The following is a 134,241-nucleotide window of genomic DNA, read 5'->3' as shown; positions in this document are numbered from 1 at the left end:
ATCTATCATCTATCTATCTATCTATCTATCATCTATCTATCTATCTATCTATCTATCTATCTATCTATCTATCTATCTATCTATCTATCTATCTATCTACCTATCATCTATCTATCTATCTATCTATCTATCTATCTATCTATCTATCTATCTATCTATCATCTATCTATCTATCTATCTATCTATCTATCTATCTATCTATCTATCTATCTATCTATCTATCTATCTACCTATCATCTATCTATCTATCTATCTATCTATCTATCTATCTATCTATCTATCTATCTATCTATCTATCTATCTATCTATCTATCTATCTATCTATCTATCTATCTATCTATCTATCTATCTATCTATCTATCTACCTACCTACCTACCTACCTACCTACCTACCTACCTACCTACCTACCTACCTACCTACCTACCTACTTACCTACCTATGGCCCAATCTACTCACACAGCGCCCTGCCGACTATGGAGAACGTGCGCAGTGGGGTTCGAGTGTGTAGTCCACAAGTGTGCAAATAATTGCAGAATTGAGACAGTGAGTATTGATAACTTTTAAACAAATAGCCAAACAGTCATTTGAAATAAATTTACATTTTTTGCTGCTTTGTCTAAAAGCCTAAAATAGGCGGCCAGCGAGCCCTCTCTTTGTGGCCCCCGAACCCCGCGCGCACCTCCTCACCCCCACACTCGACGGCCAACCAGGAGGCGTGGGATAGATGGATCTGAGGAAAATAGTCAAATTATCAATGCATTAAGATGCGGGCATAAACGGTTCTGCATCATGGAAGAGTAGCCATAATCAATTATAGTGGAATGTAGTTTTGTTATTTTAACGGCGGCACCAGCGCAGCATCCAATTCTGTCAGAGTTGGTGTTCTCCACATTTACCCTGTAGGAAACTTTGGTCCGCCTTAACATGCTACTGCAGGGCTGAGCGTTGGAGTTGTAACCTGAGACCGAACCTGAACCGAATCAGCCAGAGAGAGAGAGAGAGAGAGAGAGAGAGAGAGAGAGAGAGAGAGAGAGAGAGAGAGAGAGAGAGAGAGAGAGAGAGAGAGAGAGAGAGAGAGAGAGACATTGTCTGCTCACACAAGAGAGAGGATGGGAGGACACACCTCCAAGCACGCATTATTATTTTCATAATTTAATTTCTCCTCGAAGCGCTCAGTCAGACCGAGTGTTGTGTTGCCGGGAGATCCGGTCTTGGGGAGGGAGCGGGGCAGCTGTGACTTAACTGGTAATTGTAATAGCAACTCTTCAGGCTAATTTAACCAATACCTTCATATTTTGCAAGTCTGACAATAGTCTCCAGCTTGGTTTCCTTTATTTTAACCGAAGCCTGAGAAAAACAGGCCCTACACCATTCTAAAATAAAACTGTAAAGGGCCTGTATCATGCTATATTATACATTTCAGAGCAATGATAGTCACAATACATGATAGAATATTCCTGTTGAGACTATTTAGATGTCATTTTTTCTAAAACATAAGTTATCTTGGATATCCTTATCTTTAGATGCTTGGATAAGATGAATCCCCGTTTCCTCCTATGTGAATTCCACAATAGTAGATGTGGAGACTGCAGATTCACGCTGACCCACCCCACACACGCATGCATACACCACTTGGATAGAGAAACGCTAGTTGGGATGAATTATTTTGCTAGTTTGTCCCTAACACTCACCCACCAAACGTTATAACCATTCACCTGTCAGGTAGAGATTAGCATTTTGGTTTTTTCACTGTTCTGGCTCTCCATCAGGTAGTTTTAATGTGGGAATGGCATTGGTTTAAACAAGTAATTCATCTGAAAACCCACTCCGGTATTGGCAGCATTTAACAACTCGTCTGTGCAATCACCTTCACATTTTGGCTCACCTTTTGAGAGCTCTTGAAGACAACATCTAACCATTTCTGCAGGATCCCAGTCCAGTCTTCTTCTGGAAAACTGGACAGGGATCCTGCACCTCCAACAGAGAAAATGCTGCCATGTCAGGAGCTAGATGAATAAGAAGTCCCTGTTTCACACCTGTAAATATTAAATTCTCCGCTAGCTACATGGAGAGACTGTGTGTTAGTGTTTACAGTCCAGGTGAGAAAGGACTTCAGACTGCCTAGATGGGGAGGAACGGGGCAAAAAGACCCAACAATGACTCATCCAGTCATTCGCTTAGCAACGTTTAGTAGGGTTAAAAAGAATAAATAGTTGAGACAAAAAAAAACGTACGCATTAAGCTAAACTCTGCATTGTGGTGTTTCTCATGAGGAAATACACAATAAAACCTGGTCAAAAACCTTAAAGAGTGGATCTTGCATGATGAATGACCTTTAAAGTGATATAAAGTTACTGGGTCTTTTTTTTTCTGTTACACTCAAGATTGTGGCTGTGCATCTAATCATTTTCTTTTCAAAATGGTTGTCATTTTATGTTGTATTGTTGTTTAACAGTGATCACCAAAATTATTAAGCCCAAGATCCACAACATCAGTGACCTCAGTGTCTTTGAGGTAATAAAACACTTTCTATATGCTACTTCACTGGTATTAAACAGATCATGGAAATGCATCACATCATAGACTTTAACAAGCATTACATTTACAACGTCACAAAAACTAAAGGCATGAGGCCATTTTTTTATTGGGATTACAAAATTAGACAGGATGGATTACTTTATTGAGATTGAGGGAAAGAAATGAACACATGTAATCAGTGGACTACGTCACGCCATTGATAACTGATATAAGTTACTATTACTTCTTAAACATTTAAAATAAAACAACTCATTTAATTTAGTGTACCTCAAATCATTTTTATTACAAAAATGTTAATATGATGTCATTGCAGAGAAATTCTTATTGACATGATCCAAGCCTCCAGATTTCTCTTCTTTCTTTTGCAAGTCAAACCCCAACAGATTACAACTGACTCCATCATCAGGAACAATGTACTTTCAGAAACTTACCAGTTACTTTCTTCACTTCATTGTACAAGTTTCTGCAGAAAATACTAACATAGAACTTGCGAACCAAAAATTCCATTTTACAGTGAGTTGTTGAGGAGTCTTTCATAAAGCTGTATCTCTAATTATTCACAATAACACTTATGCAATGTCATCTCTTGAAACAAAGACAGAAAGAGGTCGAAAGGCAGCTTCAGAAGCCAAACAGGCAAGCACAGGCTCGTCATCAGCGGCTCCATAATCAGACCTGTGAAAATAGGACAAATAAATAGTGTTGGTGAAGCAAAACAGAAGAAAGCGCTACACCTATGTTTATTTTGCACTTGACTGACAATTTCATCAAAAATGCACGTATATGTGGACAACTTGCTAACTCCAAGCAGAAAGGCTGTAGCTAGGATTTGAACCTGCAACCTTTGTTGCTGCGAGGGAACAGTCCTACCACCTGCTGGCAGAATTTAAAAATGCTAATGCTAAATTATTTACCACAACTTAAAGGTTTCCCCATCTGGTCCATGTTGATTACATAAAAATATTGTTCTAATTGTGCATCCTAAGTCATACTGGAGTCTGAATCCTCACATGAACTTTCCTTCTATAGATACAAAGATTGATAAGTGATAATTAATTAATGATGGGCATCTCCCCAGGTGGCTCTGTTACCTGACCTTAATTGATTTAATTAGTAAACGTATGAATCTGCTCCATATTTTTGATGCAGCCTTGGATTTTCTGCTGGATGTGAAAGTTGAGCATCATTGCTGAATCTGAATGGGCTAATGGCTACCTCTGCTGGTGTATGTGGTGTTACACTAGTCTGAGCTGCTGATCTTTGCAGACTTTGTGATTGTGCAGACTGTAAAGAGTTATGCCTTCTCTCTCTCTCTCTCTCTTTGACCAGATTAGATTTAATCTGCGTTGTCTGAACAGGAGTGGCCTGCTGAGGCTCAAGCTGAAACACGACCCAAAAGGCAGTAAACAGAAATTTTCAGAATTCAAAGTGGACAGCTGTCCAATTACCTACAGCTAAATTTGACTGATCTAATTATGTCAATTTCACCTTTTAAATAATGTTCTTATGTGTTTCTTTCAAATCAAACTTCAACAATGGAGGGAGAATCACTGAAGAGAATAAACCCTCTGAAACGTTGGGTGACTGGACCCTTTTATACGCAACAAAATGTCTAACCAAGTCATTAGAAACACGTTTATGAGAAATGTTGCATCTTCACCAGCATGTATATTTTACTGGTCCAACACCTTTGGAAATATTGACTGGAAGTGGACATGGTTGCTACCAAGAAAATATTTACAGTTTAACAAAATAAAAGGAATAGATTATTATTCACAGGTGCTATCCGGTTAAAGCTTTTCTACAAAAAAAGATATAAATGGGAAATGGATTGCTCGTGTACGTTCTGTAAAAATGATGATGAATGTCTGTTACACTTGTTCTGGGACTGCACTTATACGAACATCTTTTGGACTGACCTGATGAATCTTCTAAACAGAAAGAACACAACGTTCTCACCAGAAAAAAAGCATATGTTGTTTGGTGTTGAGAAACAATCTCAAAGACTCAGGAAAACTATACATCACTAATTTGCTTGTGATATATGGGAAATATCATATCCACACCTCTACATTTCAGCATCATAAACCCAATTTTAAAGCATTCTTAGCTACTTTAGATATTTATATAAAATGCCTTAAATCTAGTTCCAATTCTAAAGCCATTAGAACGATATCTGCCCTTGAAAAGACTATTATTAATCCTCCCGCATCACTTTTATCTGTTTCGTAACGCTTTCATTCACTTTCTGTACTCTTTTGCAATATATTGTAATTTTGTAAATGTTCTATTTTCCGAAAAAAAAAATTAATTAATAAAAACGTTGGGTGACTGGGACCCAGTCCTAGTCCTTTGTGATCTGAACAAGAACATTCCTACCTGGATACCTTGTGAACATTTATGAGACTGATCCCACAGAATGATAATCCGTGACAATTTATTTAGCTCCAAAAAAATGTTTAGTAAATCACCAAAATGACGTAAGCTATCAGAAACAAAAGGTAGTTTTGCTAACTCTGTTTTGATGTGAATGTGGTCTAGAAATAAATTTAACATGTTAAGTTACACCAGAGTGATGGGTTCGCTTCCCAGCCTGGGATCTTTCTGCATGGAGTTAGCATGTTCTCCCTGTGCTTGCGTGGGTTCTCTCCGGGTTCTCCGGCTTCCTCCCACAGTCCAGAACATGACTGTTAGGTTAATTGGTCTGTCTAACTTGTCCTTAGGTGTGTGTGTGTGTGTGTGTGTGTGTGTGTGTGTGTGTGTGTGTGTGTGTGTGTGTGTGTGTGTGTGTGTGTGTGTGTGTGTGTGCGTGTGTGCGTGTGTGGTTGTTTGTCCTGTGTGTCTCTGTGTTGCCCTGCGATGGATTGGCTCTCTGACCAGGGTGTACCCCGCCTGATTGCCCGTTGACCGCTGGAGAAACAAGAAACATGAAATGATAAATTATCAATTTTTCTGTTATTGTTACTCATTCGAGTTAATATGTTCTTTATTAATTTATTTAAGTTACGCTTACTAAAAAACAGAATTGTTCACTTGAATTAAAAAGTTTGTGTTCTATGTACTTAAAACAAGGAAAAGGCCGAACTAACTCAACACATTAGAGTTTTAAAAACTATTTTAAAATGATGAGTTTCACCAACTCAAAGCATTAGATTATTTTCAACAAAACTAAGAAGGCTGACCTTTTAATTCAGTTCAAGTTTATTTCCATAGCGCCAAATCACGACAAGAGTTGTATCAATGCACTTCACAAAGTAAACATTCCAATACAGGTCAGGTCATTAAGCCAATAAGTAAAAAGTTTCCTATATAAGGAACCCAGCAGACTGCATCGAGTCACTGACTAGTGTCAGACTCTACAGCAATCCTCACCTCTTTTGAGCCTGAGCCATGTTCTCAACACGCAGTGAAAGATTGCATCTGAAAGTCTACTGACTGCCATTCGAGGAGCCAATCAGCCTCCAACCAGCATAACATTCAGGCACTACACCCTCATGTCCATCGTCAGAACAGGCTCCACCCTCATGTCCATCTTCAGAACAGGCTCCGCCCTCATGTCCATCTTCAGAACAGGCTCCACCCTCATGTCCATCTTCAGAACAGGCTCCACCCTCATGTCCATCTTCAGAACAGGCTCCACCCTCATGTCCGTCTTCAGAACAGGCTCCACCCTCATTTCCATCTTCAGAACAGTCTCCACCCTCATGTCCGTCTTCAGAACAGGCTCCACCCTCATGTCCGTCTTCAGAACAGGCTCCACCCTCATGTCCGTCTTCAGAATAGGCTCCAACCTCATGTCCGTCTTCAGAACAGGCTCCACCCTCATGTCCGTCTTCAGAACAGTCTCCACCCTCATGTCCGTCTTCAGAACAGGCTCCACCCTCATTTCCGTCTTCAGAACAGGCTCCACCCTCATGTCCGTCTTCAGAACAGGCTCCACCCTCATGTCGGTCTTCAGAACAGGCTCCACCCTCATGTCGGTCTTCAGAACAGGCTCCACCCTCATGTCCGTCTTCAGAACAGGCTCCACCCTCATTTCCATCTTCAGAACAGGCTCCACCCTCATGTCCGTCTTCAGAACAGGCTCCACCCTCATGTCCATCTTCAGAACAGGCTCCAACCTCATGTCCATCTTCAGAACAGGCTCCACCCTCATGTCCGTCTTCAGAACAGGCTCCACCCTCATTTCCGTCTTCAGAACAGGCTCCACCCTCATGTCCGTCTTCAGAACAGGCTCCACCCTCATGTCCGTCTTCAGAACAGGCTCCACCCTCATGTCCGTCTTCAGAACAGGCTCCACCCTCATGTCCGTCTTCAGAACAGGCTCCACCCTCATGTCCGTCTTCAGAACAGGCTCCACCCTCATTTCCGTCTTCAGAACAGGCTCCACCCTCATGTCCGTCTTCAGAACAGGCTCCACCCTCATGTCCGTCTTCAGAACAGGCTCCACCCTCATGTCCATCTTCAGAACAGGCTCCAACCTCATGTCCGTCTTCAGAACAGGCTCCACCCTCATGTCCGTCTTCAGAACAGGCTCCACCCTCATGTCCATCTTCAGAACAGGCTCCACCCTCATGTCCGTCTTCAGAAGTGGCTCCACCCTCATGTCCATCTTCAGAACAGGCTCCACCCTCATGTCCATCTTCAGCACAGGCTCCACCCTCATGTCCGTCTTCAGAACAGGCTCCACCCTCATGTCCGTCTTCAGAACAGGCTCCACCCTCATGTCCGTCTTCAGAACAGGCTCCAACCTCATGTCCGTCTTCAGAACAGGCTCCACCCTCATGTCCATCTTCAGAACAGGCTCCACCCTCATGTCCGTCTTCAGAACAGGCTCCACCCTCATGTCTATCTTCAGAACAGGCTCCGCCCTCATGTCCATCTTCAGAACAGGCTCCACCCTCATGTCCATCTTCAGAACAGGCTCCACCCTCATGTCCGTCTTCAGAACAGGCTCCACCCTCATTTCCGTCTTCAGAACAGGCTACACCCTCATGTCCGTCTTCAGAACAGGCTCCACCCTCATGTCCGTCTTCAGAACAGGCTCCACCCTCATGTCCGTCTTCAGAACAGGCTCCACCCTCATGTCCGTCTTCAGAACAGGCTCCACCCTCATGTCCTTCTTCAGAACAGGCTCCACCCTCATGTCCGTCTTCAGAACAGGCTCCACCCTCATGTCCGTCTTCAGAACAGGCTCCACCCTCATGTCCATCTTCAGAACAGGCTCCACCCTCATGTCCGTCTTCAGAACAGGCTCCACCCTCATGTCCGTCTTCAGAACAAGCTCCACCCTCATGTCCGTCTTCAGAACAGGCTCCACCCTCATGTCCGTCTTCAGAACAGGCTCCACCCTCATGTCCATCTTCAGAACAGGCTCCACCCTCATGTCCGTCTTCAGAACAGGCTCCACCCTCATTTCCATCTTCAGAACAGGCTCCACCCTCATGTCCGTCTTCAGAACAGGCTCCACCCTCATGTCCGTCTTCAGAACAGGCTCCACCCTCATGTCCGTCTTCAGAACAGGCTCCACCCTCATGTCCGTCTTCAGAACAGGCTCCACCCTCATGTCCATCTTCAGAACAGGCTCCACCCTCATGTCCATCTTCAGAACAGGCTCCACCCTCATGTCCGTCTTCAGAACAGGCTCCACCCTCATTTCCGTCTTCAGAACAGGCTCCACCCTCATTTCCGTCTTCAGAACAGGCTCCACCCTCATGTCCATCTTCAGAACAGGCTCCACCCTCATGTCCATCTTCAGAACAGGCTCCACCCTCATGTCCATCTTCAGAACAGGCTCCACCCTCATGTCCGTCTTCAGAACAGGCTCCACCCTCATGTCCATCTTCAGAACAGGCTCCAACCTCATGTCCGTCTTCAGAACAGGCTCCACCCTCATGTCCATCTTCAGAACAGGCTCCACCCTCATGTCCGTCTTCAGAACAGGCTCCACCCTCATGTCCGTCTTCAGAACAGGCTCCACCCTCATGTCCATCTTCAGAACAGGCTCCACCCTCATGTCCATCTTCAGAACAGGCTCCAACCTCATGTCCGTCTTCAGAACAGGCTCCACCCTCATGTCCGTCTTCAGAACAGGCTCCAACCTCATGTCCGTCTTCAGAACAGGCTCCACTCTCATGTCCGTCTTCAGAACAGGCTCCAACCTCATGTCCGTCTTCAGAACAGGCTCCACCCTCATGTCCATCTTCAGAACAGGCTCCACCCTCATGTCCATCTTCAGAACAGGCTCCAACCTCATGTCCGTCTTCAGAACAGGCTCCACCCTCATGTCCGTCTTCAGAACAGGCTCCACCCTCATGTCCATCTTCAGAACAGGCTCCACCCTCATGTCCGTCTTCAGAACAGGCTCCACCCTCATGTCCGTCTTCAGAACAGGCTCCACCCCAACCAACGCGGCCGCCATATTGGTGGTCTATGAGTCCTTACTTGTTACTATTGTAAAAAGCCCGCCCAGTCTCGTTCTTGTGGCTTAATTTAACCTGTTATTCATTAGATTGGTTCTATTACGAAACCATAGTAAATCATTGCTGCGATGTAGGGTGCAACACATGATGGCAAGAAATACGGTAGAAAACAGGGTCACTTTTCACCGTTTAGACTGCTTGGAGGCATAACCACGGAAACCACGTATCTAACGTAACAAAGTCTTGTCGACATGCTTGGATTGCAGCTAAAAGGCTACTGAACATGACCCTCAGGAGTATTTTCATTCTGGTAAGTTACAGATTGTTTACGTTTTTTATACATTGTTTCTTTCCTTCATGCACATGCACACACAACACATGCACAGGCTACACACACACACACACACCGTAGGCTAGTGCGAGTGCGCTGACACACAACACAACTTCTCCTGCTACACTTTTTCTATACCTATGGGATGACAATGCAAATGAAATGTTTACCTCTCATCCGTGTAGCGGAGTTCTATTGATGATTTTATCTGTTATGACCATGAAGATGGAATATTCTATATAAAAATAAAATATGAATCTGCGAGGTCTTTATTGTAATTAAGCAGAAGATTCTAGGATTTAATTCAGAAGATCTAGGTTGTTTGCTTTTTCAGTGATCAACCACACTTCGTGTTACTTCAAGAAAGAGTCAAGTTTATAAAAGTAAGAATCTGTTTTACAAACAATTTAAAACATGACAAATTGGTTAACTATTATTTACTGTGAAAGGAGATGTAGGAACCTATGTATAAATGCAGTGTTGGTCAGAACTTCCCAATCTCAGAAAGCGGCGTCTCCGGATGACAAAGAATTTGGTTTGCTCAAACTAGAAGGTCGTCTTCAGAAGCACATTCAGACGCAATCTCTCTGTGTTCTACCTCATCCTTTTGATGACCCTCGTCACGGATCCGGAGGTCAGAGAGGTCGGATGACCTCTGGGCGCCCAGGTCCGGTAGATTGACCGCAAGCACCGACTTCTCCAGTCCAAAAGATGTCACCAGGCAGCACAGGTTGGAATCAGCTTGCGTCTCAGGAATAACTCTTAAGGAATTGAACAACATCAGCTTTGTTCGGCAGGAACTGTTTGCTGTCTCAGCTTTGTAGGTGCAAAAAGGTTTTGAAGACGTGTCACAATCTTTGATTGTTAAAGAGATATGCTAAAGATGGCCGGTCTGAAGCTTTCTCTAGAACTGCCAATTTACTCAAAGTGATTTAGTTTTAAATAATTTATGTTATGATTTCCACAGCCAATCAGAAGCGGTTACCAAGACAACTCAGAAACACACCCTCTTTGATATGGAGGCTCTGATCTGGGTAAAAGGTTAGCTATGTGTAATGGGTTTAACTCAGCCGTACTTGTTATTGTGTGGAGCAGGTGTGAGACCTTGTAGTCAAAACATGGTGAACACACTGCAGGTTCTATTAGACACATAATGTAAATCCATTCAGTGTGCACAGATTACTGAAGCATTTCATTATACTATAATTATCATAAGTAGTAATAAACAGATGTTTATTTAATGATTATCTAGATTATAAGTCATAGAAGGAGATTATAATCATTTTTGAATTTAGCAACTGATTCGAGCTGGATCTTCTTTCTTCTGGAGGCAGACAGTTGAGACCTTGGGAAAGAAGGTTATTGTTTATGATTCAGACTTGCAGAGTCTAAATCCCAGATGGCGTGAAGGCTCATTTAAAGAGAACACATGCAGTGTTGTGTCTCCTTTCTGACCAGGTGTTGAATAGATGGTGAAAAGTCAGACTCTACCCAAACTGACCATTGCTGGACGCTACATCCGGACGTTTACACCCGCTCACACCACGAACAAGGAAGCTGAAAATGTCCATTTTGCATAACTGCGGTGGCAACAAGCTGTCGTCTGTGCTCCAGTCGTGGGTCTTTTATAAGGATCAAAACTGTTTATAGTGCTGATTCTGTCCACATAGGGCCCTGATGTCTTAATTTAACATATGCCTGTGTATTCTGCATCCTTTTTGGGATTTTTGCATGTAGTTTAACACATTCTTCCTTCCAAATCTTCTCTGCGACATACTGTTTGTTTACACAGTTTGTTTACACTCATAAGGCCACCTCCATGTCTGTGTACATCCCAGAATGTGACACAAAATCACGTATGATCCCAGCCCAAGTGTTTGTCCTGGTACCTTTACACAGTCTTGCTATGTAAAGGTTAACACATTTGAAGTTAATAGAATTAAAGAACAGAACGCAAATATAAACCAAATCATTAATGAGTGAAAAGCTTTTTAAAATTGCATTTGCTAAGACTACAATGATATTTTTGAATGAACATTGTTGCATTTGTCTACTTCTGCTTTCAAATGAGGAGAAATTTGCTGCTTCCTCATCCTAAACCGTAGCCGCGCTCTGAAACATCACAGCCTCAGCACCACTGGGCCAAACGGTCGCTCTGGCTAATCACAGCACACTGTAGAGAGATGTTGGGCAGACTTAGCACCAGAGCTGTGATAGAGAAAAACTACAAAGATGGGCCCAGGAACAGCTGTCATTCTAAATGGCTTTAGCATCAAGTTTGGACAGTTTAGACTTGAGCTTTTCTTTGAGACGTGAGCCGATAGATGTGCTCGAGTAATTTATTTAAAAAAGGATTTGCCTCTTCTTCTGCAGCAATGGCGGACTGCCCCACTGATGAACAGGCTATGTAGTTTTTGCTCCAGCTGGTCCTAGCGCTGTACAATAGCATGCAGAGACAGTTTGAAAGACAAGCATCGATTCTGCACCACGACCAAGCTCCGTCTGGGTACACATCTTCATGTTTGGGATGGCTCACTTTTGACTTGTGAAAAGGAGTGAAAGAGCTTTTTTGCCCACAGAGATTGAGTCACAAGGCGTTCTTTTAAACTTGAGACCACTGCAAAGGTGTTGAACAGACAAGTGAACTTTGTCTTTAAGGATGTACCTAACTAACACAATGGCTTCCACCAGATATACCTGCCATGTGCGCAGTGGCGGTTCTTCATCGAATTACTCCCCGGGCGAGGCCCCCTTTGAGCGCCCCCCCCCCCCAACCGCCCCCCCCCACCACCACCACCACCACCACCACCACCACCACACCACCCCACCTGCATGAACACACGCATGTTTTCTACAAACAGGCATGTTTTATTAGAACGACTATTGAACATTCATTTTTCTAAGTTGCACATATTTACATTAATTACTATGAAGTTGTCAGAATGTAAAGCACTATACATTATATACTGTATCAAAATATATAGAATCAAATATACAAAAACAATCAATAACTAAATATTAAGAATATATGAACATAATAGATAGTAAATATTCTAAATAGCAAAAATATTTCACACGTAACAAACTAAAGATAATCACTACAGCATTGCACTTAGAACAGAAAACACAAACTAAAATTAAAACCTAACCTTGATGCAACGTCATCAATAATGTCATCACATGAAATCTGCTCCCCTACTGAGTGACTGATACTAATCAGAGCCAGGTTAGTGAGCCGCCCCTGAAACATAGGTGACCTCAGGTATGACTTGATCAAGTTTTGAAAAGCTCCTCTCAGCTTGAGCCACAGTGACTGGCAGAGCAGTCCAAAAGTTGGGGTAGATCTCCAATAGATCTCATGATCCATAATATTTTAGAATTGCCTCTGAAATTGTAATTTAAACTGACATAAAAAAACTGTAGACTACCAAAAATGCCAACTTTTACAGAACAAATCATGTAAAAAATAATCAGTGCAGCCATCTGCAATAAATAAACAGGATAGTTAGTGGTGCCTGGGGAGTTTTCTTCAGCTTGTAGAGTTGTTTTATTTATTATTATGTGAGCATGATCAACATGTGTTTGTTGTTGTTCAGGCAGGCCACGGGCTGCAGTGAGCATTTAACAAATCCTAGTTTGAATCAGTAAAAAACGATTCAAGGACTTTTTTCAAACCATTTGAATATTCGTTTAAATATTTCAGCCCTATTAGCTCTGTTAGCAATTAGTTGACCACATTTAACCGTTAAAATCCCAGTTAACTGGTTCAAAAAATTGAAAACATGCATCATGAGAGCTACATACCTTTATCTTTCTGCTCTGTTTTCTTTTTTTCCCCCTGAATGGGGCACCTGGTGGTTTTAGCCTTTTTATGTTCATCTCTTCTGTTTGGCTCCTGACTCAGTAAGTTTCCTTTAGTCAGGACTAAACTATTTGACCTTGATGGGGGGGGGGGGGGACCACAAAATCGTTTTGTTTTTCCTTTTTTTATTCGGCCATTTCACACAATTCAGAGAAACCTGAAAGAATGATAGGCCTGTGTTTATGATATTATGAATGAAATATGGAAGAACGTTAAGATGTGATTGACTTTAGCCATGTTAATACAGTTGATTCAGCCCTACCCGCTCATTTCATTTGGGAAAGACGCAGAGGTGAATTCCCCCGCCGCACCCCTCCCCTTCCTGTTCTTCATAGACACACGGTGCACGTGAACGTTCTCAGTCAGCAGGAGCGCCTGCAACTGCAGGGGGCGCCAATTTGCTGTTTCCAATCCAGACACTGTCATATGACAGATAATAGAAAACCTCGGTGCGGCGCAGATTTCCTTTTTTTTTTTTACTCCGCGCTTGTGCGCCCCTTTTGTGTCATGAAAAAATGCCGCCCCGGGCAACTGCCCTGTCTGCCCGTGCCTAAAACCGCTACTGCATGTGCGGTGTGTTAAAGTCGTTCTGGATGCACGTTGGGACTGCCGTTTGTAAATCAGGGATAAAGAACATTTTTGTTCCACACATTTTTGGTCATTATGAAGTCACGTGTGACCTGGTGAGGTTTTGGTTCTGCCTGGTTCATCCACAAATTAACTACTCTGTAGACAAAATAAGAAAAAGTTCTGTTATTTAATCTTCAACCACCTCTGATGTTAAGTTTTTAGATGTTTTTCTAATTCTGATGCATAAAATTGAACCTGTTGTTTACATGCAACACTCTCTCCAAACAGCAGTTCAGAAACTAAACATGACTCCAGCCTCAGAGGCTTGTAGCTGTTGGAAACTTTGACACGACGGTGTGTGGTGTCACTAATGGCTCTTAATTGTTTCCATTAGCTGCTACCTTTAGGCTCATTTCGTCCTCTTGTCTCTGTCTCACACACAGTTGTTTTGTCAGGGTTGCTTAAATGTTTAAAAATGGTTTTGCAGCATTTATTTAACTTAAAAAGCTCTAGTAAACTGCAGGATTATTTTCTTATATAAAAATACACGAATCCAGTAGAAAAACTGGCCCTCGCCTTCATTTAAACAGTCTTCAGAGACTTGTTTTATTCATAGCAAAGAAAAAAAAATCATCCACTCTGTTTATCTTGTTTGGAATAATTATTAATAAAAATCATTTCATCATCATGACTATTTATATTTTTGAGTGCCTGAACTTCCCGTGATCCTCTCTGCAGTGACAGGGACAGTGGAGGTGGAGTCTGGCTGAATAAGGAAGCAGGGTGGTGATTGGTCGACGCCGGCAGAGGGGGGAGAAAAAAGGAAACCATGGAGCCCAGAGAGTGATTGAATGGAACAGGGATGGGGTTGGGGGGGGGGGGGGGGGGAGACAGAGGGACAGCCTAAAACATCTCTACAGAGGGTAGCCTGACAGGTTGTGAGTGTGCGTGCAGACGTGCTGTAGCAGACCCGTGTGGGATAATGATTATGAAGCTGTGATCACAGTTCATGTTCTCTGGACTGGATGCTAGGAGCTTTAATCCTCTCAAGAGTGAAAAGAAAAGTGGTGCACAGACTAGTGAACACGAGGGAGAGGAGCAAACTTTCTATATTTGCAGTTTTTGCACTTTGAAGGCAAATGCAACACTTGTTCTCAGTCAGTTATGTGAGGACAAGTCAGTCTGGATGAATGTCAGAGACAGTAACGGGACATTTTGTTCATTCAGCTGTGCCCTCTTTCTCTGAGCCTTTTTTCATCTGAAGAGGAGCACAGGGATTTTTGTCCAAGGCAGAGTAGTCTGGAGCGACGACTTTATGGTGAAGATGAGTCTGGACTCGGTTCAGGTCAAGGAGCTCAAAGAATCCTCCTCATCTAACGGCGACACCAGAGGATCGTGGGGAGGGAAAGAGGTGTTTGACCAAGACCAGTTGGACCTCACAGCCAAACCGAAGCAGGTGAGTGTCACTGATCACTCTGAACTGACTCGACGTTCACATCTCCGTACAGTTAAACACCCCTCAATGCTTCCTTGCCTGCCTTCCTCAGGTGGTTGTACAGTTTTGAGACAGATGTTCATGACAACCATGTGCAGCTTTAATCACGGGGCACAACACGTCTAATTTTAAAATCTAACCTTTATTTGTCCCCCAGCAGGAAGTTCACGTTGCTGCTACGGTTGGCATGGCAACAGGTCACGATAACTAAGGTTAAATACATGATCAAATTACTTTTATCTGTATTGCAGTGTGCCTTTAATGTACATTTCTGTTTTTTTATAGTGTGGAGTTGATATGTGAGGCACAAATGATAGAAATGCAAGTGAATGGTGAATTACAAATTCACAAATTACCTGCGACAACTTTCTGTTTGCATTGCAGCCATATTTACACCACGGTACACCATTAGTGTCATCATGAAAAACGCAAAGCTGTGAGCATGAATTTAGCTAGATCATCCAAACATTCAAGTAGAAGAAAGGATGCTTCTTTTGATTTCAGTAGTGATTTTAAATAGAAACTACTTCAAAAGAGAGATTGTAGCTATAGTTAGTGAAACACTAAATAAGACAAGCAACACATTTTCTAAATGCTGATTAGATAATGTCTAAGATGCAGGTGACAGTGTTCCTGCTCTGTGTCCTCCGCTGCTTACTTTTATTCTGTTTAACCAAATCCTCTTTGGATGAATCTGAAACGATCCACAGGTGTTCTGACCATGAGTAACAGTTCATAGCTTGCTTTTTATGGTTTTATTTCTTCCGTTTTTATCCTTCATCCTAGTGACATTTCTTTGTGAGCATCTATTTTTTCTTATTTCCTGCTGTCATTTTGCAGTGGACCTTGTTTATTATTGGTCGCAAGTCAAATAACTCAACATTTGACCATTGACTGATGAATTGATGAGAAATGTATCACAGTGTAGACACACAAAGAGCCTAAAAGTCTGGATCTGATACTAACTGTCTTTATGGTACAAATTTTTGTTTAGTTTTTTGGTAAAACTTTACAATAAGGGTCCCTTTATTAATGTTACTTAGTGCACTATTAAGGATTAATAAACTATTTAGTAAAGTAATAACAACTACTTAGCCACATTAGGTGATGCATTATGTTTATGTTTATGTATTTAGCAGACGCTTTTGTCCAAAGCGACTTAGAAGATAATCGGCATGTTGCCCTTGAGGCTAACAACAACAACAACAACAACAACAACAACAAAAACAACAACAACAACAACATGACATCAGTCATAGAGATGAGGGAACAAGGAGTGGACAGTAGAGAGGGGGGATGGGTGCAGGGAGGGTGCTAGTTTAGAAGATGCTCTCTGAAGAGCAGGGTCTTCAGGAGTTTCTTGAAAATTGAAAAGGAAGCCCCTGTTCTGGTAGTGTTAGGAAGGTCATTCCACATTTGTGGAACGATGCATGAGAAGAGTCTGGATTGTCCTGAGCGTGGTGTAGGCACTGCTAGCCGACCATCCTGTGATGACCGGAGCGGCCGAGCCGAGACGTAAGCCTTTGCAAGAGGATTCAGGTAGATGGGAGCCGTACCATCTCGGACTTTGTATGCTAGTGTTAGCAATTTGAATTTGATGCGTGCTGCTAGCGGTAGCCAGTGGAGCTCAATGAACAGAGGGGTGACGTGCGCTCTTTTTGGCTGGTTGAAGACCAGACGCGCCGCTGCGTTCTGGACCATTTGAAGAGGTCTCACAGTCCAGCCTGGAAGACCAGTTAGAAGGGCGTTGCAGTAATCGAGGCGGGAGATGACAGTAGATTGCACCAGGAACTGGGTGGCATGTTGTGTTAGGTATGGTCTGATCTCTCGTATGTTACACAGCGCAAAGCGGCATGAACGGGCAACAGAGGCAACATGATCTTTAAAGTTCAGGTGTTCATCAATCACAACACCCAGATTTCGAACTGCCTTTGAAGGAGCCAGAGATAGGAAGTCATTTTGGATTGAGATATTGTGCTGTATGGATGGTTTTGCTGGGATGACAAGTAGTTCAGTTTTAGAGAGGTTGAGTTGGAGATGGTGGGATTTCATCCATTTTGATATGTCAGAGAGACAGTTTGATATTCGTGCAGAGACAGTGTGGTCGTCCGGTGGAAATGACAGATAGAGTTGGGTGTCGTCTGCATAGCAGTGGTAGGAGAAGCCAAGTGATCGAGTGATCTCGCCCAGTGAGGTGATGTATATGGCAAAGAGAAGAGGTCCTAGTACAGAGCCCTGGGGGACTCCTGTGGCAAGATGGTGCACGGTAGAGGATTGTCCAAGCCAAGGTACACTACTAAGCAAGAGCCCCCTGGCCCTTTGTTCTAACCTTATTGACACCATAGTAATGCTAATAAAGGGACTTTTTGTTTATTGATGCTCAATAGTACACTAAGTAATGTTAATAAAGGAACCCTTATTGTAAATTGTTACCACAATAACAATTGTAACAATGTAACAAATAAAACACCATAAAACGGAAACTTTCTGTGTTAAAAGTTATTATCGTGAAAACATTTTTAATGAAAACTTGCCTAAACTTGCCTTTAAAATGTGTCCTTTTGTTGCTAAAAATTTGAAATAATGAATAGAAAAAGAGGTGAAGAAATATAATAAGAAAGAAGAAAAAAATGTTTCCTACTTTATTTTTGCTTCTTTACACAAAAAAATAAGTTAGCTTGTTTTAGCAAAAAGCTAAAATGACAAAATAGCCAACAGAAATTTCTCACACTGAAAAAGTAAAAACCTTGTCTGCCAGTTTGGCAGGCTTGGCATGAAAGTGTTCACAAACACTGACATTACCACGAGATACTGCTCCTTTTGTTTCCTCGCATTGATGGCCAGTTATTTCCGTAGTTTAGAGATACGTGATGGTGTTTTAAATTACAGCTGAACATATTTAGATACTGAATAATAAAAATTACAGGAATAAAGTAAGAAATAAATGAATCAACACCTGAGGAAAAAAAGATTTTGGTTTTCAACATGAGCAATGTCATGTTTACATGTCAGGAAAAGGGTCGTAACTCTTCATCTCACAGGTCAAACATTCAGTGTTAATTAGAGAGTATACATTTGCTCAAATACTTCAACACTTCACAAAAAATCTACGAAAAGCATGAGGATGTTTGAATAAAACGTTTTACTTTGACATTAATAAAAGTATTTTTCTAATTTTATTACCTTGCATTAAATATTTTCACCCTTATTGTCTCACATGAATCAAAATGCCAAAATGTTATTGTTTCTTCTAGCAATTGGTCCAGTCTAATGCAGGGTCCACAATGGGGACATCAGCGGCGTAGAACGGCAGTGGCACAGTTTTTCACATCATGTCAGTCCACACTGGGAGCGGCTCGCCATCTCTGCCTTCCTCCTTGCAGGACTCACAAGATCACCAAATCCCTCGAGACTTAACCAGAAGTAAAAGCAAAAAGAAGATCACGTCAATGAAGAAAGACACTGTTCCACTTCTTAATAGATACTAGTAAATAAGCCGTCAGGTCACATGTACATTCAATATCCGCATATAGAAGACATTGCAATGCTGCAATAGACTTTTATTTAGAAAAATTTTTATTGAAAAAATTACTGGACGTTTTACACGGATACCGTGTGTGATTTCATGTCTTGTCCTATGTTAATTGCAGAAATTGTCAAATCCCAGAAGCGGCTTGTAGCAAAAAATCTAACCCAATTTTATTTTTAGCGGCGCAACATGACATGGTGGGACGTGGCGCGGTGTGGTGTGGCGTGGCGCGGTGTGGTCTGATGAGCCACTGCCTGAAAATTTCTGTGCTGCGGCCGGTTAGAATTCCCCCCATAGACAATAATGGATTCTTCTTGAAGCAATGACGTTCCGCTGCTGTTCCGCTCCACTGGTGCCCCCAGTGTGGACTCGTCTTTAGGGCAACACCTACAATCTAAACTCAAAAATGTTTGACGAGCTTAAGAAAATTCTCAAGTTAAGTGTCGGATTATAGATTTAGTGAGCAAATGGCTGACAAGTCATTAAATGCTTAAGAAATTTTAAGACATGCAAAAAAATCTAATTGAGATAAATATGATTAAATGTTTTTATGACATATAGAGAATTCAAAGGGACCGATAAATTCACTTAAATTAAATATTTTTATGATATTTATGTTATTTGTAGACACTTGCAGCAGAATTGGACACTTTTACAGTTTTATTTGTGACATAGCAAAAAAATGCAAACGCCACATTTTTGCAATAATTCAAGTTACAGGAGCTCTGGGTTAGAATTGTTTACTGAGTATTTTAAATGTCAATTTAGTACAGTTAATTAGAAAAACACAGACTTTATTAGAGTAGAAAAAAATTTTAAGCTTTTTGTATAATCAATTTTTTTTTTATTAAACATAGAATAATTACATTTAAATACACTCAATTTAATCAGTGTGTTGTGTTTGGTGAGCAGAAGGCCTCTTTACTTAACCTTTGCTGGACCAACTGATGCAAAATGATCACAATTCTCATTCAAACATCGAAGTCATAATGTGGAATACTCATCCAATCACAAGCAACACGTCTTTAAACATGTCCTTTATTCATTCACCCATATGTTCAGGTCCATGGAACCTTCTCTGTATCAGGAAACCACTGGATTACCTGAATGACCCAATCCCAATCCAGCATTATTTACAGATATTCTTTCATTCCCAGGATGAGAACGTTTTACTGAAGGACAGCATTGGCAGGATTTCACAATAACATTGTCTACAGTCACACTCCCAGGTCGCCCTGTCTGCCAAGTCTCAGACCGGATCACCATTGGCCTTTACTCAATCTAAAAATAAACCCCACCCTGTGCCACCACTGCTCACACTCTCACCTCTTTATATTGCTCACTCTTTAATCTAAGTGCTCTTTGGGAATCCCTTCCATCTATGATTTTCTTTCACGTCTCTGGGCTTCTGACGTGCCAGTACAGGCTGACTCATGGATGAGGATTATACTCTGACGCCAGCGCTGCTGGCCTGGCCCGGCTCAGGCAGGATTAACATAAAGAGCAAAAGGTTGACCCCAACTTTGAAACTCACATGAAATGTTTAGTTTCCATCATGCATAGTTCAGCCATCACACAGTGATGGTAAACTGTGATCTTATTTGTGTAAAGGAGTCTCGCGAGTGCGGGTTAGGGTTAGGGAGGCCTGCTAAAGAAGAGGGGCACGCAGTTAACACTTCCAGTATCGGATCACAGTAAAGAACTGGACTCTGGTTCTGGGATCACCTCCAAAGTGTGTGACATGTTATTCATAGAGTAAACTGACTCTAACATATAAGCTGCATTAAAGGTTTCATACGTCTGCAAAACTGCTTCACAGTTCCGGGCTGTCCTCTGACCTTTAAACAGTCTGTTTGATATAATTATCTGCATTTGTTTATTTCACAGAACCAAAGCGAGTTATCACACGTTACCTAGGAATGTAAAAATAAATAGATGTATTGCTGAATAAAAAGAAACTGTCATTCTGCTAAGGTGACAGGGAGACGAGCCCGGAAGGTGGAAGGAGGCGTGTTTTTTGTAAGTATGTCCCATCGTCACGTAAAGGTTAACTGTTGTGCTCACGGCATCAGCCCTTTCATCCTTTGTTAACTTCTGTGGCCTCTGATGTTCCTGCATGATCACAGACACACCTACGTTACTAACCAACAGCCTGACCTGGTACATCTCCATGTGTGTTGTCGTGTGTATGTTGTTCTGAACGTCTCTGGCTGGACTGACTGTACCAACCAACGGCTGTGACACCTTTAATGAATGCTTGCTCTGTGGTGATTTTTAAATGTTAATGGGCCTCACATGAAACATATCTGGGCAAGCAGTATGGGTCTCAACAGGGTTTGTCCGTGGTTTCCATGGTGGCCTCACGGCAGTTTGTCCATGGAGATTTTAACGGGCCTCTGAAAACCCACGTAGGGCTGATAAAATCTATGTGGGCAAAAATCTTTCTGGGCAAACTCCTCTGGGGCCACCATGGAAACCACAGACAAACCCTGTTGAGACCCATACAGCTTGTCCATATACCGTAAATCCTCTAATACAGGCCTGTATTCAATTAACGGCCGGGTCTCATATTTTGGTCGGTGTCGGAGTCGGCGGAGGTGAATGATGCCTGGTCTCTTATTGTGGCCGGGTGGAATGTGGTAACAAGCAAGTACGGGGGGCGGTTGTGTCATCGTCTCACGAAGAGGAGGCGAAAATTTGATATCAAGTTCAAAGAGAACGTGCTGATTATGCTGCAGAACACTCTGGGGAGCAGTAGGGGTTGTTTGAACTAGTCACTAGTCGACTTCACCGCTCTATAGTGACTTTTTATGCCTGAAGATGCCAAGCTGGCATAAAGAAAGGAAAAATTAAAATCATCACAAAAACAAACATATGAAGCTAAGTCAACTTTATGGGGAAATGGGTGTTATCTAGGGCTGAATCTGTTGAGCTTTATTAACCCTTTGATGCATGAATTATGAAATCTTCACCCATGATTTTTTTTAACAATTTCTTTCATTCATCTTTAGGTGTGAATGAAACAAATTTCAACTAACATTTTTTGTAAAATTTTATAATTTACAAATAATTTATTACATGTCCACCTCAGTGGACAGCGTGCATTCTGAGCATGAAGTATGTTGGCTTGGCTTACTGAAGTCCAAATGGAGGGGCTCACATGCAATAAAGTGTTCAACAGCTGTGCTTAATAGCAAAAACAAATAAATAACAATTTTGAGTACCTGTCCACTTTAGTGACCATTATGCATCAAAGGGTTAAATATTTTGACCAGACTGACTTAGAAAATAAAACCTGAGTAGGTCATGTGAGTACATCAGTAAGCTGTGCTGTAATGGCTAATTGTACCCGCTCAGTGATCTTACTAGTCTGTGACCTGTTTACAGAATATATTTGCAGAATGTTAATAATAAATAAATAGCAAGCATGCATTCTCAATAATACTTCTGTTGCATGCTGAACTGGATGAACTAGAGGTTTTGTGGTGGCATTTCTGTCCTTTTTTATACTAAACACAACATAATGTGCCAAAGTGGGGCCACATTTTCATTTTTGGCTAGCTTAAAGGACAGCTACAGTAAAAAAAAATGCATTGAGATCTGTGAAAAATATTTTTAAATCATATTGCACCCATCTGGGTCATAATTAACTTGAATCATGAGGTGTCAAAAGATTCCTACTGCTGAAGGGAGCCATTGCTGTGGTTTAGGTGGTTTCCCAGTGTTGGTTGGTGATCTGCAGCACCTTTGGTAAGTTAAGACAGTGATGTTGCTCTCTATACCTTTCATTGTATATGTTCTTTAGCTAGCATGGCCACTCACCATTCACCTACCCAACACAAGACACAGGAGACTGTAAGACCAGACACAGAAACCTGTGCATAGCCTGGACTGACTACAAAGAGGCAGGTGACCTGATGCCTTCCTCCTCGATCATAGGATTCTTGGAAATTTACATGAACTGGACATTATGTGTTTCAAATTCTCAACGGAAACATTGAAGGAATCTTTGGTTGCCAATTTAAATCCAAAGTTAGTGTCAATGTTGGCATAAGTGATGTGAGACATGGAGTCAGTGATCGACCTCACCAGTATACAGCAAAGACGTTTGGATGCCATTGGATAAATGTGCTTGAGTTGTGATGGTGGTTGGCAAGAGAGTGTCACACCCTATCCTGTCTCCCCATTTGGTTCAGTCTGTGTCTCCGTTGATTCCTCCCGCCTCGCCGCCGTCACTGGACTTCAGCCTCGGCGATCCTCTCCACCCTCCCGGAGCCAGATGAGAGGTTGGACCAGGAGACGCTGCCAGACCGCTCCTGCTAAGTCGGCACCAGACTGGCTGTGTTCTCCCCCTGAGTTGAACCACGGCGTGGCAAAGGACGCCGGGTTCCACCGCAACCCTGTGTCCCAGGACGGAGCCGCGAGCTCGCCGCTGCCCCGGTTCGGCGCACCAGCTTGGACCCGCCCCCTGTCAGACCAGCAGTCCCATCTCCAGTCCAATCAACGCCTCCGTCATCTGCAGGCGGAGGAACCACGCCTACAGCCCAGCTGACAGAGCTCGCCGGTCTCCGGGCGGAGCTTGGCTGGATCTGTCAGCTCGTCAGCCGCCGGGAGTTCCAGCTGGACACACTGTCCTCCCCGTATCTCCAGGGGAGGGTTTCTGTCCAGCCAGCGGCCCCGCCTCCAGTTCAGCCAGCGGCTCCCTCGTCTCAGAGCCAGAGGAGCAAGCCTGCAGTCCACCCAGCAGAGCACGCCGGTCTCCGAGCTGAGCTGGACCGACTCCGTCAGATCCTCAGTCTCCAGGAGTTCCAGTTGGACAATCTATCCTCCCTGCTTTTCCGGTTACTGGCTCCACCAGGTCCCGCGCCACCAGTCCAGTCAGCGTCAGTTCCAGCGGTGGTCCCGGAGGTCGCACCACATCCAGTTCCGGCGGTGGGCCCGGAGGTCGCACCGCGTCCGGTCCAGCCTATCCAAGCGGTCCCGTCTGCAGCAACTCCTCCTCCACTCCAGAAGCCAGCGGTCCAGAAGCCAGCGGTCCAGGAGCCTACGGACCAGAAGTCGATGGATGTCGATGCCCCCAGGCCAGAAGTCGACGCCCCCAGGCCAGAAGTCGACACCTCCAGGCCAGAAGTCGACGCCTCCAGGCCAGAAGTCAACGCCTCCAGGCCAGAAGTCGACGCCCCCAGGCCAGAAGTCAACGCCTCCAGGTCAGAGGTCAACTCCCCCAGGCCAGAAGTCGACGCCCCCAGGCCAGAAGTCAACGCCTCCAGGCCAGAAGTCGACGCCCCCAGGCCAGAAGTCAACGCCTCCAGGTCAGAGGTCAACTCCCCCAGGCCAGAAGTCGACGCCCCCAGGCCAGAAGTCGACGCCCCCAGGCCAGAAGTCGACGCCCCCAGGCCAGAAGTCGACGCCCCCAGGCCAGAATTCGACACCCCCAGGCCAGAAGTCGACGCCCTCTCCAGTCCAGAGGTCGACGCTCTCTCCAGTCCAGAGGTCGACGCTCTCTCCAGTCCAGAGGTCGACGCTCCTTCGTGTCCAGAGGTCGACGCTCTTTCGAGTCCAGAGGTCGACGCTCTTTCCAGTCCAGAGGTCGGCGCTCTTTCCAGTCCAGAGGTCGGCGCTCTTTCCAGTCCAGAGGTCGGCGCTCTTTTCAGTCCAGAGGTCGACGCTCTTTCCAGTCCAGAGGTCTGCACTCTTTCCAGTCCAGAGGTCGACGCTTTTTCCAGTCCAGAGGTCAAATCAAATCAAATCAAATCAAAGCTTTATTTATAAAGCGCCTTCCGCAACCCTGCCAGGAAGCCCAAGGCGCTGAACATGGTACAGTACAAAGTTAAAGAAAGTGAATAAATAAGAAAATAAAAGCAATTCAAATTACAGATTACAAATTACAAAAAAGGTGAAACATTCTAGTAGAAGACAAATGTGTAAAACAAGGAAAACGTGAACCAATGAAAACTGTGAGATAAAATCAACATAAAGGAGGGCCAAATTCAAACATGTTCAGGAAACGCCATGCGGAGGAGGTGGGTTTTTAGGCGACTCTTGAAGACTGGCAGAGATGGGGACAGCCTAACTGAGGGTGGCAACTGGTTCCATAGTGACGGTGCTAGGACTGAGAAAGCCCGGTCCCCGCGAGTACGAAACCTAGAACGAGGGACAACGAGCAGGCCTTGGTCAGAGGAGCGCAGAGCGCGTGATGGGGAATGTCTGTTCAGGAGCGTGGCTAGATGGGGGGAGCACCACCCTGGAAGAAATTAAAAACACAGACGAGGAGTCTGAAGTGTGAACGATAGCAAACCGGAAGCCAGTGCAGGGAGGCCAGAACCGGACTGATGTGGTCCCGTTTCCTGGTCCCAGTCAGGAAGCTGGCTGCGCTGTTCTGCACAACCTGTAGGCGACGCAGTGATGACTGACACAGCCCTGCATATAGAGAGCTGCAATAATCAAGCCTAGAAATTACAAAAGCATGGAGTACCCGCTCCAGGTGGGCTCTTGACAGCATGGGCCTGATTTTTGCAAGGCGTCTCAGGTGAAAGAAACTGGACCGGATCACAGAGTTGATGTGAGCATCAAATTTAAGTCCAGCATCAATTTTCACCCCCAAACTGGTCACAACTGGTTTTGAGTAGGGAGAAAGAGGCCCAAGATCAATATGATGATCCACATTCCTGCTATTGGGGTGAAAAACAATGAGCTCTGTCTTTCCCTCATTCAGATGCAGAACGTTGGCCATTAGCCAAGACTTCACCTCGTTAACACAAGACACAAAGGACTGGATAGAGTGACCTTTCTCCTGACACAATGGAGAGTAAATCTGCCAATCGTCAGCATACAGATGGAATGATAGGCCATGTTTACGAAAGATTGACCCCAGAGGTAGCAGATAAATGGCAAACAAAAGAGGACCAAGGATCGATCCCTGCGGGACCCCCCAGCGGAGCCCCTCCCAAGAAGAAAAAACATCACCCAGTTTAACACAGAATGTCCTGTTGTGGAGATACGATCTAAACCAATCCAGAGCAGACCCTTTGATCCCAACCCATCGTGCCAAGCGATCGAGTAGAATCGCGTGGTCAACTTTGTCGAAGGCTGCTGTCAGGTCTAACAACAGAAGCAGCACAGATGTACCCTGATCTAGTGATAGATAGATGTCATTTAGGACCCTCAGTAGAGCCGACTCTGTGCTATGGCCAGACCTGAACCCTGATTGGAAAACCTCAAACAGATCAGAGTCAGCTAAATGTGAGACCAGCTGCTGATAAACGACTTTCTCAAGCAGTTTAGATGTAAAGGGCAGGGTAGAGATAGGCCTGTAATTTTCAATCACAGAGACATCAGCACCAGGTTTCTTCAGGGTCGGCCGAACAACTGCGGCTTTCAAAGCAGCTGGGACCACACCTGTGCTGAGGCTCCCATTGATAATCCGACCAAGTGAAGGGCCAAGGCACGGAAAGGCAGCCTTCCAGAGACGAGGTGGCAGAACATCAAGTGGAGAGCCAGATGGCTTCTGCCTTGCAACTAGCTTACTCAGCTCAGAGTATGAAACAGGATTGAGGGAGCTCAGGGTGGGTGGTGATGGAGGAACTGGAACAGGGTCAACAGAGTTACCAGAAATAGCAGCTCTAATGCCTGACACTTTATCAACAAAGAATCTGTGAAAAGCTTCAGAGTTTCCAGCAGCTGTAGGAGACATGGAGCTAGGCTCCTGATGCACCAGAACCGAGTTTAGTGTTTTGTAGAGGATCTTAGGATTATTGGAGTTTTTTTCGATGATGTCTGCAAAATAGGCCGTTCTGGCAGCCCTCACAGCATCCTGATAAGCAACCAGAGATGCTCTGAACAACTCACGCGAGACCTGTAGGCCATCCTTTTTCCACTTTCTCTCCGAGGATCTACACGCCCGCCTGCAAGCCCGTGTGACATCAGAGAGCCAAGGCTCCCTCCTAGGCCGAGACTTGCAAAGTTTGAGAGGGGCAACCACGTCCAGCACCTGATTACAAAGTACATCAAAGTGTTGTGAATAGTGATCAATGTTAGATGGATCTGGGTTAAAGGTCTCTAACCTTACAGACATACAGTCCACAAACTTTGAAATAGTTTCTGCATCCAGGGCTCTGAACCTAGTAGCGGGAGCTTCACACACAGGGACAGGACATGGCAACGTAACATCACAGAGTATAGGAGAGTGGTCAGAGAACACAGGAGGCAAAGTCACAAGGTTCGTGACGGGTAGACCATAAGAGACAACCAGGTCCAGGGTGTGACCCCTGGCATGAGTTGGGGATGATACCCATTGAGTTAGATTGAATGAATCTAGCAAATTAAAAACCTTTAGCGAGCACATTGTCAGGACAGCAGATATGGATGTTAAAATCACCAAAAAATAGGACATAATCATATTTTAGGATGCAGTCTGCCACAAGATCACAGAAATCATTAAGGAAGTTCGAGTCAGTCTTTGGAGGCCGATAAATCAGCACAACGAGCAGGCGGGGGGAGATGCACAGTTCAAATAAGCACAGTTCAAAGGAAGAAAATGACATGGTGGGTGTAAGCTGTTTACAAGGAAAGCTGGATTTAAAAACAACAACCAGCCCTCCACCTCTGCCCCGTGATCTGGGGATATTAAAACAGGAGCAGCCAGGTGGTACCAGCTCCAGCAGGGCGCTCGAGTCACCAAACGGGACCCAGGACTCACAGATGCACAGAAAACCCAAGTTATGCTGAATAAAAAAGTCACGAAGAATAAAAGTTTTGTTCGGCACAGACCTGGCATTGACCAGACCAAACCGGGTCTGCGGCGGGGCTGCAGCACCGAGATCGCGCACGGGCCCAGTCTCCTTTAATTCTGTGCCCGTAACCGAGTGCAGATTCTCCCATTAAACCCCAGTCTGGCGAGATCTTCGAGCCGATCAGCCGTGGCGCGGTGCCGGTTCACCCTCAGAGCCGGCCAAGTTCCCTGGGAAGGGCACCGAGTAATCCAGGAGACATCTTGGAACCACCGGGTCCGAAGCTGGGCCGAATCGGGCCAGCCGCTTCTTCAGGGATCCAGGCCGACATCTCACGCTCCGGCTACCTCTCTTTCCCCATCTTCTCCGATGCTTCCTTCTCGAACTGGGGCGGACAGAGGGCTGACACATCATGGCTCGGGTGGAGAGAGCACGCGGGCAATTCAACCAGCAGCACCATCCGTGAGGTTCCCAGCTCACGCAGCCCGGATCCCAGTGTGCGCTGCCCGCTACATCAAAGGAAGGACACCATTCAAAAAAAGCATCAGAGACAACAAAAATGCATAAAAGCCAATAAAACGCCAATAAAAACCAGTAAAAAGCGAGGTACCAGTGCATAAAGAGGACGAGCAGCTCGCAGTGTGCACCAGCGCGAGCGCCATCTTACTCGGTCGACGCTCTTTCCAGTCCAGAGGTCGATGTCCCCTCTAGTCCAACGTTTCTGCCGTCTCCAGTCCCGGAGGTCGCACCGTGTCCAGTTCCAGCGGTGGTCCCGGAGGTCGCTCCGTGTCCAGTTACAGTGGTGTTTCCGGAGGTTGCACCGTATCCGGTCCAGCCCTTCCACGAGGCTCCGGTCCAGCCCTTCCACGAGGCTCCAGTCCAGCCCGTTCAAGAGGCTTTGTCTCCGGTCCAGCCCATCCAAGAGACTTTGTCCCCTGTCCAAGAGGCTTTGTCCCCGGTCCAGCCTGCAGACACTTTGTCCCCGGTCCAGCCTGCAGAGACTTTGCCCCCGATCCAGCCTGCAGGGACTTTGTCCCCGGTCCAGCCTACAGAGACAACGCCCAGAGATCCATCCAAAGGGTCAACGTCTCCAGTCCAGGAGGATGACGTCTTCCCCTCCTCCCAAGAGTTCCAGTCTCAGGAGTCTACGTCCTCTCAAGAGTCTCCTGTGCCCCTTGTGTTTCAGTCTCCTGTGTCCTGTCCTCGCATGCTCCTCTGTCACAGACGCAGGCCCCCAAGAGCCCGTCGTCGCTGCCTCCTCTGCCACAGACGCAGGCCCCCAAGAGCCCGTCGTCGCCGCCTCCACTGCCCCAGACTCAGACCCCCAAGAGCCCGTCGTCGCCGTCTCCTCTGCCACAGACGCAGGCCCCCAAGAGCCCGTCGTCGCTGCCTCCTCTGCCCCAGACGCAGGCCCCCAAGAGCCCGTCGTCGCCGCCTCCTCTGCCCCAGACTGAGACCCCCAAGAGCCCGTCGTCGCCGTCTCCTCTGCCACAGACGCAGGCCCCCAAGAGCCCATCGTCGCCGCCTCCTCTGCCCCAGACTCAGACCCCCAAGAGCCCGTCGTCGCCATCTCCTCTGCCACAGACGCAGGCCCCCAAGAGCCCGTCGTCGCTGCCTCCTCTGCCACATACGCAGGCCCCCAAGAGCCCATCGTCGTCGCCTCCTCTGCCCTAGACGCAGGCCCCCAAGAGCCCATCGTCGTCCCCTCCTCTGCCCCAGACGCAGGCCCCCAAGAGCCCGTCGTCGCCGCCTCCTCTGCCCCAGACGCAGGCCCCCAAGAGCCCGTCGTCGCCGCCTCCTCTGCCCTAGACGCAGGCCCACGGACTCTGCTGGTCCCTGCCTCCTCTCCATCGGCCCCTCGGTCCCTCTTAGCCCTCCCTCCAGGTCCCCCTCCTCCCGCCCCGCTCTGTGTTCCTGTGTGCGTCTGGAAGCCGCCCTTTTGGGGGGGGGGGGGTGTACTGTCACACTCTGTCCTGTCTCCCCATTTGGTTCAGCCTGTGTCTCCCCCTCCTCCCGCCCTGCTCTGTGTTCCTGTGTGCGTCTGGAAGCCGCCCTTTGAGGGGGGGTACTGTCACACCCTGTCCTGTCTCCCCATTTGGTTCAGCTTGTGTCTCCGTTGATTGCTCCCACCTGCCTCTCGTTTCCCAATCACCCAAGCTCCCAGCCCTCCTGTATTTAAACCCCTCCAGTTCTTTATCTCTTGTTGCCGCATTGTTTGCATGTCCCGTGTGTCCGTGATTAAAATCCCTCTAAAAACGTTTCTGCCTGCCTGCCTGCCTTCTCCCCTGCATTTGGATCCTCACCTCCGCTCCACTCACCGGCACGTCCTGACATAGAGCCAATGTGATCACATCTAAAAGGGCTTTGGAGAACCTATTATCAACATTGCCGATGTTGAGGACAGTTACAGGTGCCATGGGATTCCACAGGGTACTGGGAATCCCAATGACGCTGCAAGGAAATCAAGAAGAGTTTGGTCAAAGGGTCAAGATTAAAAGTCAAGGTTACGAATATGTAAAAGGTAGAATCATGGATTAGTCTGAAACTCAGTCTCTTGCATCAGGTGATAAAATTTCCCTGGGTCATTGCTTCCTTTGTTTGTTTTTCTTCAACACTGTTTTCTACCTCACTTTTTTTGTTGTTGTTGTTGTCTTTCAGCCAAAGCCAGAGAATGCTGTGACGATTGCCGTTTCTTCCCGGGTCTTGTTTCGAACCGAGCGAGAGCAAAAGGTGTTTGAGCAGAAAGGCGTGGAGGAATATCTGAGGTACCAAATCGAGCATGAGAACGAACCCTTTGCACCTGGACCTGCTTTCTCCTTTGTCAAGGTTAAACTCACACATTCACATACAGCAAGATGTTTTTGCTTAAAGCAGAAATCAGGAGTTTTTTCTGAGATAGCACCATCTAGAGGTGGATAAATGTATTACACCTAAGCCCCTCTCCCTATTTCTGTGATTACAGCTGGAAGCATTGCCTCTTATTTGTGAACTTGCACCTCTAGCTAGGCTAAAGAGCTAGAATACATAATTTGAATGTCATTATTGTACGGATATGCTGTTCATTTTTATGTAAACAATTTACGTGCTTCCTTAAATGCGCGTGCACACTCTGTGAATGATATCTGTACGTAAACAGATGTCTTACACTCAATTTAAATTACACGAGGTTCTACCAAAGTTGGGTTGGGCCTTGCAAAACAAAACTGATGTATTGCCCCCAATATATCTCAGTGCAGGATAAGACTATCATTTTTATTGATTTATAAAAAATCATGTACGATTCCTGAATAGGGGGTAAAACTCTGAATTGCTGCTTTAATGGTGCATGTTTCTGAGCTTCCCATCAGCTGATTTTTGCAGCCTCCTCTCAGGCTCTGGAGACGGTCAACGCACGTCTGCGGGAGCTGTACCCACAAAGTGAAGAGCTGTTCGACATTGTTTTGGTTACGTACAACCATGCACACGTTGGAATCCGTCTTATTAACACCATAAACCATCACAGTAAGTCTCACCAAAAATCACTTGATCACTTTGTGTAGCGGTATTTTAAATGCCGTACAGAAGCTTGGTATCAAAGAGTCAATTTTATTGACTTGACTCACATCAGTTTTCCAAGCCTAGCTTTAGCTGCAGGTTGCCTGACTGTCATGCCTCTTATTGTAAAAAAAAAAAGAGCAGAAAATCATGTTTTTATCTTTTACAACTAAAGACAATAACTGTCTTTGACTTCAAACAGCCCTTTATTCCCCTTCTTGCAGCTGGGCTGTCCTCAAAATGAAAATGTTTTTCTTTTGGCCACAAACTGCGTCCAGCATCGTCAAGGGAGGTCATTTGTGCCAAGCTGGAGTAAATTTGCATAACTTGAAAGTGAAAATTTGAGGGACCATTTTCACACATCACTTTTTACATTTACTGACTTTTTAAAATACAAACAAATCTGACTAACAACAGAGAAACCAACGCCTGCCATATCCTGACCCTGTCAAGATTTTAGAAAAGCAACAACTTTGATGCACAAAACCTGTTTGGCTCAAAAGGTTTAAATTCATATTTAACTGATTTAACCGTCAACCCGCACATTTTTGGACCTGGAATTTCTTTCTGCATTTCAATATGTGTGAACAGCTGACTGGCTGACTGACTGCTTCCCAGGGAAAATCTCAGACCCTGTGGTGACATCCTCTTCACAGACCACTTCCTGTGCAGCTCCTCAGATGTTTTCAGATCATCAGACCTTCAGGCTTTGAGATGAAATCCCAACGGGATAGAAGAATAATCCAAGAGGCCTGAAAGACAAACAGGTCTAAATAAAGCCACTAAAGCAACACACAGCCTCACAGATGCTTTCATGTTAGATGTCTTTGGTGGAAGATCCAGAGAACTTCTTTGGTGGTTTTATGTGAGGGACCGAGTGAATTCAGAGACTCCCCTGACCTCTGGATCTTCACGAAGAAACAAACAAGTGAAATATGCCTCTTAATGTAAAGTTATAAGTGACCAACCATGCGGTAATGGTTTATCTTATCAGCAGCAGTGGCATGTCCAGGACTTTTAAGTTGGGGTGGCCCAGGTGGGGCCCTTGTTTATGCATGGGTGGGACCCATGGTTGTACCCACTTTGTAGGATGAAGCACAGTTCAGGACACCTGGCCTCCCTACGTCAGACTGAGAATCAGAAAAACAGGCAGGCATTAGATGGAATCACTGCAGTTCATTATCCGTCTGGAAGAATGATCTCGTGAGACCGGCACATACGTGCATCAACACATAAATGTTAACGTGAAATCTGAAGTACTGCCATTTTATCTGGGCTGAATGCTAGTGCCAAACGTTGCACCTTGAAAGATACAGCTGACCAAGGGAAACAAACCACTCCACAGACGAAGACTGCTGTCACTCTTCTGATTCCAGACCTGCTAAACTATAGTTGAAAGGATGCAGTCATGCAGCATAATAAGATTATATTATTATTATTGTGCCAAGTGAATGAATGAACTTGGACGATTCAAAGGATCCGCTAACTTGGGTGAGTTAAGTCTTTTAATAAAACGTGGGACAGGTTTGTTACTTTGGTGATTAAGTCTTTACAAGTCTGAAAAAGGCCACTAGGAGCACCTCATCACACTGCTAGTATTAAACATGTAGACATGTGATGTTAAAGCACTCCGGCCCAGTCCTGGTTCGTGTTACAGAAACATAGCTCAGTCAGACTGATATCTATCAGGCTATATTTGTGAACATGCTGTGTTGCATCATATTTCAATTGATTTACAGCCTGGGTTTGCATAAATCCTCCACTATGCCTCTTGACTACAGCGTGTATGCCTGAACGAAGCCATGTCTTAAAGACACCTACCAGTTCCAAGTATACACCGGACTTTTCAGGACATAAAAACATTTGATCATTGTCAAACCCAGCAGAAGAGTGGCTTCTGCATGTGCTGCCTACTCTGAACCCATTTGCATTTTTCCCATTGGTGACCTACCTAGGGTCTACATTGGGCGTCAACCAGGCATTGCCTATTCTAGCTGGATGTACTTGGTCAACCCGAGCAAGTACTGTGTAACTGTTTTATGTCATGCTCAGATGATACTCATACTGCCCAAACGTAAAGGACTCACACACTAAGTCTTGAAATAACGCACTTTATTTTATGGATCAGAAATAACTATGGGGGGGTGCAAAAGTATCTGATATTTATGTTGGCAAAAGGAGATCTGAGGCACTCAGGAGATACAAAAATAAAAGCCTTTATTAGTACATGGATGAAAGAGTTAAAAACATAGATGCCGACGCGTTTCAGCCCACAGGGCCTTCGTCAGGGCTCAAAAAAATTTTTAAAAACAAATCAGTGGGCTGAAACGTGTCGGCATCTATGTTTTTAACTCTTTGATCCATGTACTAATAAAGGCTTTTTATTTTTGTGTCTCCTGAGTGCCTCAGATCTTCCTTTTGCCAACATTTATGTTGATCCCTTGGCTGAAGAGCACCAGTGAGAGCGCCAGATAAAGTTTCTTACACCCCTGCAGCACTTCCAGCATTTATTCTATTTTCATATCTGATATTTAGTTTAAATGGCATTAAAATCGCTTTGTAATGTTTTGAAACAGCTGTGCAAGGGCTTGCTAATGTGTGTGCTTGTGTGTGTGTGTGTGTGGGGGGGGGGGGGGGGGTTAGGGTTTACTCTTATGCTCTGTTGCCACACTGTATAGAATTTATTTTAATTCCCTCCTGAAAACAAGATTCACCTGAACCATTCCTGTTGGCATTTTCATTTCAACACCTACTTGCGTTGCACGAATTGCAAATTAATATGTAAAATATTCTAAAATTCATTCTGCCCAAGCACGGACCTCTAACACTTGAGAGTGTGCTGAAATTAAAGGCCTTGTTGCTATGTGTTGGTCTTATTCCCAGATCTGTTCATTGAGAGGTTTTGTATGACGGGCGGAAGCAGTCCCATCGGGTACCTGAAGGCCTGGCACACTAACCTTTACCTGTCTGCTGATGCTGAAAAGGTCAGGGAAGCTCTGACTGAAGGTGAGAACTCTGTACACGAAGTACCACAAAGGCTAAGGGTAAAAAACTCAATGTTAGCGTTCAACATGATAATACATTTTTTAAATTTCATAGAACACTCATTTTATTTTGAGTACTGCCAGTCTTGATTAGCAAACATAATTGTTGTAAGGCAAACATACATGGTCAAATATACCTTTAGGCATTGTACAACAGGTTGGAGTCAACTCTAATGTATTTATAAAACACTCATCAGACAGCATGGCAGCTGACTTAAGTGCTGGACAAAGCAATCAATGCACATGAGAGGCTAATCCATAAAATACAAATAAAAACAGGTATGAAAACCACAACGTTGACTCGACTCCACAGTTCCATCCAAGATATCTCTAAAACACAGTACTAAGATACTTGTGTTGACAGAATATCACACTCCAGTTGATCTGAGTGCACAACATGGTTTTGTTGAAAAAAGTTATGTATTTGTTTCATCTGTTCAACCATTTCTCTGGGTCTGGGCCACGGGCCCTATCAATTAAGCCCTAGCCACCTTTAGCAGCTCCTCTGCTGAGACCCCAAGGTTTTCCAAGGCCAGCCTTGAGTTGGGTTAGGGTTAGGGTTAGGGTTAACCCTAACCCTAACCCTAACCCTAGCCTGGGTCGACCAGGGGGGCCTCCTGACAGCAGAGGTGCCCAGACAACACTAACCAAATGTCTGAGCCACCTAAACTTGGCTTCTCTTGCTGTGAAGGAGGCCCTCTCACATAACTGAAATCCCCACTCTATCTCTAAAACGTGTTACCTAAAGCCCATGTCCAAAGTGTGTTGCAATGATAAACTTGAAGCAATGCTCCTTTCCTGTTCCACACATTATTTAAAGTGGTAGTCAACCAAATAATTGTTTACAAATGTCCGTGTTTGTGCTCAGGCATCGCAGCAGCCACCATGTTCATGCCAGAGAAGATGACAGAGGTGTCAGAATCTCAGCTGAGAGTGGCGTTTGATGGTGATGCTGTCCTCTTCTCTGATGAGTCGGAGCGCATATTCAAGGCCCACGGGCTGGACAAGTTCTTCGAACATGAGAAAGAAAACGAGGATACGCTACTTGATCATGTCTGTATACCTTATTGCAGAGCACTGTTTGAGCAGAATGATGTTTTTATTGACATGGACACAAAGAGCTGGCTTGCTAATACATTGAGGCATAACACTTTTCTGAGAAAGATATCAATGAAAACTGAAAATCATTGGCTTCTCTGTTCTTGCCGTTTGTACAGGGTCCTCTGAAAGGCTTCCTGGAGGCATTGGGCAAGCTCCAGAAAAAGTTTTATGCTAAAGGCCAACGCCTGAACTGTCCCATTCGCACCTACTTGGTCACGGCTCGAAGTGCAGCGAGCTCTGGGATTCGGGCGCTGAAGACACTCCGGGCATGGGGATTGGAGATTGATGAAGCATTGTTCCTCGCTGGTGCACCCAAGGGCCCCATGCTGGAGAAGATCAGACCACACATCTACTTTGACGATCAGATGTTTCACGTGGAGGGTGCAGCAGAGATGGGTACCATTGCTGCCCATGTTCCTTACGGCATTGCACAGAATTATACCACCAAACTGAAAACAAGTATGGAGAAGTAAACTGCATGGCATTGACTGTCAGTGACAATGGAAGATAGATTGGAAATTATATCTGTGGACAAGAGAATGATTCGGTAATTGTAGAAAGCATCACCTTGTTGAACCACTGAAAATGCGTAAGAGGTCTGGAGCCTAAGAAGGCATGAACACCAATGTATCAGCTATACCACATGTCATTATAGTTGGATGTTTGGCAAGGTGTTTCAAGTCTTTCGAACCCTAAATAATCATGTTGGAAGGATGTCTGTTTGAGATTTCAATCTCAGCCGGCTGCAGGGTTGTCAGTTTGTCTCCTTTCAAAAAATTAAAAGAAGGAATTTGTCACTAGCCTTTTTAGAACACACACCATGTTGGCAGATCAGCGTGATACTGCCGCAGTGTGTCTAACGAATGCACCATGGCTGCATGACGATGCAGGGATTTTGCGGCATACGTGCTCCCACTCTTGGTAGTTTTATTGCTGCAACGCTGGACTCGCATATTACACCTTGGTGTCGTGATCACACGGGGAGTTTCTGCCGAGCTCCAGATGGCTATAATATTCAACATGAAAGTAAACATGGGCCATACATTTCCCTTTTGTAAACAGAACCAGCTGAGATGATAAACTGGAGTTAGGCAGCGCTCCAGGAACTTCTCTCCGTTGAAGCTGGAGCTCAAATCACCAGAAACTGCACAGGGGCGGTGGAGGACTGACTCCTTCAGGAGCGGCTTGTTAAAAAAACTTAAGGGTCGTGACTTTGATTGCAATAAAAAGCAAGTTATGAGATAAAGGGAAGTCTTCGGCACCTCCCCCATTCCCCCTTTATATCACCATTGCGTGGTCTTCTGTAAACAAAAGGACACGGTTGCGCCACATTACCGCCATGGTCTGACCAATTATAAATGACCTACGGCCAGTGCTGGACTGACCATAGGGCATAGCGGGCAACTGCCCGCTGGGCCGACCCTTTCATCTTTTATGGGCCGGTGTCTGTTTTTTTTTTTTTTTCCTCTGGCCTCTAGTTGTTGCGGACAACTTGTCCGCGCCACCCCACGCGACGCCTCGTAAAAGTTGGTGGATTGGCCAATTGATAATAATACACTCTGGGCTGGACCAATAGCCAGAGGTCTGATGCACCCACCAGTTGTTTGTGAATCTCAGTAAACAGACAGACGAGCTTTACAAAATGGAGAACAAAAAACGGAAAGGAGGAGCGGAGAAAATTCGACTAAAAAGAAACTGGCCCTTCAGGCTGATGCTGGCACATGTGTTAAAATCTCACAGTTGTTTGGTAGTGAAGGTTCAAGTAAAATCAATTTAGGAAGTGATGGAGCCTCAGCCCAGCGACAGGTTGGAGAAGAAAAGAGGGAGGAGGAGGAGAAACCCGAGCCGGTGTTGTGCCATAAATTGACTCGCTGCCAAAAAATGATTAGCCACCGCGGGATCGCGCACGGTTAGGCAATTGCATTTCTAGACAAAATTCCCCAGGATTTCGCCCTAAAACTCAGCATATCTAGCGATATGGACATTCAGAAAGCAAAGATAACCTCTTCCGGTACTTAAACAGATGTTTATCGCGGATATTAGTGTGGCAGTGTTTGTGGCACCCTGCGCGGGAGCACGAGGACGTGCTTGTGGAAAGAGGGAGGAAGATGTGGCAGTGTGAGCATCCACAATGTCCCGATAGATACTGCGCCCTGGCTATTTGGCCAAGGAGATGTCCCTTTGGCTGACTGGTTAGAGCGTATGACTTTCACCCGGAAGTCTGGGGATCGAATCCCGCCCGGGCACTCCTTTCTGCACCTTGCCACATTAGTTTTTCCAGTTCGGAAGTTGTTTTAAGTGTTGCTATTTGTCTTAAACGTTCACAATGAGGATATATTAATCCTTTTTGCAATATTTGCGATTGAAAGATGGTTTGTGCCACAAATCTCCAGCGATTTAATTTTTTCCTCTTCCTTTCTTTAGTCCACTTGACATGGAGCCACAGTTAACTAGTTTGGGGCACATTTTTACTTGAAAAAAAGTATTTAAAATGATCAAGCTTTGGCTTTACAATGACACTGTGTAGGTTGCTATTCATTACGTTGCTCTATTTAAAAGTAACAAGATAAAAGCACTTCAGCACATAAAATTAAGATTGTCACTTGCCAAATAGACTACACCCTCCCGTTTACCTATAAGAAATGCCTCAAAATATCTTTAAATTCTTTATTGATGATTTAATTGTAGACAACTAAAATGGCATTTTACTTGCCAAAAAGTGATTGAATCGCTAAGATTTTCATGGAGGCTAAAATTGACCAAATAAGGGTTTTATGTATTATCTGTTGACGTTACTGTACTCATACTGCCTACTGTATCATCAAAAACACCCCAAAAATGGCAAAAAAAAAAAAAAAAAAAAAAAAAAAGAAGATAATTTCCCTTGCCAAAAATTGATTACAGTGTCCTGGTCACCTGTAAAGGGTTACATTTACCTAAATATTACTTTATTTATTATCTCTTGATGTTATTAGTGCCATCACAGGATGCCGGTGTCTTTCACATTCATAAACACCTCAAAAATGGCAACAAATGATCATTTCCCTTGCCAAAAATTGATTACAGTGTCCTGGTCACGTGTAAAGGGTTAAATTGACCTAAATATTACCTTATTTATTATCTCTTGATGTTATTAGTGCCATCACAGGATGCTGGGTGTCTTCCACATTCATAAACACAGAGTCCTGGTCACCCATAAAGGCTTAAATTGGCATAAATATTACTTCATTTATTATGATGCTGGGTGTGTTCCACAATCATATTCGAATAAACGTGAAAATATTCTGTCCGAATATCTGTTTCTTGTTATAAATATAACAGCTAGAAGGATTTACAGTTAAAATAGGAGAAACACGTGACTCCCCAGGAAGGGTCGTAACACCACTTGCCTCATGCACATAAGTGAACAAAACAAAGCAGCATGGAGACACTCCGTCTCCAACCACCTCTCAGGCAGCAGCCTGCACTCCCAAGTTCTACACGTCACCAGAACATAAACAACCGCAACACAATAAAAGCAGTGTTATACAAAATGGAAGGCCTGTAGTGTTTATTCTCTTACAGTAACAACTTATCAATTTTTTGGAGGAATTTATTTGAGAATTTTTTGGTTTTTATTAATTGTGCAATAGAAAAGTAATCGCTAGATTAATCATCTAAATAGTCATTAGAATAGTCGACTATTCGATAAAATAATCGTCAGAATAATCATTTTAAAAATAATCAGTTACCCCCAACCCTACTTTTTAGAATACCAGGATAGGAAGGATGGTGTAGGTTTACGTTTATTAGATTGATACATAAATACTACCAATAAGAAAGTGTACGTTGGTGTGTGTCAGAAACAGCATAAGGCTTAATGTCTTTTCCAAAAAAAACAGGTGATGGGCCGGTCTCCAGTCAAAATGCCCGGGCTGAATTTTTGTCCCAGTCCAGCCCTGAGTCCAACCCGTCGGTTCTGATTGTGGATGTTTTTTTAACGGGTTGCTGATGCTTTTAATCAAGTCAAGGATGTGCGATCCTTTCTGCACATCGCCTTTATATTTAAATTCCCCCGTCGGAGTCCAGTTTAATCGTGTCATTTTCAGCAGGTACTCGGCGTTTTTTCTTCCGCGCACAGGAAGATTCTGTAGCGTTTCATTAATGAGTGTGTCAGCTGCTGTTTCTACAGCTGACGTAGGCTCAGCCGTCACCGTGGGCGGTTCAGTGGGAGGTGCGCTTTCGTGTAATCCGCTTCTCAACAACTTTAAATAACGCTGAAGCAGCGCATTGTATTTTTTAATTTTCTCATACGGCGTTAATCCCGTCTCCTGCATAATTAATTTCATTTCAGAGTCAAGATTCTCTTCAGCCACGTCCCGAATCGTAGGTTTAACAAGCTGACGTAATTGTTGGGGGGTCACCATAAACATTTTTTGAGAAGCCATCGTTTATTTCCTTATTAAGCCACCTATCAGTTCGCCGATCAGAGGCGCAGCGGCTGCTAAGAGTATGGGTAGAAATCCGCCTTTCTGGCCGACTAAAAGCTTCTTTTTTTTTAAAAGGCTAGTTTTGTTATGAGTCAACTGTCTGAGCAATTCTTTGCTTTTAGACAACTTTTGAAATTGACGCGGCGACAGACGTATATTTCCTTTGATCACGTTTAAATCTATCTCGCACAAAGCCTTCAGAACGTCCTCGGAGCACCCTTTTAAAAACTCCCGACGTTGGCGAGGCTTCATACGTGACAAAGCACGTAGAATCTTGGCGTTGCGTTTTATCCGGGCTGACATGGCTCTGTTTTAGACAAATACACCGCAGTGAGCTGATCCGGAAGTAAACCCGTACGGAGACGGAAAGATTCTGGCGTTTCCGCTTTTAAATCCACAATTAAATAACCGTACGGTTCTGACGTAGCGTCTTGAAAACTCTCCATGAAATATCTTTTTTGGGTAGGATATATTTGATTTGCTAAAACATTGATTTGCAATTTGTCTCGAGGGTTTTTAAACAAAATCAAATAATTGGTGTTTAAGCTGATGGAACGACTATGTCTACGCCACGCACCCCTACAGAGCGATCATCGAAACCCTGCTGAACTTTTCTGAAGCGAGTTTGAATTCTCAATTCAGCGCGGGATTGTTCTTCAAAGACACCGCAGGCGCGCACGATTCCACCGTTGTAATTAACGGACGCAATTTAGGCCTTAATCAACGAGCGACTTTTACAGAAAACTCCAGAGAAGTGGATCTGATAGGACCCCTGCATTCTGATATATTTTTCTGTGAAAGACTTCTTTTAAATTCTGTCGATCTCAGAATTAAACTGACACGCGCGTGTGATGCTTTTTGCCTGATGGGGGCGCGTGATTCCACCTACAAGCTGAAACTGCTGGGTGCATCACTTTTTGTGAAGAAAGTTAATATTTCACCCGCCGTACGTTTGGGTCACGAGTCTGCTTTACTAAAAGCAAACGCCATGTACCCGCTCTCACGCGTGACCGTCAAAACTTATTCCATTCCACAAAATTCGAGGATATGTAATCTGGAGAACCTCTTTCTCGGCGCCATTCCTAAATATATCGTCTTAGGATTAGTGGATCACGAAGCTTACACAGGACGTCGAGATCTTTCGCCTTTTAATTTTCGCCACATGAATGTGGAATATCTGGCGTTGTCCAGAGATGGAAAACAGATTCCATCGAAAGCCTTCCAACCTACTTTTTACCAGGGAACATCGGTCAGAGAATTTTATAATCTGCTTACAGCCACTTCAAGACAATTGAAAGATTTGCCTCTATCGATTAATAGGTTGGAATATCAACAGGGGTATACACTCTTTGCCTTTAATCTGAACACAGCGGATGACTCGGAGGCGCTTTCAACCGTTTCCACCGGCAACCTGAGGATGGAGATGCGCTTTGGAGAACCTCTGAGAGCCACGGCTACACTCATTGTGTATGCGTGTTACGACTCCATTCTGGAGATAAACTCAAAGAGAGAGGTATTGGTGGATTATTATTAATGGATAATCACGAATTGGACGGCATATTATCGAGCCTGCTGGGAGATTATTTTGGTGGCGTGTACGCGTCTGATCAGCTGTCTACCGTCCCAAAAAACATTCGACTACCGGCCTACTTTGTGGTAAACACTCATCCTGTCCATTTACCCGGTGAACACTGGTTGGCGCTAGCTGTGGAACAAAATGGCCTCGGGACATTTTTTGACTCTTACGGTCTATCGCCTGAATTTAAATATTACCCTGAAAACATCCTGAATTTTCTAACAGAACGTTGTTCACGAATACAATATCAGGATTGTCAGCTACAGAGTTTTGCATCCGACCGTTGTGGCCAGCATTGTGTTTTTTTCCTGTGTCATAAGGCTTGTGGACTTTCTCTGAAACAAATTCTGTCTAAATATCATAAAAATGTAGATAAAAATGATGCTATGGTTTATCATTTTGTTAAAAAATTTTCAAATTGCATCAAACGTCATGATGTATACTTCACACAGGTGAATTGTACTCTTGAAATGTTTAAAGAATGTCACGGACTGTGAAATTTGTTTTGAATAAAGTTTTATTGAACAAACAAGAGAGTTAAGGTGTAAAGCTGATCCATTTCTTCAAAGTGGGGACATCGCTCCAGCTTGGTGATAAAATGATATTTCTCCTCGGTTTTTTCTTTTTTTTCTTCAAAACACCGTCTTCAGAATCCGGAAGCACAACCCCTCCGTTCCTGAGTTGCGTAATCTGACGTTTCGCTAGCGGATTGGACACGATAGATAAGGGCACATTTTTTTCTACTAGAGTTTTTAGGAAAGGAGTCCAACCCGTCGGTTCTGATTGTGGATGTTTTTTTAACGGGTTGCTGATGCTTTTAATCAAGTCAAGGATGTGCGATCCTTTCTGCACATCGCCTTTATATTTAAATTCCCCCGTCGGAGTCCAGTTTAATCGTGTCATTTTCAGCAGGTACTCGGCGTTTTTTCTTCCGCGCACAGGAAGATTCTGTAGCGTTTCATTAATGAGTGTGTCAGCTGCTGTTTCTACAGCTGACGTAGGCTCAGCCGTCACCGTGGGCGGTTCAGTGGGAGGTGCGCTTTCGTGTAATCCGCTTCTCAACAACTTTAAATAACGCTGAAGCAGCGCATTGTATTTTTTAATTTTCTCATACGGCGTTAATCCCGTCTCCTGCATAATTAATTTCATTTCAGAGTCAAGATTCTCTTCAGCCACGTCCCGTATCGTAGGTTTAACAAGCTGACGTAATTGTTGGGGGGTCACCATAAACATTTTTTGAGAAGCCATCGTTTATTTCCTTATTAAGCCACCTATCAGTTCGCCGATCAGAGGCGCAGCGGCTGCTAAGAGTATGGGTAGAAATCCGCCTTTCTGGCCGACTAAAAGCTTCTTTTTTTTTAAAAGGCTAGTTTTGTTATGAGTCAACTGTCTGAGCAATTCTTTGCTTTTAGACAACTTTTGAAATTGACGCGGCGACAGATGTATATTTCCTTTGATCACGTTTAAAGCTATCTCGCACAAAGCCTTCAGAACGTCCTCGGAGCACCCTTTTAAAAACTCCCGACGTTGGCGAGGCTTCATACGTGACAAAGCACGTAGAATCTTGGCGTTGCGTTTTATCCGGGCTGACATGGCTCTGTTTTAGACAAATACACCGCAGTGAGCTGATCCGGAAGTAAACCCGTACGGAGACGGAAAGATTCTGGCGTTTCCGCTTTTAAATCCACAATTAAATAACCGTACGGTTCTGACGTAGCGTCTTGAAAACTCTCCATGAAATATCTTTTTTGGGTAGGATATATTTGATTTGCTAAAACATTGATTTGCAATTTGTCTCGAGGGTTTTTAAACAAAATCAAATAATTGGTGTTTAAGCTGATGGAACGACTATGTTTTCCTTGATGAAAAACATTTTGAGTGATTAAAATGACGCTCATATTTCTGTGATGTCTCAGCTGCGTAAATAATTTTAACACTCCAGGATGGCTGGACGTTTGAGACATCATGTCATCCAAGATCACCAAGTGGTTATGACCCGATGGAAATAAATCATCATCCTCGAATGAAAGCGGGAGACCTTGAACGAATCGAATACTTTTATTACAAAGATCATCATACATAGGTTGATAAGATGTAAAAAACCACACGATGTTTTCTGGCATTTCAGTTAAACATTGCATACAATTTTCCAAAATACTTTTTACAAAAAAGGTTTTTCCACAGCCTGACGGACCAGCAATTTGTACACTGAATGGAAATTTTAGTCTAGCGTCAAAATCAGTTTCCATTTTTAATACCCAAATGGTTCTGTACTGCCGTCAGCAAATAACCTCCGCTTATCAAAAATCACACGAAACCTTTTCACAAATGAAACATTCGAGAGAGTGAGGCCTTTTTTATCTCTCTTGACGATCTCCTGCCGAGTTTGCAAAAATCTTCCCCTTTCTCTAAACACGTACCCCTCAACCAGCAGCCCTAAGCTGTCAAAATTGATGTGATCAGATGAAATGAATGACTGTGTGATACCCTTAGCCTTTAGCACCACCTGCTGGCGGTCCCGGGTTTTGTAAGCATACGTTTTTGGACCGGATGAAGCAAATTCTGTGATGGAATCGCCGTGCAGTTCATCGGTTAAATCCCCCAGCAGCGGTCCTGTTGGTAAAACACACTCATTCTCTTTGACAGAATAAATTATAGAATCTGTATCGTAATAAATGACGCGATTTCCCAGTTTGTTCAACGCATTTAATAATTTCAATCTGGCATAAGTTGTGGTGAAAGCGGCTATAAATATGTTGTTGCTTCTGCCAGGAGTCGTTAGGCATTTTTCTGTCAAACTGTGCTGCACCAGAACGGCTCCTGAAGTGACAAAGCTGAAGAATTTAACTTTGTATTTACCTGAAAACAGAATGTCAAAAAATTCATCAGGTTTTTGACCAAATGTGGTTTGTACAAGATCATCTCTTTGGCCAAACTTTCCCCAGAGTGAATTGAGACATAATTTTGAAATGGCACGCTTAGCAGGATTGTGCTGAATCTTAGACACATCTAATTGTATTCCCTGATGAAGTTTGTAGTCCTGAATGTATTTTCTTTTCGACTCATCGTCAATCAATCCTTCAGGAAAACCAGACGCTTGTTGTTTCTGCTTCAAAAACGTGTTAATGTAACCTGCGAATACATCTTTACTGCTTTTCTCAAAATCCCAGACTTCAATCATTTTCACCAGACGGTAACCTGACTCCAAAGCGTAATTGAACTCTACACTCACCCAAACGCCCGTCAAAGCACGTTGAGACGCGCTGTGTGAACAAGAATCAGATTGATTATTCATTTCAGCGCATGTGCGACATAGTGTAAAAACAAGTTTACCTTTGGATGTTTTAAAAGGCAGAACAGGGAAAAACAGTTTTCTGGGTGGCAAAACGACAGCTTTAATCAAGCCAAAATAGTGACTTGGATCTCTGAAATTTTTAACATGAATTTTGGGATGGCCTATGGGGTAAGTCTGTGTGGCGTTTACATAAGGGTACAGGCTCGTAAAATCCACATAGTGGATTTTTTCACCGCTCTGAGCCGAATGCCTCAGCCGAACCGGACAAGTTCTGCCTCCATACAGGGCTTCACGAGGTGAGAGAGGAGCTGGCGGGGGGTCAAATCTTGAGACAAACTGTTTCACGTCCGGATCAGTTTTTACCATCTCCTGCCAATCATGTTCCCAAATGACATTCATTTTTAATCGATGCACAGTTTCCAACGACTGAAGCTTTTCGACGGTTTTGTCATAAATTTCACCAAAAGTGATTTTTCTCAGAGGACATATGGATGACTGTAAGAAACATTTTGGACAGCCGTGGAAAAAACAACCCATATACTCAAACCCTTGCTCGACGCCTGAAATCACAGCATATCCGTCGAGATAAAAATCTCCCACTTTATACTCCCCCAAAGGCGTTAAAGCGTGTTGAATGTCTACATTTTGACTGCGTGAAACCCATTCCAGCCACACGATGCTTGAACTTGAAAATGGTTTTTGTTGCGGTCGATAGCCGAGCGGACAAGGAATGGCCAATGTGTCTGGTTTTAGGAATTTTGATCTAAACACACGCATGCAAGCTGAAGCGATCGTGACAGATTTCAGCGGGTCGATACCTGTTTCATTAAAAAACTCCTCTCTGAAAATACCGCATGGTTTACGCAGAATTTCCACATCGTTTCTACAATAAAACACGGCCTCCTTTCTGAAATCAAACAGCTGCTGTTTAGACACATCGGTGTACCATTCTAAAAATATTTTTTTATGCTCCGGAGACATTTGTTCAAACCCATAATGGCTGACATCTGGATAAGGCCCTTTATAATTCAGATGTTCAAGCAATGAAAATCTGTGAGGAAAATAACCTTTAGTTTTATCTGTAAAGCCCAAAGCAGCTGGAAGGTTGGCTAATTTCATCATGAGAAAACTTAAGGAATCAATGAATCTCAACCCGAAATCTGGATCGTGAAAACTCAGGATTTTACAGCCTTGCATGAGTATATTTTTGGGAACAATTTTTAATCGACACATAGCTCTCAAAATTATATAAGCATCAAATCCGCGCGCATTGTGTGCAACAAATGTATAATTGCTGAATTTAGGACGACGCATCTGCATAATAAAATCTTTAATGCAATCTAAACCAAATTTCTCCCAAACGTCGCCTGAATCGGATTTTGCACAGATTAAAAAAGGTGTATGCACACCGTTCTGATCCGTAAACGTTTCAGTGTCGTAATAAATAACCTTTTCCGTTAAACCGTCATCTTTTTTTTCAAGCTGAATAAAACAGCGATGATCATCCGTGACCACTGACTGTTTGCAAACGATGCATTTGGTCGCTGAGCAAACGTGCTGTGAGCCATTTCCACCCATGGCGATGTAATAAGTTTGTTTACAAATGGTGCATTTTTTAAACATTTCGCAAGGAGAAACTAACCTGTTTGCTTGAGGCCTTAAAACAGGTGTTTTGTGAGTTTGAAAACATATTACATTTTGGCATATTCGATTACAATCAGAACATGTGATGAGAGACGTTTCTGTCCGTTTGCATAAATCGGTATTACACACGCGACAGAACCATTTACAATGATGTCCGTTCATGTTATTATAAGCGGAAAAGCACCATGAACAAAAATATTTGGCTCCTAAGAAACCTTTAATATTTTTTATGCCGTAATAATGGTGATTCAGTAGCAAAATGAACAACGGATTTGATCGATCACTAAAATCTGTTTCAAATTTAGAAATTATTCTGTCGGATCTGTAAAAAATGATTATTTTTCTTTGAACAATATTTTCAAATCGAATCACGTCGCTAAATGAAACGGCTGATTGCTCCTGAAGCCCTGCCTGTTGATGAATATTTTTAGCCACATTCAATAATTCTGTATCTCTCGCTGAGGGATTTAACAGTCCGGCTATGCTTAGCGCAAAACACAACGGCTGATTGGCCTCTGGAGGGCAAATGAGATGGTTTCGTTTTTTATTGACTAATTCGTGATCCAGAATGGTTTCGATTTTTCGTTTTCCGCCGCCGGACGGATTATTTATCACTTGCAGTCTGAAATTAAATTCGTTGTCGGCCTCTAATGCTTCATTTGATTGGACTAACAGATCCAGTAAATACTGAAGCTGATTTAACATATTTGATCCGTCATAATTAAAATTAACGTGGTGCGTCGTGTGCAAAGTATTAATTTCAAACTGGACTCTATCGTTGGGACGCGCGATCTGGCTTCCTCTTTCAGCAAACCTGTTTAATATTTCCATCAGATTAATATAAAACTCGGCTGGGTCGTTGATTGCTTGAAAAGACACTCTCTCTCTAATTTCACGCTGGTTAAAAGCTGCGTTTACGCTCCCTCCGATCTGCCGGTGTTCTATTTGTCTCAAAATTTCATCTACAGCTTCTGATGAAGGCTCATCTGAATTTGCTAGTATTTGATCGATCTCGTTTGAAACGGCTTGGGATGCTAAAATATCGTCTAAGATCTCACTATCTGAAGCTAATTCATCTACTTCACTCAGTCCGCTTACATCAAACCAGTCAGTTAACAGATTTTCGCTGGATGGATGAAGAAGGGGGGTTTCATTATCTAAAATTCGATCTAACAATTCATCATCTACGTTTAATTCACCATCTACTTCAAACAAATCTGAAAGGTCATCAAACCAATTTTCACTCATGATACAAAAGACAATAAAAACCTACTAAAAATGAAGAAAAAAAATCTGCGTCGTCCTTTTACAGAGCCAGCACTTGTTGGATCACTTCCACCAGGCCGGAATTCACTTGCAGAAGCATGTAGCCAAGCTTCATCCTGTTTGATCTCTGAATTGGTGTAAATTTCCCCCGCTTCTTCTTCTTTAACCGTTTTTCTGATGAAAAAATAAATAAAAAATAAATAAAATGAACGAGCTTTTAATAAATTATATATATAAATTTAACTTACTCTGTACAGGTGCAGGAGGTGGTGCGTTCTCTTCGTCGGTCGTGGGTTGTTCTGAAAGGATAAAAAACATCATATTTTTTTACTTCAAAATTTAATATACTCTGCGGAGCGGTTTTGTGAAACAGCTTAGCGGCTGGCTGCTCAGGAGCACGTTCAGCGGTTTCAGAGTCGCTGTCGGATTGTTCTGAAAGAATAAAAACAAGGAAAAATATGAACGAATCATCTTTGAAGTAAATAACCACCTTTTTATATATCTCTTACCCTGTGCAGGAGAAGGGGGAGGAGGAGGAGGAGGTGTGGGCGGAGATATTGAAGCGGCTGTCTGATGTTGTTCTGAAAGGATAAAAAACAACGGTAAATGTGAACGAGACATCTTTGACTTATTAATCAGTTGTTTTTTTATCGTTACCATTCATCCGCGCATGAGAAGGGGTTGGAGGTGGTGGGGGCTGAGATATTGGGGGTGCGTAGGCCGTCTGCCGTTGCTCTGGAGAATAAAAACGATAAATATGAACGACACATCTCTGACTAGCGCGTTTTATTACAATGATCCAACGTTTGCAGCGCTCCGGATCTTGGGGAATCCTGTAGATGGCTCATCCCTTATGTCGTCCGCGTCTGTTCTGCATCCTGGGGCACAACAGGAATCTACCATATTTCCTGTCTGATTAAGTTTTCTGACAATAACAAATAGCCCAGCTGCCGGCTTCTGCCTGCCAAGATGGCGCCGTTTCGATTTGAACTGTTGCATGCCGGGAGAACTGTACCCAACCCAACCACACACACACACACACACACACACACACACACACACGCCTACAAGGACCATCCATAATCCAGCTGAGTTTTAAACAAATGATGTCCAAAGAGGTCCAACAAGTTCTTTGCTCATTTACATTTTGCTTGTAAGGATAAATGATGATGAACTTTAATGATCCTGATGGAAAATGGCAGCTGCTCCAGCACGTGCAGGAGATTTAGGCCCAATCTCAATATTCTCACTTGCCCCCTTCACTTGCGCGTTCCCGGCCAAGGGTGCGAGTGCGTAGGGTGTCCTGAATCTCAAGTGCAGAAGTTGGCCACGCCCCCATTGCACCCTTAATCTGCACTTAACCCAAGTCCGCAGTGATTCGGACCTCGAGCAAGGGGATTAACCACAAGTCACTGCTGCAGGAGAAAAGGCTCAAGTTTATTTTCTGAAAATGTGTATTTTCTAATGAAGTCAGTTAATTTTAGGACAATCAGTTAATGCTCTAAAACTTTTAGACAAAGCAGCAATAAATGCAAATTTATTTCCAACAACTGCTTGGCTGTTTGTTTAAAAGTTGTTAATAAAGGTTTTTGAAAAGAGTATCACAGTGACCAGCATCCCGGCATGCGTTGCGATCGATGATGCAATGGTCCTGTCTCAATTCTGCAATCATGTGCACACCTGTGTACTACGCACTCAAACCCTACTACGCACTTTCTCCAAGTGCACTTTGCTGAAGTCCGCAGGGCGCAGGGCGAGTATTGAGATTGGGCTTTAAAAGCCTGATGGCTGCAGACATGGAGGATTTGCTGATCTCCCCGTCCTGCACTGAGCAGCCACGTACACCCGTGTGTCTTTGGTCCTTGAAGGTGTTCGAGGCGGTGGATGTAAGGATGTGCTTAGCAAAACGAAAAAGGTAACATTACGTGTGTAATGGAACACCAGCAGCTCTGTTTTAGTTAGACGGAACAATATAACCGTTTGGTGTATTTTATATTTATGTTGCTGTAATAAAATTGTGATTTTTAAATTTCAAACTTCTAATAAAATTTACACATCTGGCATGTTGTAGTTTTTCACGACTGTTTCACACATTTCCTTGTACGTCTGACACAATACAACATGTAACTGATGCACCGACTCCTCTAACCAGGCCTGCCGAACTGCAAGCACAGCCTGCTTTACACGTGACTCATCGAAAGGGAAAACACTTGTTACACACAGGGGCGCCTCCAGAAATGTTTGATAGGGGTGGCCAGATGGGGCCAAAGACATTTTTGGGGTGGCATACCAAATTGGTCCTTTGGTAACTCTGGGAGAGTTTAGCCTGTGGTGATATATTGCATTGCTCCTTTATTCGTTTTTATTTTAAAATCAGTACGTATCCAAAACATTTAACTTCAATTTTACAAACACAAATATTTCAGAAAAATACATTTGTTATTTGCGCCCTTGGTAACACATAATCAAGAGCAACAGTTTCCAACCACTGGTGACCCTTCCAGGGTTTCTGCAGGGCATTAAAAAGCATTAAAAGTCATTAAATGAAATTTTCTAAAATTAAGGCCTTAAATGGCATTAAAAAGCATTAAATTAGATTGTCAGTGGCATTAAATTTTTTCAAGAAATATTCTTAAATAATTTTAATTTTTTTGTCTTTATTGTGATTTGTTGTGAAATTGTATGAAACGTATGTTTGAGTCAACACGCTGGCAGAACCTTTTTTTTTTTTTTTTTTTTATCTTTTATTTCATTCACAATGTATAAAATAAACACAAACAAATACAGGATACATTAACATATTGATAAAAAAACATTTGAATGAAAAGGAGCAGACAGAAGAAAAAATCTTATGATTTCTGCCCCTTTTTACGAAATAAAATTATCCGCCAAACAAACACAATATAACCTTGGTCACTTTATAATATTTTCACGTCTAATCTTTGACATTATAATTCTTCTTTTCATAATTACTAAATACATTAGATTTTATACATTTTTTAAATATAGCAAGTGTAGTTGATTCTTTAAATTCCTTGTTAATGGCATTCCACAATCTTACACCATTTACAGAAATGTTACATTCCCTCACTTTGGTTCTGAATCTAGGTTTCTCAAAGACATCAGTTCCTTTTAACATGTACCCACTTACTCTCTTATGAAACATTTTCTGAATATTAGTTGGTAGATTACTTGTATTCGCTCTGTACATTATTTGCAATATTTTCCACTCTACCAAGTCAGGAAATTTCAGTATTTTGTATCTAATGAATAATTGATTAGTGTGATCTCTATAGTTACTGTTATTAATGATTCTCAATGCTCTTTTTTGCAAAATGATCAATGGTTGTGTAAAAGTTTTGCAAGTGGCTCCCCAAATTTCTAAACAATAAAATAAATATGGTTCAATCAGTGAGTGATACAATGTTAACAACCCCGACAAATTTAGTAGAAACTTGACTCTATATAATACCCCTATGGCTTTGGCAATTTTCCCCTTTATATAACCTACATGTGATTTCCACGTGAGACTCTCATCGAACATGACTCCAAGAAATTTGGTTTCTTTTACCCTTTGAATTTCCATTCCATCTATCATTAAAGATACATCACAGCTTCTTTTGTTATTAAACAGTATATAGTTTGTTTTGTTCAGGTTCAGTGACAGTCTATTTATATCAAACCATTTTTTAACTTTAATCAATTCACTGTTTATCACTTGAGTTACTTCATGTATATTTAATCCTGAATAAAACAATGTAGTATCATCCGCAAATAAAACTGTGCCAAGTAAATTCGACACATTTACCAGGTCATTAATAAACAATATGAACAGTTTAGGTCCGAGGACTGACCCTTGTGGTACACCATAATAAATATCTTTTAATTCAGATTTAGCATTATTTATTTGAACAAACTGTTTTCTATTGCGTAAATAACTATTAACCCATTGATGCGCCACCCCTCTTATTCCATACCGGTGTAATTTAAGAAGTAACCTTGAATGATCAATGACATCAAATGCCTTTTTTAAGTCAATAAAAACACTAATGAAATGGTTTTATTGTCAATTGCTGATGAAATTTTATCTACTAAATCCATAACTGCCATTGCTGTTGAATGTTTGGTCCTAAAGCCATACTGTTCATGATTTAAAATTGAATTTTCGTCAATGAATTTGTCCAACCTTAATGCAAACACTTTTTCTAATATTTTGGAAAACTGTGGAAGCAGTGACACTGGCCTGTAATTAGTGAAACTCTGTTTATCACCGCTCTTAAATAATGGAACCACCTTGGCAATTTTCATTAAATCAGGGAAGACTCCTGTAGATAGTGACTGATTACAGATGTAAGTGAATGGTTCAATAACAGATTCAATGATAAGCTTTTACAGTCACCATGTCCAGATCATCACAATCAGTTGATCTTTTGCTTCCCCAGTTTTTTACAATGTTTCTTATTTCTTGTTGATCTACTTTGTCAAGGAGAATACTATTGACATTTCTAGGTATTGTATTCATTGTATCGTGAATTATTGGTTTGCTTTCCACCAGACTCCTTCCTACATTTATAAAAAAATCATTGAACTCATTAGAAATTTCTTTAACTTCATAAATGTCTTTATTGTCCTTTACAAAGTAGTTTGGGAGTCTCGCATTTGTATTATCTCTGTTAATCACATTATTTATTATTCCCCATGTAGTCTTGATGTTGTCTTTGTTCTTATTCAATAGCTCACCATAGTATTCTTTCTTCTGTTTTCTAATTATTGTTACTAATTTATTTTTATATTTTTTATATCTGTCTTCGGCTTCCTTTGTTTGTAACTTTAAGAATCTCATATACAGACTATTTTTTTTGGCACATGCATTTTTAATTCCATTAGTCATCCATGGTTGGTTGTCCCTTTTACCTGTTATTTTAATTAATTTACAACTACTGTTAAACGATTTCAGCAGTATTTTCATGAAGGATGTATATGCATTGTTCACATCACTGACATAGACTTCCGTCCAGTTCTGCATTTTAAGATCTTTATTTAGGTCCTCCAGGGCTTTAACTGATTTATTTCTTTTATAATTAATACAATTATGTTTTATGATATTTTTATTGTTATTGTGATATTTAGACACTACGAAAATAGGTAAATGATCACTAATATCTGTCATCAATATCCCAGTTTTAACAACGTCCTCCTTTCTATTAGTGAATATATGATCAATTATTGTTGCACTTTGGGTTGTGATCCTGGTAGGTTTGTTTATCAAAGGAACCAAACCTAAACTATATATCATATCAAAAAAATCACTTGATGTTCTAAGAGCCACAGGATGTTCTAAGTTAATGTTAAAGTCCCCACACATAAACAATGTTTTGTTTTTAATATGATCCACAAACTCATTTATTTTATCTGTAAATGACCTGATGCAAGAACCGGGTGCTCTATATACACAACTGATTATTATATTTTTTGATGTGTCATTGATAATTTCTACTGTTACCATTTCCATAACATTATCTTCCATCATAGTCATTTTCTTATCTAATTTACATTTTAAATCATTGTTAATGTACAGGGCAACACCACCACCCCTTTTATTTATTCTATTTACAAAATGAAGTTCATACCCTTCTATTTGTACTTCAGTCATCCTTTCATCATAAAGCCAAGTCTCAGTAATGGCAATGACTTTGAATTTACTTTTAAATTTACCTAAATAGTCCTTTATTGTTGACATCTTGGAAACTAAACTTCTACTGTTTATGTGTATGATTGATAATGAATCATTGTTAGTTAACCCACTATTTAGCTGATCTTCTGCATAATAATTACTATTTATATTTAACTCAAATAAACTTTCGTCTATTTTACTGTCAAGTTCATATATTTTCTCATGGGAATCCATTTATTCTTTATGAATTCATTTGTAGTTCCATATCCATTGTTAAACTGTTTCCACTATCCATTATTTAGTCAGTGCTACACAATAAATCATCTTTTACCCTGCAACACTTCCAGATCTTTCAACTCTTTGATCATTTTTGCATTTAGACCTTCTTGCTCTCTAATCCATACAACACCATTTCTTGTCCACGTGGCTGTGATTTTTTTTTTTTTCTCAGCACCCTTGCTTCTTTGGCTATTGTTTCATTCTTTTTCGTCAGGTGTTCATTTATGTACACATTTGTACCTTTCAGTTTTTTTGCTTGCCTCAACAACTCATTTCTGTACTTCCTACTGGTAAATCGCACTATGATGACTGGTTTTAATTTGTCTGCCTTTCTCGGAAGGGTATGACAGATTGATATTGCATCACTTTGGATATGAATGTTCTTACTGTGCAAGAAGCTCAACACTTGTTGTTCTAGTGACTGGAGTTCTTCCTGTGGAGCATCCTCAGTTGTGTTTCTATCTCCAGTAACTCTGGCATAAGTCCTATGTCTTGTTTCCAAACCAGTTATCACCAAGTCTTCCCTTCTGGTATACTGCTCCAGTTCATCCACCCTCTGTTCCAATACCATGATCTTCTTGTCCTTTTCTGCAAGCTTGAATTTCAGTGTCTTAACCTCATCCATTAATGACAGTAGTTGATCCTGTTGTACTGTTAGCTTAGACAGCTCGGCTGACATAAAATTCAATGATTTTTTAATTTCCTCCATATCTTCCTCGAGTTTCTCTGTTTTTCTAGGAGGGGCCATTGTATTAGGCTTACCTCTCTCTCAGTCCTGGTTGCCGGTGAATCTGGAGCCTGGAGCCCCAGGCTGAGCCTGATTGTTGGATCAGGTGGCTGGTATTGAGGTGATGGTGGAACCTGGCTACTGTGCCTGAAGGCTGCTGGTGGAGCCTGGCTGCTGGTGGAGCCTGGCTGCTGGGCGTGGAGGCTACTGGTGAGCCTGGCTGCTGGGCCTGGAGGCTGTTGGTGGAGCCTGGCTGCTGGGCCTGGAGGCTGTTGGTGGAGCCTGGCTGCTGGGCCTGGAGGCTGCTGGAGAGCCTGGCTGCTGGGCGTGGAGGCTACTGGTGGAGCCTGGCTGCTGGGCGTGGAGGCTACTGGTGGAGCCTGGCTGCTGGGCCTTGAGGCTGCTGGTGAGCCTGGCTGCTGGGCGTGGAGGCTGCTGGTGGAGCCTGGTTGATGAGCCTGGAGGCTGATGGTGGAGCCTGGCTGCTGGGCCTGAAGGCTGCTGGTGGAGCCTGGCTGCTGGGCGTGGAGGCTACTGGTGAGCCTGGCTGCTGGGCCTGGAGGCTGTTGGTGGAGCCTGGCTGCTGGGCCTGGAGGCTGCTGGAGAGCCTGGCTGCTGGGCGTGGAGGCTACTGGTGGTGCCTGGCTGCTGGGCCTGGAGGCTGTTGGTGGAGCCTGGCTGCTGGGCCTAGAGGCTGCTGGAGAGCCTGGCTGCTCTCTCTCAGTCCTGGTTGCCGGTGAATCTGGAGCCTGGAGCCCCAGGCTGAGCCTGATTGTTGGATCAGGTGGCTGGTATTGAGGTGATGGTGGAACCTGGCTACTGTGCCTGAAGGCTGCTGGTGGAGCCTGGCTGCTGGTGGAGCCTGGCTGCTGGGCGTGGAGGCTACTGGTGAGCCTGGCTGCTGGGCCTGGAGGCAGTTGGTGGAGCCTGGCTGCTGGGCCTGGAGGCTGTTGGTGGAGCCTGGCTGCTGGGCCTGGAGGCTGCTGGAGAGCCTGGCTGCTGGGCGTGGAGGCTACTCGATTATTATTATTATTTCGATTATTACTTCTGTTCCAACCGGTTTCTTGTTGAATTGTCGTAAAACCGGATGTTCGACAAGAAGCTGGATCGTGAGGAGTAAACGTTTGGAAAATGGGGAAATGCAAATTCCAGCAAAAGTGGTTGGAAAACGATAAATTCAAGGTATGGCTGCAGCCTGTTAATGGTCAAGATGGAGAAGGATTTTGTACTGTTTGTAAAAAAAAAAAAAAAATTAAAGTTAAAGTTCCATTAGTTGTCACACACACTGATGTGTGTGCGAAATTTGTTCTCCGCATTTGACCCATCCCCTGGGGGAGCGGTGAGCTGCAGACACGGCCGCGCTCGGGAACCATTTGGTGGTTTAACCCCCCAATCCAACCCCTTAATGCTGAGTGTCAAGCAGGGAGGCATTGGGTCCCATTTTTTCAAAGTCTGGTATGACCCGACCAGGAATCGAACCCTAATCTCCCAGTCTCAGGGCGGACACTCTACCACTAGGCCACTGAGCTGGTTGTATTAAACTTGGTACAATGGGTGTGAACGCTGTGAAATCGCACATGCAGTCGGACAACCACAAAGCAGCCGTAAAAGGCAGACAGCAGCTAACCGTGACTAGTTACTTTTCTGTAACTAGCAACGCGACATCTTCTGCAACTACCACGACCACAAAAAGTAGCACAACTGCAGCTGCGAACCCTGCCGTCGGAACATCAAGCACGCTTCAAAAATTGTTTGGATCGCCTGCGGTGCTTCAGGCAGAGGTGCTCTGGTGTCTGTACACTGCCGTGCAGCACCACTCCTATGCATCCAATGAAGGTGTTTCGGAGTTGTTCCAGGCAATGTTTTCGGATTCTGAAATAGCTAAATCTTTCACCTGTGGAAAGGACAAAACAAGCTACGTTTTAAAGTTTGGACTCGCCCCACATATAAAAAAAGAACTGATTTCTGCAGCTACCAATGCTGGACCTTTGTGCTGATGTTTGATGAAAGCTTCAACCAGTCCACAAAAAATAAAAAACTAGACGTCCATATTCGATTTTGGGAGGCTGGTGCTGTTCAGTCACGTTATCTTGGATCTCAGTTTATGGGACATTCAAAGGCTAAAGATTTGCTGCACCATTTCAAAGTGAGTATATTTGTACTTTTTGTTTATGAAGTGGTATTCCAATGAATTAAAGAGACAAGATGTGTTCATTTTGTTGAGGTTTTTTGCTTTTAGATAGTTTTAATAAGCTTATTTTGAAATTACTATAAGCACATTTCAAATCTAACATGTTGGTGTTGGTGTTTTCAGGTTTTCTTTTTCATATCAAATAATAAAATTTATTTTATTGTATTCATAGGATTGTGTGTGTCTGCTAGACATGAAGAACCTCCTTTCCATCAGTATGGATGGGCCAAATGTGAACTTGAAGTTTTTAAATGATTTCCAGCAAGAGCATGCTGAACTACATGGAGGCCGCCAATTAATTAATGTTGGAAGCTGTGGACCGCACACTCTGCACAATTCATTCAAGACTGGCTTCTCTACAGTGGGGCAAAAAAGTATTTAGTCAGCCACCGATTGTGCAAGTTCTCCCACTTGAAATGATGACAGAGGTCAGTAATTTACATCATAGGTACACTTCAACTGTGAGAGACAGAATGTGAAAAAAAAAATCCATGAATTCACATGGCAGGATTTTTAAAGAATTTATTTGTAAATCAGGGTGGAAAACAAGGATTTGGTCAATAACAAAAATTCAACTCAGTACTTTGTAACACAACCTTTGTTGGCAATAACAGAGGTCAAACGATTACTATAGGTCTTTACCAGGTTTGCACACACAGTAGCTGGTATTTTGGCCCATTCCTCCATGCAGATCTTCTCGAGAGCAGTGATGTTTTGGGGCTGTCGCCGAGCAACACGGACTTTCAACTCCCTCCACAGATTTTCTATGGGGTTGAGGTCTGGAGACTGGCTAGGCCACTCCAGGACTTTCAAATGCTTCTTACGGAGCCACTCCTTTGCTGCCCGGGCGGTGTGTTTGGGATCATTGTCGTGTTGGAAGACCCAGCCACGTTTCATCTTCAAAGCTCTCACTGATGGAAGGAGGTTTTGGCTCAGAATCTCACGATACATGGCCCCATTCATTCTGTCCTTAACACGGATCAGTCGTCCTGTCCCCTTAGCAGAAAAACAGCCCCAAAGCATGATGTTCCCACCCCCATGCTTCACAGTAGGTATGGTGTTCTTGGGATGCAACTCAGTATTCTTCTTCCTCCAAACAAGACGAGTTGAGTTTATACCAAAAAGTTCTACTTTGGTTTCATCTGACCACATGACATTCTCCCAATCCTCTGCTGTATCATCCATGTGCTCTCTGGCAAACTTCAGACGGGCCTGGACATGCACTGGCTTCAGCAGCGGAACACGTCTGGCACTGCAGGATTTGATTCCCTGCCGTTGTAGTGTGTTACTGATGGTGACCTTTGTTACTGTGGTCCAAGCTCTCTGCAGGTCATTCACCAGGTCCCCCCGTGTGGTTCTGGGATTCTTGCTCACCGTTCTCATGATCATTTTGACCCCACGGGATGAGATCTTGCGTGGAGCCCCAGATCGAGGGAGATTATCAGTGGTCTTGTATATCTTCCATTTTCTGATAATTGCTCCCACAGTTGATTTTTTCACACCAAGCTGCTTGCCTATTGTAGATTCACTCTTCCCAGTCTGGTGCAGGTCTACAATTCTTTTCCTGGTGTCCTTCGAAAGCTCTTTGGTCTTGGCCATAGTGGAGTTTGGAGTCTGACTGTTTGAGGCTGTGGACAGGTGTCTTTTATACAGATAATGAGTTCAAACAGGTACCATTAATACAGGTAACGAGTGGAGGACAGAAAAGCTTCTTAAAGAAGACATTACAGGTCTCTGAGAGCCAGAGAGTTTCCTTGTTTGAAGTGACCAAATACTTATTTTCCACCCTGATTTACAAATAAATTCTTTAAAAATCCTGTCATGTGAATTCATGGATTTTTTTTTTCACATTCTGTCTCTCACAGTTGAAGTGTACCTATGATGTAAATTACTGACCTCTGTCATCATTTTAAGTGGGAGAACTTGCACAATCGGTGGCTGACTAAATACTTTTTTGCCCCACTGTACATGGAATATTGAGAAACTGTTAAGAGCAACTTTCTTTTTCACAATGTCCCTGCAAGAAGAGAAGATTTTACAAAACTTACAGGCTCATCTCTTTTTCCACTCCCATTCTGTGGACACAAATGGGTGGAAAATCTTCCTGTTGGAGAGAGAGCTATTGAAGTATGGCCAAAACTTAAAGAGAGTATGTTAAAGAGAGAGGGTGCCAGGCGTGGACTTAAGAGAAAAGCATTGGAAGATGAGCTAGAACAGCTGAAAAAGAAAAAGGAGATATTAAGGGTGGTGTGTGTCAGCCTTCAGAAAGATGCTGATCAACTAGCTGAACAGGCAGAAAACAAACCGAGCACGCTCATGGCTCAAATGATAACAAAATCTAATACTCTAAGGAAGAGATACAGGGACAAATGCAGTGAACTGACAGACATTGAGTCAGAGCTGGATTCAAAAACTAGTGAGCTAAGGCACATGCATTAATCCTGTTGTGTGTGGAAAAAAAATGCTGTAGCATGTTCAATAACATGTAACATTCCATGCAACTATGTATTTACTATGTTCCAGGCATACATTTTTTTGTTGTTTATCTCAGGGTACATTATAATACATGGAGTTCTCAGAGGATTTTTTTACGTACATATATATCCGTGGATTCTCACGTGTGTTTGTTTATGGCATTAAAAAGGTTAAAAATGGCATTAAAATGGCATTAAAAAGCATTAAATTTGTTTTGCTGATTTCTGCAGAAACCCTGCCCTTCCTGGATGTCCCACAGACACACTCCTTCCACCAGATCAGATCGATGGCCCAGAGCAGCTCAGGTTTCTTGTCATTTGGGAGAGCATCCGTTCCCTGATCGCTCTGGTTTGCCACTGGTTCACTGCCCACCCATGCCTTATTGTTGTTTATGTCCATCCTCTCCATTCCTCAAGAATTTTTTTTCTGCGTGGAGATGGAAAGGGTATGACCCAAGTCCACACACAGATATACCCCTGCTCCAAGCTATGGCGGGATTGGCCATGCCGTGCACCGTGTGTTCAGGCTAACAGTAAGTCATTCAATGGCGGGAGAATAAGTGGTCATAATGTTTTAACAGATCAGTGTTCAGCTGGTTTTTATGTTTGGTGTGTGTGTGTGTGTGTGTGTGTGTGTGTGTGTGTGTGGAGTTCCTGCAGTTGCAGTTAAACACCCGTCCCCTAGAGGGCGCTGCTGTCTCAGAAACAGAGGAAGCGTGAGCATGCGAGAAGCCACCAGTAGGAGGCAGCAGAGAGGCGGACCAACCTGCTCGGGGAGAAGAAGAAGAGCTTCTCTGTTGTTGTTTTGTTCCTCAGACCTCCTGTTGTCTGCTACGTTTTTAGTTCGTGTCGCGGTTCGGCTCCGCGCACCCTGCGGTGATCCGGGACAGGTAAAGGCAGAGGTCTGTGTGTGAAAAGTTCTGCTTTCATTTCTAAACACTACATTATGAGACGAGAATCGGAAGTGATGGTAAGAAGAGCCAGCACCAGCTGACGTCTGCGTGCTGCTGGGAACAGGGCTGTGTCTCAATTCAGGGTCTGCATCCTACGTCGGCCGGATTCGTCGGCCGGTTACGTCACAGCGCCGCGACTCGGCCTGTCCCAATTCGAAGACTCCTTCAAATGCGGTCGACGAATGCGGCCTTCTTTTCGCCTGAATGAAGGATGGGTCCGGTGTATCCTTCAATAGGTAGCATTTCCCAAGATGCCTTGCGGGCCGGCCGGCAGAAAAACTTAAAAACAATGGCGGACAGTGAAGCGGGAGCTGTCGGAGAGGATTGCGCATATAAATGTCAGTATAAACTTGAAAACTGTTAGGTTAAGGACTTTTTGTGATACATGAACGTTATTTTAGTTAGAAATGTAACAGTAAAAGTGCTTGTATTGCGGTCTCGGCTCGTATGTTCGGCCGCGCTCGGTGTCGTACTTCTCCCGCTACGTTTCCCCCTGATTTTAATAGAAGTTTGTATTTTAGGAACAAAAGAGAAAACCAGGGAATTTATTAAGCTTAGGGCGGGGATGGACCACATGATCACTGTTGCCAAGTATTCGGCGGCTGTGGCATGGAGGTACAATAACATCTCATATTTTAAAAACTCGTTTGAGTTTATTTTTTCTGCGAAAACATGAAAGGAATAACCCGTTGTCCTCTTTTCTCTATCTTTTTTTTTCTTACATGTTTGTCAAGACTATTCTGGAGAAAATGGGCATCCAGGGGAAGGTGCCAGCGATGACCAGCATCTGGAGCTGATCTGGGAGGACATGAGGCTGCAGAGGGCACAGGAGAGAAGGGAGAACTTTGACAGCTTTTTACTTTGCTAGAAAAAAATGGTTAGTAAAGATTAAACATGTACATATAAATGAAATATCTAAATAAAATCAGTTCTGCATTAAACTCTTGAATTTTATTTTTGTTTACAAAGGAGAATTGTTTTCATAGATGGTATCCGCTGGGTCTTAAAGTCTTAAAAGGTGATAAATCTGTTTTGGTCAAATTAAGACCCTTAGAAAGTATTAAAAACTATTATCAAATCTTTGCTCAGGCTCAGCTTGTCTAAAGTATTTTCTCTGAATTAGCTCTCCAACAGTCAAGGAAATGATTAACCCCCAGAGACCCACGGTTGTAATATTACAACATCAGATTTAAGTCTACAAAAATAAACCTTCCCCATATTTTTTTTCTTTTTAAAACCACATTTACATTGCTAATAGGTCCTATTGTTCAGTTCTGCAACACTATTGGCTGTTAAAATGTGTAAATAGGCCCGTTTATCTGGCCTCCTAGAACAACATGTGAAAGGTTAAAAAAAGATTTTGCAGGTTGTTTTCTAAATTTGGGTTTCTGGGGGTTAAAAAGCTAAATAAAACGTCGAGCTCCATCGTTTAAAGTTCCTTCTCCCTTCTGCCCAGCGGTTCCACGGTTGCTAGGCGACGGAACGTTCACCGAGGGAGTTCATGAAGGCTAGGCCTGTCCAAATTCACAGCCGTTAACATCCGGTCTACCCGGCCGACGGAGGACGCAGCCCACGTCGGCCGGGTGGGCTGGGTCCTTCAAAGGAAGCAGACCCTGAATTGAGACACAGCCCAGGTCACGTTCATGGACCTGACCGAGGCCATGGGTGCTGCTGGTCTTGATGTTGTTGGGCTGGCAGCGGCTTCATGAACGAAGCCTTTCAAACAGCTGTTATTACAGTAGTAATAACCTAACAGCTGGAGCGTGACGCGTAAGCATTTAGTGTGAACACAGTCCGTTTACGTGTTTGTTTCTCAGGTCCTGCGGCAGCGCAGCCTTTAAAGGTGCAAAAGCAACAACAGAGAGATGATCACCAAACAGTCCATCATGCTGGGGTTTCAGCTGTTCTCCTCTCTGAACGGCCAAAGAGGGTCTTAGGGTGTTTCTCAATGTCAAGGAACCCCACAGAGGTGTGGACTCGAGTCACATGACTTGGACTCGAGCCATTATTTTAATGACTTGACTTGATAAAATCTATAAAGACTTAAAACTTGACTCGGACTTGAACGCCAGTGACTTGCGACTTGAATCGACTTGCACGTGTTGACTTGATGACTTGAGCATATTTGATGTTTTAGCACCAAAGTGTCACGACATGGACAAAAATCATGAATCATTCTTCATCCTGGGTTTGATCTTTATAAACAGTTTCAGTTACACGTTCTGCTGTTTGAGCAAATAAAAGAAGCTGACATGACTGGAAAGACTTGTGATTACTTGTGACTTGCAAAGCAGTGACTTGGTCACACCTCTGGAACCTCCCCACCCCAGTTGCCTAGGAGACACGTCATCAGGGACCACCATGGCGTGTTCCAGTGTTCATGTTCCGTTTGTTAACCGTTTATGGCGCTTACACGTTAGCGTCGGTTCGGTCCCTTACGGCCCCAGAAATTGTTTTCACACAGGTCAGATTTGTGTTTTTGGTTCTTTCCGACCTCCCCAGCGGTCAGACTGGGACCGAGGTGACACTATGGACTGATTGGCGAGCTGAAATTACACCTACCCCCTCCGATCTGCGATGACCAATGCTTGTTGGCGTCATTGTGCATTATGGACGAATCCGGGCAGCACTAGTTTCCTCATCTGTATTTACTCGGCCAGTGCAGGAAGTGGGGTAGAAGACGATCTTCATGTTCAGCTTTCATGCTAAACCCTGGGGCGCACTGACAGAGGCGTGGCCTACCTCAAACAGGCGCCACCGGACCCTCTGACCACCACCAGCAGGCAAGGGGGGTTAAGTGTCTTGCCCAAGGACACAGCGACAGACTGAGCGGGGCTCGAACCTGCGACCTTCCGATTACATGGAGAGCAATTAGCTCCTGTGCCACCGTCCGCAGACAGCCACGCTCGGGAACCATTTGGTGGTTTACACCAAGCCCCCACAATGCCGCTCAGAAAATGGTCCCATCCCGGAAGTAAGAAAAATTGCAGTTCCACCCTCATCCGCTGGGGGCTGGTGCCAGAAGCGAGCAAATCCTCATTGACTCCCATGTTAAAAATGCCGATTTCACAGCAGAAATAAACATGTTTACAGCCTGGTGCCAAAACATGTTTTTTGTCTAAATTATCTAGTTTATACTCATGACAACTCTGAGGGGGGTGAATTTTTTTCTCACTCTTCTGTTTAAGTGTATTGAAAGCCTAAAATTCTGTATAATTAATGAGCATCCGACACACGTGACCGCCGCCTCAGACCCACGTGACCACAGAGCTAGCTCCGTGGAAAGGCCTCAGTACAGCCTCGGTCTGGCTTGGAAACTGCTCCGGCATTTTGAGTCTCTGTGTTTGTGTATTCTTCTTTGGATATTATTGGTGCAATTGTTGGACAAAATGACTTGCAGTGGTATTAATTTCACTAATAGAGCGTCCAAGGAGTCTCCACTTCATTTTTCTCGGTAAGTTAAAATCTATATTCGTATTTTATGTCACTGCCACCTTTAAACTAGCTGAGTTTACCGAAGTAGCTAGCTAACTATCAGTTTAACATGTAGCATGTACTGTTTAACCATGAAATTTAAATGTAAAATACGGTAAAATAATTAATAGGGCATATTTAGATGGGTAATAGGGTAAAACCCAGTGCATTTAAGATAAAAATGGGTTGACATATGACGGAGCGCTAAGAGGGAGACTTCTGTGTCCATTCTTCCATCCGGTAATCCCCAGCGGTCAGGCCGGGCAGCCTGACCGATCCGGTGCCTACTTGCTGCGCCTAGCTGCTGCGCGGTCTGACCGCTCGTGGAGTTTTTCATGTCTGACTTTAACCGCATCTAATACTGTATTACGGCGTGAGCGCAACAGCGACAACTTAATATCGATGTGTAAGCAGCCTGAGTGGTAGGGTGTTTTCATCTGAACCCTTAAAACCTCGAGCAGGCTATGCTGCACTATTGACGTGTTAGCGCGCGGCGCTAACAACTTAGCAACGTGACATGTCTCTGAGAAAGCGTAAAACACGGACGCTTCTTCTGAAGCGGAAAATAACACCTCTTCTTAAGCAGAGCAGGATGTCGCCTCGGCTCGTTCACGGCCGAGCCGGACTGAGCTCGATAACATTGACCAAGCACAGCCACTGGGCCGTTGTAGCTGCCACCAGGCCTGCTGAAGGAACTCCAGCGGGTTTCATCAGACTCGTAAAGTTTCTTGTTTTTGCTGGGGATTTCTGTATTTTACCGCTCCCTCCTGCAGTCTTCCCCTATTAAAATTTAAAATGTGTAACTTTATGTATTGTGATGAATGACTAATATTCATGTAAAACTAAAACGTTAGGCATTTAGGGGGAAAAAACAAAATAATAAACATTATACAGATGTCAAATAAATCAAACTGTAATTAAACTATATATTTTCAAAGTCATATAGACAGCATGATGGTTTGTGTGATCCGCGCGGTTTCACTTACACCCCTTTAATGATCAGGCTGTTTTTTATTATTTTTATCAGCTGATAGCAGTTAAAATTATGGTAAAAAATACTTTTATCTGTTTTTGATAACTTAATGCCCAGGAAGAGCATCTTCCTGGGCATTAAATATAACCCAAATGTTTTATTATGAGCAGATCTGATGAAGGTTTAGACAAGCAGTCTGCAAAGTAAAACTTGTTTAGAGTCCAAACTCTTACTAAAGCTTTTAAAAAGAAAAAATGGTTGAATTTTGAGAAATATCCACAACAGGGGAGCGAGACCTCTGAAAAATGTATATTTTCTCTGAATTCATAGAATAATGTGAAGATTCTGGGAAAAGTTGGGATTCTGAGATTAAAACGTAAATCTTTCTAATCATAATTCTGGCAGTTTTTGTGTCCTTCTGCTGTGGAAAGTCGTGCAACATGAAGATACTGAGAAGATGCTTACAACCTGTATTTTTATTCCATCCATAAATAAAATCATGAGCTATTTTTTTAATCCAAATTTGATCCAAAGGGCCATCGTTGGTTCCAGACCCGTTCTAGAACATTCCTCTAATCTTAAAGTCATCATCAGTTTCTTCCTTTTAACAAATATTTATTTGTTCAAATATTTAATATTTATAACTGGAATATTTGTTCCTCCCTCTCCCACTGCAGTTAGTCCTGTCCTGCAACCCTGTTTTTGCAGCTTAGTGAAGCCAACCATCACTAACCGGGGGGTGGTTTTGGACCCAGAGATGCGGATGGACTCCCACATTAGCCAGGTGGTTAGATCCTGCTTTTCCCGGCTTCGCCAGCTACCAAAGATGAAGTCCATCCTGAAAGACGTGTCATATTTTCTCCCCAAGCTGGACCTGACCGTCATGTATCGGTCCAAAATAGTGTGATGATATTGTGTTTTTGTACATAACAGACTTTTTAACAGACAAATTTGTCGCATTCTCCTACACCTCTTCACGGGCTCGCCACAGTAAATATTCTATTTGGCGAGAGATAAACTTTATTGTATTTATCCTAGTGAATCTATAATTAAACGGGTAAACTAGTAGCACCACATCCAACATCAAAGAAAGTAAAATGTTACTATCAGGAGAGGGAGAATGTTTAAGTGGTTAGCAGCAGTGTGCTAGACGATGGCCCCCTCCATGAGGCCACCACAGCTCAGCAGAACATCGTTGTAGCTTCTTCTGGGGAGAAAAACACTTGGAGAAAAAATAAAGTTAACAGCTGAAATAGCAGGAAATAATACAGTTAAAGAGCAGATAGTAGAAGAAAGAAACCCCTGGGTTAAACTGGTCTGTCTACTGCATAATGCTGAACTCTAACATGTGTCCTCAGGGAAGGACCTGATTGGTGTCCAGAACCTGCTGAAGAAGCACCAGGCTCTGCAGGCTGAGATCACAGGTCATGAACCTCGCATCAAGGCTGTCACCCAGAAAGGAGAGACCATGGTGGAGGAAGGTAGAGCAGGTCTGGTCCTGACATGTTTCTGAGGTGTCTGCAGGTTCTGGCTCACTTTTTTTGGGTCCAGGTCACTTCGCTGGTGAGGAGGTGAAGACTAAGCTGTCAGAGCTTCATGGACGTTGGGACACGCTAAAGGCCAAGGCGTCCCAGAGGAGGCAGGACCTGGAGGACTCTCTGCAGGCCCAGCAGTACTTTGCGGATGCTAATGAGGCCGAGTCCTGGATGAGGGAGAAGGAGCCCATCGTTGGAAGTCCAGACTAAGGGAAAGACGAGGACTTGGCCGAGGTATGGAAGTCCCTTCCTGAGAAACTCCAATCGCTTTTCTTTGCTCTCTTTCCAGTCCTTCATAATTAGTGTTTCTGTATTTGTCATTTCCTTCGGTTGTCTACCAGACATCGTTGCTCGTTTGAGCGTCTCATGGGTTAGGGGTAGAAGTGCTGGCCTCGCACAGGAAGTGATGACAAACGTGTTCCCGGCGCTCTTATTTCAAACGGTTTACAAGCTGTGATGTGTGTTCCCGCTGCAGAGCAGCCATGACACGTGGCTGCCGGCAGAAGGCTCACGCTTTTCCACTAAACACCCGCAGAGCTGCGTCTGCGGTGAACTGAGCAGGGTTTGTTTTACAGTGGCGGATCCGATTGGACCATCGCTGCGAGAAAGCTCCACTTGTGTCAGACGAGCTGAAGGTTCTGATGTTCTGCTCCACAGGCTCTCCTGAAGAAGCACGAGGCCCTGATGTCGGACCTGTCGGCTTATGGCAGCAGCATCCAGGCCCTGAAGGAGCAGGCCCAGTCCTGCAGGGTGAGTTCAGAGCCCTCGGCCCGTCAGAACATTCTTATCCACCACGTTCTAACACCAGACCTGTTAACCCGACAGCAACAAGGTGATCAGCAGGTGCTTTTGTCCTGCAGGACCTGAAGGCCAACGAGTCCCGCCTGAGGGACATCAACAAGGTGGCATCTGAACTGGAGTCAGAAGGTCTGATGGCTGAGGAGGCTCCTATGGTTCAGGCTCAGGTGAGCGTCACCTGTCTGCAGCAGCTGGTCCCTCTCACTTCCTGGTTTGTTAACTCTGCTCGTCTCTGTTTGTAGCAACAAGAACATCTGGGTTCTGCTCCTGGAAAGGTGCATGTTGTCCTCCGCCTCAACCAGAACCAGACGTGGTGTTTATGTTACCACTCATTTGTTTGTTTGTTTGTTTGTTTACAGGACGAAGCCGACTCTAACACGGCGTCACCCTGGAAGGTGAGTTCATTCAGCTGATCAGAGGTCACCTCTGATGGCCGCAGTCACGGCCGACCGTGCTGACATCACACAGGAATTCAGGTGACCCGGCAGGCACCAGGTGCTGGTGAAAGTGGGGACATGTCAGCTGGTTGCCATGGCTACAGTTATCTTTATGCATCTGTATGACTGCTGACTGGTGTGTGTTTCCTGTGACCTTTGACCTCAGACCGTACGGTTGGGCGTTCAGACGACGGCTAACTTTAATTCCATCAAGGTAAGAGGAAGCTCTTCCCTTCCTGTCTGAGCGATCCGTCTCCAGGTTTCCTCGTCCGGCGTCCAGCCCGCTGGCGTCCACCTTCATCTCACTGGGTTTGGTTTCTCTCCAGGAGCTGAACAACCGCTGGCGCTCGCTGCAACATGCTGGGCAGCGCCCATGAGGTGTAGCGCTTCCACAGGTACCCCGCACACTTATGCGCCGCTTACGGGTCAGTAGAGTTTGGACCCACACTCAGACGGAGTTCTGATGTCTTCTCAGAGACGCTGATGAGACCAAAGAGTGGATCGAGGAGAAGAACCAGGCCCTGAACACAGACAACTACGGCCACCACCTGGCCAGCGTTCAGGCTCTGCAGCGTGAACATGAAGGCTTTGAGCGTGACCTGGCAGCTCTGGGTGATAAGGTCCGCTTTCCTGATTGGTACCAGGACCCGAGTTGTCTCTGGAGACACATTCTTCATGGTTCTGGTGACTACACCCCAGCCGTTCCTGATCAGCAATCAGCGGGGTGCTTTCCTATTTAAGGTGGATGGAGGACACAATTTGATGCCAGAAGATTGCCTCAGTTTTGGTAGTAACTAGCCACTCGTGTTACCTCTAGTGTTCCTAGGATTAATGTTATTTCGTAGTGTTTTTGCTCTTATGTTGGATTTACCATTCTTCAGGATTCCTGTCGACCTCATTGGATACTGACCTCTACTCCAGGATTTGGATATTCAACACACGGACCTTATCACCACCCTCCATAACCCACCTCTCATCTCACCCAGTGCCCCATCCACCAGGACGCCCCGCTTCTCTCCACCTCTGCTCCCTCTCCTGCGCTTCCTCTCTACCTCTCCCTCCTCCAGCCAACACATACACCCACCACAGTAAGTCTGCTGAACACCTCTGCCTGCCTACAATGGATTTTGAAACCAGAACCTAAGCTCACCTGTGTTCTCCCTCCTCCAGACGCTGAGCTGTTGTTGCAGTTCCAACCACAGACTTATCTGTGCACCTTAAGTTCCTCCTTATAAATAAATCATTTTTTTCCATCAGTTTTTGGTCAGTGTTGTATTCTGCATGTCTTGGGTTAAGTACCTTCCTCCAAACATGACACTCCTCCTCAAAGAGCAAATCTGTTCAGCACATTCTGACAGACAGACCACCATTCTTCTGTCATGATGCTGTACAGGACATTTTTAGAGTTTTTCTTTTTAAAGATAAATAGGATTACATTGAAATAGCAATACTTTCACATTATCATTTTCCCACACTTTCTGTATAACTGTATTTTGTTGTTTTTCAATAAAGAATGACAAATTATTTAAGTTTGGATTTGTTGCACACAAATATATATCTGTAAAAAATATCTACAAAACTAATGTATACATAACAAGTATGATTGGGTTTTGCAATACGGCACTATTTTAGTAAGATTTTTAAACCAAGTAAAGTTAGTAAAGAACACATTTCTATTGTCTGCTAAGAAACTGTTGGGATTTAAAATGGGCCTGTTGTACAAATAACTTGTAAATGATTATTCCTCACTTTTGTCTTAACCAAAGAAATTCCAGTAATTGAGCAAAAACATTTATTTTTAACACTACATTTTATAAAACAGGGCGCAAAGTGTCGGCACATGTATGTATGTCGATGGTCCACCCCAACCGAACCAGGAGACACAGACGTCAGGGAGGCCAAGGTTGTCTCTGCAGCTCTCTGGGCACCACGCCTCACTCAGCTGTCTCCAATGATCCAAATGGCTATGGAGAAAAAATAACAGGTTTGTCATAATTGTTTAAAGTACAAAACCATACATGAAGTGGTGAGACAGGTATGTGGAACTTACACTTGCTGCTTTGCATAGCTGATGTTGGAGACACACAGGCTGCCATGGTGACATTTAAACAGATCTAACAAAAAAATGAAAATTAAAAACTCCCAGACCTCATGTCATATTTACTAATCAGCTATGGCTGATTTATTGTTTGGATCACAGTGAGTTACACTAATTCTAATATATTTTTATTTCTATTATACATACATACTTTTTAACTGTTATTTTCACTACTGTTATCAGGCTCTCTTGTTCTGGTTCTGATGATAATTCCGTGTCTTCCAGTAAGTTATCTTGTGCTTACTTCATCTGTAGAATGTCTCTTTACTTTTGGTAAATTGTACTGAGTCCAGAATAAAGACTAGTTGGCTGTACAAGATACAAACAAGTATAACATTTTGGAAATATATGAAATGTATTTACGCTGCTAATTTAGCTCGAATACTAATAACTGCAATATTTTCCGGACTATAACTCGCACTTTTTTACATTTTCTGGCAGGTCCTGCTACTTATATAACAAAATATGTAGGCTACACCGCGCTGCTGCGGGCCGACTCCGACCCACACAAGAATGAGTTCCCCTGTCCCGCTGGGAGGGTTTCAAACACCGCCAGCATCTGTTAGAGCCTGTGGCGGGGTGCTGAGGGCCGGCTCCAGCCCAGGAATGAGCTGTCCTCGCCGGCCGGGAGGGTTTGAAACACCGCCATCCTCTCCTCTGCTGGCTGTTGTTCATTCTGTTATGGTTACCGGTGCTTGTGTTGCTATGTGAAACGCTTGGTCTCAGATTTTGTAAGAAAGATAATAAAATGTCCCCCCAAAATACGACTTAAATATATTTTCTCTTCTTCATGATACATTTAATGGCTGGTGCGACTCAGGAGTGATAGCGCCGAAAAAAACTACTGAAAACTTGCTCAAAGCAAAATGTATTCATTACGGAAATAAATTATAAACTTACCGATTTAAAACTTTTTTAATACAGGTACTTCTCACGAACAGGCGCAGAAAACCTCCACCTAAACTCCGTGTGAGGTTCAGGTCGATGGGTGTTCCAGTTAGCTCCGGTTGGGTTGAAGCTAGGTGGCTACATCCGTTAGCTCGGCTCCCACCTCCGCTTTAGCTTTGGGTTAGCCAGGGTTAGCTTCAGGTTAGCTCGTAGCTAGTTCGCCTGGGTGTTGTCACTCGAGCCCAGCCTTACAGCCCCACCCTCAGCGCCTCCTCTCTTCCCTTTTATGGAATTGTCTGGGCTGGACGGAACCTGTGACACGGTCAAAATGGCGGTGGTGGACACCTCCCATTATGGACAGATAACGTGTTATTGAAGCCTATGGAATCGAATTGTCCAGTATATGTACAGTCTATGGTTTACACACTAGCATCGGCTCCGCCCCCGCCTGGCCGCATTCATGCCACACTGGCTTAGGAATGCGGACGGGATTCAGAACATGGGTGTTCGATAAAATTAGTGTGAAAAATAGATATCAGTGATGTCGTGTGCACGTGGGCGGGGCAAAAGAACGCAGAGAAGTCCGTGGTATAAAACTAAAGCGGCCTGCTTTTGCAGACTCCGACACTAATCCTGCGTTGCTGTGTGTGGCCACGGCACCTCGGGAGGAGGACCGGCAGAACGTCCGGTTGCAGGCGGGAAAGTCCAAGGTTACTAAATGAGAACACTCCCAACCCGGTGCAGGCGGAGTGGAGCCGATGCTGGTGTGTAAGTGGCAGATGTTTACCCCACTGCATCCATTTGTGAACCCGACTGAAGGATGCTCGTCTCACGTTGCTGCAGGACCTCTGCTCTCCAGCAGGTGGCAGTGGGAGGAAGGATGACCTCAAAGTCCGTGTGCCTCCCTCCCCTCTGCAGGAGCATGATGATATAAAAAAAAAGTAAGCATTTTCTGTTCTGAGTTATTTGCACTGGTGTGTATTTCTTAGGTTTGTTACCATGACGACCAAACACGGACCGATCACCAATTCCTTCAAGGTGGTGAAGAAAACGAGGAGAGGAGGAAAACAGAACAAGAGCCCCACACCTCCTCCTGCTCCTCCTCCTCCTGAGAAAGGTGAGGATGTGCAACGTGGTGTGTGTGTGTGTGTGTGTGTGTGTGTGTGTGTGTGTGTGTGTGTGTGTGTGTGTGTGTTAGGATAAAAGATTTGGGAAGCTCTCAGTGATTGAAAGAAAGATGATTTATTAGGTAACAAACACTAAGAAAGTGTCCCCCCCCCCCCAGGAGACGACGTGTTTAAGACCACCAGGGAAGAGGAGTTACAGAAACTGAGACAGTTTGACCTGGACTGGAGGTTCGGGCCCTGCACAGGTGAGTCACACACCTGGCTTTGTCATAAAAGCCATAGCTAGATGGTGACTTCTGCTTCTGAGGGCCTGTTTCGTACTATTTGAAACCTGTCAGAGCAATGGGCCCCCATGGAGACGTCAGTTGTTCAGAAACAAGTTTTTATCTTGAGACGTCTCGTTAACCCAAAAGTAAGACCCTGGGATTTGATCCAATCCGGCCCCCATCAGTGTGAACTCCGCCCATTTCATGATGTAACCCTAGATCAAGCATCATGGAGCATGAAGAGAAACAAACGGCCCATTCCACGATTGCAGAGTGACCCCCACCCCCCAGATGAGCTGTTAGTGAACCGTTAACTAGCTCACACCACTCCCAGCTGGGATGAATGATTGCCCCAGTCCGTCCCTGATTCTCACCCACCTAGCGTTCAGCTAGCCGTTAGCATTTTGGTTGTGCTCCCTGCCCTGGCCTCCATCGGGTGGTTAATCCGTCTGAAAACCCAGTCCAGCAGTGGTGGAGGTTTAATACGCTCACGTTCTGGCTCGGGTTCTGAGCGCTGCTGAAGATAAAATCCAACCTTTTCTGCTTCTTCGGGAGGACCAGACTAGGTCCTGTTCCTCTTGCAGACAAAAATCCATTTTTGGGTTCTGGGCTTTATTTAAAGAGCAGACACTAAATAAGAAAGAAATCACTTCTTCGCATCTGTGGAGATTAAACTCCCTGTTTATTTTAGACTGAATTCTCCCAGAATTGGAGAACAGAATTCAATAAAACAGGCATCGGAATATAATTCTGCCTGTTTTAGGTCTTCTTCCTGAAGAATAAGCAGTCAAAAGGAAATCTAAATACAGCGTTCTATATCTGAAATTTTAACCAGCTTTCAAAGAAATAAAAATCACAACAGACATCATCAATGCTCAGAAAGAACAGACATTTCATTTCTTCATATCCTCTGTTGTCGCTGTAGCAATTAGTTTCTGCTCGGTGAGTCCCGGTGTGAAGGCTTTAGCTTCCATCCTTCTGCATCGTTTCTGGAAAATTCTTGATTTTCTGAAGTAGTTGAAGTTTTTTCTGATTCACCTGTCTGCTACGGCTGTTTAGCTGGTACACTTGGGTCTGACCACATCCACCTAATTACCACTAAATGCTTTTATTTTATTCGTTTTGTTCGTACCTGTCACCATTTATCATTTTCTATTGTACTGGACTAAAAATGGACCAGCGGCTGGCAGGAAGCTGGACCGGGAGCTGATAGGGGGCTGACAGAGAGTTGAACCGGGGGACAACGGACAAGAAGGTTTAGGCCCTGTCCACACGTAGCCGGGGATCTGCCAAAACGTAGATATTTTTCTACGTTTTGGCCTGTCATCCACACGAAAACGGAGTTTTTTCACACGAAAACGGATCTTTTTAAAAATTACGGCCAAAGTGAAGATCTGCGTTTTCTCCGTTTTGGGTGTCTGCGTGTGGACAGACAAAACCGGAGTTTTAAGGTCCGCAACGTCACTTTCCGCGACAAAAAAATGCTGACATCACGTGTGCGACCTGTGTTTACACTAGCCGACAGCATGGATGCCCTCAGAGCTGCGCTCGCTTTATCAATTGTCCAAGCGCTTTTTGCTTGTTTGTTTTTGCAAGAGGAATTACTGCTCCTTGTGGAAGACCACAGACGAAGGACGAGGTTAAGAACGGGGAAAGTACTGCCGCCTGCAGGTCTGGCATGTCCTTAACAACGTATTTATCCGGGTACGTGTGGACAGAGTTTTTTTAAAAACGAGGTGGTGTAGATGCAAGTTTTTGGAGGGGCGGATATTCGTTTTTAAAAACCCGGCTACGTGTGGACTAGGCCTGAGTTTAATAATAAAACAAAGAAGGAACAGCCCTGGCTGATGTAATGGTTCTGAGTTGTGAAGACAGGAGTTTAAATCTGTAAAGTAAAGCTGCTTCTTTGAGCTGTGGCTAACTCTCTGAGGATTCCTGTCTTCCCCTTTGGTTCTAGGTATCAGCAGGCTGCAGAGGTGGGACAGAGCACAGCTTCATGGTCTGGAGCCACCTGAGGAGATCAGATACCTGCTGCTGCAAACACACACTGACGCTGAATACAGACTGAGGTAACACACACACACACACACACACACACACACACACACACACACACACACACACACACACACTGCAGCTGTTCTACTAATTCCAGCTGCTGTATGTGATTAACCCTTCAGCCGTTCCCATGTGTCGTTTCCTCTCATCGGTGTGTTTTTGTCTTGCAGCCTGTGGAGAGACTACCCTTTCTGAAGGAGAGGAGCAGCCTCCTGGGAAATTCATCTTTTAATATATTGACAATTTTTGTAACCATGTTTTCTGCCTTTGTTCTGCCTTCTGTGAAAACATTTTATTATAATCTGTAAACAACTGCCACCGAGTCTCAGTGTTATGTGTGATGGCTGCTTTCAGACGTGAAATCCCTCGCCCTTTTGGCGTTTTTAAACCTGACATGGGTCACCTACATGACCAAAGGTGTTGTGTTTATACATGACAGCGAGGGTTTCACAGATTAACCAGTTTGGCTGTTAAACACGGGATGAAATATTGCACAAGATGCCAATTCAATTCAAGTTTATTTATATAGCGCCAAATCACTCCTCCTTGAACCGTCACCTTATCGTGGTGGAGCATTTTGAGTGCCCTAATGATCCTAGGAGCTATGTTGTCTGGAGCACTTAGTGCCCCTGGTAGGGTCTCCCATGACAAATTGGTCTTAGGTGAAGGGTGAGACAAAGAACGGTTCAGAAGATCTTCCATGGCGGTTAAAACAAAGAGTCGGAGTACCCGGCCTGGAGGGTTACCGGGGTCCCACCCTGGAGCCAGGCCTGGGGTTGGGGCCCGTGAGCGAGCGCCTGGTGGCCGGGCTTTCGCCCATGGGGCCCGGCCGGGCCCAGCCCGAACCGGATACATGGGCTCGTCCAACTGTGGACCCACCACCCGCAGGAGGAACATGAAGGGTCCGGTGCAATGCGAATCGGGTGGCAGACCAAGGCGGGAGCCTTGGCGGTCCAATCCCCGGACAAGAAAACTAGTTTTTGGGACATGGAACGTCACCTCGCTGGCGGGGAAGGAGCCGGTGCTTGTGGCAGAGGTTGAGCGGTACCGGCTAGATATAGTCGGACTCACCTCGACACATTGCATTGGCTCTGGAACCCGAGACCTGGAGAGGGGTTAGACACTCTACTTTGCTGGAGTTGCTCCGGGTGAGAGGCGGAGGGCTGGGGTTGGCTTTTTGTTAGCCTCGAGACTCTCTGCCTGTGTGTTGGGGTTTACCCTGGGGGACAAGAGGGTAGCTTCCTTGCGCCTTCGGGTCGGGGAACGGGTCCTGACTGTTGTTTGTGCTTATGGGCCAAATATCAGTTCAGAGTACCCACCCTTTTTGGAGTCCCTGGGACGGGTGCTAGATAGTGCTCCATCAGGGGACTCCATTGTCCTGCTGGGGGACTTCAATGCTCACGTGGGCAATGACAGCTTGACCTGGAGGGGTGTGATTGGGAGGAACGGCCCACCTAATCTGAACTCGAACGGTGTTTTGTTATTGGACTTCTGTGCAAGCCGCAGTTTGGCCATAACGAACACCATGTTCGAACATAAGGATGCCCACCAGTACACTTGGTACCAGGGCAGCCTAGGTCGCAGGTCGATGATAGATTTTGTAGTCGTATCATCTGACCTGCGGCCGTATGTTTTGGACACCCGAGTGAAGAGAGGGGCGGAGCTGTCAACTGATCACCACCTGGTGGTGAGTTGGATCAGATGGCAAGGGAACATGCTGCGTAGACCTGGCAGACCCAAACGCATAGTGAGGGTCTGCTGGGAACGCCTGGCAGAAGAACCTGTCAAGACGGTCTTCAACTCCCACCTCCGGCAGAGCTTTGACCACGTCCCGAGAGCAGTGGGGGACATTGAGTCCGAGTGGGCCTTGTTCCACTCTGCGATTGTCGAGGCGGCTGTTGCTAGCTGTGGTCGTAAGGTGGCCGGTGCCAGTCGTGGTGGCAACCCCCGTACCCGCTGGTGGACACCAGAGGTTCGGGGAGCCGTCAGGCTGAAGAAGGAGGCCTACAGGGCGTGGCTGGTCTGTGGGTCTCCGGAGGCAGCAGACAGGTACCGGATAGCCAAGCGGGGTGCAGCAGTGGCAGTTGCCGAGGCAAAATCTCGGGCGTGGGAGGAGTTTGGTGAGGCCGTGGAGAAAGACTATCGATCGGCTCCAAAGAGGTTCTGGCAAACTGTCCGGCGCCTCAGGAGAGGAAGGCAGCAACTAGCTCACACTGTTTACAGTGGGGATGGGGAGCTGCTGACGTCAACTGAGGCTATAGTCGGACGGTGGAAGGAATACTTTGAGGAGCTCCTCAATCCCACCAATGCGCATTCCGAGGAGGAACCATAGCTGGGAGGTCTGGGGATGGACTGTCCGATCTCGGGGGCAGAAGTTGCTGAGGTAGTCAAACAACTACACAGCGGCGGAGCCCCGGGGGCGGATGAGGTTCGTCCTGGGTATCTCAAGGCTATGGATGTTGTAGGGCTGTCATGGTTGACACGTCTCTACAACATTGCGTGGTCATCGGGGGCAGTTCCTAGGGAGTGGCAGACCAGGGTGGTGGTCCCCATCTTTAAGAAGGGTGACCTGAGGGTGTGTTCCAACTATAGGGGGATCACACTCCTCAGCCTCCCTGGAAAGGTCTACTCCAAGGTACTGGAGAGGAGGGTCCGATCGATAGTTGAATCTCAGATAGAGGAGGAGCAATGTGGTTTTCGTCCTGGCCGTGGAACTGTGGACCAGCTCTATACCCTTGCAAGGGTGATGGAGGGGGCATGGGAGTTTGCCCAACCAATCCACATGTGTTTTGTGGATTTGGAGAAGGCTTATGACCGTGTCCCCAGGGGCACCCTGTGGGGGACGCTCCAGGAGTATGGGGTGGGTGGCTTTCTGTTAAGGGCCATTCAGTCCCTTTACCAGAGGAGCGTGAGTTTGGTCCGCATAGCCGGTAGTAAGTCGGACCTGTTCCCAGTGAGGGTTGGACTCCGCCAGGGCTGCCCTTTGTCACTGGTTCTGTTCATCACTTTTATGGACAGAATTTCTAGACGCAGCCGTGGTGTGGAGTGTGTCGAGTTTGGTGGCAGGAGAATCTCGTCTCTGCTTTTTGCGGATGATGTGGTCCTCCTAGCTTCATCCAGCTCTGACCTTCAGCTCTTGCTGGGTAGGTTCGTGGCCGAGTGTGAAGCGGCTGGGATGAGGATCAGCACCTCCAAATCTGAGACCATGGTTCTCGACCGGGAAAGGGTGGCTTGCCAACTCCGGGTCGGGGGAGAGGTCCTACCTCAAGTGGAGGAGTTTAAGTATCTCGGGGTCTTGTTCACGAGTGAGGGTAGGAGGGATCGGGAGATCGACAGGCGGATTGGTTCGGCGTCTGCAGTGATGCGGACGCTGAGCCGATCTGTCGTGGAGAAGAGGGAGCTGAGCCAGAAAGCCAGGCTCTCGATTTACCGGTCGATCTACGTCCCAATCCTCACCTATGGTCATGAGCTTTGGGTAATGACCGAAAGAACGAGATCGCGGATACAAGCGGCCGAAATGAGTTTCCTCCGTAGGGTGGCCGGGCTCAGCCTTAGAGATAGGGTGAGGAGCTCGGACATTCGGGAGGGACTCGGAGTAGAACCGCTGCTCCTCCGGATCGAAAGGAGCCAGTTGAGGTGGTTTGGGCATCTGGTCAGGATGCCTCCTGGACGCCTCCCCGGGGAGGTGTTTCGGGCATGTCCTGCCGGCAGAAGGCCCACGGGTCGACCCAGGACACGTTGGAGAGGTTACATCTCCAATCTGGTCCGGGAACGCCTTGGGGTCCTGCCGGAGGAGCTGGTGGACAAGGCCGGGGAGAGGACGGCCTGGAGCTACCTAGTTGGGATGCTGCCCCCGCGACCCGGACCCGGATAAGCGGAGGAAGACGACGACGACGACGACAAATCACGACAAGAGTCGTCTCAAGGCACTTCACATAATAAACATTCCAATTCAGGTCAGTTCATTAAGCCAATCAGAAATAATGTTTCCTATATAAGGAACCCAGCAAATTGCATCATTGACTAGTGTCAGTGACTATACAGCAATCCTCATACTAAGCAAGCATGCAGCGACAGTGGAGAGGAAAACTCCCTTTTAACAGGAAGAAACCTCCAGAGAATCCTGGCTCAGTATAAGCAGCCATCCTCCACGACTCACTGCCAACAGTGCAATACATGAATAAATCTGTTGGAACCGGTGACGCGCGACCACCCATACTAACGCAGCTCTTCCTCCAGTCGAGGGGCTCGTCTCCGCTCCGCTCCGAGAGCCCCATCGGTCAAGTCAGATTTGGGGCGATTCATTATTTGGGCGGAGAGCTGAGCTCTGGTGGAGAAACGCAATAAGAGGAGATGATGACGCGCCTCGCAACAGGCTGACTGCAGACTACATGCAACTTGTAGAAAATTATGAGGAAGCTTTTGTTTGCCTTTTGAGTTGGATGGTCTTTCTAAGGACATAAAGTCAAAATGCCCTCAAAGGACATGTAGTGGGAGGGTTAGTTAGCTGGTTGGTCGACGATGCCCAGGCATCATTAAATCCTCATGCCAACCACAGCCTCCTGCTGGTCGTATCACCAGCAGATTTAAAATAAACATCCAACATTCTGTTGGGAGTTTAGGATTCTTTTGAGCAGCAGAGCTTTGTGCTCCATCACATTCCTGAAACGAGTCCATTGGCTTCACACAAATCAATGAAATTGATCTTGTTTCATTGATAACTGATTTAAATCGTTCATTTAAAAACAATAATTTAAATATAATTTAAGCAACCTTTTTAAAAGTCCTTAGAATGCAGGAGATGCCATCCCCAGACCGATCTCCCCAGGTCCTCCCTCTGTCCGTCTGCCTCCTCAGAGCTGAGGACGTGTGGCTAAATGTCCCATCCTTGTCCACAGCTCAGGAAGAACAGAAACATGTTAGAAGGTGAATCAAGGCTTTAATACTCTTTGAAACAAGGACCCCAACTTGGTATAGAATCAGGTGTGTTTGAGCAGGGACACGTAGAAAACATGCAGACACTGTGGCCTTCGCTGTCTGATTTGCTCTAATGGCTGGTGTGAGCATGTTTAGATACTTTATGATGCGTTCATCCTGACCATTAACTCTGCTGGATTACTTTCCTCCACACAGTGCACCAGGTTGATGCTTTTAAATGTAAAATGTCCAAAATTATGGGTATTTGTGCTGGCGGGGGGGGGGGGGGGGGGGGGGCAGGTGCTCTCACCTTTGACCTGTTTTCATGTCTGCAGTTTAGAGGATGGTTGGAACAAAGCTGCATTAGCATTTTGGGTATTACAGTTTGGATTAGATTAATGGTGATGAGCTACATCCTAGCCACAGCTGGAGGCGAGGCTGCTGTACACAGTCACCACCCGACCCCCTACCTCCCACTGACCACCAGCAGGTGAGGAGGAGAAATGCAAGGGAGAGTGTAAAAGAGGTGAAGAAGCACGTTCAGCCGTGTTGGAATGGATGGAGAAGCTACAGAAGAACGTTTGTGGGGAACGTTCTGGACAGCGTTCGTCATTGTTTTGGTTTGTTGCAGTGACAAACATGATGAGCTTAACGATTTTTCTGCTCTTACAGCTCATTAGAAGGTGACATTGTGGAAGGTATCATGTTTTTAATTCACTATTAAACAAGTTCAGTCATCGACAGCCTTAATTATCATTTATATGATTATAATTAGCTGGAATTGAGCTCCAGAAGGTTGTCCTCTAATCTGGACGCTGATTGGTTCTCCTGCCTTTCAGTTCAGTGAGTGAGAGCAGACGCACCAGCCTCTGATTGGTTGGCACTGAACAAAGACTAGGCCTATGTCTGATGCTACACGCTGATTCGTTACAGCTAGACGCGACACTGATTGCAGGCCTCTCATTGGCTCGTTATTGTCCCCCACCCTCAGACCCGTTAATCACGGTGTAACGTTAAATCAGGGGTGGCAAACACGCGCATGTGTCGATGTTACAACATAGCCTGGCTTTTAACTTCACTCATGTAACTTTATAAAGCGTTCGTCAAAATGTTTTCATGTCGTTTTCGATACAGATGTATTAAAGCGACGTAGAAAGGTTTTTTTTTACCCTTTTGATTTGTACGGCTGACCGGAAGTGGAATAGTTTGAACCGGAAGCTGAATTTTCTGGATGCAGGAGGCTTAGTGCAGACAGGAATGACATTTTACTGCGTAAATAAACATTCACCGTTTTTTTGTACATTTCTTTCGCTGGAGTCCAGTTTGTGAGGATTTATCAGCTCCAAACGGCGGTCGCGGTGGATTTTTCCTCTATTTGGGAATTTATTTATTTGTCAACATTATTTATTGTTTGTTTGTAAGATTTCTGTGTGAAACATGATGATTTGACATTCCCCGCGTTTGGATGACACACGGACCGCTCCGGTAAGCTCCTGGTTCTCCGGAGGATTAACGTTAGCTCTTTAGCATCCCGGTCCTCACCGAGCTAACGGCTAGCCTGGGGCTCGGTACCTCCGAGCTGGAGACGAGTTTGCGGAGGTTTACTGTCCTCTTCAGTCCCAGATGCGGAGGGTTAGTCTCCTACGTTATGGTTAGGATGCAGCAGCGATAGCTCTAGGGTTCTGCTGGGTCCACAGATGGTCCAGCACAGGAGGTCCTGGTTCTGCCTGAACAGGTTTCTGTTTGCTAACGATGCCTGGGCTCTTATTCCTGACACCAGACATCAGTCCAGCGGTGGGTGGACGGTGTTAGCCTCACAGCTAGAAGGTTTGAATCCCAACCAGGACTCTGCTGTGTGAGTTAATATTATTACCCTGTAGGCACCACGTGTGCCAAATCCTCCAATCACATCAGCCCGCTTCTCCTCCAACTTCAGGTTTCATTTATTTTTATTTTATTGAACCTTTATTTAACCAGATGAGTGGTTAGAGAACTCGTTCACGTTAATGACGACGATCTGGCCCAGAGGCAGCAGCAACAGACACACAGTTAGCTTTACATCAAAGAACCATTCAAACAAACCAGATCAAAATAGGACAAGTAAGTAAATTTTATTTCTATAGCATTCATCACGGACATGGAATCACAAAGTGCTTCACATAGATCAAAACAGAATAAAACAAAGTCATGAAATCTTAATGATCTCAAAACAGAAGCAGGTTAACATCAGAAAAATTTAACTCGTGTAATTATAACATTTCATAAACAGATGAAAGATTAAAATTTTGAGTTAAAATAAGAAAATAAAATGTTTAGGTAAAAGCAGCTTTAAATAAAAGGGTCTTCATCTGTTTTTTAAAAGTGTCCAGACTGTCAACGCTGCGTAAGGATAAAGGAAGATCATTCCAGAGTCAGGGTGCCAACGGTCTGGAAGGATCGATCACCTCGACTTTTATATCTGGTCCCTGGAACTTCTAGAAGGTTTTGGTGTGTGGACCTGAGGGGTTGGAGCATAAAGCTTTAACAGTTCAGTAATGTAGGGAGGAGCTTGACCGTGTAGAGCCTGAAAGTTCTAGTCAGGACTCTAAAATGATCTCTAGAGTTAAAGGGTAACCAGTGCAGAGACGTCAGAACAGGAGTGATGTGTGCTCTTCTGTTTGCTCCAGTTAGGAGCCTCGCTGCAGAGTCCTGGACCAACTGAAGGCGGTCAAGGGCTTTTTTGTTAAAACATGTGAAGAGTGTGTTACAGTAATCTAGACGGGAGGACATAAAGGCATGGAGAACCATTTCTAGGTCATGTTTTGACACCAACCATCGCAGTTTGGAGATATTTATTAAGTGATTAAAACTGTTTCTGACCAACGTTTTTAAGTGACCTTCAAGAGACGTTGATTGGTCAAAAACACCCAAATTCCTTAAGTTTGTCTTGACGGCAGAGGATAAATGACCAAGTTTTAGACTAGCCAGGGGAACCATGCTCTCAGGGGCAATGATAAGACATTCAGTCTTTTCAGAGTTTAACTGAAGTAAGTTATCTTCTAGCCAGCTGGTGATCGCTGATAGACACTCTAGTAATTCAGACAGTTTATAGAACTCAGAATCCTTAAAGAAGCAGTACAGCTGAATATCATCTGCATATAGGTGATAAGAGACAAAATGAAAAGAATCAATTATTATTATTATTATTATTATGTTTATTCATTTCGCAGACGCTTTTATCCAAAGGGACGTACAATTTTTTTTTTTACCTATAGGGCATGTTGTGATCTGTGGGGGAAACCGGAGTACCCGGAGGAAACCCACTCATGCATGGGGAGAACACGCAACTCCACGCAGAAAGGCGGGTTTTGACCCTGTGACCTTTGCGCTGCGAGGCAACAGTGCTAACCACTGCACCACCATACAGCCCAATTATCTCTTCAAGAGGGTGTATGTACAGTAAGAAACAACAGTGGACCCAAAACAGAGCCTTGGGGTACCCCACAGAACAGATCGGTAGAATTTGACATGATTTGGTTTATACAGGCACTGTAACTTCTGTTAAAGGTCCAATAAAACAGACGTAAAGACATAAATGACTCTTCTCATATATAATGTGTAGAAGCAATCAAAACAGACTTAAAACAGTCTAATTACTCAGAAGCAGGAACATTCATCAGAAACTTTTGATTGTAATGAATTATTGAAGGTAGATAATGGAATGTAGGTAGTGAGCTTCAGTGATTTTTGCAGCTCATTGCAGTCGTTGGAAGCAGCAAACTGGAATGAGGAGCGGCCAAAGGAGGTGGGAGCTTTGGGAATGACCATTTAAACTCATTCCCTGCCAATGACGACTTTGCATGTTTTTACTGTGTGGGCGTCGGAACGAGCCCCCGCGTCGTGAGAACAAACATCTCCGCTCTGAAGCCGATCTTCATCCGCATATGTCACACGTCATGTGATCAGGAAGCAGAACATCCATGTGTTAAGAGATCGTTTCGGGCTGCTGCTGTGAAAAAAGTGATGCGCGAACAGGAAAAGCGTCTGCCGATCACAATTCGACAACGGATTATGAAAGAACGGCTAACGCTCGAAACATGCGGATTCTTCGCTTTGTTTTGTTTGTTTTGGCGTCAACATCATCCTAGCGCGCAACGTTCTGTCACTCTTCAAAAAACAGTAAAAACGGTGAGAAACGCTGGCAGCGAATGTAAGCTGTATTTAGTTTTTAAGCAATGGTTGATCAATTGTCAGATCACACATAAAAAGCACTTTGGATTGCTATTATCTGTCTCACCGAGACAGATCTCAGACAGATCCTGAGACGCTCCTGCCTGACATATTTATTTTATTCATGGAAAAAAATCAGACTAGTGATTTCTCTTGGTGTTCAGTTTATACATTCAAACAGCACAGCACTCTATTTAAACTACTTACATGTAAATCTATGTTATTTGTCCATCCATCCATCCATTTTCATCCGCTTATCCGGAGTCGGGTTGCGGGGGCAGTAGCGTCGAGAGGCCCTGACTTCCCTCTCCCCAGCCGCTGGAGCCAGCTCCTCCGGGGAATCCCAAGGGGTTCCCCGGCCAGGTCCGGTAAGAAGTCCGCTCCGACAGCTTCTGGCATTTTTTAAAAGTATCCCAGGGGCACGGTAAGGGTCGGAGATGTTTAGTCTATTTAATTTCTGACTATATAAAACGATTTCTTCAGTTTTAAAGTGTGAAGTAAACTCAGACGAAGTAAAATCCAAGCTGATCCCGTTCACGTTCATGTTTAAGATCCGTGTTTGTTTAGCTTCCTTTACCTGCCAATATGGCATCTACTAACTGAGTCACGTGGGGTCCGGAGCTCTATTGGTGGTTGTGATTTGTGTTGACCAATCAGCTGAGGAAGTCATCGATAAAAGGAGCACGCCTGAAGCACTCAGCCTCTTTTTGTTAACTCGGTTGTTGGTTGCGTTCTGACAGCCTGCATGTGTAGATGGTTTACAGGTATGTGGTGGGGAGGTTGTGGACCAGGTAAAATGGGGTACCCTATACATTTGCTCACATAGATGGTTAATGTCTGTAAACACTGGGTACTGATAGAGTGCCACCACTTGTACATGATTTTACAACCTCATTTTGCAGAGATGATGGTTAGGGATTTGCTTTGTTGTTTTGACTTGAGGCAAGTGCTTGAGCTAGGTTGTGTTTGTTTTATTGATGTTCATCGACTTGGCACCTCTCACTTACCCTCTTCCCCCCACTAGGTTTGAACCAACCACTCCAGAGAACTCTTGTTAATAAACTTTTATTTGATATTGCACATAAAACTCTTGTATGATCTCCTCTTTACGATTGTCAGGTTGCATCCCTACTAGGGCTGGGCGATATGACGATTTTAGACCGTTTTATGATCTTCACATCTGACGGTCTGTCATTTTTGAGAGACCGTTTTATCACGATTCACAGCTCTGCTGTTGAATTTCTGCCTCTGAATGAAAAGGGAACTTACCTCAGGCGAATGACACGCCTTTGTTTGACCTTAACCAATCAGAGTGAGTCATAGTAATATATTAGTGCCCCGCTTGTTTTCGCCTGTGTGTGAACAAACATGGCTTCGGCCGCGGCTGAGCGACAACGAGGTTTTCGTTCCGAAGAGGATCGCAGGGTTTCCTTAGCGCGCGGCGCTAACAACTTAGCGACGTGACATGTCTCGGAGAAAGCGTAAAAACACGTTGGACGCTTCTTCTGAAGCAGGAAAATAACACCGCTTCTTAAGCAGAGCACGACGTCGCCTCGGCTCGTCCACCCTCTGCCGAGCCGGTACCGGACTGAGCTCGGTCACTGGGTCGTTGGAGCTGCCCCGTGACTGCCTGATGGAAAACCAGCGGGTTTCATCAGACTCGTAGTTTCTTGTTTTTGCTGGGGACCCCCTGTATTTTACCACTCCCTCCTGCAGTCTTCCCCTATTAACATTTATATCAATAGAAACGATCTCTGCCTCTGCCAGCTGCAGTAAATGTAGTCTCCAAATAATAAATAAGAGGTGCATTCATCTGTGTATCTCCTTTGATCCGCATTAGTGATGTTCTCAGCACCAGAACAGTGAAGCAAAGAAAGAATCCTGAGTTCGTTAGTAGTTTTATTTATTAGGTGCATCTGACCTGTTCTATTTTTCTCTGAAATGAGATCAAATCAGTGCTTCTATGGGTTGTCTCCAATCTGCACTGGAAAATTTTACTTTATTTAGAGACTTGTTGCAGAAAATATTCAGAATGTGCAGTTTTTTGCTACCACAAGCGATCTCTGGTCCAGCCGCACATCAGAGCCGTATTTGAGCTTAACTATCCACTACATGAGCAGCTGGGAGCTACATAGTATTTTGAACAAGTTAATGTTTGCACAATACGTTTGCAATTGACATGTTTGCACTTTAAATATGTTTACGATTTTAATTTATGTTAAGTTACTTGAAAAACGAGAAAAACAGATTTTTGTAATAGTTTCTCTCAGGGCTTTTATCATCTCTGGTGTGAGTTTAAAATATAAGTGTGTTAGCACTGTGTTGATTATTCCTAATATGAATAAATGTTTGTTTATTCAATGTTTGTCTTCTTTAATACGCAATTGAAGTTGTGCTATTCATGGATAAAAAATCGTGATAAAATCGAAATTGTGATAAAATATTGGAAAAATCGTGATATTCTATTTTTGCCATATCGCCCAGCCCTAATCCCTACCTAGATGGGGGACGTAACAAAAAACAATAGAGCATTGAGCATGCTGTAGGATTCTTTCTTAATGCTTTATGACCAAGTACTTTGTGGTCTGCCTTACCCTATTAAAGGATAAATTTCCTATAGCTGTGTGTCTTCCTATTGCAGAATGTTATGTAATTTTTCTCATTAACTTCATGTTTTTGGGGGGATTTTACCCCAGTATTAAATATTTCATTGTTGAGCATGAAAATTTTAATTTTCAGATTTCAGATTTATTGGCCAAGTAAAATTTAGCTTTGGTAGATGATAGAAAAATAGAAAATAGAATAGAATAGAAAAATGTTTATTGTTACTCATTGATTTGTCAGCATAGAAAGAAATCAAAGATCCACAGAAGGCAATTGAGTTGTTCCTCAAACGGCTGAAGCAAGGAGAGCACCGGAGAACACAACGCTAAATCTGGATGCTCGGGACACTGATGAGGAGCGGGCTGCGGGATACGTCACTCCTTTCATTTTACAAGCACAAACAGGACACGATCGAGTGGGCTGCTCCTTTTCGCTGTCACATTCTAGAAAATACTTAAAAAAATCAGATGAACCACCAAAAAAATACCAGTTTCATTTACCAGTCTTACTTTTTCTTATCGGAGACGCTGCAGTTGGTAGAGGCGTGACAAGACGCATAATCTCATCGGCCATTTCCAAACTGAAAACAGGATTTAAAATGAACTTAGGAGAGTGGCCATTATTCTTCAGTGATTCAAGTATCACAAGCACCTTAACACTGGTGTAGACAATAATGGTTGGAAGTAACGGTATCTTTTAACAACCTCACCAGAAATAAACAATGTCTAGTATGAGGAATGTGTAGTGGGGGTTGTAACAACTAGTTGACTACTTCACCTTACTGCTCTGTAGTGACTTTTTATGCCTGTCAACGACTAGTCGCTGTCACGTGATGATGACCGACAAGATGCAGTCCTCGGAAAAGACAGCAGGTGACGAGCCTCTGCGCGTCGGGAGGCGACGCGCTGTGCCAGAGCGTCGGTACCGACACCCGCCGTAAAACGGACATTTGACCAAATTGTGACCTTTACCCTCTTGCAATTTAACCTTCCCCTCACCCCCATCCTAACCTTAACCAGCTTGCACATGCAAAGCTCTGATCGTTGACACGCTCCAGACATCTGCGTCCTGAGCACGGCCACAGTAGCATTATCAAATCAGGTGTCGCCACCTCAAAAACTAATTTAACACACGATCGTTCATGTCGGCTCATTTCCTTTTATGTTTTCTGTCTTTTATTTGTGCCTGATGCGTTTTGCTGCTGTGGAGCGGGGATGATTTGGGATGATTTATTTTTGAATCCGCTGATAAGTTGGGACTAGAATGTAACTAGTAGGGCTGGGGGTAAACGATTATTTTTAAACGATTATTCTGACGATTATTTTATCGAACAGTCGACTATTCTAATGACTATTTATACAATTAATCTAATGATGATTTTTCTATTGCACAGTTAATAAAAACCAAAAAATCTCTAATAAATTCCTCAAAAACATTGATAAATTGTTACTGTAAGAGAATAAACACTACAGGCCTTCCATTTTGTAAAACACTGCTTTTATTGGTTATGTTCTGGTGACGTGTAGAACTTGGGAGTGCAGGCTGCTGCCTGAGAGGTGGTTGGAGACGGAGTGTCTCCATGCTGCTTGTTTTGGTCACTTATGAGCGTGAGGCGGGTGGTGTTACGACTCTTCCTGGGGAGTTTGGCTCGTGTGCAAAAAGGAAGGGACAATAACGGGATTTAAAAGTTAAAATGATGATCAGGTTTATTTACAACTACAAAAAATCATAAATCTTTCCATCCACAGGTTGGGAATAATAAAACTAATTCTGCCTGTGGGGAATTAAAACAAAAGTACAAATAAGTAGGGATGTCCCACTGGGCAAAAATTACTGGGTTCTGGACCAAAATAAGAATCTCCAAAGGTCCAAACTCTAAACTGGGCGTCGTCGTCGTCGTCGTCGTCTTCCTCCGCTTATCCAGGTCCGGGTCGCGGGGGCAGCATCCCAACTAGGGAGCTCCAGGCCGTCCTCTCCCCGGCCTTGTCCACCAGCTCCTCCGGCAGGACCCCAAGGCGTTCCCGGACCAGATTGGAGATGTAACCTCTCCAACGTGTCCTGGGTCGACCCGGGGGCCTTCTGCCGGCAGGACATGCCCGAAACACCTCCCCAGGGAGGCGTCCAGGAGGCATCCTGACCAGATGCCCAAACCACCTCAACTGGCTCCTTTCGATCCGGAGGAGCAGCGGTTCTACTCCGAGTCCCTCCCGAATGTCCGAGCTCCTCACCCTATCTCTAAGGCTGAGCCCGGCCACCCTACGGAGGAAACTCATTTCGGCCGCTTGTATCTGCGATCTCAAACTGGGCGGTTAAACCAAACTCAAGGTGATATTTCAAACTAAACCGAAAACCCACAACACTCTAAATGTAATAAAAGGGAGATCTGCACCACAAAAAAGATGAACTCTAAACCAAAATGTAACAGCTTATCCAAACGCAAGAAGCCGTTAGCGAAAATGCTAACAGTAGCTTTACCAACGTTAAGTTCAAGTTACCAAGTTTAAATAAACCAAAAACACCCAGCAGCAAACAGACCAGCACGGAGGAGAGACTGCTACCACCAAAGCAGCTCTCCTAATGTCTGAAAGAAGCTCCTTTATGAAGGGAGAAACGCTCCCGGTGATTTTCTGCATCTGCGGTAGAGACGGAGGAGCGCATCTGACCCCGGAAGTTGTTGTCCGTTGCCGGGAGACGAAGGTGGGCAAAACAGGAAAGGAATCTAGTAGCGGACGGACGCTGTTCCGGGTCTTCGGTATTTGGCGGAGATGTTAGTGAAGGCGGAGAAGAGGGCGAACTAGAGGAAAAACAGGCAGATTCCTCCTCTATATACAAACTCCTGGGGATGCAACAAGTGGGCGCGGTGCGTCGACTACCGGATCTGACATCGACAAATTTTTAGAATCGAGCCGTCGACGTCATCGAGGCGTCGCTACAGCCCTAGGAACTAGAAGAAAAAATGTCCAAGAAAAGGCAAAACTTACATATTATAGTCAACAGAGCTACAGCTATGTATTATAGGTTATACCATAACATACCATTTTATTTATAAAGCGTATTCAACAAGGCATTACAACCAAACAAGGCGCTGTACACTAAAAATGTTAGTTAATTAAACCGGCGTCAGACCGTCATGCAGAACAGCGATAAAAGATAAACAGGAAAAACAACAAAATTCCTAGAACTAACAGTTAAAAATCAATAAAACACAGAGAATATAAAAAATAAGAATCAGAACACTGTTATCAGAACAGCTATATCATATATGTTTATGTTTATTTATTAGGCAGACGCTTTTATCCAAAGCAAATTACAATCTATAACCTATAGGGCATGCTGTGATCTGTGGGGGAAACCGGAGTACCCGGAGGAAACCCACGCATGCACGGGGAGAACACGCAACTCCACGCAGAAAGGCCGCAGCCGAGTTTCAAACCTGCGACCTTCGTGCTGCGAGGCAACAGTGCTAACCACTGCGCCACCATGCAGCCCAGGTCAGATCTGTCAGACTAAAATCTCGTTTAGAGCGGTCACTTTTACTTCTGCTGAAACTCAATTTTTAGAGATCAACATGTCTCAAAGAAAGCCTCCAGGCGAATCTCGTAGACTTTATTTTTCAGAAAGAGGAAATGATCGGCTCTCTTGATCGGAACAACGTGCTAAAATTAGAATGTTTTTCCAAAAATCAGACCACCAGTTTCAAGCAGAAAAAAAATCTCTGAATCAATCATTGTTTTCAACAGAGACCGATCCAAGCGCGGGCGCAGACATGACATGTCTTTGGACGGTAGAAATGATCAACCGTGTGTGTGCGGACAGCCAAGCACCTCGGGTACCAGTAGGGTAATACGTCGTTTATTTTCATCCAACACATTCTCACTCCCAGCGCGTCAAAAACAAACGCTTGATAACCCATCGCGTCAGTTTCACGCTGCATTTGGGATCCACAGTCAGAAAAGGGAAAAAACCCTTTTCGCACATAAGTGACGACGCGGAGGGTGGCTGACCAAGCGTTTGTTTTTGACGCGCTGGGAGTGAGAGCAGAGATCTTGCTCTACCTCAGAAGAACCAACTGCATACCAAGAGAAAGAACAAGCATCATTTGCCAACTTAGATCAGGTTCAGTACAAACGAAATCTTTTCTGTGATGGAACAGCCGTAACATCTGAGAACTTGGATTCAACCGAGCAGCCGGAAGGTATTGAATAGAGGTGCTGAAAAAAATTGATTCAAGTCTGAATCGGGATTCTTATTTATAAAGGTTCAGAACCGATTCACAAAGGTTCAGAATCGATTCCAGGAACTCAAATGTTTGGCACGTTACAGGTTTGAGACGCACTTTTGTATGTTTTTTTTTTTTTTTTTTGGTCTTTGTTAGGAGATTTAGTACTCCGTTTACTTTTGTGGTCCCATAAATTGGGATGATTTATTTTTGAATTGATAAATTGGGACTAGAATGTAATTTTTTTTCCATACTCAGAAATTTGAAATATTCTCATATTTATTTTCTAAATTGATAAGTGAGTACTCGGGATTACTCGTATTTATTTGAAGTTATTGATAAATGAGAGAAAACATTTTCCTTTGTAAGAAATCTGAGGCACTTTTTTTTAAACAGGTTGAGGACTCAAATGTTAAACTTGTTTCTACACATACTTAAAAAGTATTTGACTGTATTACTTTCAAAGTTACTGTTAGATAACTACAGATTTGTTATATTTTACAAGGTAAGCAAAAATAAATGTTGCCTTTTGGTCAAAAGATTGTTTCTGTTTACAGTTTTAGAATCACTTTAGTTTACAGTGTAAATTAGCTCTATTTTTTTTTAAGCATGACCAGTTTAAAGTCAAATAAAAATTTTCCAATAGCTTTAACTAGCTTGCACAACAAAGTAGTTAATCCTGGAACGGACACTCTTTGTTAATATTGATTGTGAATCGATTTAAATCGAGAATCGATAATGAATCGAATCGGCACCCCGAGAATCGGAATCGAATCAAATCGTGAGTTGCTCTGAGATTCACATCCCTGAATCTCTCACTGATTCTCAAGAGACAGAGCCTGCTTCTACTGACGAGGGAAGTCGGTGGGGCTCCTATGCAAAACACCTACTCAATATGGCTGCGGGTGTTGGCTTTTGTGCTTTGGGTCAACTATTTGACGTATAGATGCACTTCAGACACCAACAACTTTATGTTTGAGTCACTCTTAACCTTCCAACAAAGAGCACCAGGTCCCTTCTAAATAAGTCCTGCACAGACATCCACAATGACTGAACAGGGCTCAGGAAATACTTAGTTCCCTATTTTTAGTAAATCCCACCCCTTCTTCAGCAAAAATCTGAATTAATTTTAATCTGAAAAGCACTTAATACAGGGCTTCCAGTTGAGAGTCACAAATGTTGCCCTCCTGCAAAACTGCAATAATAATAATAATAATAATAATAATAATAATAATAAATCATATGGAATGTGCTGCCTTTGAGCATTAGGTCGGCCTCTTCACCATGGACGTAATTTTTGGGGGGGGGGGGACAGGGGGGACATGTCCCCCCTACTTTTTCCAAAGTCAAGTGTTGACCCCTGCACTTTTTACTATCCAAAAACAATTACGCTATATTAAATTGACACTGGTTGAGCTCTAGGACCAAGCAGAAAACAACCGTTTGTGTTGAAGCCTGTTTCCCATTAGAGCATACTGTAAAGACCCCCCCCCCACCCCACCCCCGTGCGCCCCCCCTAACCCAAGAGACACGAGACGCCCTGGGCAGGTGACTAACTCACCCACACCTAGGGATAATTCAAATACACTTAATAAACCTAACCTGCTATGTTTTTGGTGTTTGTGGGGGGAACTGGAGCACCCAGAGAAAACCCACGCATGCATGGGGACAACGTGTTAACCACGCGCTGTGATTAAGCGTGTCCCCATGCAGCCCCGTTTTTAGTTCTAATTTGGTAAAAATAATATAACTAAAACAAGTTCTACATACGTATATACTAAACTACCAGGTTCTAGACAAGTAACGCTTGAAGGAGTTGTACTTCTCGGTGAAGAAGTTCTTAATCGTCACAAGGCTTGAATGTCTTTTGACACCAGTGTGTTTTGCTCCAAACTGTTGTTCGAGCAACTTTTTTAATTCTTTTGACCTTGGACGTTTGGGGATTTTAATTTTATCATGTGGAGGGATGTTTCCTGGTTGAAAATTTTTCATTATTTCACAAACGTTTCTCACATAATCTTCATCTGAAGCGCCATCAAGGTGCTCCATCGTGATAAAAGGGTGTTTAAGAGCATCAGCTGGGAGAATCCGCTTTGCTGGATCCACCGCTAACAGTTTTTTCACGAGATCAAGAAAAGCTTTAACATCTTTCTTTTCAGTTGAATTTTTGGTGTCATCGAAAAACAAGTCCTCCAGGGATGTTATACACTCATAGGTCATGTCCCTAGACTTCCCTCCTTTCTTCTTAAATCTCCAAGAATGTTCAGTGCCTTTCTTAACTTTTGTGAAATATTTTGAGACTAGACTCCCCTTGTCTAGTAGTTCTTTGTCAGGTTGACCAAGGAGCTTCATAATTATGCTCAGATTATCGTAGCTGCTGCTATAAGGGAACGGAAGATGTTTAAGAAACAGAGCAGACAAGAGACAGCCAAGACTCCAAGTGTCTATCGCTTCATCTCGTGGTAGACCAAGAGTTACCTCTGGAGCTCTGTATGCCAAATTCTGAATGATACCCTTCTGTGGTAAACGTTCAGTCTCAAAAGCCAACCCAAAGTCAATCAGCTTCACTCTGAATGGTTGTGCTTTACGATTTACAAGCATGATATTATCAAGTTTCACATCTCCATGAGTAATACCAAGCTGTTTTAAAACACTAAGAGCTTCTAAGATCTGCTGGGCAATTGGTCGGATTTCAGCCAGATTTAAACAACAACCTTCATTCTCCAAAAACTCACTCAAATTTGTATCCAAAAGCTCTAATTCCTGATATAAAAAGCCTTGAAAGGCAAAACTGCCATTCATTCGGATAAAATAGCTATCGCATTGTGTGAGCTCATTCAGACTTTCTAATATTTTCGTCTCATTGAAAAAAAAGCCGTAATCGCTTTCACGTGTCAGTTTTAACGCTACGACCTCATTTGTTTCCTGTACACGGCACCTGGCCACCGCTCCGAATGTCCCAGATCCAAGTACTTCTTCTATAATATAAACCTTTGAAAGGCCTTCAATCTTCATACCTGGGATTAGTAATAAAGATAAGTCTTCTGAGTCAGTTGAGTTTGTCTCATCTGCGTCTGAGGACGACGTTTCCCAATCTATAGATTGGTCCGGTGAAAGATGATCCATATGCAGTTCCTCTGTGTTTACTGTGCTGGTTTTCTCTAATAACTGTTTGCTACACACTGGCTCTTCATCCTTCTCTCTGGTGTCAATAGAAGTTTTCTCTGTAACGTTTCCTCCTTTGCATTCTTCTGAATTAAACTCTACTATTTCTTCTGAACTAAATTTTGTACTGCATCTCGATTCTGCCCTTGGTGAAGATCTATCTACGTCTGTTTGAACACCTGGCACCCGACTGGGCCCGGGGCATTCGCTTTCACTTTCATCATCTGAAGGACACGGTTGGACATTTCTCATTAATTTACGAGCTTTTTTCACATAACGTCTATCTGAAGCGCCGTTGAGATGCTCCATCGTGATGAAAGGGTGTTTTAGAGCATCAGCTGGCAGAATCCGGTTTGATGGATCCACTGTTAACATTTTCTTCACGAGGTCAAGAAAAACTGCGATATCTTCATTTTCAGTTGAGCTGTTAGTGGTGTGAGAGAAAAACAAGTCCTCCAGCGTTGTTAAATCATCATAGGCTGCGTCTGCCCTCTCAGACACCGCTCCGGTCTCCTTCTCGTATTGTTTCAGGGTTTTAAATCTCCATTCAGACCCGTTCGTATCTTTTCTGAAATAGTTTGAGACTAGATTCCCCTCGTCCAGTAGTTTTTTGTCAGGTTGACCAAGGAGGTTCATAATCATTCTCAGATTATCGTATTCGTTTTCTTCTGGGAACAGATAAGAGTCCAGAAACAGAGCAGACAAGAGACAGCCAACACTCCAAGTGTCTATCGCTTCATCTCGTGGTAGACCAAGAGTAATCTCTGGAGCTCTGTATGCCAAATTCTGAATGGTGACCTCCTGTGGTAAATGTTCAGTCTCAAAAGCCAACCTAAAATCGACCAGCTTCACTCTGAATGGTTGTGCTTCATGATTTACAAGCATGATATTATCAAGTTTCACATCTGCATGAGTAATACCAAGCTGTTTTAAAACACTAAGAGCTTCTAAGATCTGCTGGGCAATTGGTCGGATTTCAGCCACCGTTAAACAACCTTCATTCTCCAAAAACTCCCTCAAATCTGAATCCAAAAGCTCTAATTCCTGACATAAAAAGCCTTGAAAGGCAAAACTGTTGTTCAATCTGATAAAATAGCTATCGCATTGTGTGAGCTCGTTCAGACTTTCTAATATTTTCATCTCTTTGAAAAAACTGTCGTAATCGCTTTCAGGTGCTATTTTCAACGCTACGACCTCATTTGTTTCCTGTACACGGCACCTGGCCACCGCTCCGTATGTCCCATATCCAAGTACTTCTTCTACAATATAAACATTTGAAAGGCTTTCAATCATCATACCTGGGATTAGTTTTGTAGATACGTTTTCTGAGTCAGTTGAGTTTGTCTCATCTGTGTCTGAGGACGACGTTTCCCAATCTATAGATTGGTCCGGTGAAAGATGATCCATATGCAGTTCCTCTGTGTTTACTGTGCTGGTTTTCTCTAATAACTGTTTGCTACACACTGGCTCTTCATCCTTCTCTCTGGTGTCAATAGAAGTTTTCTCTGTAGCGTTTCCTCCTTTGCATTCTTCTAAATTAAACTCTACTATTTCTTCTGAACTAAATTTTGTACTGCATCTCGATTCTGCCCTTGGTGAAGATCTATCTACGTCTGTTTGAACACCTGGCACCCGACTGGGCCCGGGGCATTCGCTTTCACTTTCATCATCTGAAGGACACGGTTGGACATTTCTCATTAATTTACGAGCTTTTTTCACATAACGTCTATCTGAAGCGCAGTTGAGATGCTCCATCGTGATGAAAGGGTGTTTTAGAGCATCAGCTGGCAGAATCCGGTTTGATGGATCCACTGTTAACATTTTCTTCACGAGGTCAAGAAAAACTGCGATATCTTCATTTTCAGTTGAGCTGTTAGTGGTGTGAGAGAAAAACAAGTCCTCCAGCGTTGTTAAATCATCATAGGCTGCGTCTGCCCTCTCAGACACCGCTCCGGTCTCCTTCTCGTATTGTTTCAGGGTTTTAAATCTCCATTCAGACCCGTTCGTATCTTTTCTGAAATAGTTTGAGACTAGAGTCCCCTCGTCCAGTAGTTTTTTGTCAGGTTGACCAAGGAGGTTCATAATCATTCTCAGATTATCGTATTCGTTTTCTTCTGGGAACAGATAAGAGTCCAGAAACAGAGCAGACAAGAGACAGCCAACACTCCAAGTGTCTATCGCTTCATCTCGTGGTAGACCAAGAGTAATCTCTGGAGCTCTGTATGCCAAATTCTGAAAGATACCCTTCTGTGGTAAACGTTCAGTCTCAAAAGCCAACCCAAAGTCAATCAGCTTCACTCTGAATGGTTCTACTTCATGATTTATGAACATGATATTATCAATTTTTATATCTGTGTGAGTAATGCCAAGCTGTTTCAAAGCACTAAGAGCTTCTAAGATCTGCTGGGCGATCGCTCTGATTTCAGCCACCTTTAAAGTGTCACGTCTTTTTCTGAAATAATCGAACAAAGTCTGATCCAAAAGCTCGAATTCCTGATATAAAAAGCCTCGATAGGCGAAACTGTCATTCAATTTGACAAAGCAGTGTTTGAAATTTGACCGTTTGTTCAGAAGTTGTAACGTTTGAATTTCATTTAAAAATTCGCTTTCATACTCTCTACTGGTTACTTTCAAAGCGACCACCTTATCTTCTCCCTCTATGCAGCACCTGGCCACCTCTCCAAACGTCCCAGAACCAAGAACTTCCTCTACATCGTAAATCTTTGAATTCCCCGTGATTACCATACCTGGCATTAATATTGAAGGGGAGCTATGTGAGTCAGTTGAGTACGACCCTTCTGAGTCAGTTGAGTACGACCTTTCGCCTGTGTCTGACGAATCCGTTTCCCAACTGATAGACGGGTCCATCTTTGAGTCCTCTGAACTAGCTCCTTCAGAGCTTTCACTGCTAGACAACGGATGGAATTTCACACGATTAGGTGAACTCTTCCTGGGGTCAGGGTGTGGCGTGTTTTTCTTTGCAGCTTTTGTTTCACTGCTACTGGTTCTTGTTCTGGTTTTGGTCCGGACTAAATGTGAGGAATTTCTCTTTCCCTTCTTACTAAAATCCAGGTCTGGGGTCTGCTCTCCGTTGCTGTTAGGAGTGGAAAGAGAACTTAAAGTGTTTTCTTGTTCGCTGTGTTGGAATTCCTCCATAATCCTTTGGGATTCTGTTAAATAAAACTCATCTGAGATACAACGTAGATGCTTCATTGTTATAAATGGGTGTTTTAAAGCATCCGCTGGTTTGATCCTAAGTGCCGGGTCCACGTTTAACATCTTCCTGAGAAGGTCGATGAAAGCCTCTGTGTCCTCATGAGCTACTGGCTCTAGTTGGTTGGATTTAAACAGAAAGTCACTTGAATCAGTTAAATTATTGCAATCTTTTTTCTTAACCTCACTTCCGGTTATTTCTTCAAATTCCTTCGGGGTCCGGAGTCTCCAAACGTAATCAGACCCCTGCTTCACTCGTTTAAAAAACCGACGACTTTGACATCCTTTTTCCAGTAGTTTGCTTTTTGGCTGGCCCAAGACATCTACGATAAACCTCATGTACTGATACTCGCAGTCCACGGGGCTCATGTGTTGCCCTAAGAACAGAAAAGCTAACGTACATCCGAGGCTCCAGACATCAAGGCTTTCGTCTAGTGGACAGTCCAGGTACACCTCTGGTGCGGTGTAACCACAATCTAATGGGATCTTTGAGTCACGTAAGTCGGATGTCGTTGCAGAGTTGGAAAAACCAATCAGTTTGACACCACACTGATATGGAACTTCATCCATATTCATTATATTTTCTGGCTTTATATTAGCGTGAGTGAATCCAGCGTGGTGCAGAGCTGCTAAAGCAACGAACATTTGATATGCAATAGCTCTGATTTCAATAAGGTGAACAGGTCTCCCATTTGCTGCTAAAACTAATTCCTGAAAGGTTGAATCCAGCTTCTCATAGGCAAAGCAGGTCCTGTCTTGGTACGAAAAACACTCAGAAAAGTTGACAATGTGGCGTTGGTGGAGACCTAAACTTTTCAGTTGCTTCAGTATCCTCACCTCTCTCCTATTTTGGGAATAAAACTTCTTTTTGACAAATTTTATTGCCAAAATTTCACCTGTTCTCTCATTTCGGCACTCAGCAATCTGGCTGAACTTCCTGTAATGTGTTACTTTTTGGATTTGGTAAACATTGAATCTGCTTGCAACAGACATACCTTCCTCAATTCTGAAAGTAGAATCATCCAAACATTCCTGTGTGGATTTTGCCATTTCACTTCTTCTTGTGGGAGTCCAAAAACAAGCTTCTCTCTTCTAGACAAAGTGAGTGACGTGCTCTCGGTCCGAGGTCTATAGGTTCTGAGCTTTGATGATGTCAGAAACGCTCCTTTTATAGACGGCGCTGAGCGTGCGCGGGAGTCACGTGGTACGTGAACGGCGTCGATCCTTTATGTTACGTGCGCGTGCACGCTGACGCTGACCCCGGAGACGTCAATGGGCTGCAGCAGGAGTGTTTCCATGGTTACCATATTAACGACCCGGAGGTTCGAAATGAAACTATGACGCGCGGCTGACTTTTTTCTTTTTTTATCAAAGGCACGCAGGACCGAAGCGTCACCGACCGTTAACCACCGTTAATCGGGGCGCTGGTGTGTAAATAAAAACCAGTCTCGCCTCATGATCGGTGGTGAGAGCAGGAGGCAGCAACTGGTTTTAATGGCTTCACAATGCAACGTTTACTGAATTAAAAGCTCTGAAATTGATGTGGTGAACCAGACAATGAGCAGAAATTCACCTTAATCATTTCATTCAGGTGGACTGAGCCTGTTGATCCGTTTTCTTGGAAGAATCATTTGGCCATAGATAACTAAAAATACAGCCATTACTAGTTAAGCATCCTCGTTAGCTGGTTTAAAGTTATTCCTAGATCAAAGTTTAAAGGTTTGGTGCAACAGGCTTAGCTTTAAGCTTGGTTTAGTGTGAAAATTAAGAGTTTAAAAGAGAGATTAAAATGTAATCCCTCTAAATTGTAATAATTTAATGAAGTTTAAAGTTTAGTGCAATATAATTTTAATTGAAACCATTAATTAATTTGAATTTAAAGTTAAAGCAATTAAAACATATTAATTATGACCAATAATAATTTACACAACTCACCAAAACAAACATGCACAAACACCCAAAAATAGGACAAACTAACTCAAACATGACTACCCGCTATAGAGCTCCAGACGTCACGTGACTCTCAGAGAGTAGACGCCATGTTGGCAGGCAACAAAGGTAAACAAAATGAACGGGATCGGCTTGGATTTTACTTCGTCGGAGTTTACTTCACACTTTAAAACCGAAGAAATCGTTTTATATAGTCAGAAACATCTCAGACCCTTACCGTGCCCCTGGGATACTTTTTAAAAATGCCAGAAGCTGGACTTCTTACTGGACCTGGCCGGGGAACACCTTGGGATTTACCCGGAGGAGCTGGCCCAGGTGGCTGGGGAGAGGGAAGTCAGGGCCTCTCGACTTAGGCTACTGCCCCCGCGACCCGACTCCGGATAAGCGGATGAAAATGGATGGAAGGATGAATGGATGGATGGATGGATGGATGGATGGATGGACAAATAACAGATTTACATGTAAGTAGTTTAAATAGAGTGCTGTGCTGTTTGAATGTATAATCTGAACGCCAAGAGAAATCACTAGTCTGATTTTTTTCCATGAATAAAATAAATATGTCAGGCAGGAGCGTCTCAGGATCTGTCTGAGATCTGTCTCGGTGAGACAGATAATAGCAATCCAAAGTGCTTTTTATGTGTGATCTGACAATTGATCAACCATTGCTTAAAAATTAAATACAACTTAGCCGGTTAATTGCTGTGATCATAAAACACGTAAACGGCAGCACGCAGAACTCACGAGGCAACGTTTTACGTGACGTTTACTTGTTGCTATGAGTAATAAGACAGAAAAAGCCACACCTAAATAAGTTTAGGAAGCCCACTAAGAATCGTAATAAAAGCATTTAAAATAAACACCATACACAGTTGAGGAAACGTTGGTTTAAGTACCTGATATGAAGCGGTCGCTGCATAAGTGAAAACCTTTACTCTCGGGATCCCACAGTTTCATTTCAGCCTGGTCACTAGCGCGTTTTATTACAATGATCCAACGTTTGCAGCGCTCCGGATCTTGGGAAATCCTGTAGATGGCTCATTCCTTATGTCGTCTGCGTCTGTTCTGCATCCTGGGGCACAACAGGAATCTACCATATTTCCTGTCTGATTAAGTTTTCTGACAATAACAAATAGCCCAGCTGCCGGCTTCTGCCTGCCAAAATGGCGCCGTTTCGATTTGAATTGTTGCATGCCGGGAGAAGTGACGTCAACTCCCGGGACAACTGTACCCAACCCAACCACACACACACACACACACACACACACACACACACACACACACACACACACACACACACACACCTACAAGGACCATCCATAATCCAGCTGAGTTTTAAACAAATGATGTCCAAAGAGGTCCAACAAGTTCTTTGCTCATTTACATTTTGCTTGTAAGGATAAATGATGATGAACTTTAATGATCCTGATGGAAAATGGCAGCTGCTCCAGCACGTGCAGGAGATTTAGGCCCAATCTCAATATTCTCACTTGCCCCCTTCACTTGCGCGTTCCCGGCCAAGGGTGCGAGTGCGTAGGGTGTCCTGAATCTCAAGTGCAGAAGTTGGCCACGCCCCCATTGCACCCTTAATCTGCACTTAACCCAAGTCCGCAGTGATTCGGACCTCGAGCAAGGGGATTAACCACAAGTCACTGCTGCAGGAGAAAAGGCTCAAGTTTATTTTCTGAAAATGTGTATTTTCTAATGAAGTCAGTTAATTTTAGGACAATCAGTTAATGCTCTAAAACTTTTAGACAAAGCAGCAATAAATGCAAATTTATTTCCAACAACTGTTTGGCTGTTTGTTTAAAAGTTGTTAATAAAGGTTTTTGAAAAGAGTATCACAGTGACCAGCATCCCGGCATGCGTTGCGATCGATGATGCAATGGTCCTGTCTCAATTCTGCAGTAATGTGCACACTTGTGCACTACGCACTCAAACCCTACTGCGCACTTTCTCCAAGTGCACTTTGCTGAAGTCCGCAGGGCGAGTATTGAGATTGGGCTTTAAAAGCCTGATGGCTGCAGACATGGAGGATTTGCTGATCTCCCCGTCCTGCACTGAGCAGCCACGTACACCCGTGTGTTTTTGGTCCTTGAAGGTGTTCGAGGTGGTGGATGTAAGGATGTGCTTAGCAAAACGAAAAAGGTAACATTACGTGTGTAATGGAACACCAGCAGCTCTGTTTTAGTTAGACGGAACAATATAACCGTTTGGTGTATTTTATATTTATGTTGCTGTAATAAAATTGTGACTTTTAAATTTCAAACTTCTAATAAAATTTTACACATCTGGCATGTTGTAGTTTTTCACGACTGTTTCACACATTTCCTTGTACGTCTGACACAATACAACATGTAACTGATGCACCGACTCCTCTAACCAGGCCTGCCGAACTGCAAGCACAGCCTGCTTTACACATGACTCATCGAAAGGGAAAACACTTGTTACACACAGGGGCGCCTCCAGAAATGTTTGATAGGGGTGGCCAGATGGGGCCAAAGACATTTTTGGGGTGGCACACCAAATTGGTCCTTTGGTAACTCTGGGAGCGTTTAGCCTGTGGTGATATATTGCATTGCTCCTTTATTCCTTTTTATTTTAAAAACAGTACGTATCCAAAACATTTAACTTCAATTTTACAAACACAAATATTTCAGAAAAATGCATTTGTTATTTGCGCCCTTGGTAACACATAATCAAGAGCAACAGTCTCCAACCACTGGTGACCCTTCCTGGATGTCCCACAGACACACTCCTTCCACCAGATCAGATCGATGGCCCAGAGCAGCTCAGGTTTCTTGTCATTTGGGAGAGCATCCGTTCCCTGATCGCTCTGGTTTGCCACTGTTTCACTGCCCACCCATGCCTTATTGTTGTTTATGTCCATCCTCTCCATTCCTCAATAATTTTTTTCTGCGTGGAGATGGAAAGGGTATGACCCAAGTCCACACACAGATATACCCCTGCTCCAAGCTATGGAAGATGCACGGCGGGATTGGCCATGCCGTGCACCGTGTGTTCAGGCTAACAGTAAGTCATTCAATGGCGGGAGAATAAGTGGTCATAATGTTTTAACAGATCAGTGTTCAGCTGGTTTTTATGTTTGGTGTGTGTGTGTGTGTGTGTGTGTGTGTGTGTGTGTGTGTGTGTGTGTGTGTGTGTGTGTGTGTGTGTGTGTGTGTGTGTGTGGAGTTCCTGCAGTTGCAGTTAAACACCCATCCCCTAGAGGGCGCTGCTGTCTCAGAAACAGAGGAAGCGTGAGCATGCGAGAAGCCACCAGTAGGAGGCAGCAGAGAGGCGGACCAACCTGCTCGGGGAGAAGAAGAAGAGCTTCTCTGTTGTTGTTTTGTTCCTCAGACCTCCTGTTGTCTGCTACGTTTTTAGTTCGTGTCGCGGTTCGGCTCCGCGCACCCTGCGGTGATCCGGGACAGGTAAAGGCAGAGGTCTGTGTGTGAAAAGTTCTGCTTTCATTTCTAAACACTACATTATGAGACGAGAATCGGAAGTGATGGTAAGAAGAGCCAGCACCAGCTGACGTCTGCGTAATGCTGGGCGCGTGCTGCTGGGCGCGTGCTGCTGGGAACAGGTCACGTTCACGGACCTGACCGAGGCCATGGGTGCTGCTGGTCTTGATGTTGTTGGGCTGGCAGCGGCTTCATGAACGAAGCCTTTCAAACAGCTGTTATTACAGTAGTAATAACCTAACAGCTGGAGCGTGACGCGTAAGCATTTAGTGTGAACACAGTCCGTTTACGTGTTTGTTTCTCAGGTCCTGCGGCAGCGCAGCCTTTAAAGGTGCAAAAGCAACAACAGAGAGATGATCACCAAACAGTCCATCATGCTGGGGTTTCAGCTGTTCTCCTCTCTGAACGGCCAAAGAGGGTCTTAGGGTGTTTCTCAATGTCAAGGAACCCCACAGAGGTGTGGACTCGAGTCACATGACTTGGACTCGAGCCATTATTTTAATGACTTGACTTGATAAAATCTATAAAGACTTAAAACTTGACTCGGACTTGAACGCCAGTGACTTGCGACTTGAATCGACTTGCACGTGTTGACTTGATGACTTGAGCATATTTGATGTTTTAGCACCAAAGTGTCACGACATGGACAAAAATCATGAATCATTCTTCATCCTGGGTTTGATCTTTATAAACAGTTTCAGTTACACGTTCTGCTGTTTGAGCAAATAAAAGAAGCTGACATGACTGGAAAGACTTGTGATTACTTGTGACTTGCAAAGCAGTGACTTGGTCACACCTCTGGAACCTCCCCACCCCAGTTGCCTAGGAGACACGTCATCAGGGACCACCATGGCGTGTTCCAGTGTTCATGTTCCGTTTGTTAACCGTTTATGGCGCTTACACGTTAGCGTCGGTTCGGTCCCTTACGGCCCCAGAAATTGTTTTCACACAGGTCAGATTTGTGTTTTTGGTTCTTTCCGACCTCCCCAGCGGTCAGACTGGGACCGAGGTGACACTATGGACTGATTGGCGAGCTGAAATTACACCTACCCCCTCCGATCTGCGATGACCAATGCTTGTTGGCGTCATTGTGCATTATGGACGAATCCGGACAGCACTAGTTTCCTCATCTGTATTTACTCGGCCAGTGCAGGAAGTGGGGTAGAAGACGATCTTCATGTTCAGCTTTCATGCTAAACCCTGGGGCGCACTGACAGAGGCGTGGCCTACCTCAAACAGGCGCCACCGGACCCTCTGACCACCACCAGCAGGCAAGGGGGGTTAAGTGTCTTGCCCAAGGACACAGCGACAGACTGAGCGGGGCTCGAACCTGCGACCTTTCGATTACATGGAGAGCAATTAGCTCCTGTGCCACCGTCCGCAGACAGCCACGCTCGGGAACCATTTGGTGGTTTACACACTAGCATCGGCTCCGCCCCCGCCTGGCCGCATTCATGCCACACTGGCTTAGGAATGCGGACGGGATTCAGAACATGGGTGTTCGATAAAATTAGTGTGAAAAATAGATATCAGTGATGTCGTGTGCACGTGGGCGGGGCAAAAGAACGCAGAGAAGTCCGTGGTATAAAACTAAAGCGGCCTGCTTTTGGAGACTCTGACACTAATCCTGCGTTGCTGTGTGTGGCCACGGCACCTCGGGAGGAGGACCGGCAGCACGTCCGGTTGCAGGCGGGAAAGTCCAAGGTTACTAAATGAGAACACTCCCAACCCGGTGCAGGCGGAGTGGAGCCGATGCTGGTGTGTAAGTGGCAGATGTTTACCCCACTGCATCCATTTGTGAACCCGACTGAAGGATGCTCGTCTCACGTTGCTGCAGGACCTCTGCTCTCCAGCAGGTGGCAGTGGGAGGAAGGATGACCTCAAAGTCCGTGTGCCTCCCTCCCCTCTGCAGGAGCATGATGATATAAAAAAAAGTAAGCATTTTCTGTTCTGAGTTATTTGCACTGGTGTGTATTTCTTAGGTTTGTTACCATGACGACCAAACACGGACCGATCACCAATTCCTTCAAGGTGGTGAAGAAAACGAGGAGAGGAGGAAAACAGAACAAGAGCCCCACACCTCCTCCTGCTCCTCCTCCTCCTGAGAAAGGTGAGGATGTGCAACGTGGTGTGTGTGTGTGTGTGTGTGTGTGTGTGTGTGTGTTAGGATAAAAGATTTGGGAAGCTCTCAGTGATTGAAAGAAAGATGATTTATTAGGTAACAAACACTAAGAAAGTGTCCCCCCCCCCCCCCCCCCCCCCAGGAGACGACGTGTTTAAGACCACCAGGGAAGAGGAGTTACAGAAACTGAGACAGTTTGACCTGGACTGGAGGTTCGGGCCCTGCACAGGTGAGTCACACACCTGGCTTTGTCATAAAAGCCATAGCTAGATGGTGACTTCTGCTTCTGAGGGCCTGTTTCGTACTATTTGAAACCTGTCAGAGCAATGGGCCCCCATGGAGACGTCAGTTGTTCAGAAACAAGTTTTTATCTTGAGACGTCTCGTTAACCCAAAAGTAAGACCCTGGGATTTGATCCAATCCGGCCCCCATCAGTGTGAACTCCGCCCATTTCATGATGTAACCCTAGATCAAGCATCATGGAGCATGAAGAGAAACAAACGGCCCATTCCACGATTGCAGAGTGACCCCCACCCCCCAGATGAGCTGTTAGTGAACCGTTAACTAGCTCACACCACTCCCAGCTGGGATGAATGATTGCCCCAGTCCGTCCCTGATTCTCACCCACCTAGCGTTCAGCTAGCCGTTAGCATTTTGGTTGTGCTCCCTGCCCTGGCCTCCATCGGGTGGTTAATCCGTCTGAAAACCCAGTCCAGCAGTGGTGGAGGTTTAATACGCTCACGTTCTGGCTCGGGTTCTGAGCGCTGCTGAAGATAAAATCCAACCTTTTCTGCTTCTTCAGGAGGACCAGACTAGGTCCTGTTCCTCTTGCAGACAAAAATCCATTTTTGGGTTCTGGGCTTTATTTAAAGAGCAGACACTAAATAAGAAAGAAATCACTTCTTCGCATCTGTGGAGATTAAACTCCCTGTTTATTTTAGACTGAATTCTCCCAGAATTGGAGAACAGAATTCAATAAAACAGGCATCGGAATATAATTCTGCCTGTTTTAGGTCTTCTTCCTGAAGAATAAGCAGTCAAAAGGAAATCTAAATACAGCGTTCTATATCTGAAATTTTAACCAGCTTTCAAAGAAATAAAAATCACAACAGACATCATCAATGCTCAGAAAGAACAGACATTTCATTTCTTCATATCCTCTGTTGTCGCTGTAGCAATTAGTTTCTGCTCGGTGAGTCCCGGTGTGAAGGCTTTAGCTTCCATCCTTCTGCATCGTTTCTGGAAAATTCTTGATTTTCTGAAGTAGTTGAAGTTTTTTCTGATTCACCTGTCTGCTACGGCTGTTTAGCTGGTACACTTGGGTCTGACCACATCCACCTAATTACCACTAAATGCTTTTATTTTATTCGTTTTGTTCGTACCTGTCACCATTTATCATTTTCTATTGTACTGGACTAAAAATGGACCAGCGGCTGGCAGGAAGCTGGACCGGGAGCTGATAGGGGGCTGACAGAGAGTTGAACCGGGGGACAACGGACAAGAAGGTTTAGGCCCTGTCCACACGTAGCCGGGGATCTGCCAAAACGTAGATATTTTTCTACGTTTTGGCCTGTCATCCACACGAAAACGGAGTTTTTTCACACGAAAACGGATCTTTTTAAAAATTACGGCCAAAGTGAAGATCTGCGTTTTCTCCGTTTTGGGTGTCTGCGTGTGGACGGACAATACCGGAGTTTTAAGGTCCGCAACGTCACTTTCCGCGACAAAAAAATGCTGACATCACGTGTGCGACCTGTGTTTACACTAGCCGACAGCATGGATGCCCTCAGAGCTGCGCTCGCTTTATCAATTGTCCAAGCACTTTTTGCTTGTTTGTTTTTGCAAGAGGAATTACTGCTCCTTGCGGAAGACCACAGACGAAGGACGAGGTTAAGAACGGGGAAAGTACTGCCGCCTGCAGGTCTGGCATGTCCTTAACAACGTATTTATCCGGGTACGTGTGGACAGAGTTTTTTTAAAAACGAGGTGGTGTAGATGCAAGTTTTTGGAGGGGCGGATATTCGTTTTTAAAAACCCGGCTACGTGTGGACTAGGCCTGAGTTTAATAATAAAACAAAGAAGGAACAGCCCTGGCTGATGTAATGGTTCTGAGTTGTGAAGACAGGAGTTTAAATCTGTAAAGTAAAGCTGCTTCTTTGAGCTGTGGCTAACTCTCTGAGGATTCCTGTCTTCCCCTTTGGTTCTAGGTATCAGCAGGCTGCAGAGGTGGGACAGAGCACAGCTTCATGGTCTGGAGCCACCTGAGGAGATCAGATACCTGCTGCTGCAAACACACACTGACGCTGAATACAGACTGAGGTAACACACACACACACACACACACACACACACACACACACACACACTGCAGCTGTTCTACTAATTCCAGCTGCTGTATGTGATTAACCCTTCAGCCGTTCCCATGTGTCGTTTCCTCTCATCGGTGTGTTTTTGTCTTGCAGCCTGTGGAGAGACTACCCTTTCTGAAGGAGAGGAGCAGCCTCCTGGGAAATTCATCTTTTAATATATTGACAATTTTTGTAACCATGTTTTCTGCCTTTGTTCTGCCTTCTGTGAAAACATTTTATTATAATCTGTAAACAACTGCCACCGAGTCTCAGTGTTATGTGTGATGGCTGCTTTCAGACGTGAAATCCCTCGCCCTTTTGGCGTTTTTAAACCTGACATGGGTCACCTACATGACCAAAGGTGTTGTGTTTATACATGACAGCGAGGGTTTCACAGATTAACCAGTTTGGCTGTTAAACACGGGATGAAATATTGCACAAGATGCCAATTCAATTCAAGTTTATTTATATAGCGCCAAATCACTCCTCCTTGAACCGTCACCTTATCGTGGTGGAGCATTTTGAGTGCCCTAATGATCCTAGGAGCTATGTTGTCTGGAGCACTTAGTGCCCCTGGTAGGGTCTCCCATGACAAATTGGTCTTAGGTGAAGGGTGAGACAAAGAACGGTTCAGAAGATCTTCCATGGCGGTTAAAACGAAGAGTCGGAGTACCCGGCCCGGAGGGTTACCGGGGTCCCACCCTGGAGCCAGGCCTGGGGTTGGGGCCCGTGAGCGAGCGCCTGGTGGCCGGGCTTTCGCCCATGGGGCCCGGCCGGGCCCAGCCCGAACCGGATACATGGGCTCGTCCAACTGTGGACCCACCACCCGCAGGAGGAACATGAAGGGTCCGGTGCAATGCGAATCGGGTGGCAGACCAAGGCGGGAGCCTTGGCGGTCCAATCCCCGGACAAGAAAACTAGTTTTTGGGACATGGAACGTCACCTCGCTGGCGGGGAAGGAGCCGGTGCTTGTGGCAGAGGTTGAGCGGTACCGGCTAGATATAGTCGGACTCACCTCGACACATTGCATTGGCTCTGGAACCCGAGACCTGGAGAGGGGTTAGACACTCTACTTTGCTGGAGTTGCTCCGGGTGAGAGGCGGAGGGCTGGGGTTGGCTTTTTGTTAGCCTCGAGACTCTCTGCCTGTGTGTTGGGGTTTACCCCGGGGGACAAGAGGGTAGCTTCCTTGCGCCTTCGGGTCGGGGAACGGGTCCTGACTGTTGTTTGTGCTTATGGGCCAAATATCAGTTCAGAGTACCCACCCTTTTTGGAGTCCCTGGGACGGGTGCTAGATAGTGCTCCATCAGGGGACTCCATTGTCCTGCTGGGGGACTTCAATGCTCACGTGGGCAATGACAGCTTGACCTGGAGGGGTGTGATTGGGAGGAACGGCCCACCTAATCTGAACTCGAACGGTGTTTTGTTATTGGACTTCTGTGCAAGCCGCAGTTTGGCCATAACGAACACCATGTTCGAACATAAGGATGCCCACCAGTACACTTGGTACCAGGGCAGCCTAGGTCGCAGGTCGATGATAGATTTTGTAGTCGTATCATCTGACCTGCGGCCGTATGTTTTGGACACCCGAGTGAAGAGAGGGGCGGAGCTGTCAACTGATCACCACCTGGTGGTGAGTTGGATCAGATGGCAAGGGAACATGCTGCGTAGACCTGGCAGACCCAAACGCATAGTGAGGGTCTGCTGGGAACGCCTGGCAGAAGAACCTGTCAAGACGGTCTTCAACTCCCACCTCCGGCAGAGCTTTGACCACGTCCCGAGAGCAGTGGGGGACATTGAGTCCGAGTGGGCCTTGTTCCACTCTGCGATTGTCGAGGCGGCTGTTGCTAGCTGTGGTCGTAAGGTGGCCGGTGCCAGTCGTGGTGGCAACCCCCGTACCCGCTGGTGGACACCAGAGGTTCGGGGAGCCGTCAGGCTGAAGAAGGAGGCCTACAGGGCGTGGCTGGTCTGTGGGTCTCCGGAGGCAGCAGACAGGTACCGGATAGCCAAGCGGGGTGCAGCAGTGGCAGTTGCCGAGGCAAAATCTCGGGCGTGGGAGGAGTTTGGTGAGGCCGTGGAGAAAGACTATCGATCGGCTCCAAAGAGGTTCTGGCAAACTGTCCGGCGCCTCAGGAGAGGAAGGCAGCAACTAGCTCACACTGTTTACAGTGGGGATGGGGAGCTGCTGACGTCAACTGAGGCTATAGTCGGACGGTGGAAGGAATACTTTGAGGAGCTCCTCAATCCCACCAATGCGCATTCCGAGGAGGAACCATAGCTGGGAGGTCTGGGGATGGACTGTCCGATCTCGGGGGCAGAAGTTGCTGAGGTAGTCAAACAACTACACAGCGGCGGAGCCCCGGGGGCGGATGAGGTTCGTCCTGGGTATCTCAAGGCTATGGATGTTGTAGGGCTGTCATGGTTGACACGTCTCTACAACATTGCGTGGTCATCGGGGGCAGTTCCTAGGGAGTGGCAGACCAGGGTGGTGGTCCCCATCTTTAAGAAGGGTGACCTGAGGGTGTGTTCCAACTATAGGGGGATCACACTCCTCAGCCTCCCTGGAAAGGTCTACTCCAAGGTACTGGAGAGGAGGGTCCGATCGATAGTTGAATCTCAGATAGAGGAGGAGCAATGTGGTTTTCGTCCTGGCCGTGGAACTGTGGACCAGCTCTATACCCTTGCAAGGGTGATGGAGGGGGCATGGGAGTTTGCCCAACCAATCCACATGTGTTTTGTGGATTTGGAGAAGGCTTATGACCGTGTCCCCAGGGGCACCCTGTGGGGGACGCTCCAGGAGTATGGGGTGGGTGGCTTTCTGTTAAGGGCCATTCAGTCCCTTTACCAGAGGAGCGTGAGTTTGGTCCGCATAGCCGGTAGTAAGTCGGACCTGTTCCCAGTGAGGGTTGGACTCCGCCAGGGCTGCCCTTTGTCACCGGTTCTGTTCATCACTTTTATGGACAGAATTTCTAGACGCAGCCGTGGTGTGGAGTGTGTCGAGTTTGGTGGCAGGAGAATCTCGTCTCTGCTTTTTGCGGATGATGTGGTCCTCCTAGCTTCATCCAGCTCTGACCTTCAGCTCTTGCTGGGTAGGTTCGTGGCCGAGTGTGAAGCGGCTGGGATGAGGATCAGCACCTCCAAATCTGAGACCATGGTTCTCGACCGGGAAAGGGTGGCTTGCCAACTCCGGGTCGGGGGAGAGGTCCTACCTCAAGTGGAGGAGTTTAAGTATCTCGGGGTCTTGTTCACGAGTGAGGGTAGGAGGGATCGGGAGATCGACAGGCGGATTGGTTCGGCGTCTGCAGTGATGCGGACGCTGAGCCGATCTGTCGTGGGGAAGAGGGAGCTGAGCCAGAAAGCCAGGCTCTCGATTTACCGGTCGATCTACGTCCCAATCCTCACCTATGGTCATGAGCTTTGGGTAATGACCGAAAGAACGAGATCGCGGATACAAGCGGCCGAAATGAGTTTCCTCCGTAGGGTGGCCGGGCTCAGCCTTAGAGATAGGGTGAGGAGCTCGGACATTCGGGAGGGACTCGGAGTAGAACCGCTGCTCCTCCGGATCGAAAGGAGCCAGTTGAGGTGGTTTGGGCATCTGGTCAGGATGCCTCCTGGACGCCTCCCCGGGGAGGTGTTTCGGGCATGTCCTGCCGGCAGAAGGCCCACGGGTCGACCCAGGACACGTTGGAGAGGTTACATCTCCAATCTGGTCCGGGAACGCCTTGGGGTCCTGCCGGAGGAGCTGGTGGACAAGGCCGGGGAGAGGACGGCCTGGAGCTACCTAGTTGGGATGCTGCCCCCGCGACCCGGACCCGGATAAGCGGAGGAAGACGACGACGACGACGACAAATCACGACAAGAGTCGTCTCAAGGCACTTCACATAATAAACATTCCAATTCAGGTCAGTTCATTAAGCCAATCAGAAATAATGTTTCCTATATAAGGAACCCAGCAAATTGCATCATTGACTAGTGTCAGTGACTATACAGCAATCCTCATACTAAGCAAGCATGCAGCGACAGTGGAGAGGAAAACTCCCTTTTAACAGGAAGAAACCTCCAGAGAATCCTGGCTCAGTATAAGCAGCCATCCTCCACGACTCACTGCCAACAGTGCAATACATGAATAAATCTGTTGGAACCGGTGACGCGCGACCACCCATACTAACGCAGCTCTTCCTCCAGTCGAGGGGCTCGTCTCCGCTCCGCTCCGAGAGCCCCATCGGTCAAGTCAGATTTGGGGCGATTCATTATTTGGGCGGAGAGCTGAGCTCTGGTGGAGAAACGCAATAAGAGGAGATGATGACGCGCCTCGCAACAGGCTGACTGCAGACTACATGCAACTTGTAGAAAATTATGAGGAAGCTTTTGTTTGCCTTTTGAGTTGGATGGTCTTTCTAAGGACATAAAGTCAAAATGCCCTCAAAGGACATGTAGTGGGAGGGTTAGTTAGCTGGTTGGTCGACGATGCCCAGGCATCATTAAATCCTCATGCCAACCACAGCCTCCTGCTGGTCGTATCACCAGCAGATTTAAAATAAACATCCAACATTCTGTTGGGAGTTTAGGATTCTTTTGAGCAGCAGAGCTTTGTGCTCCATCACATTCCTGAAACGAGTCCATTGGCTTCACACAAATCAATGAAATTGATCTTGTTTCATTGATAACTGATTTAAATCGTTCATTTAAAAACAATAATTTAAATATAATTTAAGCAACCTTTTTAAAAGTCCTTAGAATGCAGGAGATGCCATCCCCAGACCGATCTCCCCAGGTCCTCCCTCTGTCCGTCTGCCTCCTCAGAGCTGAGGACGTGTGGCTAAATGTCCCATCCTTGTCCACAGCTCAGGAAGAACAGAAACATGTTAGAAGGTGAATCAAGGCTTTAATACTCTTTGAAACAAGGACCCCAACTTGGTATAGAATCAGGTGTGTTTGAGCAGGGACACGTAGAAAACATGCAGACACTGTGGCCTTCGCTGTCTGATTTGCTCTAATGGCTGGTGTGAGCATGTTTAGATACTTTATGATGCGTTCATCCTGACCATTAACTCTGCTGGATTACTTTCCTCCACACAGTGCACCAGGTTGATGCTTTTAAATGTAAAATGTCCAAAATTATGGGTATTTGTGCTGGCGGGGGGGGGGGGGGGGGGGGGGGGGGGGCAGGTGCTCTCACCTTTGACCTGTTTTCATGTCTGCAGTTTAGAGGATGGTTGGAACAAAGCTGCATTAGCATTTTGGGTATTACAGTTTGGATTAGATTAATGGTGATGAGCTACATCCTAGCCACAGCTGGAGGCGAGGCTGCTGTACACAGTCACCACCCGACCCCCTACCTCCCACTGACCACCAGCAGGTGAGGAGGAGAAATGCAAGGGAGAGTGTAAAAGAGGTGAAGAAGCACGTTCAGCCGTGTTGGAATGGATGGAGAAGCTACAGAAGAACGTTTGTGGGGAACGTTCTGGACAGCGTTCGTCATTGTTTTGGTTTGTTGCAGTGACAAACATGATGAGCTTAACGATTTTTCTGCTCTTACAGCTCATTAGAAGGTGACATTGTGGAAGGTATCATGTTTTTAATTCACTATTAAACAAGTTCAGTCATCGACAGCCTTAATTATCATTTATATGATTATAATTAGCTGGAATTGAGCTCCAGAAGGTTGTCCTCTAATCTGGACGCTGATTGGTTCTCCTGCCTTTCAGTTCAGTGAGTGAGAGCAGACGCACCAGCCTCTGATTGGTTGGCACTGAACAAAGACTAGGCCTATGTCTGATGCTACACGCTGATTCGTTACAGCTAGACGCGACACTGATTGCAGGCCTCTCATTGGCTCGTTATTGTCCCCCACCCTCAGACCCGTTAATCACGGTGTAACGTTAAATCAGGGGTGGCAAACACGCGCATGTGTCGATGTTACAACATAGCCTGGCTTTTAACTTCACTCATGTAACTTTATAAAGCGTTCGTCAAAATGTTTTCATGTCGTTTTCGATACAGATGTATTAAAGCGACGTAGAAAGGTTTTTTTTTACCCTTTTGATTTGTACGGCTGACCGGAAGTGGAATAGTTTGAACCGGAAGCTGAATTTTCTGGATGCAGGAGGCTTAGTGCAGACAGGAATGACATTTTACTGCGTAAATAAACATTCAGAGACACATTTGCCTCTAAGCAGCCCAGGGGATTTTTAGAAATCACCGTTTTTTGTACATTTCTTTCGCTGGAGTCCAGTTTGTGAGGATTTATCAGCTCCAAACGGCGGTCGCGGTGGATTTTTCCTCTATTTGGGAATTTATTTATTTGTCAACATTATTTATTGTTTGTTTGTAAGATTTCTGTGTGAAACATGATGATTTGACATTCCCCGCGTTTGGATGGCACACGGACCGCTCCGGTAAGCTCCCGGTTCTCCGGAGGATTAACGTTAGCTCTTTAGCATCCCGGTCCTCACCGAGCTAACGGCTAGCCTGGGGCTCGGTACCTCCGAGCTGGAGACAAGTTTGCGGAGGTTTACTGTCCTCTTCAGTCCCAGATGCGGAGGGTTAGTCTCCTACGTTATGGTTAGGATGCAGCAGCGATAGCTCTAGGGTTCTGCTGGGTCCACAGATGGTCCAGCACAGGAGGTCCTGGTTCTGCCTGAACAGGTTTCTGTTTGCTAACGATGCCTGGGCTCTTATTCCTGACACCAGACATCAGTCCAGCGGTGGGTGGACGGTGTTAGCCTCACAGCTAGAAGGTTTGAATCCCAACCAGGACTCTGCTGTGTGAGTTAATATTATTACCCTGTAGGCACCACGTGTGCCAAATCCTCCAATCACATCAGCCCGCTTCTCCTCCAACTTCAGGTTTCATTTATTTTTATTTTATTGAACCTTTATTTAACCAGATGAGTGGTTAGAGAACTCGTTCACGTTAATGACGACGATCTGGCCCAGAGGCAGCAGCAACAGACACACAGTTAGCTTTACATCAAAGAACCATTCAAACAAACCAGATCAAAATAGGACAAGTAAGTAAATTTTATTTCTATAGCATTCATCACGGACATGGAATCACAAAGTGCTTCACATAGATCAAAACAGAATAAAACAAAGTCATAAAATCTTAATGATCTCAAAACAGAAGCAGGTTAACATCAGAAAAATTTAACTCGTGTAATTATAACATTTCATAAACAGATGAAAGATTAAAATTTTGAGTTAAAATAAGAAAATAAAATGTTTAGGTAAAAGCAGCTTTAAATAAAAGGGTCTTCATCTGTTTTTTAAAAGTGTCCAGACTGTCAACGCTGCGTAAGGATAAAGGAAGATCATTCCAGAGTCAGGGTGCCAACGGTCTGGAAGGATCGATCACCTCGACTTTTATATCTGGTCCCTGGAACTTCTAGAAGGTTTTGGTGTGTGGACCTGAGGGGTTGGAGCATAAAGCTTTAACAGTTCAGTAATGTAGGGAGGAGCTTGACCGTGTAGAGCCTGAAAGTTCTAGTCAGGACTCTAAAATGATCTCTAGAGTTAAAGGGTAACCAGTGCAGAGACGTCAGAACAGGAGTGATGTGTGCTCTTCTGTTTGCTCCAGTTAGGAGCCTCGCTGCAGAGTCCTGGACCAACTGAAGGCGGTCAAGGGCTTTTTTGTTAAAACATGTGAAGAGTGTGTTACAGTAATCTAGACGGGAGGACATAAAGGCATGGAGAACCATTTCTAGGTCATGTTTTGACACCAACCATCGCAGTTTGGAGATATTTATTAAGTGATTAAAACTGTTTCTGACCAACGTTTTTAAGTGACCTTCAAGAGACGTTGATTGGTCAAAAACACCCAAATTCCTTAAGTTTGTCTTGACGGCAGAGGATAAATGACCAAGTTTTAGACTAGCCAGGGGAACCATGCTCTCAGGGGCAATGATAAGACATTCAGTCTTTTCAGAGTTTAACTGAAGTAAGTTATCTTCTAGCCAGCTGGTGATCGCTGATAGACACTCTAGTAATTCAGACAGTTTATAGAACTCAGAATCCTTAAAGAAGCAGTACAGCTGAATATCATCTGCATATAGGTGATAAGAGACAAAATGAAAAGAATCAATTATTATTATTATTATTATTATGTTTATTCATTTCGCAGACGCTTTTATCCAAAGCGACGTACAATTTTTTTTTTTACCTATAGGGCATGTTGTGATCTGTGGGGGAAACCGGAGTACCCGGAGGAAACCCACTCATGCATGGGGAGAACACGCAACTCCACGCAGAAAGGCGGGTTTTGACCCTGTGACCTTTGCGCTGCGAGGCAACAGTGCTAACCACTGCGCCACCATACAGCCCAATTATCTCTTCAAGAGGGTGTATGTACAGTAAGAAACAACAGTGGACCCAAAACAGAGCCTTGGGGTACCCCACAGAACAGATCGGTAGAATTTGACATGATTTGGTTTATACAGGCACTGTAACTTCTGTTAAAGGTCCAATAAAACAGACGTAAAGACATAAATGACTCTTCTCATATATAATGTGTAGAAGCAATCAAAACAGACTTAAAACAGTCTAATTACTCAGAAGCAGGAACATTCATCAGAAACTTTTGATTGTAATGAATTATTGAAGGTAGATAATGGAATGTAGGTAGTGAGCTTCAGTGATTTTTGCAGCTCATTGCAGTCGTTGGAAGCAGCAAACTGGAATGAGAAGCGGCCAAAGGAGGTGGGAGCTTTGGGAATGACCATTTAAACTCATTCCCTGCCAATGACGACTTTGCATGTTTTTACTGTGTGGGCGTCGGAACGAGCCCCCGCGTCGTGAGAACAAACATCTCCGCTCTGAAGCCGATCTTCATCTGCATATGTCACACGTCATGTGATCAGGAAGCAGAACATCCATGTGTTAAGAGATCGTTTCGGGCTGCTGCTGTGAAAAAAGTGATGCGCGAACAGGAAAAGCGTCTGCCGATCACAATTCGACAACGGATTATGAAAGAACGGCTAACGCTCGAAACACGCGGATTCTTCGCTTTGTTTTGTTTGTTTTGGCGTCAACATCATCCTAGCGCGCAACGTTCTGTCACTCTTCAAAAAACAGTAAAAACGGTGAGAAACGCTGGCAGCGAATGTAAGCTGTATTTAGTTTTTAAGCAATGGTTGATCAATTGTCAGATCACACATAAAAAGCACTTTGGATTGCTATTATCTGTCTCACCGAGACAGATCTCAGACAGATCCTGAGACGCTCCTGCCTGACATATTTATTTTATTCATGGAAAAAAATCAGACTAGTGATTTCTCTTGGTGTTCAGTTTATACATTCAAACAGCACAGCACTCTATTTAAACTACTTACATGTAAATCTATGTTATTTGTCCATCCATCCATCCATTTTCATCCGCTTATCCGGAGTCGGGTTGCGGGGGCAGTAGCGTCGAGAGGCCCTGACTTCCCTCTCCCCAGCCGCTGGAGCCAGCTCCTCCGGGGAATCCCAAGGGGTTCCCCGGCCAGGTCCGGTAAGAAGTCCGCTCCGACAGCTTCTGGCATTTTTAAAAAGTATCCCAGGGGCACGGTAAGGGTCGGAGATGTTTAGTCTATTTAATTTCTGACTATATAAAACGATTTCTTCAGTTTTAAAGTGTGAAGTAAACTCAGACGAAGTAAAATCCAAGCTGATCCCGTTCACGTTCATGTTTAAGATCCGTGTTTGTTTAGCTTCCTTTACCTGCCAATATGGCATCTACTAACTGAGTCACGTGGGGTCCGGAGCTCTATTGGTGGTTGTGATTTGTGTTGACCAATCAGCTGAGGAAGTCATCGATAAAAGGAGCACGCCTGAAGCACTCAGCCTCTTTTTGTTAACTCGGTTGTTGGTTGCGTTCTGACAGCCTGCATGTGTAGATGGTTTACAGGTATGTGGTGGGGAGGTTGTGGACCAGGTAAAATGGGGTACCCTATACATTTGCTCACATAGATGGTTAATGTCTGTAAACACTGGGTACTGATAGAGTGCCACCACTTGTACATGATTTTACAACCTCATTTTGCAGAGATGATGGTTAGGGATTTGCTTTGTTGTTTTGACTTGAGGCAAGTGCTTGAGCTAGGTTGTGTTTGTTTTATTGATGTTCATCGACTTGGCACCTCTCACTTACCCTCTTCCCCCCACTAGGTTTGAACCAACCACTCCAGAGAACTCTTGTTAATAAACTTTTATTTGATATTGCACATAAAACTCTTGTATGATCTCCTCTTTACGATTGTCAGGTTGCATCCCTACTAGGGCTGGGCGATATGACGATTTTAGACCGTTTTATGATCTTCACATCTGACGGTCTGTCATTTTTGAGAGACCGTTTTATCACGATTCACAGCTCTGCTGTTGAATTTCTGCCTCTGAATGAAAATGGAACTTACCTCAGGCGAATGACACGCCTTTGTTTGACCCTTAAACAATCAGAGTGAGTCATAGTAATGTATTAGTGCCCCGCTTGTTTTCGCCTGTGTGTGAACAAACATGGCTTTGGCCGCGGCTGAGCGACAACGAGGTTTTCGTTCCGAAGAGGATTGCAGGGTTTCCTTAGCGAGTTGCGCTAACAACTTAGCGACGTGACATGTCTCGGAGAAAGCATAAAAACACGTTGGACGCTTCTTCTTAAGCAGAGCACGACGCCGCCTCGGCTCGTCCACCCTCTGCCGAGCCGGACTGAGCTCGGTCACTGGGTCGTTGGAGCTGCCCCGTGACTGCCTGATGGAAAACCAGCGGGTTTCATCAGACTCGTGAAGTTTTTTTTTGTTTTTGCTGGGGACCCCCTGTATTTTACCGCTCCCTCCTGCAGTCTTCCCCTATTAACATTTAAAATGATTCTGTAAATCCGTGTATCAATAGAAACAATCTCTGCCTCTGCCAGCTGCAGTAAATGTAGTCTCCAAATAATAAATAAGAGGTGCATTCATCTGTGTATCTCCTTTGATCCGCATTAGTGATATTCTCAGCACCAGAACAGTGAAGCAAAGAAAGATTCCTGAGTTTATGTTAGTAATTTTATTTATTAGGTGCATCTAACCTGTTTTATTTTTCTCTGAAATGAGGTCAAATCAGTGCTTCTATGGGTTGTCTCCAATCTGCACTGGAAAATTTTACTTTATTTAGAGACCTGTTGCAGAAAATATTCAGAATGTGCAGTTATTTGCTACCACAAGCGACCTCTGGTCCAGCCGCACGTCAGAGCCGTATTTGAGCTTAACTATCCACTACATGAGCAACTGGGAGCTACATAGTATTTTGAACAAGTTAATGTTTGCACAATACGTTTGCAATTGACATGTTTGCACTTTAAATATGTTTACGATTTTAATTTATGTTAAGTTACTTGAAAAACGAGAAAAACTGATTTTTGTAATAGTTTCTCTCAGGGCTTTTATCATCTCTGGTGTGAGTTTAAAATATAAGTGTGTTAGCACTGTGTTGATTATTCCTAATATGAATAAATGTTTGTTTATTCAATGTTTGTCTTCTTTAATACGCAATTGAAGTTGTGCTATTCATGGATAAAAAATCGTGATAAAATCGAAATTGTGATAAAATATTGGAAAAATCGTGATATTCTATTTTTGCCATATCGCCCAGCCCTAATCCCTACCTAGATGGGGGACGTAACAAAAAACAATAGAGCATTGAGCATGCTGTAGGATTCTTTCTTAATGCTTTATGACCAAGTACTTTGTGGTCTGCCTTACCCTATTAAAGGATAAATTTCCTATAGCTGTGTGTCTTCCTATTGCAGAATGTTATGTAATTTTTCTCATTAACTTCATGTTTTTGGGGGGATTTTACCCCAGTATTAAATATTTCATTGTTGAGCATGAAAATTTTAATTTTCAGATTTCAGATTTATTGGCCAAGTAAAATTTAGCTTTGGTAGATGATAGAAAAATAGAAAATAGAATAGAATAGAAAAATGTTTATTGTTACTCATTCATTTGTCAGCATAGAAAGAAATCAAAGATCCACAGAAGGCAACTGAGTTGTTCCTCAAACGGCTGAAGCAAGGAGGAGAGCACCGGAGAACACAACGCTAAATCTGGATGCTCGGGACACTGATGAGGAGCGGGCTGCGGGATACGTCACTCCTTTCATTTTACAAGCACAAACAGGACACGATCGAGTGGGCTGCTCCTTTTCGCTTTCACATTCTAGAAAATACTTAAAAAATCAGATGAACCACCAAAAAAATACCAGTTTCATTTACCAGTCTTACTTTTTCTTATCGGAGACGCTGCAGTTGGTAGAGGCGTGACAAGACGCATAATCTCATCGGCCATTTCCAAACTGAAAACAGGATTTAAAATGAACTTAGGAGAGTGGCCATTATTCTTCAGTGATTCAAGTATCACAAGCACCTTAACACTGGTGTGGACAGTAATGGTTGGAAGTAACGGTATCTTTTAACAACCTCACCAGAAATAAACAATGTCTAGTATGAGGAATGTGTAGTGGGGGTTGTAACAACTAGTTGACTAGTTCACCTTACTGCTCTGTAGTGACTTTTTATGCCTGTCAACGACTAGTCGCTGTCACGTGATGATGACCGACAAGATGCAGTCCTCGGAAAAGACAGCAGGTGACGAGCCTCTGCGCGTCGGAGGGCGACGCGCTGTGCCAGAGCGTCGGTACTGACACCCGCCGTAAAACGGACATTTAACCAAATTGTGACCTTTACCCTCTTGCAATTTAACCTTCCCCTCACCCCCATCCTAACCTTAACCAGCTTGCACATGCAAAGCTCTGATCGTTGACGCGCTCCAGACATCTGCGTCCTGAGCACGGCCACAGTAACATGATCAAATCAGGTGTCGCCACCTCAAAAACTAATTTAACACACGATCGTTCATGTCGGCTCATTTCCTTTTATGTTTTCTGTCTTTTATTTGTGCCTGATGCGTTTCGCTGCTGTGGAGCGGGGATGATTTGGGATGATTTATTTTTGAATCCGCTGATAAGTTGGGACTAGAATGTAACTAGTAGGGCTGGGGGTAAACGATTATTTTTAAACGATTATTCTGACGATTATTTTATCGAATAGTCGACTATTCTAATGACTATTTATACAATTAATCTAATGATGATTTTTCTATTGCACAGTTAATAAAAACCAAAAAATCTCTAATAAATTCCTCAAAAAAATTGATAAGTTGTTACTGTAAGAGAATAAACACTACAGGCCTTCCATTTTGTAAAACACTGCTTTTATTGGTTATGTTCTGGTGACGTGTAGAACTTGGGAGTGCAGGCTGCTGCCTGAGAGGTGGTTGGAGATGGAGTGTCTCCATGCTGCTTGTTTTGGTCACTTATGAGCGTGAGGCGGGTGGTGTTACAACTCTTCCTGGGGAGTTTGGCTCGTGTGCAAAAAGGAAGGGACAATAACGGGATTTAAAAGTTAAAATGATGATCAGGTTTATTTACAACTACAAAAAATCATAAATCTTTCCATCCACAGGTTGGGAATAATAAAACTAATTCTGCCTGTGGGGAATTAAAACAAAAGTACAAATAAGTAGGGATGTCCCACTGGGCAAAGATTACTGGGTTCTGGACCAAAATAAGAATCTCCAAAGGTCCAAACTCTAAACTGGGCGTCGTCGTCGTCTTCCTCCGCTTATCCGGGTCCGGGTCGCGGGGGCAGCATCCCAACTAGGGAGCTCCAGGCCGTCCTCTCCCCGGCCTTGTCCACCAGCTCCTCCGGCAGGACCCCAAGGCGTTCCCGGACCAGATTGGAGATGTAACCTCTCCAACGTGTCCTGGGTCGACCCGGGGGCCTTCTGCCGGCAGGACATGCCCGAAACACCTCCCCAGGGAGGCGTCCAGGAGGCATCCTGACCAGATGCCCAAACCACCTCAACTGGCTCCTTTCGATCCGGAGGAGCAGCGGTTCTACTCCGAGTCCCTCCCGAATGTCCGAGCTCCTCACCCTATCTCTAAGGCTAAGCCCGGCCACCCTACGGAGGAAACTCATTTCGGCCGCTTGTATCTGCAATCTCAAACTGGGCGGTTAAACCAAACTCAAGGTGATATTTCAAACTAAACCGAAAACCCACAACACTCTAAATGTAATAAAAGGGAGATCTGCACCACAAAAAAGATGAACTCTAAACCAAAACGTAACAGCTTATCCAAACGCAAGAAGCCGTTAGCGAAAATGCTAACAGTAGCTTTACCAACGTTAAGTTCAAGTTACCAAGTTTAAATAAACAAAAACACCCAGCAGCAAACAGACCAGCACGGAGGAGACTGCTACACCAAAGCAGCTCTCCTAATGTCTGAAAGAAGCTCCTTTATGAAGGGAGAAACGCTCCCGGTGATTTTCTGCATCTGCGGTAGAGACGGAGGAGCGCATCTGACCCCGGAAGTTGTTGTCCGTTGCCGGGAGACGAAGGTGGGCAAAACAGGAAAGGAATCTAGTAGCGGACGGACGCTGTTCCGGGTCTTCGGTATTTGGCGGAGATGTTAGTGAAGGCGGAGAAGAGGGCGAACTAGAGGAAAAACAGGCAGATTCCTCCTCTATATACAAACTCCTGGGGATGCAACAAGTGGGCGCGGTGCGTCGACTACCGGATCTGACATCGACAAATTTTTAGAATCGAGCCGTCGACGTCATCGAGGCGTTGCTACAGCCCTAGTGACTAGAAGAAAAAATGTCCAAGAAAAGGCAAAACTTACATATTATAGTCAACAGAGCTACAGCTATGTATTATAGGTTATACCATAACATACCATTTTATTTATAAAGCGTATTCAACAAGGCATTACAACCAAACAAGGCGCTGTACACTGAAAATGTTAGTTAATTAAACCGGCGTCAGACCGTCATGCAGAACAGCAATAAAAGATAAACAGGAAAAACAACAAAATTCCTAGAACTAACAGTTAAAAATCAATAAAACACAGAGAATATAAAAAATAAGAATCAGAACACTGTTATCAGAACAGCTATATCATATATGTTTATGTTTATGTTTATTTATTAGGCAGACGCTTTTATCCAAAGCAAATTACAATCTATAACCTATAGGGCATGCTGTGATCTGTGGGGGAAACCGGAGTACCCGGAGGAAACCCACGCATGCACGGGGAGAACACGCAACTCCACGCAGAAAGGCCGCAGCCGAGTTTCAAACCTGCGACCTTCGTGCTGAGAGGCAACAGTGCTAACCACTGCGCCACCATGCAGCCCAGGTCAGATCTGTCAGACTAAAATCTCGTTTAGAGCGGTCACTTTTACTTCTGCTGAAACTCAATTTTTAGAGATCAACATGTCTCAAAGAAAGCCTCCAGGCGAATCTCGTAGACTTTATTTTTCAGAAAGAGGAAATGATCGGCTCTCTTGATCGGAACAACGTGCTAAAATTAGAATGTTTTTCCAAAAATCAGACCACCAGTTTCAAGCAGAAAAAAAATCTCTGAATCAATCATTGTTTTCAACAGAGACCGATCCAAGCGCGGGCGCAGACATGACATGTCTTTGGACGGTAGAAATGATCAACCGTGTGTGTGCGGACAGCCAAGCACCTCGGGTACCAGTAGGGTAATACGTCGTTTATTTTCATCCAACACATTCTCACTCCCAGCGCGTCAAAAACAAACGCTTGATAACCCATCGCGTCAGTTTCACGCTGCATTTGGGATCCACAGTCAGAAAAGGGAAAAAACCCTTTTCGCACATAAGTGACGACGCGGAGGGTGGCTGACCAAGCGTTTGTTTTTGACGCGCTGGGAGTGAGAGCAGAGATCTTGCTCTACCTCAGAAGAACCAACTGCATACCAAGAGAAAGAACAAGCATCATTTGCCAACTTAGATCAGGTTCAGTACAAACGAAATCTTTTCTGTGATGGAACAGCCGTAACATCTGAGAACTTGGATTCAACCGAGCAGCCGGAAGGTATTGAATAGAGGTGCTGAAAAAAATTGATTCAAGTCTGAATCGGGATTCTTATTTATAAAGGTTCAGAATCGATTCACAAAGGTTCAGAATCGATTCCAGGAACTCAAATGTTTGGCACGTTACAGGTTTGAGACGCACTTTTGTATGTTTTTTTTTTTTTTTTTGGTCTTTGTTAGGAGATTTAGTACTCCGTTTACTTTTGTGGTCCCATAAATTGGGATGATTTATTTTTGAATTGATAAATTGATAAATTGGGACTAGAATGTAATTTTTTTTCCATACTCAGAAATTTGAAATATTCTCATATTTATTTTCTAAGTTGATAAGTGAGTACTCGGGATTACTCGTGTTTATTTGAAGTTATTGATAAATGAGAGAAAACATTTTCCTTTGTAAGAAATCTGAGGCACTTTTTTTTAAACGGGTTGAGGACTCAAATGTTAAACTTGTTTCTACACATACTTAAAAAGTATTTGACTGTATTACTTTGTAAGTTACTGTTAGATAACTACAGATTTGTTATATTTTACAAGGTAAGCAAAAATAAATGTTGCCTTTTGGTCAAAAGATTGTTTCTGTTTACAGTTTTAGAATCACTTTAGTTTACAGTGTAAATTAGCTCTATTTTTTTTAAGCATGACCAGTTTAAAGTCAAATAAAAATTTTCCAATAGCTTTAACTAGCTTGCACAACAAAGTAGTTAATCCTGGAACGGACACTCTTTGTTAATATTGATTGTGAATCTATTTAAATCGAGAATCGATAATGAATCGAATCGGCACCCCGAGAATCGGAATCGAATCAAATCGTGAGTTGCTCTGAGATTCACATCCCTGAATCTCTCACTGATTCTCAAGAGACAGAGCCTGCTTCTACTGACGAGGGAAGTCGGTGGGGCTCCTATGCAAAACACCTACTCAATATGGCTGCGGGAGAGAGAATTATAAGATACCTTTCGTCAAACATTTTGACAGGTCTATTGTTCTTTGACCTTTCAGTCCTATTGTTCATTTGACCCTTGACCTTGCCCCCCCTTCCTATCATTAATCAAATGGACAGGTGTATTGTTCAATCTTTGCCCCCCCTTCCGTATCATTAATCAAATGGACAGGTGTATTGTTGATCGTCCAGATGGGCTAGACCCCCCCACGCCGCATCATCAATGGCGTATTGTTGAACGTCCAGATGTCCATGATTCCCCACGTCATAGGCTAATGTGTGTAATGGCGTGTGAAGTTTCTTATTGTGTTACTCAGCGGTTCCCACAGCCCCCTCCCTTCGGAGTGTAATCCTATTGTGTATAACTCTTTAAAAAGCTCAGATCTGTCCGAATGGTGAAAAGCCGAGCTCTAAGAAAAAATGATGAACCACGAGGAGATGCCAGCTCGTCTTTTAACTGGCACTCGAAAGTTTGAGCACATTTCCCCTGTTTTAGCTTCACTTCACTGGCTGCCCATTTCTTTTAGGATTCATTTTAAAATTCTTTTATTTGCTTTTAAAGGTCTTCATGGCCTCGCCCCCTCTTATCTCTCTGATCTGATACAGCCTTACACTCCCTCCCGCTCTCTCAGGTCTGCTGATCAGCTGCTCCTGATTGTACCCAGGACTGAGCGTAAATTTAGAGGAGATCGTGCTTTTGCTGTTGCAGCTCCAAAACTGTGGAACGAACTTCCTTTAGAGATAAGACAGGCCAGTTCCTTATCTGCTTTTAAGGCACTCCTGAAAACACACCTCTTTACCCTGGCTTTTAATACCTTGTGAGATGTTGGTTTCTATTTTTTATTTTATTTTAGCTGTTTTAGGTGATTCAAATGCGGTTTTATCAAGTTTTATCAAGTTTTTATTTTTAATATAGGGCTAGTTTAATTTTATGTATCATGTGTTTTATTTATCTTTGCTGTTTTCTGTCTAGTCAATTGTTTTAATGTACTTTCTGTACAGCACTTTGTTCCTGTGCTGGGTCTTTTAAAGTGCTTTATAAATAAACTGGATTGGATTGGATTGGATGAAGCACCAAGCCACGAGGAAGAGGTGCCTACTACATCCGACGCTTCAACTTCAACTCAAAAAGTGAAAGAAGAGAGTGTGGATACGCCGCTGTCAAAAACCATGCTTTGTGAAAAATCCATCGCTATACATCAGATGCCGGCTGGAATTGGTGCTCCCCGCAAATCTACATTTTACATCTGCAGAGTGCAGGTTCCTCCTTTCGGCGGTAAAGAGATCTTGGAGCAAATATGGCAGTTGGAACCTTACGGCTATACCGGTAGTTTTGGGTACCGGTTCAGCTACGACACTAAGGAACTGTGTTTAATCCAAGATGTGGCTGAGGGCGAACCTCTTAAATCCTATTTATCAAACTCACCAGCGGTTCTCTCCTACAACGATTGGGCTGTGCTCAGGCTGGCTGTTCCACGCAAGGTGCACAGAGATGATCCTGAGAGACCTCGTCCGCCAGTCAATCGCAGCGGGCCGCAAGCTCTTCCAACGTTGGATGAAATCCAGAACGCTGTGACAGCATTCAGCGCTTCATGGGAGGGGGAAGAGGATGCTGATGGAGAGTGGATGTTCAAGGCCTCGGTCCGTGTGAGAGGATTTGAGCTCTTTTTTGTGCTGGAGAATGTGCATTCTGTATGCGGAATTTACCGCCTTCTACAGGTTGTACCTTTCGAAGCCTGGTGTGAAAAAATAAATGAAGTGGAGGATCGTATTACTTCACTTTTTCGTACCAGCCGCTGTTGGAACCACATTCTGACAGTGCGAAAAAAGCTGGAGTTCTAAGACCTGCCTTAGGAGGAGGAGGAGGAGGAGGTTGCATCATCATACCACGCCCCCCACCCAGCACTAGTTATAAAGAGCTTACAGTTAGAAACCATTTCATCCAGACGATCTAGGCATCAGCATGACGGGGTTCTACAATCAGACGACCCTTAAAGACCTTTGGAGCCCACCACCGAGCTGGGTACTAACGGATTTATCACCACCGAGATACAACACCAGTCCGAGGTCCAGATCGCTACCATCACCACCACCACCGCCGAGATACAACGGCAGTCCGAGGCCCGCATCGGCACCATCGTGTTTTCCAGAGGATAACCTACCACGACTCCCCACCATCATGGAGGTTCCAGAGAACGTACCATTCAGGCCCTGGGTCGACGGGGCTGATCCACCTTTGGTGACATCAAACCCTGAGCCGCCGCCAGGTCATGAGGAGGAGGAGGAGGATGTGCAACCCCTCGACATCCAGAGCACCGATGAGGAGCCTCACCGTCTGCCTGACTGGGTGTTTTCAGAAGACAAAGTAGACCGTGTGAAAATGGGTCTTCTTCACTTGGTCAACATGGCGATCAAAGCTCACTTACCAACCATCTGCCACGGATGCAAGATCGATCACCCCAGTCAACGGCAACACGAATGTCTTTACGTAGCTGAAAATGAATTATTTTACGATTTTCACTTTACGGACATTATTCGCAGGGTTTTAACACCTAAACTGATTCCGGCTCTTCAAAGTTTTCTCAGTCTGCACGGCTTCCAGCCTCTGGACACTGAGATTCTGTTCACCATGGCTGTGACGCAGCTGCACGGATTCAGGGCTGTGATGCCCATTCACAAAGACATTTTTCCAGTGTACGATCGCCTGTCCAAAGCTGACCTGGACGCGCTGTCCGGGGTGGTGATGGAGTGAGCGAGCTGCGGAGGGTCTCTTCTACAACTTTATTATTATATTTGACGACAGTATGATTAGTTTTTAGTTCTGACTAGTGTTTAGATTATATTTGACGACAGTATGATTAGACTGTGTGATTTTATTCATTATATTTGACGACTGTTTTTAGTTCTGACTAGTGTTTAGATTATATTTGACGACAGTATGATTAGACTGTGTGATTTTATTCATTATATTTGACGGCTGTTTTTTACAGTATGATTAGACTGTGTGATTATATTTGATGACTGCTGTTTTTTACAGTATGATTAGATTGTGTGATTAGATTGTGTGTACAATTTATGAAATAAAAAGAACTAATGAAAACAAATGTGCATCATTTTTGCCAACCATTCATCAGAGATGGAGGAGGTAATGAAAAAGGTTTATTTTACACCAGAACATCAGGGTAGTTACGGTGGTGTGGAAAGGTTTAGAACCGGTTTACAACAAGATATTGGGGAGAAAGTTTCATCGGATAAGGCTCGCGATTTTCTCTCAGAACAAGACGCCTATACACTTCACAAACCTGCAAGAGTTCATTTTCCGAGAAATAAGGTTTTTGTCTCAGGGCCGCTAAAACAGTTTCAAGCTGACTTATGCGACATGCAGGCCTTGTCAAAATCAAACGACGGCTTTAATTACCTATTAACCGTCATAGATGTATTTTCAAAGAAAGCCTATGTACGAGCCCTGAAAAACAAATCGGGGAAAGATGTTACAGAAGCTTTTGCTTCAGTTTTGAAAGACAGCGGTGTCCCTAAAAAATTGCAAACGGATTCCGGTAAAGAATTTTTTAATAAGAAATTTGAAGCCCTCATGAAGAAACACGAAATTATGCATTTTGCCACAGCCAGCAGCGTAAAGGCCAGCGTTGTGGAGAGATTTAACAGGACTCTAAAAGGTAGAATGTGGAGATATTTCACAGCCAAAAACACCCATCGCTACATAGATGTGATTCAAGATTTGGTGAAAGGTTATAATCATAGCTACCACACTTCTATCAAAATGGCCCCCTTTGAAGTTAACACGGAAAATCAATGGCAAGTGTTTCGCAACCTTTACGGGACCACCGCACCGAAGCCTGCAAAGAAAATGAAGTTTAACAGGGGTGACGTTGTGAGAATTTCCAAACTCAGAGGTGTTTTTGATAAAAAATATGAGCAGAGTTTCACGCACGAGCTGTTCACAGTGGACGAGTGTCTTCATCGATCACCGCCGGTTTATAAACTCAAAGATTTTGATGGGGAAAAAATTGAAGGGTCATTTTATGAACCCGAATTGCAGAAAGTAAACTTATCGACCGAACGATCCTTCCACGTTGAAAAAATTTTAAAGCGCAGAACTTACAGAGGCCAGAAGCAAGTTTTTGTTAAATGGCTTGGCTGGCCTCAAAAATTTTCCAGTTGGATTAAAGCCTCAGACCTGCACGACGTTTAAAAAACAGATACAATAAAAAAAATGGATCTGAGACAAGAGGAGGGTTTTTATATCACATTGCCCTCTAACGCCAGTAACGAAGTGTTTAAAAATAACACGATTGCCAGTTACAGAACCGATCTAGCCCGTCACATCAATCTCAATGGCAGGTGGCAAGTGGGACTGTCTGAAATCACTTACGTGCACTCGTGGTTTAATTTACCGAACGATCGTGCGTTTGTTGAATGGCGACGAGTGAAAGAACCTAAGAAAATCAACAGAGCTCCGATTACTCCCGGATATTATAAAGCTATCCAAACACTTAGAATGGAATGTGAGACTGCTATGAGAAAGATTGATCCTGATTTCTATCTCATTCACAGATTCCCCGACCCCATTCTCAAATATCAGATCGGTGATGAAATAGAATTTAGATTTTTAGCGCCTCTGGCCTATCTGTTAGGTTTCAACGCGGGTGAGTGGTTGACGCCTGAAGGTACTTCAGGCCTCGATGAACCGATCAAATCGGCGCCTCACCCACCCGATTTAACAGGCGGTCTATATCAGTTTTACTGCTACACGGATGTCGTGACCGAGCAGTTGGTCGGGGACGTCTTTGCGCCTTTATTACGTACGGTGAAAGTTGAAGGGACCTTCGGTCACACGGTCACTCATGTGTTTAATCCTGTGGATTACATCAGCGTTTCTACGAATCATATAGAAAGCATTCATATCGAAATAAAATCTGATCAGAATGAGCCGATTCACTTCTTATACGGAAAAACAACGGTGAGGCTTCATTTCAGGCCCGCACATCAGAGAAATACAATAATATAACGCTCGTGAAACAGGGTGAGAGAGTCAGTTACGCTCGTACGTCTTGCAGACATGATTTATCACCTGCAGAGAAACGATCCCAACCGTTTTATCAATTATTACGTCACTCAGGCCGGTCATGGTTTACCAGGTTTTAGCGGTGTTCCTTATATGTACGGACGTGGCTTTGGATCGATATTTTCAAGACTGTTTCGATTCATATCACCTTTCGTTAAAAAAGGATTTGCTCTGGCTAAACCGCATCTCAAAAAGGCCGCTACAGGAATCGTGTCAGATGTGTTGACGAGAGCCGTCGGTAAAATCAATGACCCTAATGCCCAAGAGGGGTCAGGCCTCATGGTTCTGTCGAGGCGTGTTCGCAAAAGACCCCCCGGCAGGCGTTTAAAGACATCTACATCACGAAGCGACCGGCGCATCAAAGCTCCAGTTACAAAACGCAAGCAAAAGAGGAGGAAGTCTCGCCAGACGGGCTCTGATATTTTTTAATCATGTCACTGCTCCACAGCAAATCGTCAGAATGTACGCTGAGTGAACTGGATCTCTTCACCGTACCCATGACTCAGTTGTCTATCGAAGATAAGATCTACAGCGAAATTTTACCCATAGCGGCCCTGACGGACGGCGGGCCTGTAGAATTTTTTGTCCCCGGAGATGGAGAAAAATATTTGGATTTAAACGACACTCTTCTATTTTTGCGGGTGAAAATTACAAACGATGACGGCAGCCCGCTAGATGATGGTGCTGCCACCGGTCTGATTAATTACCCGATAAACACGATTTTCTCACAATGTGACGTGGTTCTCGGCGATCGTCTGATTTCACAGTCCAGCGCCACGCACCCCTACAGAGCGATCATCGAAACCCTGCTGAACTTTTCTGAAGCGAGTTTGAATTCTCAATTCAGCGCGGGATTGTTCTTCAAAGACACCGCAGGCGCGCACGATTCCACCGTTGTAATTAACGGACGCAATTTAGGCCTTAATCAACGAGCGACTTTTACAGAAAACTCCAGAGAAGTGGATCTGATAGGACCCCTGCATTCTGATATATTTTTCTGTGAAAGACTTCTTTTAAATTCTGTCGATCTCAGAATTAAACTGACACGCGCGTGTGATGCTTTTTGCCTGATGGGGGCGCGTGATTCCACCTACAAGCTGAAACTGCTGGGTGCATCACTTTTTGTGAAGAAAGTTAATATTTCACCCGCCGTACGTTTGGGTCACGAGTCTGCTTTACTAAAAGCAAACGCCATGTACCCGCTCTCACGCGTGACCGTCAAAACTTATTCCATTCCACAAAATTCGAGGATATGTAATCTGGAGAACCTCTTTCTCGGCGCCATTCCTAAATATATCGTCTTAGGATTAGTGGATCACGAAGCTTACACAGGACGTCGAGATCTTTCGCCTTTTAATTTTCGCCACATGAATGTGGAATATCTGGCGTTGTCCAGAGACGGAAAACAGATTCCATCGAAAGCCTTCCAACCTACTTTTTACCAGGGAACATCGGTCAGAGAATTTTATAATCTGTTTACAGCCACTTCAAGACAATTGAAAGATTTGCCTCTATCGATTAATAGGTTGGAATATCAACAGGGGTATACACTCTTTGCCTTTAATCTGAACACAGCGGATGACTCGGAGGCGCTTTCAACCGTTTCCACCGGCAACCTGAGGATGGAGATGCGCTTTGGAGAACCTCTGAGAGCCACGGCTACACTCATTGTGTATGCGTGTTACGACTCCATTCTGGAGATAAACTCAAAGAGAGAGGTATTGGTGGATTATTATTAATGGATAATCACGAATTGGACGGCATATTATCGAGCCTGCTGGGAGATTATTTTGGTGGCGTGTACGCGTCTGATCAGCTGTCTACCGTCCCAAAAAACATTCGACTACCGGCCTACTTTGTGGTAAACACTCATCCTGTCCATTTACCCGGTGAACACTGGTTGGCGCTAGCTGTGGAACAAAATGGCCTCGGGACATTTTTTGACTCTTACGGTCTATCGCCTGAATTTAAATATTACCCTGAAAACATCCTGAATTTTCTAACAGAACGTTGTTCACGAATACAATATCAGGATTGTCAGCTACAGAGTTTTGCATCCGACCGTTGTGGCCAGCATTGTGTTTTTTTCCTGTGTCATAAGGCTTGTGGACTTTCTCTGAAACAAATTCTGTCTAAATATCATAAAAATGTAGATAAAAATGATGCTATGGTTTATCATTTTGTTAAAAAATTTTCAAATTGCATCAAACGTCATGATGTATACTTCACACAGGTGAATTGTACTCTTGAAATGTTTAAAGAATGTCACGGACTGTGAAATTTGTTTTGAATAAAGTTTTATTGAACAAACAAGAGAGTTAAGGTGTAAAGCTGATCCATTTCTTCAAAGTGGGGACATCGCTCCAGCTTGGTGATAAAATGATATTTCTCCTCGGTTTTTTCTTTTTTTTCTTCAAAACACCGTCTTCAGAATCCGGAAGCACAACCCCTCCGTTCCTGAGTTGCGTAATCTGACGTTTCGCTAGCGGATTGGACACGATAGATAAGGGCACATTTTTTTCTACTAGAGTTTTTAGGAAAGGAGTCCAACCAGTGCTGGACTGACCATAGGGCATAGCGGGCAACTGCCCGCTGGGCCGACCCTTTCATCTTTTATGGGCCGGTGTCTGTTTTTTTTTTTTTTTTTTCCTCTGGCCTCTAGTTGTTGCGGACAACTTGTCCGCGCCACCCCACGCGACGCCTCGTAAAAGTTGGTGGATTGGCCAATTGATAATAATACACTCTGGGCTGGACCAATAGCCAGAGGTCTGATGCACCCACCAGTTGTTTGTGAATCTCAGTAAACAGACAGACGAGCTTTACAAAATGGAGAACAAAAAACGGAAAGGAGGAGCGGAGAAAATTCGACTAAAAAGAAACTGGCCCTTCAGGCTGATGCTGGCACATGTGTTAAAATCTCACAGTTGTTTGGTAGTGAAGGTTCAAGTAAAATCAATTTAGGAAGTGATGGAGCCTCAGCCCAGCGACAGGTTGGAGAAGAAAAGAGGGAGGAGGAGGAGAAACCCGAGCCGGTGTTGTGCCATAAATTGACTCGCTGCCAAAAAATGATTAGCCACCGCGGGATCGCGCACGGTTAGGCAATTGCATTTCTAGACAAAATTCCCCAGGATTTCGCCCTAAAACTCAGCATATCTAGCGATATGGACATTCAGAAAGCAAAGATAACCTCTTCCGGTACTTAAACAGATGTTTATCGCGGATATTAGTGTGGCAGTGTTTGTGGCACCCTGCGCGGGAGCACGAGGACGTGCTTGTGGAAAGAGGGAGGAAGATGTGGCAGTGTGAGCATCCACAATGTCCCGATAGATACTGCGCCCTGGCTATTTGGCCGAGGAGATGTCCCTTTGGCTGACTGGTTAGAGCGTATGACTTTCACCCGGAAGTCTGGGGATCGAATCCCGCCCGGGCACTCCTTTCTGCACCTTGCCACATTAGTTTTTCCAGTTCGGAAGTTGTTTTAAGTGTTGCTATTTGTCTTAAACGTTCACAATGAGGATATATTAATCCTTTTTGCAATATTTGCGATTGAAAGATGGTTTGTGCCACAAATCTCCAGCGATTTAATTTTTTCCTCTTCCTTTCTTTAGTCCACTTGACATGGAGCCACAGTTAACTAGTTTGGGGCACATTTTTACTTGAAAAACAGTATTTAAAATGATCAAGCTTTGGCTTTACAATGACACTGTGTAGGTTGCTATTCATTACGTTGCTCTATTTAAAAGTAACAAGATAAAAGCACTTCAGCACATAAAATTAAGATTGTCACTTGCCAAATAGACTACACCCTCCCGTTTACCTATAAGAAATGCCTCAAAATATCTTTAAATTCTTTATTGATGATTTAATTGTAGACAACTAAAATGGCATTTTACTTGCCAAAAAGTGATTGAATCGCTAAGATTTTCATGGAGGCTAAAATTGACCAAATAAGGGTTTTATGTATTATCTGTTGACGTTACTGTACTCATACTGCCTACTGTATCATCAAAAACACCCCAAAAATGGCAAAAAAAAAAAAAAAGAAAAAAAAAAGAAGATAATTTCCCTTGCCAAAAATTGATTACAGTGTCCTGGTCACCTGTAAAGGGTTACATTTACCTAAATATTACTTTATTTATTATCTCTTGATGTTATTAGTGCCATCACAGGATGCCGGTGTCTTTCACATTCATAAACACCTCAAAAATGGCAACAAATGATCATTTCCCTTGCCAAAAATTGATTACAGTGTCCTGGTCACGTGTAAAGGGTTAAATTGACCTAAATATTACCTTATTTATTATCTCTTGATGTTATTAGTGCCATCACAGGATGCTGGGTGTCTTCCACATTCATAAACACAGAGTCCTGGTCACCCATAAAGGCTTAAATTGGCATAAATATTACTTCATTTATTATGATGCTGGGTGTGTTCCACAATCATATTCGAATAAACGTGAAAATATTCTGTCCGAATATCTGTTTCTTGTTATAAATATAACAGCTAGAAGGATTTACAGTTAAAATAGGAGAAACACGTGACTCCCCAGGAAGGGTCGTAACACCACTTGCCTCATGCACATAAGTGAACAAAACAAAGCAGCATGGAGACACTCCGTCTCCAACCACCTCTCAGGCAGCAGCCTGCACTCCCAAGTTCTACACGTCACCAGAACATAAACAACCGCAACACAATAAAAGCAGTGTTATACAAAATGGAAGGCCTGTAGTGTTTATTCTCTTACAGTAACAACTTATCAATTTTTTGGAGGAATTTATTTGAGAATTTTTTGGTTTTTATTAATTGTGCAATAGAAAAGTAATCGCTAGATTAATCATCCAAATAGTCATTAGAATAGTCGACTATTCGATAAAATAATCGTCAGAATAATCATTTTAAAAATAATCAGTTACCCCCAACCCTACTTTTTAGAATACCAGGATAGGAAGGATGGTGTAGGTTTACGTTTATTAGATTGATACATAAATACTACCAATAAGAAAGTGTACGTTGGTGTGTGTCAGAAACAGCATAAGGCTTAATGTCTTTTCCAAAAAAAACAGGTGATGGGCCGGTCTCCAGTCAAAATGCCCGGGCTGAATTTTTGTCCCAGTCCAGCCCTGAGTCCAACCCGTCGGTTCTGATTGTGGATGTTTTTTTAACGGGTTGCTGATGCTTTTAATCAAGTCAAGGATGTGCGATCCTTTCTGCACATCGCCTTTATATTTAAATTCCCCCGTCGGAGTCCAGTTTAATCGTGTCATTTTCAGCAGGTACTCGGCGTTTTTTCTTCCGCGCACAGGAAGATTCTGTAGCGTTTCATTAATGAGTGTGTCAGCTGCTGTTTCTACAGCTGACGTAGGCTCAGCCGTCACCGTGGGCGGTTCAGTGGGAGGTGCGCTTTCGTGTAATCCGCTTCTCAACAACTTTAAATAACGCTGAAGCAGCGCATTGTATTTTTTAATTTTCTCATACGGCGTTAATCCCGTCTCCTGCATAATTAATTTCATTTCAGAGTCAAGATTCTCTTCAGCCACGTCCCGAATCGTAGGTTTAACAAGCTGACGTAATTGTTGGGGGGTCACCATAAACATTTTTTGAGAAGCCATCGTTTATTTCCTTATTAAGCCACCTATCAGTTCGCCGATCAGAGGCGCAGCGGCTGCTAAGAGTATGGGTAGAAATCCGCCTTTCTGGCCGACTAAAAGCTTCTTTTTTTTAAAAGGCTAGTTTTGTTATGAGTCAACTGTCTGAGCAATTCTTTGCTTTTAGACAACTTTTGAAATTGACGCGGCGACAGACGTATATTTCCTTTGATCACGTTTAAAGCTATCTCGCACAAAGCCTTCAGAACGTCCTCGGAGCACCCTTTTAAAAACTCCCGACGTTGGCGAGGCTTCATACGTGACAAAGCACGTAGAATCTTGGCGTTGCGTTTTATCCGGGCTGACATGGCTCTGTTTTAGACAAATACACCGCAGTGAGCTGATCCGGAAGTAAACCCGTACGGAGACGGAAAGATTCTGGCGTTTCCGCTTTTAAATCCACAATTAAATAACCGTACGGTTCTGACGTAGCGTCTTGAAAACTCTCCATGAAATATCTTTTTTGGGTAGGATATATTTGATTTGCTAAAACATTGATTTGCAATTTGTCTCGAGGGTTTTTAAACAAAATCAAATAATTGGTGTTTAAGCTGATGGAACGACTATGTCTACGCCACGCACCCCTACAGAGCGATCATCGAAACCCTGCTGAACTTTTCTGAAGCGAGTTTGAATTCTCAATTCAGCGCGGGATTGTTCTTCAAAGACACCGCAGGCGCGCACGATTCCACCGTTGTAATTAACGGACGCAATTTAGGCCTTAATCAACGAGCGACTTTTACAGAAAACTCCAGAGAAGTGGATCTGATAGGACCCCTGCATTCTGATATATTTTTCTGTGAAAGACTTCTTTTAAATTCTGTCGATCTCAGAATTAAACTGACACGCGCGTGTGATGCTTTTTGCCTGATGGGGGCGCGTGATTCCACCTACAAGCTGAAACTGCTGGGTGCATCACTTTTTGTGAAGAAAGTTAATATTTCACCCGCCGTACGTTTGGGTCACGAGTCTGCTTTACTAAAAGCAAACGCCATGTACCCGCTCTCACGCGTGACCGTCAAAACTTATTCCATTCCACAAAATTCGAGGATATGTAATCTGGAGAACCTCTTTCTCGGCGCCATT

General features: G+C 44.4%; 5 protein-coding genes across 15 annotated transcripts; 4 read left to right on the top strand and 1 right to left on the bottom strand.

The window, feature by feature from the left end:
- Positions 1-14,622: 14,622 nt before the first annotated feature.
- nt5c1aa (5'-nucleotidase, cytosolic IAa) lies at positions 14,623-43,222 on the top strand. 2 transcript variants are annotated; one of them, XM_015974271.3, is made up of 7 exons: positions 14,624-15,180; positions 20,723-20,767; positions 30,136-30,303; positions 30,849-30,978; positions 33,895-34,017; positions 34,924-35,108; positions 35,273-43,222. In XM_015974271.3, exons 1-7 carry the CDS (start codon positions 15,040-15,042, stop codon positions 35,627-35,629), a joined length of 1,149 nt encoding a protein of 382 aa, XP_015829757.3. In that variant the 5' UTR covers positions 14,624-15,039; the 3' UTR covers positions 35,630-43,222. The 2 variants fall into 2 exon arrangements, with proteins under 2 accessions (XP_054590632.2, XP_015829757.3); XM_054734657.2 differs by lacking the exon at positions 20,723-20,767 and having other exon boundaries at positions 14,623-15,180; positions 35,273-41,735.
- A 22-nt stretch (positions 43,223-43,244) lies between these two features.
- On the bottom strand, positions 43,245-59,655 carry LOC139073201 (uncharacterized). 2 transcript variants are annotated; one of them, XM_070556165.1, is made up of 5 exons: positions 59,518-59,655; positions 48,064-48,141; positions 47,916-47,987; positions 47,655-47,838; positions 43,245-47,580 (listed from the first exon to the last, which is right to left on the bottom strand). In XM_070556165.1, exon 5 carries the CDS (start codon positions 47,386-47,388, stop codon positions 43,453-43,455), a length of 3,936 nt encoding a protein of 1,311 aa, XP_070412266.1. In that variant the 5' UTR covers positions 47,389-47,580; positions 47,655-47,838; positions 47,916-47,987; positions 48,064-48,141; positions 59,518-59,655; the 3' UTR covers positions 43,245-43,452. The 2 variants fall into 2 exon arrangements, with proteins under 2 accessions (XP_070412266.1, XP_070412267.1); XM_070556166.1 differs by having other exon boundaries at positions 47,077-47,580.
- On the top strand, positions 59,507-73,676 carry LOC129152307 (DNA polymerase delta subunit 4). Of its 5 annotated transcripts, XM_070556178.1 has the most exons (7): positions 59,907-60,042; positions 60,226-60,319; positions 60,439-61,673; positions 70,897-71,024; positions 71,193-71,279; positions 73,258-73,369; positions 73,529-73,676. In XM_070556178.1, the coding sequence occupies exons 4-7, from the start codon at positions 70,907-70,909 to the stop codon at positions 73,551-73,553; spliced, it is 342 nt and encodes a 113-aa protein (XP_070412279.1). In that variant the 5' UTR covers positions 59,907-60,042; positions 60,226-60,319; positions 60,439-61,673; positions 70,897-70,906; the 3' UTR covers positions 73,554-73,676. The 5 variants fall into 5 exon arrangements, with proteins under 5 accessions (XP_070412278.1, XP_070412277.1, XP_070412279.1 ...); XM_070556174.1 differs by lacking the exons at positions 59,907-60,042; positions 60,226-60,319; positions 60,439-61,673 and adding exons at positions 69,217-70,675; positions 70,751-70,798; XM_070556177.1 differs by lacking the exons at positions 59,907-60,042; positions 60,226-60,319; positions 60,439-61,673 and adding an exon at positions 59,507-59,641.
- LOC139073206 (spectrin alpha chain, non-erythrocytic 1-like) lies at positions 66,350-68,445 on the top strand. The gene is made up of 9 exons (XM_070556184.1): positions 66,350-66,436; positions 66,547-66,651; positions 66,727-66,759; positions 66,844-66,879; positions 67,088-67,135; positions 67,248-67,316; positions 67,397-67,708; positions 67,803-68,009; positions 68,092-68,445. Exons 1-6 carry the CDS (start codon positions 66,371-66,373, stop codon positions 67,296-67,298), a joined length of 339 nt encoding a protein of 112 aa, XP_070412285.1. The 5' UTR covers positions 66,350-66,370; the 3' UTR covers positions 67,299-67,316; positions 67,397-67,708; positions 67,803-68,009; positions 68,092-68,445.
- A 27,247-nt stretch (positions 73,677-100,923) lies between the features above and the next one.
- Positions 100,924-105,831, top strand: LOC139061558 (DNA polymerase delta subunit 4-like). Of its 5 annotated transcripts, none has more exons than XM_070556179.1 (6): positions 101,563-102,861; positions 102,937-102,984; positions 103,082-103,209; positions 103,364-103,450; positions 105,429-105,540; positions 105,684-105,831. In XM_070556179.1, exons 1-6 carry the CDS (start codon positions 102,812-102,814, stop codon positions 105,706-105,708), a joined length of 450 nt encoding a protein of 149 aa, XP_070412280.1. In that variant the 5' UTR covers positions 101,563-102,811; the 3' UTR covers positions 105,709-105,831. The 5 variants fall into 5 exon arrangements, with proteins under 5 accessions (XP_070412283.1, XP_070412282.1, XP_070412284.1 ...); XM_070556180.1 differs by having other exon boundaries at positions 101,566-102,857; XM_070556182.1 differs by lacking the exons at positions 101,563-102,861; positions 102,937-102,984 and adding an exon at positions 100,924-101,066.
- Positions 105,832-134,241: the final 28,410 nt, after the last annotated feature.

Source organism: Nothobranchius furzeri, chromosome 11, assembly GCF_043380555.1.
Source record: "Nothobranchius furzeri strain GRZ-AD chromosome 11, NfurGRZ-RIMD1, whole genome shotgun sequence".
Lineage (NCBI taxonomy): Eukaryota > Metazoa > Chordata > Actinopteri > Cyprinodontiformes > Nothobranchiidae > Nothobranchius > Nothobranchius furzeri.
Note: the sequence above shows the minus strand (reverse complement) of the source record. Positions and strands in the feature narration are given on the sequence as shown.

Coding starts and splice junctions, on each gene's coding strand:
- nt5c1aa (XM_015974271.3), top strand. CDS start 15,040: ATGGTGAAGATGAGTCTGGACTCGGTTCAGGTCAAGGAGCTCAAAGAA. Junction 20,768..30,135: donor TGGAAGGAGGCGTGTTTTTT/GTAAGTATGTCC, acceptor GTTGTCTTTCAG/CCAAAGCCAGAGAATGCTGT. Junction 30,304..30,848: donor CTGCTTTCTCCTTTGTCAAG/GTTAAACTCACA, acceptor GCCTCCTCTCAG/GCTCTGGAGACGGTCAACGC.
- LOC139073201 (XM_070556165.1), bottom strand. CDS start 47,388: ATGAGTGAAAATTGGTTTGATGACCTTTCAGATTTGTTTGAAGTAGAT.
- LOC139073206 (XM_070556184.1), top strand. CDS start 66,371: ATGTCGGACCTGTCGGCTTATGGCAGCAGCATCCAGGCCCTGAAGGAG. Junction 66,880..67,087: donor ACACGGCGTCACCCTGGAAG/GTGAGTTCATTC, acceptor CTTTGACCTCAG/ACCGTACGGTTGGGCGTTCA. Junction 67,136..67,247: donor CTAACTTTAATTCCATCAAG/GTAAGAGGAAGC, acceptor GTTTCTCTCCAG/GAGCTGAACAACCGCTGGCG.
- LOC129152307 (XM_070556174.1), top strand. CDS start 70,626: ATGAGAACACTCCCAACCCGGTGCAGGCGGAGTGGAGCCGATGCTGGT. Junction 70,799..70,896: donor GGAGGAAGGATGACCTCAAA/GTCCGTGTGCCT, acceptor TGTATTTCTTAG/GTTTGTTACCATGACGACCA. Junction 73,370..73,528: donor GACGCTGAATACAGACTGAG/GTAACACACACA, acceptor TTTGTCTTGCAG/CCTGTGGAGAGACTACCCTT.
- LOC139061558 (XM_070556179.1), top strand. CDS start 102,812: ATGAGAACACTCCCAACCCGGTGCAGGCGGAGTGGAGCCGATGCTGGT. Junction 103,210..103,363: donor TCCTCCTCCTCCTGAGAAAG/GTGAGGATGTGC, acceptor CCCCCCCCCCAG/GAGACGACGTGTTTAAGACC. Junction 105,541..105,683: donor GACGCTGAATACAGACTGAG/GTAACACACACA, acceptor TTTGTCTTGCAG/CCTGTGGAGAGACTACCCTT.